The 127,233-nt window shown below is 39.9% G+C and overlaps 2 protein-coding genes across 2 annotated transcripts; both read right to left on the bottom strand.

Annotated features, from left to right (window-relative positions):
• Positions 1 to 14,157: 14,157 nt before the first annotated feature.
• Oct-TyrR (Octopamine-Tyramine receptor) lies at positions 14,158 to 96,704 on the bottom strand. Its single transcript, XM_072306104.1, is given in 4 exon segments — positions 14,158 to 14,987; positions 16,564 to 16,924; positions 23,843 to 26,035; positions 96,656 to 96,704. Coding segments are annotated over 3 exon segments (1,368 nt in total). The 5' UTR covers positions 24,238 to 26,035; positions 96,656 to 96,704; the 3' UTR covers positions 14,158 to 14,375.
• Positions 96,705 to 108,670: 11,966 nt separating this feature from the next.
• Positions 108,671 to 111,611, bottom strand: LOC140226075 (putative tyramine receptor 2). Its single transcript, XM_072306535.1, has 2 exons — positions 111,213 to 111,611; positions 108,671 to 109,453 (listed from the first exon to the last, which is right to left on the bottom strand). The coding sequence occupies exons 1-2, from the start codon at positions 111,504 to 111,506 to the stop codon at positions 108,842 to 108,844; spliced, it is 906 nt and encodes a 301-aa protein (XP_072162636.1). The 5' UTR covers positions 111,507 to 111,611; the 3' UTR covers positions 108,671 to 108,841.
• Positions 111,612 to 127,233: the final 15,622 nt, after the last annotated feature.

Below are 127,233 nucleotides of genomic sequence, written 5' to 3'. Positions count from 1 at the left end.
GAGCAAGCGTCGGCCATGATGAATATCGCCGACGATGGAGCGACTCCTCTAACAAAATGTTCACCTGTGCCGTAGTATCGTTTTTGAAGCGGGAAGCTTAAAAAAACGCAAATTTCTTACGCAGATTGTGAAGTTATGAGTGCATTTCAGACTTTGCCGATGCGCTCATCGTGATTTTTGAGGCATTATCTACAAGAAACAACTCTTATTTTTGCTCTAGCAAAAGTTTGCAACAGGCCCATTGAATTGTTGAATCAGCAATTTTTTTCCCCGGTAAGAAAGTGTTCGACATGTTTCAATGTAGATCTTACTATAAAAAAATGCCAATTTAAACACTCCCGTGGATAACTTAGCTTTCCACTATTGTAAAATGTACATTTGAAACATGTCGGACATATTTTTTAACAATTTGTTTACTGAATGAGCAATCTACTTTTATCCGTGCAAATTTCATCGCGGAACTTGGCGGCCTTGCACGATGACCATTTATGTGCCTAATCAATGCCTAATCCTTCAGGGCTTGCGGTTTTGAAACGCGCGTTTCCATTGCGTTCAAATGGTGTCGGTAACACTCGGCTCTGCCCGAATAATCGATATGTATCGATTTCCTTTTTCTCTATTCGATTCACCTTCGAAAAGAGATACGCATGCTACAACCAATCAAACAATACTGCACAAATCTAATTGAAATTAAACGAGTTTAACTGATCGCGCTAAACAAGGCGCAGTCGACGTGAACTCATATTAGTGCCTGCAAGACTGGATGAATACTTCACGCATTGCGCGTTCACCACGGTGCGCATTCTCGTACGGAACGACTCCGCTGATGAAATGTTAGCCTGTGCCGTAGCATCGTTTATAAAGCGAGAAAAGCTAAAAAAAAACGCATAATTCTTCTAGATTGTGAAGTTAGGAGTGCCGTTCAGATTTTGCCGATGCGCTCATCGTCATTTTTGAGACATTTTCTGTAAGAAACTCCACTTATTTTTGCTCTACCAAAAGTTTGCACCAGGCTCATGAGTTAGTCACGTTTTGTTTCGCTCGGATTAGCTGCATCTATGGATTTGATACTGCAGTTAGTTCACATTGCGCAAGTCAAAATTTGATTTTTTTTAAACACCAACTTTTTATACTTAGGCCTTGTCCACACGAGCGCAGTTTGGACAAATTACTTCCACGAACTTCGGGTCCCAGGAACAAATTATAGCTTAATTATAACAAGTTCCTATCGAACGAGTTTGCACTGGGTTTCTCGAACCGCGTTAGTATGGACAGTGCCTAAAATTTAGAAGGGGATGAATTTCAGAGTCTCTTGGCATGCCTATGGTGATTTTTTAACCATTTTCCGCAAGACGCAGTTTTCCTCACACAACTGCGCCAAACACTTTCTTCGCGCCAAAATCACCCTAAAACAGACCCACTCATCATGAAAACTCTTAACCGTGGCAACAACGCGCATTTGATATTTTCACGCGGTGTGTCTGTGTAACTCACCTTGATGCCAGGCGCTTGATACCACACCCCTACTCACGGGTGCCATGCCCCTGATTTAAGGGCCCCAGGGGCCAGGCTACAACATTCATCGTTTCGACTTGCTCCCGATCCATTTCCGTTTGGGAGTTTTCGGCAACACCAGAATCGGCACCTGCACACAACTTATTAGATGACTCTAAAAGGAACCTCTTCACTTCGTTTAATTGAGCTCCCACCGCGAAATAGACTGCAGAACCGCTTTGAGAGCACAGTGTTTGTTTCCGGCGAGACTTGATATTGGCATGCAGTTTGTAGCTTTATCCTCGGCGTTAGTTCCGAGAATAATCTGCCACGTCAAATGCTACTACATATCGCACTGAAAAAAAAATCTCGGTGTATTTACGAAGAAAAGAGTAAAATTACCTAGAATTCAGGGTTCTATTTGATCCCAGTTTTTTCTTGGTAAAATTACCATTTATTGCATTGGTAATTTTACCGAGAAATCTCGGTTAAATTATTGAACTTTCTCGGTAATTTTACTGGACCTTGGTAAAAACGCCAATATTTTTTATCGACTGTGGTAGAATTACCGAGATAAAATGGCAAAGTTACCGGAAATTGATTACCAATAAAAGTTGTATTCTTACCTGAAAAAAACAGTAAACATACCGATTTTAGGTAAGCTTACCAGTCTCTCTTAGTAAAATTACCAATAATTGGTAAAAAAAAGTGAGATAGTAAAGGTACCAACGGACCTTGGTAAAAACGCCAAGAATTTTTTTTCAGTGCGACGGTGAATCCCTTAAACCACGTATCTCGTTTGCAGTGTTTGAAATTTCCGCTCGTGTTTCATTCCTTAGAAGGATATAAAATCAACATCGAGCGTTGTAGTTTTTTCAGGATTTCCCTCACACTGGCACAGGAAAAATTACGACAGTTTTTGACAATTTTGGCTGTAGAGTAGTTTTCTATTGAAAAAATAAAAAATGACAGGAAGTCTGCAACGTCGCAAACCGAGATACGAGGTTTGGAAGTTCCATCGTCCTGAATTTAAAATTAGATATTGATATGAGTATATACGTAATTGATGCTTACTCTCATATGTTGTGTAAAACAATACAACAAAAAACGAGTTTTGAAAGTTCAACAGCTAAGGCTAGAAATTGACAAAAGATTTCGGAGACGGGAGTCAAAATGTGATTCCTTTTGATAATTGTATTCCTGATCATTATAATCTAAAACAAAATCCTAAAGGTTACTTGTGCGTGTCGCACTGATTGTGAGTGTGTTACGCTAATTATGCCACAAACACTCAAAAGCGCTGTCTCCACTCGTCAAAATGGCGTTAAAATGGAAGCTCAAAGTGAATCGATTTCAACGATAAGCGGCTCAAAGTCGGGACTTGATGCGATTGATGAGTGTTGCGACTCAAAATAGAGGGCCGCGACTCTTTATTGATCAACAATCACGAACAGATCATATATTTATCGATTTACTTTGAGCTTTCATTATGACGCCATTTTGACGAGTGGGAACAGGGCTAAACCGGTTTACCCTGCTCCTTGCTCCCTTTCGAGCCCTTTTCCCCCCACATTAACCTGATTAGATCTGACTCTGGGTCAATAGGTCCCGGGTTCGGATCCCGGTGGGGGTGTCTAATTTTCACGGAATTGACGAGTAGATCTGCTGAAACAGATTCTCCTCAGCGCTAATCCCTAAAAATTCGGCCTCCTGTGGTGTAGTGATTGTAGCGCTAGCTCTATGATCGGGAGGTCCCGGGTTCGATTCCCGGCTAGGCGACCCGAGTTTGATGGTCTCAAATAATGGGACTGGTTGTTAGGGACAGAGGGGGGACGGGACTAAAGCGCGGGATTAGCCCTTGTGGGCTATTTGAAGTAGTAAAAAAAAAAAAAAAAAAAAAAAAAAAAAAAAAAAAAATGGAAAAGCCTGGAGCATGGAGATCCCACGATGTCTACGGACACTAAACATTGTCTAAGAATTGGCTGAAGGTGTTGGACACGAAGCCATTAAACCAGCAGAAAAAAAAGAGAAAAAAAAAACCTGATTAGATAATGGTGAAAGTACTAGTTTACTTTTTGTGTTCCATGGAGCCCAGCCTCGCTTTTCTCTTGCATTTGCATCGACGTATTAATCAATTATAGGCCCCTCAAAGTTTTGATCAGTTCAATGTTTGTAACAATTTTAGATCCTCTCAGCACCATGCACTGATTTTCAATAAATAATAATACAAATTGAAATTGGTCCTGTGAAGATTTGTTGAGCACTTCAAATATACCTGCAACAATTAGTTAGCCTGATGGAAATAGGTGACTCAATTTAAACCAAATATTTTTTTTATTTGACGTCGATATATTTTCTCTAACAATAAAATCAAGAATAAAAATGATTGAAACGCACACTTTGAATTCAGTTCCCGTGACCAATGGACAATAAAAACGTTAATAGCTTAGAAGTTAATTTCAGTAGTTTTCGTTGCGCGAGTCGTATTTTGCATGAAATTCTGTCGAGGAATCATGTATCAGAGTGCTTAAATTCTTAATTTGTTTAATGGTCCACTCTATCTAAAAAAGCGAACATAGAAAACTTTTCTAATTTTTCTCAGAAAAAAATGCTTTACCGGGAGAAACGAGGCGACGTTGGACTGCTCATATGGCGTCAAAACACAACATTGACCTTTTAAGCCCCATTTTTTGATGCCGCGATTATCCTAACGCGAGTTCGAATAATCGCGCCGAACACGGTGCGGTCGGTGTCAAACTTATATCAGCGCCTACAAGACTGCATGAATACTTCTCACATTGCACCAAACGTGTTATTTGCGTTGAAGAGGTTCCTTTCAGAGTCGTGGAGTCGTCTAATAAGTTGCAAACGTCTCTTACTGCTACTGGGCCTGCTTGGTTCCTTTATGCTTGACGCGGTCCAAATAATGAAGTCTGCTCCGTTGAATAAATCAATTTTTACACAAAATATCCCCGAGAATATGTGGTAATAATGGAATATGTAACAATTCTTGTCGTCATGCCATTCTTATATTGATATGTTATTCTTTTCGTATTTAACCTAAATTCAAAACCCAATATTCGTTCTACTTTAAAATAGATCGTGGAACTAGATGTTAAGACTAGCGACTACGTCGACAAAGTATTTAAAAACAATTATATTGCAAGTAAATCACTTCCATTGAATAGATCGAATCGAAATGCATATGTGTTTCGTGTTGTGCGTGTTCAAAGCAGAAGCGGATCCAACAATTTGGCAACACCAGGTTTCCTCCATTTAAACCTATATGTTAAACAATCGATTCTTGTCGGAGCACCTGCGGCCTCTCCAGGAGTCGATACATTTCCAAAGGTTCAAATGGTGAAAAAGAAATTTGTTAATGTGCTGGATCCACCGATGGTTTTAGTTGGATGAGAAATAAAATACAGAGAGAAAAGAATAATTAATTTACTGGTAAATTTAAAACTTAATAAGTAACATGTAAATAACAATTAATGTACACAAATTTTCAAGAGCGGGACTACAAGTAGCGATATTTGCAGCGTTTTCTACACTAAAACCATAAATACCTTACCTTAAGCTCCACAGTTGTTTCAGTGCAAAGGAGGGGCCTGGTTAGACCGCAAGCCGCAATGCGGTGCAGTTCACAGTTAGGAAAACGCAAATATTTCATGTTCCTGTTTAATAATTTGACCGAGTGCGGCGGCAATGCCATTGTTACGCTAAACTTATTCCTTTTGATGTTTGATCCATTACTATACAGAACAACTAATTAATCTCCGAATAGTTGTTTCTCGGTGATGCCATATTGGGATACCGATAATATAGGAATATTCTTTTACACATTTTGATAAGAATTTTCAGTCAAAAGAGAATATTCTATTGTTAAAATATATATCTCACGGGTTATTCCTCGGAGGAAAAATTTTGCGACCTCGGGAAGGGTTGCAATTTTTCATGAAAATGAAATCTTGGAATTTCATGTGAAATATTTCATGAAATTCCAGAAAAATATTAAAAATATTGTAAAATAATTTTCGAAATTAAACTAAAGGCGACTGATTTTTGCTTTTTGGTGTTTTTTAGTGCGTGTTGCTTACCCAGTTCCTGAAGATATGTTTCATATTTTTCACAACTTTGTGAAATTTCATGAGATATGTCACGGAAATGTTCAATATTTCATATTTTTCATTTCACCCTTGCAACCTGACCTTGAATCGTCCTCCGCTGAGGACGAAATCGTCGCCCAAGGACGAAAGTCGTTCAACTAAGATCATTCATTTTACTAGGATTATGGATATAGGCAATTTTTCAATATTCTGGAAATACGCGTTTTTGCCTCTTAACTTCATTTCAAACTTATAGCATGAAGAATAGCACAGTGTTGGGAAACAATCAATCATAACACTACCAGTTTGCAATTATTGTACTGCAATGTTTAAATTCTTCAACCATTCGCCTCTCATTATTATTTCTGCCAAAATGTTTTTTTCTAAAAGTTTTTGGTAACATCTACACACACCTCAAGGAAGAAAAAACATATTTAAATGATAGACAACGATTTTCATTCAAGAAAATAGTATTTCGATGGCCAAAGTGGAAAATTACGTATCACATCGCTGTTCTTCAAATTTTCCAACCTTCTTTTGTTTTGCGAAAAAGAAACAAGCATAGCTTATAGCTTGAAATTAATGACGAATATTCTGCTAACAGAGAGGAGAAATCAAGGATGTTCTCAATAAATTACGATATGTCGACTAGTTTTCTAGGAAAAAAAATAAACAGACAGGAAGTTTGCAACGTCGCAAACGGATGCACGTGGTTCCGCATTTTAGCCATCGATGTTTGAGTCTCTTATTACGACAGCTTGGCAACCTGGCACGTATCCACATTTGCACCCTAATGAAAATATTGATATTATCATTGCATGCACGGTTGTCAAAATGGAGTTGATTTCTAAACATTTTAAATGCCCTACAGATTGCGTCCTCTGAAATATGACAATGTTCATCTCCGGCGCCGCCTTCTGATGCGCCGCCGACGTTTTGATGAGATTATCTCAAAATAGGACGTATCTCAGCCATACGGAACTGTGTGCATTATGACGTGAGCCCTGTTATGCATATATTCATATGGGTGTCAGGGCTCATGTCTCAATGCACATAGTTCGGTTTAGCAGAAATTCGTGCAATGGGTATACGCAGTCTGCTGCTACTCGCCTGCTCTGAAGACAAGCCCTTTCACGATTCAACCTATTCGGCATTGGCGTGCTTTGCGATACATCGATGGATTGCCCATTAAAACCTGTGGAAAAGGATAGATAGACAGAGTATTCGCAACGAACACCTTAATGATCGATTCTTTACCATGACCTCAATTGAGGAAATATCGATAATCGATCGTTTACACCTCGCCACCGGTTGGTAATCGGAATTTAGTCACTTCTTTCCGGACATACACCCTCGACTACGCTTTTATTTTGTGCTACTGGTCTATTTAATTATTCGCACTGTATCCTTTGGAGTGAATTTTTTGTATGTTTTTTGACAACATAATGCAGTTATTTCAATTATGAGCATAAAAATATTTTTATTTCATAGTGAATTGGTGAACGAGAAACTAAATTTTTTCGATTGAATTTGGAATAAAGAGACGCATGAATAATAGTTGGCATTTAGTCAGTTAATCAGTAATCAGATATTTTTCGACTATTCGTTTTTATTTCTTAGGTAAAAATGGCAGTACAGCAAACTAAGGCAAGTTACGTAACTTTCATTCCATCCTCTTGCCATTTCAATGGTCACTTTAAAAAACTCCCACATGATCTTATAATAAATTAAGTTTTCGAAATAATGTTAGTCTTCCTCGATTGAAAGATATGTTGACACAAAACTCAAGCAGAGAGCTGGCACCTCACAGCAGTTATTCTTGATTTGGACTACATTACCCTGGTAAAAATTGGCGATAGGAGCTGCGTTTCAAAATACTATAGGAGTTCTAATAGCCGACTGAAGAGGGCGATAGAAAATCATATAGCTGGCTAGAGAAAGTGGAAAAAATCATACGGCCGGGCTACACGAAGCGATAAAAAATTACACAGCCGGGCTATAGTTCCTATCGCCGGGCTTTACACTTTATCACCTGGCTGTTGCTTTTTCGCCATCGGCTATAAAAGGCTATGAGAAATTGTGTAGAAATTCTTGTGCTTTGTAAATCCTTAAGTTTGTACGGAATTACTTTGATATTTACAAAACGCACATTATATTTTCCCCTACCACATTTTTTTTTTCATCGATTAAAATGAGAATAATCCATGCAGAGTGAGCAAACATTTCAAAGTCTTGAGTTGAAAAACGCTGACTCCGCGAGATTAAATATTAGAGCCTAACACAAAGCGGAGCGGCGGCGCACTGGCGCCTACAAACCTAACAGGGATACTTCACGCATTGCGCAATGCGTGAAGTATCCCTGCTAGGTTTGTAGGCGCCAATGCGCGTTCAGCGCTGGCTGCCCGCCCGCCGTGCCGCGCCGCAGCGTACCGCGGCGCTTGAAGCAACTATTCCACACCAGAGGTATTGCACAGTATCATACGAAATTGAAGGCACTCCAACCTCTTAGGAATGTCAGGCATCATTCAAAAGTACGGAGCTTTCCTCGCAAATTAAATCATGATACTGCGGCCCAAAAAGAGAGCGGTAGTCCAAAAACTCACTAAGTCCTAGCATCCGTAATTAGTAACGTTTAGCATACACTTTATCGCTAGGCTGTTGTTTAATCGCCATCGGCTATAAAAGGCTATAAGAAATTGTGTTGCCTGCTATAGAAGCTATTGGAAATCTTACAGCCGGCTGTAGGTCTATGGTATTTTGGAACACAGATTCTACTGCCAATTTTTACCAGGGTAGTTTTGCAAACAGGAGCCACTACTTCTGTCTCTATACAATAACTATATTTAAGTGCCCGTTAGTATTTCAATATGCAGATTGACACTTTTATGGAGTAACCTGACGTGCAGTCTACTTGCTCTGCGTAAATTTTTCTGCGCCTGAGAGAGAGAGAGGCTTATATTTATGCATCTCATCAATCTTACCGCATCAATACACAATTAACCCTGTCAGAGGCTGACACCAATTTTTTTTTTTTTTAAAAAAAAACATGTTCTTAACTACATTAACGCAACAAAGAAATATTTAAAGAAGCAACGCTGCGGATCCCTATAACCTAAATGATCTCGTCCGACTACTCGCAGTTTCAGCAAAACAAACACATCTTATACAGTCGAACCTCGATAACTCGAAGCTGAAGGGAAGCGATGAAAAATTCGAGTTATTGAGGTTTCGAGATTATCGAGGTTTCGAGTTAACGAGGTTTGGAGATGAAAAATTCGAGTTATCGAGGTTGGAGGTTCGAGGTTGGTGCTAGGTCAATTTAGAAAAAAAAACCGTTATTTGTTTTACGTTATCATAATAAGGGAATATTGGGGAATGAAAGTAGGAACTAATATTTAACCCCACGTCCGATCGGGGTAGGACAATGGTAGTAAGTATGCTCTTTGCCTGCTTATTTGGCACCACCGGCATCCTTCGAGTTATAGAGGTTTTTCTCCAATTCCTTCGAGTTACTGAGGTACATATTTGACATATGGTAGTTGCCTTCGAGTTATAGAGGTAAACCGCCGATTCCTTCGAGTTACTGAGGTACAAATGAGCCTCAAATGTCTTCGAGTTAACGGAACAAATTTTTCGAGTTATCGAGGATTTTGGCCTTCTGCGGAAGGGAACGGACATTTTCTTCGAGTTATTGAGGTTTTCGAGTTATCGAGGTTCGAGTTATCGAGGTTCGACTGTAGTTTATTTACAAAGGTATGTACTTATGGTAGAAAACTATAAAAAGGGAATCCAATAATTCGAATTGATCACAGGTATTCAAAACGCAATCACGTAACGGTCTCTTCAGACCAATATATAAATGGTTGGGCATTACCCAGGGCAACGAACTTTAACCATTATATCGAAGGTATAAAATACTACTTATAAGTAGTATTTGGGAATGTAGCGGGAGAGAAAGTTTAAGTAGGGTTTGAAATAGTTATCATTATTTAAAAACATAATCAACGTCATAATAAAACAACACTACAGACTAGCCCAAAATTATCAACAAAAAACGCAAAGAAGAATACACTAAAAATGGGTTTAACAAGACTAAAAATGAAAGAAGACCAGAGCGCCTAAGAACCAGTTACTGCTCATTTTCGGGTTGAAAAAAAGACGAAAATAAAAAACTAAAACAGGACATCAAGCTGCAAATGACGCGGTAGGAATCTGTGCTAGCTACTAAACAGAGCACAGATGGACAGCGGGGTACTAACGGCACAAAAATATAGGCATATCCCTGTACTGCCGTGCTAAGGAAAAACGCCGTATGAGCTTTCAGGCGTCGCCAAATTTCCTCTTTCAAATCACTAATTTTCAGGAAAATTTTTGAATATATCTCTGCCAATTTCTCAGATAATTTTGTTTGTAAATTAATCTTAAGTGTCTGAAAATTTGAAGGAAAAATAATCACAATTTCCTTAAAAAATAAACATTTTTTCGAAGGAAATTTGGCAACTCTAGATACACGGTGTTCTTCCTTAACACGGCAGTGTCATTCTCAAAAAATCAGTGAGAGCGGCTGTTTTTCAGAGGAATAACCTTGTCAATTCCATTTTTAGTGTATTTTTATTCGATAAACAAAAGTTGTAAGTATCAGCTCTAGCTTCATTTGCCACAGCAATAGGTCACAGCAAAACACCATCGGTGATAATGATCTCTCGTTTGCGGTGCAAAAGTAGTCTCTCTGTGAACTGAGCACGTCCTTTAAGTTTCGACCCTTAAGTTTAATCAGCAAAATAGTTAACGGGATTGTGTACAGTCGCGTGGAGTACTATTCGATAGATCGATTGATCCGTCATGTAAACCTATGGAAAAAGGTCGATAAACAGGGTACCTACACTCTAATAATCGATTCTTTACCATAGTTTCAAATGGGAAAATATCGATTATGGATCATTCGCGCCTCGTCACTGTGTGGAACTTAGACTGAAATAAGTCGTAAAACAGAGCCCTCGAGAGTTAGTAGGTGATGCTATCTTTATTGAAAAAGTATAGTTAGGTTGCTTAAAAAGAGGAAAAGTCAGTCTGCAAAAGTAAAAAGAAATAGCAGAGAGGAACAACAACTTAGAGTTTGAATAAGCGTAGATGATAAAGGTTTCGATGACTAATAGCGTGATACAACTTTGAAAGGAAATAAGAAGCCAATCGAAGATAGTTGTATCCCACCTGACAACACTGTATTCCACAGCCGGGAGTGCGTCATCAACACCGAGGTGAGGGCGAACGCCTGACGCAATGAGCTCAACAAACTTCCCGGAATCCCACGTCTGCTCACAACCCATCTTGCGAAAAACCCAGAGATTGAGCCAAAATTGAGGGGCTCGGAGGACAATGCGCATAAGTGCAGTTTTTGCCATTTTGAGAAATACACGTTTGAAGTTTTAAAATTACATGGATCCTCATGGCAATAAGGAAGTTCAAACTGACTTTTTGATGCTTACAAATTAGAATTTTGGAGCCAACTTTTCACAGAATAAACACCAAGACTAGGTTTTCCTTGAAATGATTAATATCTCGATTTTTTCAAAAACTGCAATTATGCGCCTTGTCCTCCGAGCCCTTCAATTCGTTGTGAAATTTTGTTTGTTGCTTGCGCGTAGAGCTTGAATTATACACAAATTTGTCGGTAGACGGCCAGTGGCGTGGAGTGCTTCGCGATTTATCGATTGATCCATACCATTTAACCCAATGGATGAGGATCGATGAATTATGTGTTCGCACCTTAATAATCGATTCTTCACCACAGCTTCAAATTGAGATTATCGATAATCGACCATTTACGCCACGCCACTGAAGACGGCAACACCTATCCAGGGAAAAAAAGGCCGAGAGTTGAAAGCTAATTTGACTAATTTTTCGCAATCAGGTACTACAATTATTTCGTCTCAGTTTAAAAGGAACTGAAATTATTTCGTTTCAGTTTAGAAACAACGTACGTAATATTAGTTTCTCCTCACACTCAAGTGTTTCTACAGATGAGCCAGATATTGCAATGTCCAATTGCATGATGTGGTCCAGTTAAAGGGTTTAGATAGAGAAATAAAGTGTAAAATCTTGTCTCCGGTACCTCTAAAACAAACTGGAGGTTCATTTATTAATCTTTATTGTGAGTTTCACAATGATAGCACGGCCATCGGGACTTGGAAAAACTTCGTCATCCATATCGTAGCGGCTCATGTAAGTATTGGTATAGGACACCTCGGTGGATCGCTATGAGTCTCAAAATTTATTGCACCGGGATGGAAGTTATTTACGCGTTTTATCTAACAAACTGGCAACATCTGAAGAGTCTCAGGTGTTGAGAATACTCGAGGCAAATTCTTTCCGAAAAGATGGGTAAACTTCCGAGTTAGTTTTCTTCGCCCGTTTCATTTTTATATGTTCAACTCTCGGCTGCTTTTGTTTTTTAAATGAACGAAGATGATATCGTCGAATGCTTCCAGTGCGTTTTAAATTAGTTTTCGAGTGCAGTATCGCGAATATTTATGGGCATTATATCCGTAGTTGACTTCACCTGTGGTGATTGTGCAAAACGGGTGGGAAACGTAGGAGCCTTACAGAGTCATATTCTCAACTATATTCCTAAGTCAATATAATCAGTGGCGTGGCGTGAATATCTTGCCATTTGAAGCTATGGTAAAGAATCGGTTACTAAGGTGTTCGCCGCGAACACCCTGATAATCGATCTTTTTTCATGGGTTTGAGTGGCGTATCAATCGATATATCGCAAAGCACGCCACGCCACTGAATATAATCCAACTCGAGGAATTCGCCATTTTTACATCGCGCCCCCCCCCTCCCCCCCCCCAAAAAAAATCAGTAGATAATCTAACAAAAAATGTAAATGTGTATGCCACGTGACAAGGAATAAATTACGCGGAAGTAGGAATCAAAAAGGTTTTCTTCAAGACACAGCCATGAGCAGTCATTAACAAGTCATGTACATTTTTGACCGATGGCAGTTTTTGTATTTGTTCATAAAAATGTGAGTGAAGAAAAGCGTGTCTAGGCGATTGAGATGGTGTTTTTTTCAGATTTTTTGTCAATATTTCATGATAAATAATTCCTTTAAGCATATACTCGAGATACATTTGCTTCTCACGTTGTGGTATTTAGTTAGCCAGTTGAAATTTGAGGACTGGAACAATTGAAGAAGACATAATGTGATGAGGTCCGGCGAAGGTCCTTTAAAGGAAGAAATAAATGAAACCATGGATATTCATGTAAATAAGATAATTATCCCAGAACTTTTAGTTCTGCACTTTCTGATGCAAGGAACACAAAAAAATCCCCATTATTAACCTTTTGGTGGTCATTCAAACTTTGATGACGAAAAACGGGAGTTAGGAAACGACACAGTCACTTTATACCGGCTCAAATGCCAGCATTTAAAAAGATCGAGTTTGAACAGTAACTATATAGTCGGTAGCAGTAACTTGCAGAGCAATTTTGCTTGACTTAATCACAATCGACTCTTTGGATGTTCTGTTTGAAACACGTAATGAATTTGCCCTAAGTTGATTCCTCTCTGCTAAAAGTCGACTTACCGCGAGTGGATTTGGCTAAACTTTTAGCCTACTGCCAATCCTCGCTACAACAAAACGAAATTCCTTCCAGGCGACGGTGTGTCTACGACATTTGGACGCATTTAAATCAAAAAGACATACATCCTTTCGACATGAGCCCTGAGATCAATCAGAATGCATTATGCATCTTATGACGCATACGTGACAGGGATTATTTCACAATGAATGTAGTTCCCTTTGATATAAATACATCCATTTGGTTTGAATACTGGCTGTGGTTACCACCACATTCAAAATTCTCAACCCACCTCGAGAGGTGAGTCAAAAATAGGATCAGAGACGGATCCAGCAATTTGGCAACATCGGATTTCCTCCATTTAAACCTATGTTAATTAATCGATTCTTGTCAGGGCATCTGGCCTCCACAAGAATCGATACATTTCCATAAGTTCAAATGGGGTAAAAGCAATGTTGCCAATTTGCTGGACCCGCTAATCAATACGATGAATTCAAACATTAGGCAAAATTAATGCAGCAACTGAGTCTAGTTCTTGACCTGAGCAGAGCTCTCTTTTGGGTTGCAACTCTACCGATCTTGTCTAAAAATGTGACCAAATCCACCCGCAGAAATTCGCCCGAAGTCGTCGGCTCCCGGACAAAGGGACAAAACTTCATTCTAAGGCTACCAAATTGACTCAAACAATTAATTTACTTTATAAAATGTGCCTGTGCAAGTTCTATCCAAGATGTCTCTGATTTTTGCATGAAACCTGAGGAGAAATCGAACACTGAAAAGAAAACTCCGGCCGTGGGAGCCGCAATTACGGGCTATATATGGACATACCGTCCGTTCCGGGCTCCGAGGCCGAAAATTCCGGCTGCTGGAGCCGTAGCTTCGATTGCTCCGGGTTAAGAGGCCGAAACTACGGCTCCAGCAGCCGGAATTTTCGGCCTTGGAGCCCGGAACGGACGGTATGTCTACATATATAGCCCGTAATTGCGGCTCCCACGCCCACGGCCGGAGTTTTTTTTCAGTGAATGCATTTTCAGTTAGAAATGTCTAAGATTCCCCTGGTTTACATGCAATTTGCGAGGAGAAGTTTGGCAACATTGAAATGGAGTTACGTTCTTTCGTGACGGAAACGACGAAGTCTGTTTACCGCTCCTGGTAGACGGAAGCCCCTCACACGCCTCCCTCGGATCATCGGTTCGTAACCGGGATATGAAGGAGCTTCTTGAAGGCCTTTCGGAAGTCCAAATTGAATATGGTGTATATGATAGGGTTAAGGGCGGAGTTGATGTAGCCGAGCCAGGTGATGACGTCGACGAAGGCGTCCGACGGGCAGCACGAGGCGCAGAACGGCAAAACGACGTACATGAGGAAGAACGGGAGCCAGCATATGACGAAAACGCCCATGATGATGCCCAGCGTGCGCGCCGCCTTGCGCTCCTTCGACAAGGAGATACGCTGTTTCTCCTCGATGAATTGCGAGACCTGGACCGGTCGACAGTTGTTGTTGGTGGACACGACGGCGATCTTGGTCGGCACTTCTTCGGGTCGCATGGCCACCGTCTTCACCTCCTTGTCCGAGTCCTTCTTCGCCGACTCCGAGGAGTGGTCCTGGATGTCCGAGAGCGAGTTCTCCGTGTCTAAGCTTGATAATAGTCTATTCATCTCTTTCTGTGATTTGGCCAGCTCTTTCTCCTTCTCCTTCTTCTTCTTCTTCCCTTTCGAGCCCTTCTTCGGCCGCTTCCCTGTCGGCGAGGGACTGCGGTTGTTGTCGCTGCTCACCGACTCTTGCTCGATCGTCACCTGTAATCAGAGAGTATTCAAATCAATAAATCATCACGTAGATGATAATATAAAATGAGGGAGCTAATAACCGCACAGGTTTTCACGTAAAAAAAAGTGTTTTAAGAAAAACAATTTGTTTCACTCACTTGCGACGACTTTTTCCATTGTCAGACGCGTTTAGAGCAAAGTGCGTCTCATCTTCGGTGCGACGCGACGCCACAATATGTCGCACCGTTCGGTCGCACGGAAGATGAACCGCACTTTGCTCGAAACGCGTTTGCCAATGGAAAAAGTTGTCGCAAGTGAGTGAAAAAAATTGTTCTTTAAAAACCTTTTATTTATCACGTAGATGAGTTTGCGATTAGTGCATGGGCAAAAATAGGAGGGCTGGAAGGCCTTGAACCTTCCCTTCGATTTTAACGAAGAGCGCCGTATGAACATTCGAGAGTTGCTTAAGACCCGCGGATAAAACACGTATTTTTGGGGAAAGTTATGCATATATGTTTTTTATGAGGAATGTTATGGGAAAGTCACGTGTAAGTTTTATTCCGTAAATTATGTTATAGTTAGGTTCATTGAAATTTTCAGATATTTTAGATAAAATTACCAAAAAAGTTGTTTGAAAAATTGGAAAAAAATTAATCACAATTCTCTCAATAAATGCAAAGCAAATTTGGGAACGCCTAAAGGTTCATACGGCGTTCTTCCCTAGCATGGCAGTTCTTGCATCTATACTCGGCCCCTTCCAAGAACTCTGTTAAGTAAGTGCATGACACATTTTCATCTTTGAAATTGTTATCGGATAAAATTTTTGATGGAAATGGCGCATAATTGCTCCTGAGTAGACTAATTTTTTCATATTTTTGCGATGGACCCTCCTCTGAAGCTAAAAAAATAGCTCAATATTTCAATTTCAATTATAAAGAAAGGATACTATTAATGTTCATATTGGGCTAGTGTTAGAACCTATCACTGTTAGACAAGGTGGCCGTAATTTTTATCTTCTGCATGCTTTTGCGGTTGCGTTTTGGACACACAACAAACACATTTTCAGGTTCGGCTATGCTAGAGCTATACTTGAAACTACGTCATTTCCTGCGCACCCACGGCTTTCTCATGTGCCTAGTTTTCATACAAAATAAGACGAATGTAGCTTAATGGGCTATTTCAGTGGTTTCATCTGATAGAGATCAGCCGAATTTTGAAGGAAGCTCGATTTCGAAAATTTGTGACTTACGGCTCTCTTGGCTATCATGGCAGATTTGCGTATATCGTCGAAGGCAAACGGATAACAATCGGTGTGTTGACGTTCATATTTTCCACGCCCGAATTGATTGACCTTGAACTCTCCTCGAATCACGCACGGAACTGCTAGTCTAGAGCCATAGCTAAACAGACAACAGTACTAGAGACATGTAGAAAGGAATGGAAGAGGGAGAGTTCGCCGATTTGAGGAGTTAGTCTTCCCAAAATATTGAAAACCCGTGAACTCCTCGTCATAAATTTACAGAATTCCGTAAACTGTCAAAATTGACTACCGACCTAGGAATTTGATAAAATGCCTGATTTGACTGATTGCCTTCGACATTTATACTCACTTGGCGTCATTAGTGCCAGGCTTATACTTTGAAGAGAGCTGACTGGCCCCCAGTCGGGAAGCCATCGCTCGCTGGTGCAGCCTCCGGCGAGTGGCGATGAAAATCTGGGCGTAGACAATCGTCATGATGAGCAACGGAATATAAAAGGATCCTAGCGATGAATAGATGACGTAGCCCCGTTGACTAGTGAGCCGACAGGGCGTATCCCTGTGAAACTCGTCCGGCCAGTCGTTCCAACCGACCAGCGGGGGCGAGCTGATGACTGCCGATAGAACCCAGACAGCTGCGATCATTCCGTTGACCCGTTTCACAGTCCGCTTCTGCGCGTAGTTGATCGGGTCAGTGATGGCCCAGTACCTGCGACAAAGGACACTCTTCGTAAATAATATGAATCATTGGATGCCACTAACCCAGTGCTATCATTTCCTGGAATTAATTCCAAATTTTGAAACTTTTCTCGGAACTTCACTAAGAAGCTTCGAAATTCCCGGAATATTCCGGAATTCCCAGTTATTAACTGAATTTTCTCGGAATTTAGGGGTTTTTTGTCAGTTTGACCGATTATCAGATTAAATTTGATGTTTTTTCCCATCAAATTTGAAAATTTTTGGAACTTAATCCGGTTGTCTTTCGAAATTTTTTCCCGGAACTTTGAAAAAAATCGGAACTTTTATCGAAAATTTAGGAAATCGGATTTACACTGAAAAAAAGCTGCTTGGATGTAGAACCCAGACTCTTATAAACATTATAAAGAAAAAATACTCTTGATTTTTTGTTTTGTTTTGATCTGACTTTTTGTTTGAATGAAAAGGATATCCACCTGAATCAAGACGCCTGGCACTTCGATTCAAGGTAAAATCGGATTGAATCAAGAGTATTTTTTCTTGTCGAAGTTATTAAGATTCTGGACTCTAGATCCAAGCGACTTTTTTTCCAGTGTAAATACGGGAACCTCGGAATATTTGGTAAAATAAAATGATAGCGTTGCATTAACCCATTTTTTGTTGTATTTTTATCGTTTTCCCCCTTTTTTGTTTTATGCATTAACCCATAGAGTACATGGAGTCGTAATTCAATGAAGTGAGCTGGGGTCATGTTCTGATCGATAAGTTCAGAGCCGGGCGTGAGCCGGGATTCGATCACCTTTTCGATACATTTTCGAGCCAAAATGGCGATGTATAATACGTAATAATTCACTGCATCTTTGTTTACATCGGATGGCTGGGCACCCGTGTATCGAAAACAATCGATAATGTATCGAATTCATGACCCGGAATGGCACAGGAGTCGTGGAATTCGGTGACTAGAAAATGGTTAGACACTTCTAGGAATGGAGGAGCGGACGCTGTGGCGCCCATTCTTCCATTCCTATTACGACTCTATGTATTCTATGCATTAACCGGACCTCCAGCCTGCTGTCCTTTTAAAAAATGGTTTCCAACCAAATTAAAGAAATTCAAATAATTTTACGGCTGAAATAAGTGAACTTTGTTTATTTTAGCACTAAACTTTGAAAGCGTCTCACATACTTGTAACTACATAGGGTGTCCCGAAAGTACCGGGACTGGTTCTGTAACTTCGAAACTAAGATATGTACATACATGATCTTGGTCTCATTTTAAAGATCAACTCAATACCTATCGATTAAGACCAATGTTAGCTCAATCGAATAAAAATTGACTGAGTTATGGCAATTTGAAATCTGTGAGGAAAGTTACGCCTACGGTTTTTAAGGAAGATTCTTCATCGCCGTAAATCGAAAAATCGGCCTGTAATGTGATGCTTATTGTGTTTTTTTATTTTCGAGGTGTCATTTATCACCATATTGTACCACCAAACACAACAGTTGACAGTGCGTATTATTACAAAGTGCTAAAGGAGTTGAGAATGCACATCTTCCGGAAACGGCCGGACTTGAAAGCTTCGTGGATACTCCATAAAGACAAAGCGCGGCCTCACACATCGAACTCAACACGTGAATTTATGAGTAAAAATGGAGTTGAAACAATCTCTCATCCCCCTTATAGCCCTGACTTGGCTCCATGTGATTTTTGGATGTTTCCCACGCTTAAAAAGGAGCTTCGCGGACGAAGATTCGAATCGAAGACCGAAATCCAGAATGCAGTTCAGAACTTTTTCAACGCCATCCCAGAGGAAGAATTCAGGAAAACAATGTTGGATAAGTGGCAAGAGCGCATGAAAAAGTGCATTCGGTTTCATGGACGGTACTTTGAAAAGCAAAAGGAAGTTATGGAAGATTCGGAGGAAAGCGGATACGAATATTAACTTTTTGAATCCTGGTAAGCGAAAAATCTTCCTAAAAAACCATAGGGGTAAACTCTCCTCACTGATTTCAAATCGCCATAACTCGGTCAATTTTTATTCGATTGAGCTGATCTTGGTTTTAATCGATAGGTATTGAGTTGATCTTTAAAATGAAACCAAGATCATGCCTGTATCTATCTTAGTTTCAAAGTTACGGAACCAGTCCCGGTACTTTTGGGACAACCTATGTAAATGAAAATTCGAAATTTCTTGATTTCATTCAATAAAAAGTAAACATTCCTCATTGGACAAATGTGGTATATAAAATAGTGCTGGGTCCAAACTATTTTTCGAGGAATGAAGGCCAAAAATTTCAAAAATTTCTAGTAGAGTCAAAAATTTTGAGCTCTAATTGAATCGGGACGTGCGGAAATCGCGAGTGTCCATTTTTCCAGTCTTCAGTTTTTTAAGTTGATAATACTTTTTGGAGTTGGATGCAACCACGAAAGTGGCGTCAATACTCGTCTCCGGGCCGCCTTAAACCCAAAACGAGTCTTCTCATCACTTTTATGGTTGTATCAACTCTTTAAAAATATTATCAATTAAAAAAAAAAAAAAAAAAAACGGAAGACTCGAAAAATGGACATTAGTAGTACTGTGTTGTAGCATACTGCACGATTTTTCTAACACTTTATCGGCACTATGAACACTTTTTCGATACAAATTAGAGAGCTATGTGACGACATTGACAACACCGCCAGTCTTGCTCAAATCATACGAGAATGCAGTGATAAAATCTGTAGTGAGATTAGCTGATCGAGAGAGCGAGAGTCATGATAATAACCGCGCCAACTTTAACTTTTCCGTACCCGTTTCAGTCACCTGAAGATGGGTGGCCCGCCCGAAACGGCCATCGTGCGTTAAGAATAAAAAAAAGTCATCTAACAATAAGTATAATCGGTTTTTGAAAAAAATTCATTTGTATCGAAAAAAGGGAAATTATTAGTTTCCGCACGTCCCGATCCAATTAGATTCCTCAATAGTTCGAGATCGGTTAAAATAAGTAAGTATTAGAGGTCCATTCAGACTATTCTTACTCTAAAAAATAAAATTATTAGAGGAACGCATAACGCAAGCCCGAAGCGCCTCGAAGGACTGAACCGCGAAGCGGTCAGAGGGCGTAGCCTCCTGGCGAACAGTAAACAGCGCCGATAAGATATCAAGCTTCACAACGCCGCTAGGACAAAGTAAGCATTGGCGCCTTCAGATCTTGGAGTATGCAACGCGGACATCCATCGAGCCCGAATAGTTGCGTCCAGGCGCTGACCTAAGTTTCACAGTATTCGTTCCTTTTTTCAAGATACGAATTGAAGGCGCGTTTGTCAGTGGACGGGCTGGTACTGGGTGGGCTGTCTATCCTCCCCTGCTTTAAGATTAACGTCGAGTCCAGGCTTTTATTTAGTACGTTGAAAAACGGAACGAATGCTGTGCAACTTAGGTCAGCGCCTGGACGCAACTATTTGGGCTCGATGGACGTCCGCGTTGCATACTCTGAGCTCTGAAGGCGCCCACGCTGAAGGCCCTCTTCGTTGAGCATGAAGGTATTATTGACTCTAATGTATAAAATGACAATGATCGTTCTTTTCTGTGCGTGACGGGAAAAGGAACCTGAATTCCAATTTCCGGGAAATTGAATCCCATAGGACTGTTGATCACGTGACTCACAAGAAACGAGACATGTTGGGCGCTTCGCAGCCCTCGATAAGATACACATTGGTGTAATCAATTTTTTTACTTTCTTGCTTTCCTCGCGGGTGAGGAAGTATTGTCATCGTCCAAGAAAAGAAAGAAAGAAAAAAGTTGAAATTTCATTGTCTCTAGGCGTTTTAAGGTGCCTGCAGTCAAAATGACCATAATTGGACGTATTTCTACCAAACAGACCTATGTGGAGGTGAGAAATATGGGTGTGCTCGTCGAAGCTGCATAAGAAGCAATGTAAAAGTGTGCGTGATTCCTTTTGAAGAATTTGAAAAGCGGGATTTTACATTCTATCAAACAGACCTATGTGCCAACTGAATGCGGAACTCATGAGCCGCGGACATGGCAAGAGAGCGTTGTGGACAGGGCTCATGAGTTAAAGACGAAGCGGAGGCGGGACCGCGGCGAACGGCGGCATTTCCATCTCCGTTGACGTCACTGGCGCTTTAATTATTCTCACTCACTCTTACGGCCAGAGAACTGACGAGCACACCCTATATTTCTCACTTGCACATAGGTCTGTTTGATAGAAATACGTCCAATTGATAGAATGTGTGTCCGTCCGTCAGGCGTACCCTCTTTCTGTGTACAGCCGTATCTCAGAATCTATCCGTTCAATTTCATTCAAAAACATGGAGAACCATGTCTAATGGTCTCCTTATTTTTTCATAAGACCATTCTTTTCGTTTTGAAAGGTACAGCCGAGTACTAAGATTTTAGATTTTTAAATGTTTTATAGTTTTTTATCCAACAGAGGAAGGCTTCGTATTCAGCCGAAACGTTTTGGTGGCATTCGTGTAAAAAATCCTAGCTACCCGCAGTTTGAATTAATTGTTGTTGTTGTGTATCGCATAGGAAACATTTTGGACTAAAAACTTCTATAAATGGCAAATCAATCTAGCTCATCTAGACCTCGGGAAGAAACAGAGCTTGCATGATGGGAGCATTGTAGAATGAAACCGTGGGGTGCATGAATGAGGGAGAGGGAAGAAAATGGGTGCAAACCTACGTGACACGAACAACGATACACAAACTGTAGATTGGTAGTGGCCTACAAAAAATCATGGAGCGGTGGTTCGATAGGCAGGCGGAGAGTGGGGCTGTCCAATTACTATTCTCCTCATAACCTCAATTACATGGGATCTTACGAAAGCTCCCACAATAAATGATTTAGCGTTGAAATTTGTATCGGAAACTCACTTGAAGCATGGCCAGCTTTGAGGGGCTTGGAAGTCAAGACGCATAAGTGCAGTTTTTGAAAAAATTGAGACATCAGTGATTTCGAGTAATTCTAGTCTTACTACATATTCTGTGAGAAATTCTCTCCCGAATGTCAATTTTTAAGCATTGAAAAAATAGTTTGAACTTCATTTTTCCGCCACAAGGATCCATGGAATTTCTAGACCTTAAACACGTATTCCTCGAAATAGTAAAAACTGCATATATGCACCTTGTCCTGCAAGCCTCTCATTTTATATCTGGACACAGATATTCAAACAGTTCTTTTTGAATTTGATACAAGTCATAATTCATTAACAGTCCCATAAAAAACCATGAAAACTGACTATCCTTGTCCTAGCCTATTTGGTTGCCCCTGGGCCGTGGTGTGATCCGAAATTCACCGTTGACGTAGCATATGATCACAGTATCTGTAGTCTCTAGATCGTTGGGCATGAAGCAAAGGGATCTAAAATTCCGAGTTTCAGCGTAGTGTCATTTTTGGACGACCTTGACAATGAACCACTAGACAAGGTACAAAGTTAAGCATTCTGATACATGTTCCTTAACCAAAATTTAACGGAAAACACGATCCAAGGATCGAAAATCACTGAATTTGACTCATAACCAAGGTATTTAATGTTTCTTGACGTGTGAATTTAAACCTACCGCTCATAAAAACACAAAGACCTACGTACGTTAGATCGCAAACTAAACGTTACCGTGGCAGTCTCTGCGATACGAAAATATGGCAATCTCAATTTTGACGCTTTGGCTCAGCTATAGCAAATTGTTTACACTTTGAACAATGAAGGGTGGGAAATGAACAATGTTTGATTGAGAAGCCTGCCAAAACCGTGGTATTGCTCGATTTGACTCACGTAGACTATTGAGTTTCTTGTGAGCGGGCAATTCAAATTTCTCGTTACCAATGTAAAATAAATACGTTAATATCTTAACTAGGAATTGATTTCAGTAATTTTCAATGCAAGAATCGTGTATTACGTTAAAATCTGATTACGAAACATGCAGCGAAAAAAATAAGTGAATAAGTTTATTTAACATAATGTATATAACAGAAAGTGTGCTAGAACTCATAAAATGCTGAATTACCAAACCCAACGGTAAGTTTTACATCTTGGCATTGCTCAAATAACTGCTGTAGCGGGGAATTCAGCATTTTATGAGTTCTAGCACACTTTCTGTTATATACATTATGTTAAATAAACTTATTCACTTATTTTTTTCGCTGCATGTTTCGTAATCAGATTTTAACGTTATACACGATTCTTGCATTGAAAATTACTGAAATCAATTCCTAATTAAGATATTAACGTATTTATTTTACATTGGTAACGAGAAATTAAAATAAAAAAGAAAGAATAGAAAAGAAATACAAGTTCTCACGCACTTTTTTTACATCTAGAATGCTGAATCAACTTGACTTTTTTTTTCGGCGATGCTTAAATTCGTACCTTGGCTAGTGGTCCATTTAGGCGTATTCTGTTAAACGGAACTAAGCGCCAAATTGAGTTCCTTTCGAGGATTTTAGAATCCTGATTAGCGCGTTCTGTCGAACGGAACTAAGCGCCATGAAAAATCATTGCGAGTATAGGACGGAACGAGCATCGCGTTCCACAACACCCGCCAATCCAAGCCCCCCTCTCCCTTCCTCCCTCGACGGCGCTTAGTTCTGTTTGATAGGAATACGTCCATTTTTTCTAGAGAGTGTTGAGAGATCGTCACCTTCCAGGCAAAGTATCACAAGCGCCATGCGACGTTTAAAAATTTCCGCCGCCATTTTATTTTTTTTACAGAGAAATTGTTCAACGAAGCTGTCCGAAAATTTCACTGAATTTTCTTTGTACTGCCGATAAAATTTAGTGAAATTTCCAAACAGATTCAACCAACAATTTCTCAGTAAAGAAATAAAATGGCGGTGGAAATTTTTAAACGTCGCATGGCGCTTGTGATACTTTGCCTGGAAGGTGACGAGATGTTGAGAATGTCTCTGAGGATGTTGGCTTTTCTTACCTGTCGAGCGCGATGGCCGAAAGGTTGAGGATGGACGCGGTGCAGCAGAGGACATCGCAGGTGAGCCAGATCTTGCAGAGGTAGATGCCGAAGACCCAGCGGCCGAGGAGGTTGTAGGCGACGTTGAGCGGCATGACGAGGAGGGCCACCGTGAGGTCGGCCACGGCCAGCGAGACGATGAAGAAGTTCTGGACGATGCGCAGCGGGCGGTACGTGAAGACGCTGAGGATGACCAGGATGTTCCCGACGACCGTGAGCAGGATGATGAGGCCCAGGACGATGGTCGTCGCCACCGCCTCCAGCAGCGGCACCGCCAAAGGGATCGGCAGCGTGTCGTTGTAGAACACCACCACCTCCTCCGGGCAACCCTCGCTCTCGCTCTCGTTCCAGCCCATCGTCTTCAATGCTCTCTCAGCTCCGCGACATTATGCAACCCTCGTTTCACCAATTTACGCACGATTCGCTCCGTATCTTTGAGCGATTATATTTTTGAAACAGTTAAAGAGTCGACTGTTTCTTCAACTGCGGATTCGTAGCTCAGTATAAGTCACCCGATAAACCTCAATGAAAACTACCTTTCGAATGAGTGTATAATTGGACAGGTCTAGCGTAGGCTACGTAGCAGGACGACGAGTAAACTTCCGAGTTGACTGCTCTTTCAGCTCCTTGACATTATGCAACCCTCGTTTCACCAATTTACGCACGATTCGCTCGATATCTTTGAGCGATTATATTTTTGAAACAGTTGAGGGAGCGACTGTTTCTTCAACTGCGGATCCGTTTGCTTACTGTAAGTCACACAATGAACCTCAATCAAAACTATCTTTCGAATGAGTGTATTGCTGGCTAAGTCTAGCGTGGGCTATGTAGCAGAACGACAAGTAAACTGGCGGGTCAACTGCCGTTTCAGCTCCTTGACATTATGCAACCCTCGTTTCACTAATTTACGCACGATTCGTTCGGTATCTTTGAGTGATTATATTTTTTTGACGGTTAGGTTTTTGGGTCGACTATTTCTTCAACTGAGTGCTTCACTGCGGATCCGTTAGCTCAAAATGAGTCACCCGATAAACCTCAATGAAAGCTATCTTTCGAATGAGTGTATGATTGGCCAGGTCTAGCGTAGGCTACGTAGCAGGACGACAATTAAACTGCCGGGTCGACTGCCCTTTCAGCTCCTTGACATTATGCAGCCCTCGTTTCACCACTTTACACACGATTCATTCCGTATCCTCAAAGGATTATAGTTTTGTGCAGGGAACGTGGCAGTTGAATGGTCGACTATTTCTTCAACTGTGGATCCGTTAGCTCACTGTCACACAATGAACCTCAATCAAAACTACCTTTCGAATGAGTGCATTATTAGCCAGGTCTACCGTAGGCTATGTAGCAGGACGACGAGCAAACTATTTCTATAGTTGAGTGTTTTTTCACGGATCTATTAACTCAGTATTAGCTATGCGGCAAGTCTCGATGTAACATATATTCCTCAACGGAGTAAATATCGCATGAGAATTTTTCAGGCTACCTCAAAAATTAATGATCATAATGATTTGCATTTCAATTGGTGGATTTTCGCAATTTCATTGACAGTGAAACCCTCCAAAACCAAGATTTTAATTAAGTCCGAATGAAAATCGCAATTTTTTTGCGTTTAAGTGGCAGTAAAATTGGAGCTTTGTTTGAATAAATTGTAACTTATCGTCACAAAAATTGTATTCAAATACGTGTATCTATAAGAGTAAACTATTTTCTTGACTGAGTCCGTTACTCTGGATCCGATTACTTTCGACTTCCCGAATGGAGACTCAAGATGGAGAGAAAATTAGCTCTTGATGAAGAAGTAGTATATTTTTGTTGCGAAAAGGGGCACGAAATAAAACGATCGTTGTATGCTATGGTTCCATTTTCGTTAGCCCATCGTTTGCAGCTTTTGCAAATTGGGCGCCTTCCAAGTACTCAATTTATTTGGTTTTCCCCTCAGAGTCACAGCCTCTGCTTCTTTGGCGTTTCTAAGTAAGATTTGAACCGATCTAAGTCTGCTGAGGATGCTTGATTCTTGGAGTCAAAGGTTTTCATTGCAGGATCAGAAGGGATGCGATGAGTTTCGTGGTTGTTTTCGTCTCCGTCTTCCAGAGTTCCTGCCTCCATCGTCTCCACTGCGGCAGTAGACCGAGTGCAATCTCTGGAAATCTGCAACAGTCGAACATGTTGCTTAGACACGTCTATACTATGTACATTAATAAACATATTAAAGTTGAAAAAGATGAATGTATATATAAACTCAAGAAACTCAAATGGCCAATAGGCAGTAAATTGCCACTAAGTATAAAAATAAGTTACTTTTGTACAAACAAATCATACGTCCCACATGTGCACACGGAGCTTAGATCTGGGGAGGGGGGTCTGATACAGAAATGATACAAAGAGTTCAAAACCGCACCCTTCGACTAATAGTCGGAGCACGGTGGCATTAAAGAAATTCAGATATCCATAGAGACCTTGGCATGGACACGGTCTCATAATATATTACCAAAATCGCAACAAATTACGAGCGTAACTGGTTTTTCAGTGCGCGCAAACTCCTTTTCAACTGTTTATCGTTAGTTGTGTCTCAAAAAGATAAAGTAATGATAGGAATCAAATCGGTGCAACCATCGGTGGAACTTTGGAATTTTCTCAATGGAGAGGGGGGGAGGGCACAGAAGACGTATTGAGAGCAATTTTAAGCGATTCTCAAAGACAAGCACATTGAAATACATATTACACATGACATAATTTTCGCTGACTTGTTTTTCGAAAACACCATACCTTACTGTGGGTTTTAATTAAATCGATTTTAATTTATCGCTCATAAAAATAAGAGACGTAGCAATATTATTTCAGGCTTTCACTTAAATGAGAGTTCACAACCAGATACAGTCGAACTGCTTTCTACGTTCCTTAATCGTTTGCTGAAGAGAAACGGAAGCTGCTCTCCTCGCGAGAAATTTTCATTTCCTGACATTTTTTATCGTTTATATTAGGATCGAGCGCACATTCATTACATTTCTTATGTCTTTCCTATGCTTAAGGGGGCTGCCTTCTCCCTAGTTTCGCCCATATCTGCAACGCTGCTAAGCTAAATCCGCGGTTTTCGACTTTCATGGTCGATACGAACACCCTTAGCACAAATAATCAGGCATGTAACTCCTGGATACAACTATTCGTGCTCAAGGGCTGTCCGTGTTGCATGTGCAAAAAATTGAAGGCGTCCCTTTGACCGTAGTCGTCGATAGCGTCTCCCTCAAATACAAGTAATTTTCGTTCCAGATTACAGACACCAAAGGGAACTCATCGAGTTAGAGGTCAGAATCAAGGATCGTTGCGCAATTAAACACATTTTAGGAGGAGATCGGAATTATTAAGGGTGAAGTGGGGGGAGGGGGGCGGAGGGCGAACGGAAGGGGATGATTTCAACGGGGAGCGGGGCGAGGGGGAACTGCGGGCGAAATACCCGGCTGCAGTCGACAGATTGCGTGCATGGCTCGAGGCTCGAATGGTAATATTGGCAGGTATCCCGAGATGGTCTTTTAATTCGCGGCGGGTGGGTCTACTCACGGAAAGTAAACGAGCCCTTGGCGGGAGCTCCGCTGTGTTTGAACATAATCGCAGCGGCCGAGCGCCACTCTCCATCGTTTCAACGGGCAACTCCGCGCGGCGTTGCCACCTCTAGAGTCCCTTTATACTGAGAGTCAAGACAATGCGAATCCATTTCTGATTGGTTAACCGGATTTTAGGCCTTCACAGTGTCACAAACGGGAATAAAGATTACATTTTCACCAATTGCAAAGATTATAATCTGGAATGGACCGAGGAATTTCGGGGACAAGGAACAAACGGAATGAGAGAAGGAACGGAGAAAGGAATTTAAGAATGAGCCAATCAAAGAATGATCAAAGATTACGAAAAACGTTCAATTTGTGTAATCTTTATTCCCGTTTGTGACTCCATGAGGGGTGTTGTCTTGACTCTCAGTATAAAGGGACTCTAGCCACCTCTAGATTACCTGCTTACACAAACTAATAGACAAAGCTATGAACAGAGGAGACAAAGGGAAACACTGAACAGAAGTGTGGTAACATTTACTATTAGTGAAAAAGTAAAACACTAAGAAGTGGCCCGAAACTGTATGTAACAAGGTGGAGAAATGGTGCTGGGTCCACACCATTTCGTGGGGAAAACAAAGCTGAGAAGTTCCAAAAATTATAATTAGAGTCAAAATTAAATTTTTTTTAACTCTAATGCGTACCAGTACGAAACTGAGGGGGGGGGGAGTGTTCAGCTTAGGCAGTTTGCATTGGAATATTAAGTTGGAGTCCCTCTCCCCCCTCAGTTTCGTACTGGTACGCATTAGAGTTCAAAAAATTTAATTTTGACTTTAATTATACTTTTTGGAACTTCTTGGCTTTGTTTTCCCCGCGAAATGGTGTGGACCCAGCACCATTTCTCTACCTTGTTACATTCACTAATTATTAGTCTACTTGGTTTTTTACACAATGATGCTATTCGGTGAAAATAATCAGAAATATAGTAGTAATCACCAGAAATCTGGTGATTCTTACCATATATGATATGATAAATGCTACTATAGAGTCTGGTGTTTATTACCATACTTGTATCGCTGTGTCAGAGTATGGTAAAATCTACCATATTTTTTTTTCAGTGAAATGGTTTGATTCAGTTGGTTGGAGGAAAATGATGGACTAACTATACGGCTCCCTATGGGCAGCGGCGCGGCGTGCTTTGCGACATATCGATTGATCTACCATTTAACCCTATGTAATAATCGATTCTTTACCACAGCTTCAAAAGAGGGAAATATCGACAATCGATCAATAACTCCACTCCACAGCTATAGGGCCTCTCGTGAGTTGCCGACCGTAAGTCTACAATCCATTGCATACCATAAACAAGTTCGCTTTTAAAAATATTTTATTTTGATATTTGAACAGAAAAGTTTTAACGAAGAATTTAAACGTGATTTAAAGCAATTTTAAATAACAACATGGGCAATCCTAGTCCTGAAAACCCGCTGTTTTTGAAATGTTAAAAATGTTTTTCATTTTTGGTTTGAAATCTAAATAATCGCATAGTTTTTTTTTTAAGCCCAAATTCTTTGAAACAAAAATTAAAATGTAAGAAAATATATTTCATGATTATTTTTACATACAGTCAAAAAATGTTCAAAGAATACCTTTGGGATATATTATTCTTGGCTATTTTTGAGCCACTTGAACCGACCACGTTACGCGTACATTGTGTTCACTACGTGAGATTTCGTGACTGTGTTCCAGTATACGGTATTGTAAGCAGAACCTTCAATCTTGGAGGGACGCAAATCTTTATTTTTTTGTGTTTTCCATATTTTATTACAATCATATTTTTACAAAAAAAAAGTTTTCGGAATTCTTGCGATTATCAACAATTTGTTTTATAGTCACATTGCTGCAACACTACTGTGTTGCGCAACTGATGATTTGTTTACTCTTCTGTTTAAATTCGTCCGCCAAAGTTATAAGCGTAAATATATCAAAGTTTAAGTATTCTATAAATGATCATTAATCGGATCGCATTTAGCAAAAAGGAACCAGCGAAATTGCAGTGTTTTCAAAATCGTGCAACTTCTCCATTTCTTTTCAAAAAGACTTAGTATATGTACTGTATAAAAATTTACACAGGTATTTCCCTTTAAAATTAACAATTTTTTGGTGGAAAGCCAAAACTATTCGCTATTCTAGGATGCTTTTCAGATAATAGTGAAGGAACAACATTTTTACAACGCTGTACTTGCGCCGGTTCCTTTCGCTAAATGCGCTCCATTTGACCGCCACGTAAGCTATGAAGGGGTGTATCAGACAATTTCACGGTACAGTGAAATATTGCATATGCCTGACTTGGCAACTATCGATTTGCCATCGGATCGTTGAATTGGGCTAGTTGATGTAAATACTATCCCTCAGCCACGTTCTGAAGTGCCAAGCAAGCGTCCGTACTTTAGCTCAACAAGTTCAGGAACAACTTACCATGTGTTGTTGTCAGATTTAGCCGCTATATTTGATAATGTTACTCTATTTCCACACAGGCAATTCTGTAAAGCCAGCAACACTGTTTTTTCTCCATGCGAATGCATATTTAAAACAATCAATTCTTTAACTTACCTAGAATTGATATTTGTAAAAGATATATATGGAAGAGAACATTGTTAACACCCTGCAAAATCGCCATTGAATTTGCATAATTATGCTGAGAGGCGAGAGCCAGGTACTGGGCTCAGATAAAAACAGCAAATAGGAGAATACCATGAATCAAATGGGTTTATTCACTTTGGATAAAAAAAATCAGCAAATATGAAAGGGACGTGTCCTTATGATGTTACATACCTTCAAACTCACCATTTATTCATTTCAATATTTATTTTCGCATTAACCTTTCGTTCCTTTATTTCTTATTTTCTCTCTTTGATCATTGGGAGGATTATAATCAAAGCTCATAATCTTTTCATGACATAAAAGCGAGCTTATATTCATTTCGTATTGGTGCTTTTTCAATACTTCGGCATTATCCATTTCAAATGATATAAATTGCGCATGATTATGCGTTTGTTCCTCATATCGTTTCTCCTTTAGTATTTTCTTATTTTTTGAGAAATCGTACAAATTGGCGTGAATGAAATATTGGAAATTTATTTTTCATCTTATCTTGAAAAAATCTGCGGATTTTAAAGCGTACGTTTAAGTTTACACACTTAAATTGAGAAGTACAAAACCCTTCAACGTCGCAAATTGAGGTATGCATGTTTATACCTCACTGCTGGTGATGAGAAAATGTGTTACTGCACACAAAGCACACTTTCAGCGGTAAGCGTGATCTTCCGCCATCAAGTCGAAGCGATATTCTTAAAGGCGCTCTGAGCAACTATTCCGCCACAGAAGTATTGCACAGTATCAGACTAAAATGAAGGCGCCCTAACGTACGTAAATTGACCTACATTGTTTACCTCTAAGCACAGTTCTACTGATCCCACGATTTGCGGCTACTGTTAAATCGATTTTTGGGGAACTCAGCACCTGAGGCCATTTTTTGACAGGGAACTTTCGACTCATATTTTTGAATTCGAAAAGCAAATACGGTGAATTTGACGTAAAATGCTGTCTGGCTTCTGTTTCATCGATTAATGTCAAAATTTGAAGTCAGAGGGTACATTTTTCTGTAAAAGTCGAATTTCTAGTAAACTTTTCAAAATTAAAAAATCCGAGATGGCAGAATAGGCCTGCACTGAAAAAAAAATCTCGGTGTATTTACTAAGAAAAGGGTAAAATTACCAAGAATTCAGGGTTCTATTTGATCCCAGTTTTTTCTTGGTAAAATTACCATTTATGGAATTGGTAATTTTACCGAGAAATCACGGTAAAATTATCGACTTTCTCGGTAATTTTACTGGACCCCGGTAAAAAAGCCAATATTTTTTATCGACTGTGGTAGAATTACCGAGATAAAATGGCAAAGTTACCGGGAATTGATTACCAATAAAAGAGGTATTCTTACCTGGAAAAAACAGCAAAAATACCGGTTTTTAGGTAAACTTACCAGTCTATTTTGGTAAAATGACCAATAATTGGTAAAAAGAGTGAGATGGTAAAGGTACCAACGGACCTTGGTAAAAACGCCGAGAATTTTTTTTCAGTGTGAAATATTGAGTTGGCGCCTTCGAAATTATCCAACTTTGCAATCAAGATATTTATCCTCTCTCTTTTCAGTTTCAACATCGACGTACTCTCAGCTGCTTTAGACGTCTACATCAGTGCGATTTTCAACTTTGCGTTTGAACGGCTTGTTTATTGATTCTTGTATTAACTTCAATATAATTACCGAATTAGGAAACACAAACTAAAATTTTTCAAAATCTTAAAGGATAACGATCTAAATTCACCGTTCAAATTTTTACAGCGTATTTTTCACCGGACAAATTGAAACCTCTGAAAGTTTCAAATATAAAATAACAACTTAATTTGTAAAAAAGTTTAAATATAAAGTTGCATGAGTTTCACGAGGAGAAGTACATTGTAACGACCGTAGGTAGGAACGTATCAAACTGACTCACATATTTTCTTGGTTTCGGTTGAAATGTCAACTAGAAAACCTTTTACTGAAGAGGCCTGAATGATATTTAGGTTATGGTTCCTGATTCTGTATCGTAGGTATTAGGATAGTAATTTTTGTTTTTATGGTGAAAATTAGAAGGGAGTCATAAATAATGAAGCATCGTCTAGGTGTCGCAGCGATTTAAGTGTTCGTCTCGCCCGCGAGGGTCGGCAGGGCGGTCAAGACATCTTCGCAGTTTGAGGCGCCTTCAATCCGGCGGAGCTGCAACATGCTTACTCCCGTGGTCAAATAGTTGTATGTCACGCCTGCCATAAACGAACTCAAATATCGATGGTTCCACGAGGAAAAGAGCTTATTTACCTCGATTGCAACGTTGCAAACCACAGTTATTGCTTCAATTTCAATCAATATTTTTTAAAGTCGGCGCACAGATTCTCTGAAAAATTTACAATAATTTTACGAACGATTTTAATTGAAATCACGGAAAATTTCGTCGCGACATTATATTTAGTCCTATTTTTCTTTTTTCTTTTTACCGAAAAAAACCATGGTCCCTGATTCTAAATCTTAGGTATTAGGATAGTTATTTTTGTTTTTTATGGTGAAAATTAGAAGGGAGTCATAAATAATGAAGCATTGTCTGAGTGTCGCAGCGATTTTAGTGTTCGTCTTGCCCGCGAGGGTTGGCGGGGCGGTCAAGACATCTTCGCAGTTTACGGCGGAGCTGCAACATGCTTACTCCCGTGGTCAAATAGTTGTATGTCACGCCTGCCGTAAACGAACTTTAGATATAATACAATTTTAGTGAAAGGGTGAAAAAAGTGGGAGGCCTTTGAACTCCCATCATGATTTAGTTCGTATTTAGAAATCTTATGATTGTAATACCCAATCACAAGTTATATTTACTTTACAAACTTATCCGAACATAGTACAAAGCTGACAGATACCTAATTGTATAGGTAGTTGTAGCTATTTAAAGAAATATTTATATTAAGGAAAAAAAAAGTAGAAATCTGTAATGTATGAATGAGAGAGTTAATGAAGTGCGGCGTTAAGTAACTGAACTGGTGGCATGTCTGTTTTAATTTCTCTAAAAAAAGACAGAGAATTTTACAATTGCAGTTTTTTAGATGATTGTATTTTTATCTAACTACTTTGCCCACAGAATGACTTCAATTTAGTTTATTTAAATCATGTAGATAGAAACAAAACATATTTTTGTAGTAGTTAAATTATATTTATTTAAGTATTTTTTTTTATTTTTTTTAAAGAAAACGTGTCTTCTGGTCTCACTATCAATTAGTCAAAAGTAGCAGTCAAGTCTCAGAGAATCTTTTCTAAATTATTCTTACTTTGGGTGTCGAGGGGAACATCTCCCGGCGACCCCATTACCCTCTGATGTTTTGATTAACTTCTTCTCAAAGAACTTTTCCTGGAGACGGATGCTTTCCTACAAAAGAGGTCCACTTTCGAGAGAACTGTAGCGGAGCCCCTAGGCTCATCAATACTAATGAATTCGTCCAAAACTTTCTCAGAAGCCATTCGGCAGGCCAGGTAGTTCCGTGAACGGGAATCAGAAGCTCCAGATTTTGTTCCCTCGTTTTTGGGATAAGTTTGTTATTCTTTGAAAATAACACAGTGGCAACTTCTCACCTATTCTAACATACACAGGTAAAACGCGATCAAGCATGTATGAGCCCACAGAAATAATATAAAAATACTGAAAGTCCCGAATTGTATCCATATCTTGAAGCTGTAGAGCCTAATTTCATCAAAGAATTTCAGTGTTCAACTTAACAATTCATGATTTTATTCGACAATTGTGACTTGTTTGACATTGGAAATTTGAATTTAATTTAAAATAAATTTTTTGATCAAATTCTATGGCTGTCTTTCAATTACTGGGTTTCTTGAAGTTTACATAAAAGACGCGTGAAGGAACTTGAGCTCTACTGCCGTGTAACGGAAGGATGCCATAAATTTCACCAGGCCAAATTGCCAAATTTCCTTCAAAAAATCACGAATTTTTTGAAAATTTGTGAATATTTCTATTCCAAGTTTTCAGAGTTTCGAACGTTGCCCAATTTCCCCTCTTAAAATAATCATTATTTAGAGAAATTATACAATTTTCGCATACTTTAGATAACATTGCAAAAAATTCTCTGAAATTTTTGATGGCGAACATTTTCCAAAGTTTTCCAAAAAATAAGTGTTTTTTCGAGGGATATTTAGAAACGAAAGAAAGTACATCCGACGTTCTTTCTATGCACGGCAGTATTATCGATGCTGACTATTGTGCGGAAAATCGATTAGTCAATACAAAACCGACTTTTAAGTATTGTTATGCAGAGAAAATCCTGTTTTATTAATCATGCCAATAGTATAAACTTCAAGGTTTACGTCGCGCAGTGACAGTGACTAGGGTGACGTAAGCTGTGCCTCCTCCACGCTTCCACAAACTTTAGCTCCTCATGAATAAGGAAAACATAGCCTCATGAGCGTCAGCCAGGTGGATTACAGAGCATCAATCATTCAGAATAATTGTCCCCACTCGATCGTTTAGTATTTGCCGCGGCGGAAACTCAGGGTATTCTGAATGCGCGCGTTAATTGGCCTTAAGATTCAGATCCTTAGGAGCTACCTGTTGAGTTTGCAATTAAACCACGCACCTGTACCTGTTTGTTCAAGAAACTTTGACAACCTATTTCTGCCTCCATCATTACTGTTTCAAGCAATGCAAGAGGTCCTATCCAGGCTTATGGTATGAAAACATGACAACATGAATGGTATGAAACATGGCTTATGGTATGAAACATGGTATGAAAACATGTCTAATAAGTTGCACAGGTATACTCTGCCGTGCTAAGCAAGAGAGCCGTAATTTCATCGAGATTTTCCCTCGTTTTTTGGAAGTTAACACTTTATAGAATAAAAACTGTTTTACCGATGCACCTCAAATTTTCAAGTTAAGTTCTTGATAGTATTTGCAAAACAATTCTGTAAACATATTGTCTCAAGATACAAAAGTTTTTCTGCTATGATACGTTGTTTCCAAAAATTGTAAAATGGCGTTTACGGCGTATTTCCGTTGCACGGCAGTACTGTCGTGCTATGGGAGAATGCTGGATGAGCCTTCAGACGTTGCCGAATTTCCTTTGACAAAACGCAATTTTTTTGTAGAAATTCAAGAATATTTTCCTTCCAAGTTTTTAAGGGATTTTTTGTGTGTAATTTGACCTGAGTTGCCTGTAAATTTCAATGACAAATCTTCATAACTACTCTCGAAAGTAGGTATTTCCCGGCTAAACCTAAAAACACCTAAAAGCACAAAATTTTTAGTTTTAACCTATTTGTACATCGATATTTTAGAGTCAAATACGTCCAGTTTTGAGCGTTCGGCTGCGTTTACACCACGCTGTAGCACAGTATTATGTGAAAGAAAACGGAACCACGTTAAATTTACAAAACACCTATTATATATTTTCTATCAATGATTTTTTTTCTCTCTCATAAATTTTATTGAGACTACAAAACGCACATTATATTTTCCTTTACTACATATTTTTTTTCATCAATTAAAATGAGAATAATCCATACATTAACATTACAGTAACATACAGTAAACATTTCAAAATCATGAGTTGAAAAACGCTGACACCTCGAGTTTAAATATTAGAGCCCAACACAGAGCGGAGCAGCGTGTTAGCAGCATGAGACGCGCACAGGCGCCTACAAACCTAACGGGATACTTCACGCATTGCGCAATGCGTGAGGTATCCGTGTTAGGTTTGTAGGCGCCTATGCGCGTGTCACGTGTGACGCTGTTTTGCCCGCCGCGCCGCGGAGTGCTACGGCAGCGGCATGGCGCTTCAAGCAACTATTTCGCAACAGAGGTGTAGCACAGTATCATACGAAATTAAACAATCCAACGTATTTCACGTGTATCCCAAATTTAGGAGGTCTCGGAGCTTAAAGTATAGATGTAAAAATAAGGTATGAGATGTCTGTTACCAATATAACTTGGGGTGAGCCATCCAGTCAATTGCACTTCAAAATTGTAGAACATTTAAGTTTATTACATAGTTTTTCGAAGGTTGAAATAACATATACAATGTGTCCATAGGTGAACAAGTTCAAAGATGGTGGCTGTCGGCTACCGAAATGTTTGCACTTGTTATTTCACCCTTCAAAAAACTATGTGATAAACGTAACTGTTCTACAGTTCTGAGTGTAATTGCGATTGAATGGCTCATCCGGAGTTATAAGGACAAGTATTTATTTACTTTTCAAAAGTTTTGCGGGTACAACAACAATCACCAAGTAACTAAGTAACTAACTAACTAACTAGGTAAGTAAGTGACTAAATAACTAACGCTCAAGGAACATTGACGTATAGATCAATGACGTATAGAGACTTCAAATCTTTAATGATTTGGCAACTGAAGGAAAGGCTCAAGGGAGTCTCGGCTTAGAACCGCGACCTTCAGGAAAACTTTGAGCGCCAGACATTAATTTCGTAATTCTTACAATTTCAGGGCGGATCATCCCCGCAAAATGTACTCGTGCAGAATAAATTATAGGAGTGGCAAGACAGTGCAAAGCACCGGGAAAGTGGGGAGTTCGGAACTTTGTTACCTTCTACGTCAGGAACTTTTGATGGGCAACGGACCTGACCATTACAGTGCACGTATTCGAGGGCAGAATGATGTGTGCCACGAAATTCGGTCGAGCGCTCGACCGTCGCTCTTAAATTAACGAACAATTAAAGACCGATCCACGTATGTATGTACTTCACAACAAAACGCCCCAGCACGTTTGAGTTGCAAAGTTGTAAGGTAAAGGTAGATTTTAGGGGCGTGGCCATCAATCGGGAACTTTTTTCAATCCGCGCAGCGAAGGTTCGTTCCAGAAAGCTAAGATTTTTCTAAAAGTTTACCGTTAGCTCGCTGAACTTCATCGAACCTAGGATCTGGAATCTACATAGGGTGTTCAAAAAGTTTTGCACATTTCCGGGTTTTGAGCGAACGAGAGCAGCTTTCGATTTGCAATTTATTTGTGCTTAAAGGAGACGTAATTACCAATAAAACAAGACTAAGATTAACACTTAACACTAGCACTTAGATTAACACTAGCTTAAAAAATGACAGAGATACAATAGGTTTTGAAAATGACATGTAGCATGACCGCCTCTAGGATTTTCAGCTACAAATATGTTTGTCAAGAGAAAAAAGTTACATGAGAATTGAGTGTTTTTATTGAAAAAACTTACAAAATCTTACGAAAATTGACGAACTTCAAGCTTCTTCATCGGATGACACGGCTGACTCAACATTCGGCTGTTTTTCGAAGTATTTTCCACCACTTTGAACACAAAGCTTCAGCCGTTCTGCCCACTTCACAAGGATCGTCTTTTCGAAGTCTTCTTGACGGAGGATTTGAAGAATTTTTGAATAGCTATTTTGATCTCGGCTACGGAATGGCTCTTTCCTGAGTTGAAAAACTCCATGAGAGGCACACGGTTTGATTCCATAGCCGAGATCAAAACAGCTATTCAAAAATTCTTCAAAATCCTCCGTCAAGAAGACTTCGAAAAGACGATCCTTGTGAAGTGGGCAGAACGGCTGAAGCTTTGTGTTCAAAGTGGTGGAAAATACTTCGAAAACAGCCGAATGTTGAGTCAGCCGTGTCATCCGATGAAGAAGCTTGAAGTTCGTCAATTTTCGTAAGATTTTGTAAGTTTTTTCAATAAAAACACTCAATTCTCATGTAACTTTTTTCTCTTGACAAACATATTTGTAGCTAAAAATCCTAGAGGCGGTCATGCAACATGTCATTTTCAAAACCTATTGTATCTCTGTCATTTTTTAAGCTAGAGAGTTAATCTTGGTCTTATTTTATTGGTAATTACTTCTCCTTTACGCACAAATAAATTGCAAATCGAAAGCTGCTCTCGTTCGCTCAAAACCCGGAAATGTGCAAAACTTTTTGAACACCCTATGTATGTTCGATAATGCTGATGCCCCTCGTCATCATTTAGACGTATTTATGCTAACAGGAACTATGTGACATGCAAACCCTATGCTTATGGTTCCTTTTAGCATAAATGCGTCCTTATATATCACCGTGTTTTAGTATCAGACCCATCTCTCAGAGTACAACTAGAACCTTAACAATGTTATTTATTATATCCTACAGTATTTAACACTTGTGTGAGAGGGAAACTAAAATGGGTACAGTCTAACGATCACGAGAAGAACAGATGCTTGAGGGCTGATTACCAAAATTGATAGACAAAGCGACAGAGAAAGAAAAAATGGGGAGTATGGAGCATAATCCTTTTGGTTGAAATGGGTGCTTCCCTTAGACTGAGGGAGAAAGTGATGGACTAACCATAAACGGTTTCTCGTGGGTTGCCGTTAGTTAGTCTATTACCGACCTCCTTTTCCATAAAAGTTGAAGTCCATTCCAAGTAGTTTTTTTACCTTGAAGCACTTTCAAAGTCTTAAGTCCACATCTCAATTTTTTCAAAAGTCACTGGGAAGATGCTTCGCGCTGATAGTGCGAGACTTTTGGACCAACCTGTATGCACTCATGCAGGATACCGGTGAGTCGCTCAGTCATCCATCGCGGTCGAAACCGTGCACTCAAAAAAAAGGAAATGTCGAAGTAGCATTAACCGCCATGTTGAAATGACATCACAGAAATTATGTTGATATAGGCTGCACTCCCCGTAACCCAACATGGTTTGACTTAATTCTACATTTGCCGTCATGTTGAATCAACATGACCGAGAATGCTTCTACCTGTCATGTTGAATCAACATGACGGTAATATTCGAGTAACATTACGCATGTTAATTCAACCAAATTCATGTAAATTTAGCATTATGTCAGACTGAAACTGCATTACACATGTTGTTTTACCATTCCTTTGGTTGAAAGAACATTAACATTTTGTTGAATTAGCATATGCAGTGTTATGTTACCATTTGCTTTCATATTGTTTCAGGAGTACCGTGGTGCTCTTGAAACATCATCTACGTACTGAAAAGGGGGATGGCGTGTTCTCCTCCTCTCCCTCCTCCTCATCTCCCTCCTCCTCCTCATCCCCCTCCTCCTCCTCATCTCCCTCCCCCTCCCTCCCCCTCCCTCCATTCATGATTTCGTTTCATAAGCTAGACATCTAAGCCACCTGACTCGATAGTCTTGACACTTAGACAAGATTGTCTACTCACTGCGAGTAACGTTCAAATTAAAAAATAGCGTACCTACTTTTTATTCAGAGAACTGGTACTATTACTCTTTTCAAACCATTCGTTGGTACATTCTGAAAAAGTCTCTTAAGAAATACGTCCCAAAGTATTTACTTAAAAAAATTTCTGGATACCCAATTGATAAGGTAAAAACACAATTGAGACACTTTCGGAAACAAAATAAATCGACTCGAATAACGCTATTAACGCTCACCATGACAAATAAATGGTAATACGGTAATAATACTTACACATGAAACAAAAAGAATTAATTTTAAGTTGATGATAGTTTATTATTCTTCGTTCAAAAACATTTTCGCTCGTGTGGTTAAAGCTCTTAGAATCATACGTTTCTAATTATTTGATTATATTTTTTATTTTCAATGTTTGATTTATTTATATTATTAATTATTAATTATTATCATGATATAAAATAAGAATAAAAATGACGATCGTAAACACTGAAGAAAGTAAACATCGTTGTTGGAGGAGAAAAAAATAGTTCGTGATAAATTGTTAATTTTTATATGGTGCATAATGTAAATTCCTTTTCGTAAATAGTGAATGGAAAAAAAGAAAAACCTAACAATCTGATGCGGTATGCATTTCACACAACTTAGACGGCAAAAAAATGAAAAAGTAATTCAGTGGGATATGGAAACACTTAAAATTCGTCTTTTAGAACCGTAAGCCCGGATGGCTCGGTTGGTAGAACACTCCGCTTGTAATAGGTAGGTCCCGCGTTCAAATCCCGAAAAAGTCGGAAAAATTTGATAGGTCGGATGGGATGATTCTGGGTTGAGAGTAGTATTGGAAGTATAACTACATTAAAATACGATTCAATTTTCATAAAAATAACGTAATTTATTTTAATTTGTAGCATTTGACGTACTCGTATATCAACATGATTGTCATGTTAAATCAACATGATTGTCATGTTAAATCAACACAACAGCATATTAAGTCAACGTGACGACAGTCATGTTGATTTAACATGACGGCTATCATGTTTCTTCAACATTTTTGATTATGTTCCCGTAACATGCTGTAAGCTTGTACCCGTTTTTAAGACGCCCGTCATGCTGAATCAAGCTTGCTCAAGCTTAAAGTAACATTTTTTTTTTTTTGAGTGTGCATTCTAGGCCCAGGGCTCCGTGCGAGTAGTCAACCATGCTAGGGTAGAAGACCGTATGAGCCTTTAAACGTTGCCAAGTTTCCTCCGAAAAAAACCGAATTTACTGGGAAAATGGCGATGTTGCACGTGTGAGGAATTCGCGATACGACTATTGACTCTTATGTAAAATTTCGCGAGAAACACGATGGTGCCGCTGGTTTTCTCTATAATTAACTACCAAGCTCAAAAAAGCTCTCAAGTTGAGGCCAAAATGGAGGGAATATCCCACGCTATCCTGAGCGAACAGATTCTCTGAAAAATTTACAATAATTTTGCGAACGATTTTAATTGAAATCACGGGAAATTTCATCGCGATATTGTAATTGATCCTAGGTATTTTTCTTTTTTCTTTTTACCGAAAAAAATCATGGTCCCTGATTCGAAATCGTAGCTATCAGGATAGTTATTTTTGTTTCTTATGGTGAAAATTAGAAGGGAGTCATAAATAATGACGCGCCGTCCCAGTATTGCAGCGATTTTAGCCTTCGTCCCGCCTGCAACAGTTAGCAGGGCGGTCAAGACATCTTCGCAGTTTGACGCGCCTTCAATCCGGCGAAGCTGCAACATGCTTACATCCGTGGTCAAATAGTTGTATGTCACGCCTGCCGTAAACGAACTCAAATATCGATGGTTCCACGCGAAAAGGAGCTTCTTTACCTCGATTGCAACGTTGGAAACCACAGTTATTGCTTCAATTTCAATCAACATCTTTTAAAAGATACAAACAGATTCTCTGAAAAATGTACAATAATTTTACGAACGATTTTAATTGAAATCACGGGAAATTACTTTGCGATATTATATTTAGTCCTATTTTCCTTTTTTTCTTTTTCTAAAAAAATTCATGGTCCCTGATTCTAAATCGTAGCGCCTAGGATAGTTATTTTTATTTTATTTTTTTATGGTTAAAATTGGAAGAGAGTCATAAATAATGACATCAAGTCCACATCGAGACAAGCTCTACATGCAAAGATAGGGAGCAAATACATTAGAAGTGATTTCAGTTTTAGAGTCTCCAAATAAAGTGGCAGCCCTCAGCCCTGTCAATGTATTTGCTCCCTATCTTTGAATGGAGAGTTTGTCTTGATGCAGAGGTGGATTCTCAGGATAGCGTGGGATATCCCCTCCATTCTGGCCTCAACTTGAGAGCTTTTTTTGAGCTTGGGAGTTGATTTCGGAGAAAACCAGTAGCACCATCTTGTCTCTCGTGAACTTTTGCATACGAATCTATGGTCAAATCGCAAATTCCTCACACATACGACATCTCGATTGCGAATATTATCTTCCAAAATTTCCAGATAATTTTGAACGCAATATAATCTAAAATACCTGAAAATTTCAATGAAAAATATGCATGAATGTTGTCAAAAATACATGTTTAATCAAGGGAAATTTGGCAACTTTCAAATGCTCATACGGAGAAGCAGGAAGGCGGGCTAATGAAGTGTATCAATCTGCCGAGCGCCAGATCCGATTTAAACGGGCCCGCACCTTCGCCGAACGAACGAACCAACGAACGAACGGAACGCTAATGTCGAAGGCAAAGAAACGCACCGAGCAGCTAAGCACTCCTGATTAATGATTTCGCCGCCGCGCCGCCGTGCCCGCGGCCCAGGGACAACTGCGCCCCACATCCTCGCCCTCTCACAACCTCGGTGCCCTCTCAATTGGATGTATTTCCATCAAACGGAACTATGTGCATTAAGGCATGAGCCCGGAGACCCATAAGAATATGTGCATTACAGGGCTCACGGCATAATGCACATAGTTCCGTATGGAAGAGATTCGTCCAATTCAATGATGGTGCCGATTCAGACGCTGCCACACTAAGTAAGAACGACGTGACAACCTCAACTGCCGATTTAACAATGCAAAACTTACATCTTAGTACACGTGCGCTCATATTGAATATAGTGTAATATTAAGTTATAATATTAATATGATATATTTAATAAGTTGTCCTATTGATCGAAGTTGTAGAATCAGTGTGTGCAAATTCTCGATTGGATCGCCTTCAATTTGGATGATACTTCCAGCTTTGCCGGGGAGTTTGTTTAGTTGCGTGGTTGCGTGGTTGCGTGTAGTTTGTTTAGTTTGCGTGGTTACTTAACCCTACTTGACGTTGTGTCGCGGTCGGTTCCCGATCATAAATAATGTAAAATTTGCAATTTTGAGCTTTTGCTAAAACGTTTACCGGAAACTTGCATCCTCAAAAGATTTCATATCACCACATGTCGATAAAATTCAATGATGGTGCCGATTCAAAAGCTGCCACACTAAGTAAGAACGACGTGACAATCTCAACTGCCGATTTAACAATGCAAAACTTACATTTTAGCACACATCCAATCATATTGAATAGAGTGTAATATTAAGTTATAATACTTGTTAAGCATAATAATTGTATCAGTTGATACAATGCTGATGATAGTGATTCCTTGTAATTCAGAGCATAACCTGACTATCGTGCGAGACAGTTACTTTTACTTCTAGCGAATCCTTTCTATTTTGTATTCAATTCCCACAATAAAACAATCACAATTTCCGTTGGTAATAATAAATGCTTTTTATGCTTTTAATGCTAATTATGCATTGCTAGCCCTCAACTAATGTCCGAACTAATATTAATATGATATATTTAAGTTGTAATATTGATCGAAGTTGTAGAAATATTGTGTACAAATTCTCGATCGGATCGCCTTCAATTTGAATGATACTTCCAGCTTTGCCGGAGAGTTTGTTTAGTTGCGTGACCTAACTTAACCCAACTTGACGCTGTGGCGGTCGGGGTCGGTTCTCGATCATAAATAATGTAAAATTTGCAATTTTGAACTTTTGCTAAAACTTTTACCAGAAACTTGCGTCCTCAAAAGATTTCATAACACCACATGTCGATAAAATCGCAGGGTTCCCTGAAAAAGGCAACTTTGGAATGGTATTGTCCCATCGGGTTTGAGCCTATCACCAAGGGCGTGAAATTCACAGAACATATAAATCCTGAAATTTATAAAAAATCAGATTCAGCTCAAAATTTTGAAGAGTGCGCCCAAATCGAGGCCCATATTAGGAGAGACTAATTGGACTTCGAAAATGAACAAAGTATACATGCATCTCGATTGCAGGGTTAAAATATTTTTTTTTTTTAAGCTGCCAAGATATCATTTTAGCCTACACTTCCGCTATATTGAATAGTTTTATTTTGTAAATATGACTTAAAATTGGAGTTTCTTGTCCAAAAATACCCTCCTGATACTAAATCACACAAAAATCGATTCACCCGTTGATATACCGAAAGGTGCAGCCGGGCAGTCTTCTACATCAAATTAAGGTCCTTACTTAGCTCTCTCAGACTTTACTTTCTGGCTCTAAATGTCTCTCTACGCTTTGTTTAATGCCTTAACCTACACTTCCTCCAGTCTTCCTACATGCTCTCTAATCATTGGCTGTCTTCATTTAAAGTCTTCTATTTTATCACACTCTTTTGGGCCTGATCTGCTGTCTTAATGTCCTCATGTTTTTCTGCTGTAGAATCTTAAATTTGTCTTAATATCCCTGCCAATTTATTGTCATTTTCGCATGTAATTTTCATTTTGTATACTCTTTGTAAACTCTTTTGTAGAATAAAAAAAAAAAAAAACAAACAAAAATCGATTGAACGGGAGCCGAGATAGCATTTTAAGCCACATTGGTCATCTTGATTTTCGAGTTATGGATTTGACTAAAAATTCGAGTTTCAAAAATAGAGAAGACAAAGAGGTTTGATTTCAAGAGAAAAATGTTTCACGGCATGGCTGTCCATAGTGTGCTTAATGAGATAAAGAGCCTAAAATGTCCTATCGATCGAAATTGAAGAAATGGTGTGTAGAAATTCAAGATTGGATCGCCTTCAATTCGACTGATACTTCCAGCTTTGCCGGAGAGTTAGTTTAGTTGCATGACCTAACTTAAACGACCCATGATTCTGTGGCGGTCGGTTCCCGAGCCTTGTGACCGATCAAAATAATGGAATTTGCGCGCATCCAATCACAGCAAAGACAAAATTTGTTCCAAAGTTTCTTTTCCTAAGTCCTTTTTGTGTATTACTTTTTACAAGGAAACTAATCAAAATATTTTTCTCACAGTTTTCAATGAACTGTTGTCTCTTTGTATGTTTGGTGATAAAATATGCTATCTCGGTTCCTGTCCGATCGAGTTTTTTTTAAAATCGGTGTCAGACTGTCAGAGGGTATTTTTAGATGGGAAAGTCGAATTGTCCCGCTTATTTTTCTGTTAGAATTTCGAGGTAAATCAAATTGCATGGGGCATAATATTCTCCGAACAGTCAAAGAACAGTATTCACAAGTTTTTCAGAAAAGTTATTTTTTATTGGAGGAGTGTTGGCAACGGTCGAATGTTCATATCGTGTTTTTCATCAGCGCGGCAGAGAAGATCCTGTTCTCCTTTTCCTCTGATTTTCACTCGTGTATTCGTGATCAACACTCTACTCATTAACCTTTTAGCAGTAATGTAATATATTGTTTCAAATTGGCGTTGCTTTAAACATCTACTTACTGATGAAATGGGGGCCGATTTATCAAAGTGTACCCAACCAATAACGTAGCTTCTTTCAATTTCTCCGACGATTTTTTATGGAGACCTAATGAACAAGCACTATCTGGCTGTGATTTAAGTCTTGCGCTCAGAATATGCTTATTCAGTGTTGTCACGGCAACTAAAAGTGCCTTCAATTGTGCTTAATACTGTGCAACTCACGCGAGTTAAAATAGTGATAAAGTGTAGACTTAAACTTAGCATGAAGTGTATTCTCTACCGTTTTTTCGGTCGATGACGTGATAGAAACCAATCGCTGAAGTAAAAAAGTAATTATTCTGTATTACTACCTCAGCTTTTTTGGCATCCCCTCCATTTAAAATACATTCAATGCCGTTGCTTTGAGGCTTTGCTGTGCAAGTGTTTTAGAACCCGTTTAAGATGATTTAATTTCTTCATAGCGCGGAATACAAAGTCTGTGTTCTGTGATCACAGCAAAAAATGCAAAGTTATCTGAAACGAGCTCAAATGGAGATTTCCTAGGACAAAAGTACCAGTATTTGCAAATGAGCCGTTTAGCCAATTGTAACTTTTCTATTTTTAAGGTAAAATGGTCCTGTTTTCACAACTGGTCATCATAGAGAGGTGAGACTGTCCGAAGAACGGGTGGAACTGGCGTGTCAAAACCTATCAATCCATCCAGGAGAACCCAGAAAGGAAGACGCAATCATAAAAGATAGATACATTCAAATAAAGAACATCCCACTTATGACACATCGTTTTGAGGAACACAAAAAAGTACTTTTTTGAGGGAAAATTGGAAGTCATTATCTTTCTTTTTCAGGAGGGTGGAAAATGTACATAGAATGGAGGAACTTTTATGTGCAGTCAAAATGCTGGCACAGCGTAATAATTCATTTTTTTAAAATATTATTTTATTGTGAGCTTCTTACGTGAGAATTTTATACATTGTTATTAAGTATTAAATGGGTCGTATTTAGCAAACAGGAACCGGCGTGATTACAGTGTTTTCAAAACCGTGCGAATTCTTTTTTCATTTAAAAATAATAAATATGTGTACAGTATTAAAATTTACACAATTATTTCCCTTTGGGGGGGCTTTTGCTAGAATTAAGTGCCAAGGAAGGCTTTCAGACGGTTTTTTTGTCACCAAGGGGCTTAAGCAGGGATGTTGTCTGTCACCGACGCTGTTTAAGATATATCTAGAGCACGTTCTGAAGGAATGGAAAAGAAAGTGTGCCGGCATGGGCGTCCCTCTAAATGACCAAGAAACACTGTTCACGCTATGCTTTGCTGACGACCAGGTAGTCATAAGTCAAGATCACGATGACGCGGAGTATATGACCCGGAAGTTGGTGGAGGAGTACCGCAAATGGGGCCTCGAGGTTAGTGTCCGTAAGACAAAAAAGATGTCAGTCGGAGGTGCTCAGCAAAGCATAGTCCTGGAGGATGGTCAACATATAGAAAGTTGCGAACAATACAAGTACCTGGGGGTGAACCTGACTTCGGATGGGAAGCTGGATCAGGCCATTCGGGACCGTAATCTTCTAGGAAGGAAAGCCATCGCCATGCTTAATGGGATCCTTTGGGACCAATTGCATAAACCATTTTTGATGGGATGTAACCACTATTTGCTATTTTGGGAGAGTCTTTAGATAATTATGAAGAAGCAACATTTTAACAGCACTGTATTTGCGCTGGTTCCTTTTTGCTGAATGCGATCCAAATTATAATGATGATTCAGGCAACCGATTCCATTATTTTAATGAAGAAAAACAACTGTCAAATTTAGCAAAAGTTATGCCTGTTTTGTTCGTGCAAGGAGCTGTGGACTTTGAATTCATTCAGGAGCACGGACCACGGGTACTTGAAACTGCACACTCTTGTTGTCAGAACGTTCCAAGATTAATGGGGCACCTCCCTCTCAGTCTCCTAAAAAAGTTTAAATCAGAAAGCTTTTCCCAGATTACCTGGAGAATGATAAAAGGGTGAAATTCAAAGTAATGCCACCCTAATTTCGCAAAATTCCAGCGCAGCGGAGCTCAAGAGATTTGAATTTTTACAGTCTCGGACGAGCTTGAAGATATTATCTTTAAAATTTACTGCGTCATGCAGAGACCGCACATTCGCGAGCGTCTGTCAGCGCGGGGTCGCTAAGTGGGGTCTCCCCTGGCCCTGCTCCAATAAACCCGTCCGCCGTCCGGGCATCCCCCAGCACTTAACAGGGTGCAAGAAGTGGCCCGAAAAAAACTCTCCCCTCTGTCCTCCATCAATTTTGATTACGCGGTGTCAATACTGCCGGCTCGGCCAACGCTCCAATGAAAATCCCGCCTCCGAGTATTTTTCAAATCTCCTCCTCGCACCCTCTTCAAGTAGAACAAAGCAAAGACAACAGATTTTCAAGCCCCCTTTCTTAAAATGAAAAATCCGGGAGCCTCAGCCCCTCTCAACGAAGCGATCTCCATGGTTGCCATGTATTATTGTCATATGAACCGGGAATTAACTCATGAACGAAAGAGTTTGCTCAAATTAATGGTAAAATCAACGGATCGAGTATATTTATACAACTTATTACTGGTTAATTTTGGTTTTGGTTTCGCTGCTATTTATACCAACAAATACTGAACCAAAGTTTGCAATTGACTAGCTGTGTAAATATTTATACATAAATTTATCTGTCAAATATGATCACTGATGCAGAGAGAACCGCGCGCAGGCAGTGCGAAACAGCCTATTCGGACTACATTTTGCAATTCGGAACTATAATTCCTGGCTCATCTTTAAAAACACTTATGTGCATAGGGAAACTAATGGTGCATACGTTGTTTCTAAACTAGGCCAGATTTTGTAGCTCCGAATCGCAAAATGCAGTCCATTTAATGTTCCAACTTTGCACTTAGTCTCATCTCCTGCAAAGAATATGAAGATGATTTGAAGACCACAAAATTTCAGTTTCGGTCTCTTAATTTTTTTTTTTTTTTTTGAAAACAAGTGTTGATAATTATCTGAAAGAGGGTATCAAAGGAAGCTGAAAAAGTAACTTAAAATGTTATTATAAATGGAAAAAATGGGAAAAGTTGACGTTATGAAGTTTCTTTAAATTGTCAGTTAGAAATCCAGATGTTGCCAAATTTTCCTTTGTAAAACATTCATTTTTAGGAAATCTGTGAAAATTTTCAATTGAAATCAGACATTGTGGATTAAATTGCAAATATAATTCTTTGAAGAATTGTACACGGAGAAAAAAACCTCGGGCGTAGGACCCGAAGTTTAGGTCATATGGATCTCTGAAGTTTTCAGGATTGAGCATCTGAACACTTTAACTCTAGCTGTCGAGGTTCGGATCACACATCTGAAACTTCAGCTCTTACATCTGAAGTACTTCAGATGTGAGAACCGAAGTTTTTCGGATGTGAAAACCGAAGTACTTCAGATGTAAGAACTGAAGTTTCAGATGTGTGATCTAAACCTCCGCAGCTGGACCTGAAGTGTTCAGATGCTCAATCCGAAAACTTCATAGAGCCATATGACCTAAACTTCGGGTCCCACGCACGAAGTTTGTTTCTCCGTGTAAGAAAAATATCCACAAGTTTCCTTGAAAATTTGAAATTGATCAGTAGAAATGTGGCAACTTCTGACGGTGTTTATACTTATAGCACAGCAGAATAGCCAAGTGGATTGAACCGAAGAGTCCGTGACAATTTCCGAGAGACTTGCTCCAAACGTGTACGTAAAAAAAAAAAAAAAAAAAAAAAAAACAATTTTGGGAAGATCGGCAACACCTAATGCAAATCTGCACTTCGCATCACACGCCGAGACTCGAAAACAACAAAACGTGAAGGCCACGTCTTCTCTGGATGTTGCGCTTCTTTTGTCTCCAACTTTTCAGCAAAGACGGCGTCAATTATCGCCCCTTTGTCATTGCTTCGAGCCAGGCGCCTCTTTTTGTTTTCTTTCCCCTCACTGCTTGATACGTTCACCCTCAGCCAGCGGCTTCACAATGCACACATTTCCCGTCAAATTTTGACCCGGATGGAACCCTCACCGCACCGGAACTACCTCAAAAGCTCTTTTTCCCAGTGTCCTCATCCAGAGGATCTCCACTAACGGCTTGAAAATAAACTTTTCGGCTCTCCTTTTCTCGCTTCAGTGGCTCTCAAATGCTGTCTGCAATCTAGAATCGGCAGAAATACAAAGAATTGAGATGGTGAGAATACATAGAGTGTCTGAATGAGGGATACGGAGGACAAATCTTTATTTCCACCCAAAAAAGAGAAAGAGGAAAATTTACGACGAGTAATCCAAACTTGGCGTCCAGTTTTCCGAACTCCGAAATCCAAGACGGCGCATTTTGCTCGGCCTACTTCACGGGGTTCGATCAAGCTTTTTCTAGGTTCAGAATTCTGAACACCGTGCAGAAAATATGTTTCTACTGCACTACTGAACTACTGAACGTCATTTTTTCGAAAATTTCAGTGATTTCTCTTCCCTTTATAAAGAGCATTCTGTGAAAACTTCAAGCCGCTATGTTGGTTCGATCTCCTTTTAAATTATAAAATAGTAGCGCGGATTTCGAAATATCGCAACCAAGATTCACATTTTTGTAGTTTCACCGTCGAATTTGTTAAAAATCTTCTGCACGAGGCCTCCTGGAGTCCTCCGCCCCCCTTACATTTTTTTTTTATTTTTTTAAAACACCATATAGAGGCTGCTTGGATGGTGTGCTCAGACATTTTTCATAAAGATTGAGTCCACAGCACAAACCTTCTGATCCGGGGGGGGGGGGGGGGGAGAGGAGACGGGTGTCAAAATGTAAAATATTCCTGAAAATCACAAAATTTGAGATTTTGGGATATAGGAAGAACTTCCGGTCATGGGTGGAGGATGTTCACCTTCTGTTACGTCACAGCACTTGGTTTCCACTCTGAGTTTGATGTACGCCAAGACCAGCACTGCGTCCTTGAATATGCTTTGCGCCTACACCGCCTCTGCAAGAGCGTAAAGGGCTCTTGTTAGCGGAGAGCTCTCAAACAGTACCCCTCAATCGGTGGTTTTTTTCTTCTTCTTTTTTTTCTACCAATCACAACACAACTCGCTAAGACGCACATGAAATGCTTATGCCGACATCATCTTTTGAGCGGGAGTTTTTCCCTTTTTTCGACACGATCTCAAGAGCCTCAACCGCTTAAAATACAGTCTACAGGAAAGCTGCACAATCTGCAATATTTTGCTTTGTGGAGTGTCTTCGAGGCAATTGTTTTTTGAACTATTTGCTTTGGAAAAATAACATAAATGCAAAAGGCATATTTTTTTACGATCGTTCATTTAATTTTAATGACACTGTCAGCCAGGTGAGGCCTCCTGAAGAAATAAGGAGCTGTTTAACCCTCGAAGATGGCATACATTAATTTTTCAATCTAGGGGACGCAAATTGTGGGGCCTGGAAGATAAGGAACATAAGTGCAGTTTTTGCTATTCACAAGTTTGAAGTTTCGAAATTACATGGATTCTTACGGCGGGAAGAAAGTTCAAAGTGACTTTTTGATGTTTAAAAATTGGAATTTGGAAGCGAATTTATCACAAAATATGCATTAAGACTAGTTTTACTTGGAATCATTAATATCTTATTTTTTTTTTAAAAACTGCACTTATGCGCCTTGTGGTAATAAGACATTTCGTCAACGACTTTTCGTCCACACACTTGTTCTTTCCAATAGTTTACACCCACGAGTTATTTTGGCAGGGGAGTTTTGGTCCACATACCAATTGAAACCCAAAGTTAAATAATCCCTTCGAAATACAAACGAAAATTTATCACAACGTTTGAAATAATGAGGGTTTGCTTGTTTGTTTTCTTTATTTTTTATTTTTTTTTATTTTTTTTTTTGTTTGTTTGGTCCAACAGAGAGAAATATATAATTGAGATTTTTGGTAATAATGGAGGAGCGTTAAATCCATTAGGGAAATTTTTTTAAAACTCTCTACACATCTGTGGTGCAATGGGACTTAATTATTTTTCAAGAAAATTCTCTCTCGTTATACCTGAACCGGATGAATCTTTTGATTTACCTCACCGAAAGGCTCTTAAATTGTTCTTGTGTACGATAACTCTGTGACGGCATGCCGCGGCGCTTCGAGCTACTATTTTCCCATGGAGATGTTGCACAGTATCATACCAGATTGAAGGCACCTCAACGTATCATGATTGATGGCATCAAAAGCACGAAGTTTCCTTGCAAATTAATTCGAGAGACTACGATAAATAGAGAGTGGTAGTCGAAAAACCTACCAAGTCCTGGTATCTGTATTCAAAAATTTACCGCAGAAAAGATTTCTCTTTCAATCAATATAGAAAATAATGCTTGTTTAAAGAAGATAGGATGTTTATAAAAAAAAGTAATTTACATCAAGCAGGAACCCGCTTTCATTCAGCGATTTCATTCTTGATTCAAAATAAAATATTTTTTACGGCATACTCAATATGTTAGTATTAATATCAGGTTGAAGTGCTATAAAGTCCATTTATTTATGTGCAACACCTCTTAAGTGAAATAGTAGCTTGAGGCGTCTTGGCACGGCGCGGTATGCTGCCAGCTGCAGCGCAGGACGCGCACTGGCGCCTACAAACCTAAGGGGATACTTCGCGCATTGCGCCATGCGTGAAGTATCTCCTTAGGTTTGTAGGCGCGAATGTGGACTTTGCGCTGGCAGCACGCGCGCCGCTCCGCTCTAGGCTCTAATATTTAAACTCGCGCAGTCAGCGTTTTTCAACTCATGATTTTGAAATGTTTGCACACTCTGCATGGATTGTTCTCATTTATATTGATGAAAAAAAAGTATGTACTGAAGGAAAATGTAATGTGTGTTTTGTGAATATGAAGGTGATTCCGTATCAAATTGAATGATTTCCAAAGCACTTTGATTTTTTGTTTTTCATACTTTGTGCTTTTACTGTGCTGCAGCGTGGTGTACGCGCAACCAAACGCTCAAAATCGGCCGTATTTAATTCTAAAATATCAATGTAGGAAAGGGTTGAAACCGTAGATTGCGTGCTTCTTGGTTTTTTCCTCTTTTATTCATTTTTGTATACTTTTTTTTCAATATAACTACGGCTCATTGACATTTATGTCGATGCCATCGCTTGGAAAATATTTTGCAAATATTTATCACGCTTTAAAAATGTAAATATTTTTAAAACGAAGTAATGTTTTCATTTAAAAAAAAAAACCGTGTATATATAAGGTATATTTCATATCGAAAATTTTATGGATAGAAATAAAACCAAGTATTCAGCAATGACAATTTGAAAAGGCGAATCAAAAAGAGAAAGTAACTTTTCATTTAAAAAATGAGGTACCATAACAACACCTCCTTCTCTCTCAATTTTCTCCGCTTGATATTGTAAATATAATTTTACATACAGGCTAAAATATGACGCTTGGACCAAGTCACTGTTGCTTCTTTTACATGTGGACATTAAGTACTGGACAAAATAGGTGTGCGGACGAAAAATTGTTGACGGAATGTCCTGAAACCCGCCTTGTTCTCCAAGCCCCTCAGTTTAAAATGCAGCAAAACCAACGAGTACTGAGTTTTTTTCTCAAAACTACAAAATTTGGTTATCATTTCTTCAATGCGTCGTCTCCCGCACGAAGGAACGTAACTCCAATCCAAGGTTGCCAAATTTACTCCAACAATTAATTTATTTTACAAAAATGTAACTGTGCAATTTATATCCAAATTGGTCTGATTTTTGCATGAAATCGGAAGAAAAATCAGTGAAATTTTCAGTTAGAAATGCCCAGTACTTTTCTGGTTAAAATGCAATTTACGAAAGGAAATTTGGCAACATTGAAATGTAGTTACGTTCTTTCGTGCGGAAAACGACGAATGATGACAACACGGATAATTTGAAATTTCATTCCACCTGAATAATTCAATTTTTAAAAAAACCAAAAAATTTGTCGTCGCGAATGAGTCACCCAACACCATACTATACAGAGGCGTGGCGTAAATGATCGATTATCGATATCTCCCTACATGTAGCTATAATAAAACATCGATTATTAAGGTGTTCGCTGCGAACACCCTGTTCTTCGATCCTATTCCATAGGTTTAAATGGCAGAACAAGCGATATATCGCAAAGCAAGCCACGCCACTGATACTATAGAGGGTATTACAGGATGACTATGGATATGACCCTTATAGGACGCTCAGTTAATTTTATGAGCCGACTTCGTAACCCGTATAGGCTCCCAAGACGGTTGATTAAGTTGTGAACTGCCTCAACCGGCATTACAAGAGCTTCAGTTCTATTTAAGCTACTAGTCCTTGTTTTCTGGTTTTCATCAAAAATTTGGAAATTCGTTGTTCCTTACACAAAAACGTAACTCAATTTCAATGTTACCAAATTTCCCCTCGTAAATAGCATATTAACTAGAAGAATCTCGAGCGTTCGTAGCTGCAATTCTACCAACGTTTCCTCAGATTTTATGAAAAAATCAGAAAAATATTGGATAAAAATTGCATATTGATGGCTAACAAACAATACCACCAAACCGACAATTTTGGTAAAAAGCAGTTAGCAACTTTGCTCTTTTCCACAGTATAAAATACGCAAGCTGATGATTTTATATTTTTCCAATTCTATAAGGGGGCGTTTTGATGACGCTGTAGTGTATGAAATAAATATGCAAATCTAACCTTGAAATTGCAAAAATGACAAAGATTTCTCCACTTTCTGCAATATCTTCAATTTGCAGATAGACGGCACTGTTCGTTAGCCATCGATATGTCGAAAGCAAACAGTCAAAACAGGCATTTTGTCAAATGTCTAGGCAAATAGTCAAATATTCTTACGTCAATTGAAATTTTGATTTTTTCGAAAATTTTAGACAAAATAATTCGTTGTTCCCGCAAGAAAGACTTCTCTGTAAAAACATGCAGCATACGATAGGATTTTAAACGATTTTAAGATCCTGAGTGCACATATATCGTGAGATTTTCATCACGCCATAGAACAAAGAATTTTTAAATTTAAACATTGTACAAATGTACAAGAGGCATGTAAAAAGGAAGGAACAAAGAGAGTTCGCAGATTTGAAGAGTTATTCTTCCCAAAATATTGAAACCCGTCAACTCCTCGCCACAAATTTACAGAATTCCATAAACTGTCAAAATTTGACTACCGGCCTAGGCGTTTGATAAAATGCCTGATTTGACTGAATGCCTTCGACATATACATTTTGTAAAATAAATTAATTGTTGGAGTCAGTTTGGCGAACTCGGACTGGAGTTCAGTGGCGTGGCGTGAAATGCGATACATCGATTGTTGTGCCATTTAAACCCATGGTAAAGAATCGATTATTAAGGTGTTCGCTGCAAACACCCTGTTTATCGATCCTTTTCCATTGTTTGAACGGCATAAAAATCAATATCTCGCAAAGCACGCCACGCCACTGCTGGAGTTACGTTCCTTCGTCCGGGAGACGCCGAATTCGGAAAAACTGCCAATTCAGTCGGCAGGTCCATCCGCACAACTCCGACGAGGCGACGCTGTAGATTTGTATGCCAGGCTCTATAGCTACGTGCTCCTATTATTTATTTATTTTTTCGACAGTGCGCCCTGACAAATTAATCCGGGCGGAAATGGCGCGACGTTCGTCTCTTTTTTCCCCCGACGCTTTTCTCGCCTTCTCTCGCTCCCTTTGTTCTACTTCTCGCCTGGTCCTTTTCTCTCACGTCCCGTTCCCGCCTTTTCCGCCGGTAATGACGACGAGCATCAGTGGCGAGTCGTGAATGATCGATTCTCGATGTGTCCCCATTTGAGGCTGCGGCAAAGAATCGATTTTTGCGAACGCCTAGTTTATCGATCCTTTTCCATAGCTTCAGATGACGGATCAATCGATATATCGCAAAGCACTCCACGCAACTGACGAGGATCGCTCCTGAAATGAACTCATCCGTCTCTCAAAAGCCAAGGCCATTGTCTCGTTCCCGCGCGAATCCCACTCTATCAAACTTAATTTTTCATACTTTCTTCATACTTAATTTTTTGCGAAATAATTATGGCCACGCTGGCGATGCGGCGGGAGTCACGGAAAATGGTGCTCTAATACCATCACTCACTCTGCTGCGGTAAGGAAGAACGTCGCATGAGCCTTCAGACGGAGCCAAATCTTCTTTGACAGACCACGGATTTTCATGAAAATGAGTGGATATTTTTCTCCCGATTCCTCATAGAGCTTTATTCGTAATCAGATCTAAAATATCTAAAAATTTCAATGAAAAATAAACGTAACTTTCTTCAAAAATGAATATTTTCTGAGAGGAATTTTTGCAACATTCGAGGGCGCGTACGGCGTTTTTCTTTGGTACGGAAGCACTCCCCTCACAATTTCACTCCATGTTTCTCATCCACTCGTCTACCCACGTCATCTCTTCTCCTCTTTATCACATCATTTATATTCAATTATTGCTTCCGCGCGGCTAAGTGCTAAATTTTGTACTCCTCATCATCTTCTCCGAACGAATCCGTACTATAATATCTCATATTTCAAATATTTAATTCCTCCTCGAGCATTTTGTACCTTTTTTCAGTCGTGGCTCTTGTTTTTTTTTGTTTTTTTTTTTAGAATTCGCTCGAATTTCAGGCTTTTTTTTGCGATTCGTCAGTCTGAGATATTTTATTTTGTGAGTATGCGAAAGAGACACTCCAAATATTGTTTCACTAGTTTTACCTGCTACTAAACCTAAAATACGCATTCAACCCTGTCACTTGCTGATATCTATTTCGAGGGGTAGATGTCATCATTTTGAAATACATTCCTTGGAGTGCTGAATCCGAGCAAATACGGTAACAATTGTGCGAAAATTTGCGAAACTATCATCAGAGTAACGCTCAGCACATATGACATTTGATTCTCAATTTAGAACAAGTGATAAGTCATATCTGGGTACCAGAGACACAAAGGGAAATCTTATTCTCTATAATTTTTCATAAAATTGAGTAAATTTCATGATAATGAATCCCAATTTAATTTCGGAGATAACAAAGTACACTAAAATAGCCCAAAATTTCATCATAAAAAAGCAAGAAAACGGGTAACCAGGGATTAGAACAACAAAACATTAAGACTGGGACGTTCCGGGGTGGTTTCAACTCCTTCTGCGTCCAGGGAACAAAAATATATACATAATTATAAAAATCAAAGTACTTAGACCCCCATTTCTTGACAATAAAAAATGAGGTTATATGTAAGGTCTTTAGGTCGTGTTGTTTTTTAGCCTTGGATACCGTTTTCTTCTGTTTTTTAGTGACATTAGGACAACCTCTCACTTTTTACCTCAGTTTTGTTACCACGAAAGGAAGGTCTAGGTATTTTGAATTTTCTAATTTTTTAAATATTTTTGTTTTCTGGTCGAGGAGGCAGTTGGACTCACCCCGAAACGTCGCAGGCTTTATGTTTAGTTGTTTTTTGGCATTGATTATCCGTTTTCTTATACAGTTAAAGTCATTCCGAATCGTAGCTCACCGTACGTTCAGCGGCGATTAGGCTAATAGGCAAACTGTTTGAAGTAGGAAACAAAACCTTTGAGCTCCTAGCATAACCAAGTTTATGTGCTATCTAAACCCTATTTTAGATTCATCACAAACCTAAAAGTTTATGTTGTATCTAAACCACTTCTAGGTAGTAGCTGAACTAGTTCAGCTATAATCCAAACTGGCCATATACCGTCACAAACTGTTTAGGCAGGTGCAGTGACGAATCACGTGCGTTTAAAAAAGTCCGTTACTTTTTCAGTCTCAGTTGAAATGCTAATGGCGTCGCGAGTCGGTCGTATCGAGTCGGTTAACGAATTAAAAGTAATAAAAATTGATTATCTCAAGTGCTGTGCTATTTCAAATTCACCGCTCATTCTCGGAATCAGTGGCGCTCTCTGAATGCAGTAGAACTTAACTCTCAGTCAGTCAGTGCTGAAATTTCATGAAATTTCACAAGAAATTTCATGAAATTTCTTTTTTCCCAATGAAATTTCTTTCGACCGACAAAATGTCAAAAATGCTTATTTTTTCTAACAGAATTTGTTTTTATTTTCAAAGAGAATAATATTCGTCAATTAGACCAATTGGAGCGCGGTCTTCTCTCAGCTCTTCTCTTCTGGTCTTCTCTTACTACTCTTTCTCTTCTGGCAGTTCTGGCTCATCATGGGGAGGGGGACCGGGGACCCTAACCTCAAATTTCAAACTGTTAATTTCTGAAAAAATCAGAGACAAATGAAAAAATCATTTAAATTGTTTCAAAGATAGTTCAAGATCCCTCCCTTTTGTACCAAAAAAGAACGATATACTATTAGGGGGTACTAGGATTCTTTATAGTCAAGAAATTTGTTTTGCTCCAAATATAAAAGCTAACGTCTTACTTTATCCGTAAAATTTATGTTGGTGTTCAACCGGTACGGCTGTGTGTTCAACCAAAATTTAAGATAAAAAATTCAAAATTATGTTTCTGCTGTTTTACTCAACTTTCTGGGCATTTCTAAAGTTCCCTTTCACAGTTTACCACGTTCCTATAAATGAACTTAAGGTTTATCTACAGCTGCGTGAAGTAAGAAATTTCTCCGCGCAGGGGGCACCACCGCTGTGTTTTAGAGTCCGTACAGCTCCACGTGAGTCCTTGAGCTTTTATAAAAGATGAAGGAATTTCTGTTTAAATCGAAGAGTTATAAGTTCTAGTCATAACATTCTTCTTCCTATTGACCCTAAAAACAACGTGAAAAGTCATTTCTGAAGCTCTGCAATTTGATCCCAGAAAAAAGTAGGGTTAAGCATGATGACCTTGATGCAACCAATCGCGCTTGATCGCTCTCAGCAGTTGGCAGATATCTCTCTCCCACCGTGAGCTGTCTCTCTCGCACTTACAGATATCCCGTAAGAGAAACTGGGATCAATTTACAGCTTTTATTATTAGACTTTCAAAGCTCGCGTTTGTTTCTAAGGATTCCAGACGTATGCTGCTAGAACTTATGAGTCTTAGAATTTAAGATACCTATTGTGATATTTAAATAATCACTGATTTCGGAGTCGGATTTTAGCAGCGCGACGTGGTGGATTTTTTCGGAACTACAGCTGAAGATTAACCTTAAGGAGATTCATAAGTTTCAAAGGTTTAATCCTGAATTCTGCGTGTTAAATGAAATTTCACGAAATTTCATGAAATTTCATTAGAGTCCCTTTATACTGAGAGTCAAGACAAGTCGGCTCATGGATGTCACAAACGGGAATAAAGATTACAGAAATTGAACGTTTTTCGTAATCTTTGATCGGCCCATTCTCAAATGCCTTTCTCCGTTCCTCCTCTCATTCCGTTTGTTCCTTGCCGAACCCGTAATTCCCTGGTCCATTCCAGATTATAATCTTTGCAATTGGTGAAAATGTAATCTTTATTCCCGTTTGTGACACTGTGGAGGCCTAAAATACGGGAACCAATCAGAAATGGATTCAAATTGTCTTGACTCTCAATTATGTTACTAATTCTTTAATCATTAAACTAAACACATCTGAAAGCATTATTGCTGATCTTTAATCTTTCAAGTAAGGCAGTATTCCTTCGTTCAAGAGTGTAGATGTTTAACTAATCTGTTCGTTCGAGCGGCGTGCTGCGTGACAAGAATTCGCGATGAAACCGGAGGACTTTAGTCTGACAGTGATTCTTATCATCAGTTTGTTAAATCAAGAAACATCAGCATTATCCAAATCATCATTTGATCGCTCGATATCGGTGTTATTGTTTTAATACATGGGATAGTAACAGTGTGTACCTATCTATGAGTCGCTCGTAATTAGAATCAGGACCTCATGTATGTATCAAAGCTCAATATTTTGGTTTCTTTCAGCGGCACATAGATTTTAAGGTGACAATTTTTTCTCAGGTAACTCATCTGAAATATTTTTAACTTCGTATAACAACTTAGAAATCAATTTACATCTCCGCTCAGCGCCAGAACACAATTGTTTATTTTTCATTAAAGCTAACCTCAAAATATATTTTCATTCTTTATCCGCCTTGGTTTTTCATAACAGTCACTGCGTATCCAATATATCCATGAAATGGACTGTATTTTGTAGGAAGGTACCAAGTCGCATCAAAATCAAATTCAGGCAAAGAGGTTCAAAGTTTTACCACTTCATATGACTCAACCAGAGATTAGTTCTGGAGGAATTCTTTCAAAGGCTGCCCTGAAATCATTTTATTTCAACTCATTTCTCCATCTTCTCTAGAATATCGATCCATCAAACCTGCTTAGTTCAACATTATAGTTTCTAGCTCTTTACTGCAATTAAATTGCGGAACTATAATTTGACAGTTAGCAGAATATCCTTCAATGTACCCACACTTCCAACCTGCAGAACTTACTTTGCAGATAACTGAACAACAATGATTAGCACGGAGGAGAAGTTCGTAAGTACTTAAGTACATATACACCTACTAGCAACTTTACATATCTAGCCCCATTTTCAGTTACAATATTAATAGTATGTTTCATTTTCATGGAACCGGTTATGACTCCAGGTTTGTCTTCCTATAAGCTGTGTTTTTCTGTGCCCATTATTCAGGAGTCAAGAGTAGAGGATTGGAAGTCTGGAGAAGAACCGATCCATTTAATGCTACATCATTAGCATGTCCAAAATTTTAATTTCCAGAGAATTATGTGGTGATGAAAAGCCAGAGCCCTGTTATCCTCTGATTTCTTGTATTTTAATGATTTGAGTTTAGGTATCAGATTTGTAATGGGTGGGTAGTGTACCTTTTTGATCGATTGATGATAAAAAAATTGATGGATGCTTGTCCTACATTCAATTTAAATTTACAAGTACCTGTTAAATGAATTCATAACGAAAATCAATAATTTCAGTGATATTATTTTTATGCTGTCTACATACACTGGGTTCTTATTCCGTGCCAGGATTGTTATCATTTACCAAAAAATACCTTGAAACTGAGCAAAAGATTTTTTCTGGTATGACCTTTTGGAACTGCATAATAAGGGAATAATGCGTGTTTAGAATTTGACTAGGCATTCTATCCACTTTCCCCCTTGTAAGCTAATCTTTTTTATTTAAGACCTTCACATCATTTTTTCCTATTTTAGAGAGAGTAAGGAAATGCTGATTATAACAAAATTTGAGGAACAATTACTTTCATCCCTGTTGAATGAAAAAAAATAAAACGAAGCACCTACCTAAAAAAAAAAATAAATAAAGTAAAAAAATACCATGAAGTAAAAAATAAAATAAAGTAAATTCATAAAATAAAGTAAATTAATAATATTAAGTAAATAAATAAAATAAAGTAAATTAATAAAATAAAGTCAATAAATAAATAAAGTAAATACATAAAATACCTGAAGTCTAAAGAAAATCAACCAAAAACACAAAATGAAGTAAAACAAATGACGTAAAATAATATAATGAAGTGAAAAAATAAAATGAAGTAAAATAATGCATTAAAATAAAAATCGAACAAAAGCTTTGTAAATTGGTCAAGATATCCTGGTTGTCCTAGCAATTGGAAGCTAAATGCGGGTTTTTCGTCCCCGATCATTAAGTTCTCGGCATGGCTCAGTAGGTAGGATCCTCGTCTTCGGTTAGGTAGGTCCCAGGTTCTAATCCCGACATAGGCCAAAAAAATTCTGCACGTAAATATCGAGAAATATGCCTCTAAAAGTCTCGTGGACCATATTTTTCGCGGTTTTAGACATTATTTCCGTAAATAATCCATTTTGGGGGGCTCTTTTCAACTGTCCCCTGGCTACAAACCCCAAAATTTGCTGCCGATGCTTCAATTTAGCGATCCAAACCAGGTTTAGATTTATGCCCAACTAGTTTAGATATTAGCTAAACTTCCGAGTCAGCGTAGATACCAAAATCGGGTTTGCCTACTATCCAAAATAACTAGCTGGGGCCATATCAGCTATCCGGAGTTGGTGTTGTACTATACAAATACAATCGCCACACTTTCGCTCCGGCAAAAGTTCACAACATGTAACATACCCATCGTGATAAAAATATAGCCTACAGCTTTGACAACGTAGGAACTGAGGACTGCCGATGCATTACAAAAACATGGTTCTGGTAAATACCTCACGGCGCTCGCCACGACTTTAATTCTTCGCGCCTTCATCGGCGTCCGATACGGCATGCCGCGCCGCGCCTCGACGCGCCGCCTTTAGTTAATTAAAACCTGAAGATCTATAGGCCTGTGAACCCTTCCCGGAATTCCGGCGCAGAGTCCCGACTTGCAGCCAGTGGCGTGGCGTGTTTTGCGATATATTGATTGATCTGCCATTTAAACCTATGGAAAAGGATCGATATACAGGGTGATTGCAATAAACGCCTTAATAATCGATTCTTGACCACAGCTTCAAATGGGGAAATATCGCTAATCGATCATTCGTACCTCGCTACTCCTTGCAGCCTCCCGTCGTCAGACAAAAAGTCAAAGATAATCTCGCGTAGCACAAATTTTGTATTGCTCGAAGACAGCCGCAGGAAAATTGACTTTCATTTATCTCAAGAAACCAATTTACAGCTTCTTCTTCTTTTTTCTTTTTTTCCATCATCATTCTTTCATTCTAACATTTGTTTGATCAAAAAGTGCGGTCATATAAGCTAAACACTATGGTGCGCCTTATGAAGGGTTGTTTACATCCAAAGGGATGTTTTGAAGAGTCTGGACTCCTGAGTGTTTTTTTTTCCAGTGTTTTATTAGAGTAAAGAGGATTTCATTTTTCAGCCAAAGGAAACTTGGTGAATTTTATTTTGCATCTTTAGTATTACATCAGTATAGGCATGGGGTGACAACACTGACAACGTTGTTGTCCTTTTCGTGGCGCTTCTTTTTTTGGGCGATATACGTGACGTTTCTCTTTCTCAAGCTCGGGTAAGAGCCGGAGCGATGCCATTATCATATCCGTATCGCGCGCGTTTGTCCCTTAATGGTGTAGGTATTGAGTCTCGATAGACCCCTGACGTCCCCTGACAAACATTGACCCCCTCCCTGGCCCCCCTCCTAGGCGGCAGAATGCCACTTGGAATCGTCAATGGGGGTGTAAAACGAATATATGTTCTCCGTCGGATTTCCGAGCCGTGCTTTGCGATAAATCGATCGATCCCGTTTAAACACGTGGAAAAGTATCGCTGAAACGAACACCGCAATAATCGATTCTTTATCACGCTTCGAATGGGGGAAAATCGATACTCGATCTTTCACGCCTCGCGGCTGCTTTTCCCGCGGCATGGAGTGCCGTGTGGGAACTCTGAGTGGAATGATTCACGTCCCATCCCTCACGCAAATGTCTTTTGTTTGGATGTGATGCTTCTGGCGATTTTTGATGCTTTTTATGCGATGTTTCAGCGTGGAGCATAAAGGGGGCCATCAAAGTTGAATGCTGGCTCGCGATCGGAGAATTACGTTTTCAAACGGATGCGCTCTTAAAGATTCAGATCTATGAGAGTGTTCTCTTACGTTGTTGCCGTCCGACGAAAAACCGTAAATCCATCTCAAGAAGAGCCCTATTGTCCGACTAACTAAATGTTTTCCGGGGCTCAAGTCAGAATGGAGTTACGTCTCAAAGTTGAAGAAACGACGGCATTGCTCGAGCATGCCTCTGCTCATGTCAAGGTTTATGTGTTGTGAGCAAAAAAGCTCGCTTAGTTCTCGAAAAAAAAAAAAAAATAGAATTCGTGTCCTCCGCATGAGAAGGGAGAATTAAATCATGCAGCAAAAGCACCGTTCTTCATATTTTTATCAAAACGCAGCATCTACGATTTAAAACTTCGTCCGTCGGGACTCAGAAAAACTCAGAAATGCTCAACGGTAAAATTACAAAAACAGGAAATCAGTTGAGATTTAAATTGAAAAAAATATCTGTGTGGATCATAAATCTCAAATAGCTAGAGATCATAAAAATTAAAAAATGTCAAGTTAATTAGTCTAATTTTATTATTCAACTTTGTTTAACTAATTAACTTTGTTAACTATTAGTTTACCAATTAACTTGACATTTTTTGATATTTATGATCTCCAGGCTGTTTGAGATTTATGATCCACACAGATTTTTTTTCAATTTAAATCTCAACTGATTTCCTGTTTTTTGTAATTTTACTGTTGAGCATTTCTGACGTTGGGACGTGCTTATAGAGTCATATAATTTATCGAAATAAAGCATGCTTTACTCATGTTTTACATAATTTTCAATCGACTCAGAGTCTTATCCTTGCCATAAACAATAGATACAGCAGTTCATTTTCGGATGACACTTCGTGACAGTTCCGACCCGAGCGAAGAGGAAATGGATTCAGAAAAACCCAATTTTTAGAGATTTGTGGAACCAACTTTCAAATTTTTTGGCGCATTAAGATGCTGAGAGTAGTGATTTTTTAACGCTTTTCACAGAGTGTTTCTTTGCATCTTAAATTAGGGTATATTATTCATTAGGAAACGCTTAGGTACTTTCTGCTCGACCGTCCGATCTTGCTTTGCGCGTTATTCAATACGTTTTTATTACAAGAATCTTTCTGTACCCACGTAAATTTTTAAAAAATACCATACAAAAACTACTAACATTCGGGCGCTGCACCAAATAGTCCGTCGAATCGGCCAAATATCTGACCCAGACTGCGGAGTTCATTTCACTCTGACAAGCGTTAATTCGACCTTAAGTTTCATAGTTGTGTTTGGATTTCACGCGTCTAATGAGATTGATGAGATATGCCCCAATAAGCCCCTGTCCGGAACACAACCCACGAATGTGACCGACGTTATCACTTCGCGCAGGAATTCCCATGAAATCGTCGTTAGACTCTCGTACAGATTAATGCGAAATAAACGAATAAGGATTTGAAAACATTTCAACAAAATCCCTGGATCGCGTAGGATCACACGGTACCCAAGGTTCAAATAGACATGGACATGTGTCCCTGATAGATAGTTCCATCGATTTGGCAACCCTGCGCAACCGTGCGCCGGCCGGGGCTTACAGAACGACCTACGTTTGAATTAGACCCTACCAGCAACGCACACGTCAGTGAGGATGAAAGTGCTGTGCTGCCATTGGACGTATTTCTGCCGAACGGAACTATGTGCAGTCAGACATGAGCCCTGAGACCCGTGAGAATACATGCAAAACGGGGCTCACGTCATTTTGCACATAGTTCCGTTTGACATAAATACGTCCCATTCATCCTAAGCTTCCCTCGAAGCGTCATGCCTTGCGAGGAACGAAATAAAACTTCCGTTTTACGTATTTGCGCACTGCCTCTAATTCAATGTCACCTTAAGTGTCAACACATTGATGGCTCGAGGGGAAATTATTCATAATCATCTTCGAATTTCAGTCGCAGGGACGAAGGGGATAAGCTTTTGTACCATCATCCAAATGCAAAAAAAATCCATATTGGTGAATGCAGTCTAGAATTCCCACGCCCTAAGTAAAAATGATTGCGACGAGCTGCGATTTGACCTAGTCTATAGCTTCATCTGAGAGTGTTTAATGAGCTGAATTCACAGTATTTTTCATAATTTTTTTTTTCTGAAATGGGAAATTATAGACAAATATATTTAAAAGTGAGAAAATGTGCCACCTTATGACGTCATCTGGCCAGAGATGGATCTAGCAATTTGGCAAAACCGGATTTCCTTCATTTAAACCTATGTTAATTAATCGATTCTTATTGTCCCTCCAATAATCGATATATTTCCATTGGTTTAGATGGAGAAAAACAATTTTGCCAATTTGCTGGATCCGCCAATGCATTGAGCGGAGCGGCATTTCCCATTTAAACACATGTACCTATTTCAGCAGATCGGGTTATTTTTTCATATTTCTTCCAATAATCGTTCGATTTAGACACCAAGGATATTCTCGTGCTCAGTTCTTTTAGTAGTTTCATTTTAACCATGATATTCTCAAAAATTCAGACTTCTTCAAATTTTCCATTCTGCGGAGAAATACTTGTTCGTGCTCGCTGAAAATTTGAGCTATAAAACAGGTAGACTCCAATACTGACACTCCCATTAAATATACCTTCAACAAAATCATTTGTCCACTTAAAAAAAAGAAGGCAAGGAAAATGAGGCCAGAGTATCGGCGCACAGTGGATCGGGTCAATGGGAGAGGTCGGACAACATTTGGTGACTTTTAAAGCTTATAACTCCGTTTATACGAAACTTTGAGATTTTAAAAGTGGGACCATTGGTTTCCTCCCGACTTTTTCTTCTCGAAGCTACCCTTAACATATAAAATGAGACGAATTAAACATACAAATTTTCAGTTTTAGTCAAAAATGTTATGGCCGATCTCTCTGATTGACTGGGTCCTCTGTGCGGCGGGAAGAAAGTCTGATTATAAGTCACCCATAAAACGTTGAGTCTCACACTGCATGAAAGTTGGGCGTGGTGGAGACGATCATTTTTCATCGCTGTGTGGATTGGGTCAATTAAACTTTTTGTTATTCTATTGAAAGCAGCCGAGTCGACAAACTTTTCATCTCACCAGCGGAAAAAATTGTACCACCCGGATGCATTAGCCGTATAAAACTTTGCAAACTTGTTCGTGAACATACACGCTTTTTAAGCTTTTAAGCTCGCTGTTCTTTTCTGCTGGCGAGGTGGTGCGGCGCGGCGGCTGGAGCGCTTAAAAAAAAGCAAACGGGGCCGACTGCACAATGGAACTGTTGCCATAGTTTATTTAACTGAATTACAGTCATTTTGAGAACAAGAATTGTTACAAGGCTCAACTTAACGGATGAATGGGGCCTAGGCAAACAAGCAGGCTGACCCTCGCCCTCGCCTCGATGTGCCCTCAGGCCGGTTGTGGAACTCAATTTATTCACGGTTGAAGATAATACGCTCACACAAGTAGAGCACAGAACTTCAAACAGAGTTACCAACTGGGATTTGCGTCGAATACGTCACTTGACACGAAATATAGCGAGGAAATGTCGTCACGTGGTTAAAGGACACAGTAGTTAGGTTATGCTTTGAAGCATCCAATTACAAACATATACTCAATTATATGTATTTGTAACGATTCTCCTTGTTGTGTATCATCTGCCTAATACATATATATGATAGGTGCAAACTCTAATAGGTTTCATTGTCAGTAAGACAATTACAAACTTAAAACCATTCATTTGCATGGATCGTAAAATATATATAATTTGTTGAAGTAATGTTGAAGATGAAGAGGGACATATTAAAACACTTTGAGGAAAATATTGAGTGAATTTATAAAGTGATAATCACTTTTTAGTCTCAATAGCAATTTAGGAGTTTTTAAATCTTCTCCAGAAATAAGCCGCTAGCATAATGCGATTTCTGCTTGACTATAGGTTGGCGATAAAGTCACGACTGCAATAATTCCGAAATAAAAAAAAAATGGTCCATAGCTGCTCCAGGCCTCTCGATTCTGTTTTAATTTAAATATACAATTTCGCAGGGTCTTTTGTGTAGAATCACTCTAAATTCGTTCCAATTCAAATCCATTTATACCTCTAAAAACCCAATTTACCGCTGAATGAAAGGCTCCTTTCAAAAGGCACACTAGACAAAAAGTCTGTTTTGCTTAAAGTCATTGAGTAGTTTTTAAATTAGACCGAGTTCATCAGAAAGGAATCAACCCATATTAAGTTGAAACTGAGGGAAACAGGTTTGAAGTTTTATTCCTCTATAAGGCTCAATGTAGAAAATAAACTTTAACCCCTCTTCCTCCAAACTACCTAATTTCGACTTTCAGTTATTGGCAGGAGAAAATATACGACTAGTGGGACACAAAAACATTCGTAACTCAATTTCAAGAATTTGTTCAACTTTTTCAACAACAAGAACATTTTCAAACTCAAGAAGACATTACTTTGATTATGAGAGGAATAAATCACTCCAAAACTGCAAAACTCAATAAGCGCTGGCCTGCTCAGTTGCATTGGGTACAATCACTCCTTCCTTTCGCCGGGAGTAGGGGGAGAAAATGTGGGGGTGGCCCCAGGTTGAATTACCACGGGCAATTTAGCTCGTTTAGCCTTCGAGTTTCCGCCTTGTGAAGGACGTCCTCTAATTACTAATTAGCGCATTAAATATGAAGGCGGTTATGACAGGACTCCTGACGGAGCCTCGAATCACGGGGGCAATTATTGAAGCGGCCATAATTCATCGAAACTTCTTCTCGAGTCCGTCTCTGATCGGGATTTTATTCGGTCGCTCATAATTTATGCCGCATTCACGCCGGGCACAGCGCGTTAATCCCTCGTAAATCGGCGTTATTTTTCAGGGACTCGGCCCGCCACCGCCCTGAAAAATGCGCTCGGGGTTTTCCGCGCTTTAGCCCGGAGGGGACGGGGAGAAAAAGTTTCTTAATTCTTCAAAATGTCTCTTCATTTCCGGTCGCATTATCTCACCCATCTTGGTCCTAGCCGCAGCTCCCCTGACCCGCATCCTCGCCACCAGTGGCGTGGCGTGCTTTGCGATATATCGATTGAGCTGCCATTTGAACTTGTGGAGAAGGATCGATTATCAGGGTGTTCGCGACGAACACCTGAATAATCGATTCTTTGGGAGCTTCAAATGGGGAAATATCGATATATATCGAAGCAGGCCAAGCCACTGCTCGCCGCATTCTATGCCTCTGTCGGATTAGGAGCGGGGGCGGTTAATTTTGAAAAATGGCCCCGGCTCTTCCTTGCCCGCACCGCTCTGGCACTGAGAATCTCTCTATGCGACACACTGTAGTCGAAAGGAGCTTCCTTTGCGCCCAAAAGTCAGTCACCGTGTTTAACGGTTGCACGGCTGAATCCCCCACAGGGATTCAGAAAAATCACAACTATTTTATTTCATTACTCCATGATACAGGCGCTCTCTGCCGGCAATCTATGTTTGAACTGCGTTTAGCAGAAAGGAGCCAGGCCGCGTGAGCTATCGTCAAATTTAACTGGGCAATTTAATTGTTTACAAGAGAGTGTGCGGATTATTATGGAGATTTGGAGACATTTGTTTTGCACTACGCAGAAAATTCACTGAAATCTGCGGAAAAAATCGCCCGAGCAAATTTGGGAAAAGCTGACGTAGCTTGGTTCCTTTCTGCTTCATGTGGAGGAAGTGGACTGTTTATGAGAGGACTTAAGCCAAATTAAAATCAGTCTGACGTTGTCTAAGTATCTCAAAGTTTTTTTTTCTCTTTCCACAAATTATTAAGCAACATTCTTTCCTGAATTATTCCAAGTTTACTCATCATTGGCAATGGGGAATTGATATACATTTTTAACGTGTTATATTATTAATTTTCTTATAACAAAAAAAAAAAAAAAAAAAAATTGTATGATACTGTGCTACACCTCTGTTGCAAAATAGTTGTTTGAAGCGCCGCGCCGAAGGACTCCGCGCCGCGGCGGGCAAAACAGAGTGGCACGCGCATGGGCGCCTACAAACCTAACATGGATACTTCACGCATTGCGCAATGCGTGAAGTATTCCGTTAGGTTTGTAGGCGCCAGTGCGCGTCTCGTGCTGCTAACACGCCGCGCGCCGCTCCGCTCTGTGTTGGGCTCTAATATTTAAACTTGAGGAGTCAGCGTTTTTCAACTCATGATTTTGAAATGTTCACACGCTCGGCATGGATTATTCTCACTAAAATTTATGGGGGAAAAAAAAAAAAAAAAAAAAAAAAAAAAATGAAAGGCAGTTTTACTGACTCCCTTAAAATTCGTCTAGAGAGTGTCTTCTCGTTTTTTTTTTATATTTACGGCTTACTCTATGAAAGGAGTCTTAAAAACTTCACCCTGATTTGTTCATACCTATTAAAATTTTTATTTCCCTTCCAGATGTTATCATAATGTCGCAGCTTAACTTTTAATAACCTTTTAAATCCTTTAAAATGGGGCAGATGAGGTTCTGACACGTTGCTTGTGATATTTAGGTGATGGAGCTTTTATTATGTAGTAAAAAACCTCATAGTGAAGTCTGTAAGGAACAATTGATACAAAAAATTGCTGATTTTAAGTTGCGCCACTTAGAAAAATGAACAGCTCCTAGTTAAAGATGGAGAATTCACATAAAGTAAACCCAGAACATTTTCCATGGAAAAGAAAAGAAAAATTAGTTTTTGTTCGTAAAACTGGTGAATTGCGATTTTTCTGAGTGGGGGGGGGGGGGGGGTGCTCTCTATAAGTGGGAATAATTTTAGTCTTCCTCCTCCTCCGGGTAGAGGAAATAATTTAAAATAGAACTCTCCATCTACTTTTAGGAGACTCTTAAAAAAAAAAAAATAATCTGAACAGGACATCCCTTCAGATCATCGCTCCTCTAACGTAAGGACGTATCTCTATTTCCAAATGGACCGCGAAAAGTATATAGTTACACGGAGAGCGGGGCTCAAGTGGAATAGAAATAGAGATACGCCTTTACGTTAGAGGAGCGGCGAAAGAGAACACGCATCTTGCCCTTGCTAGAATCTTCTATCTTCTTTAAGAGAGGCGACATGATTTTTTTTTCGCGGAAATCCTGTGCTTCAATTCCAAGCAAAAGTTTTTAATATCATCGAACTTCTCCAAGAAATGCAAGATGACAATTTTGAATCCTTAATTTGCTTTGTTTGACCCGGTGCCCAAGAAGCAGTAATCGCGATAAGTTGCAATTTGATCGGAGAATGTATCGCGATTTTATCTACGTCGATTGATTGCAATATTGTTGGATACAATTTTGCGATAAGCTGCAATTTAATCGCAAAAATTTGCGCTAAAATCGCGATTTTATCGATAGTGATTTATCGCAACTTTAACGAACAAAAAATCGCGATAAATTGACATTTTCAACCCTGTCGCACGCGATTTTATAGAGAGAAAATTGTAACAAGAGGATGATCTCTCGGATATTGATTATCCTAGCGATTTAATCGCAAAAAAAATACCAACCTAATATAAAAATATCGCGATTTTTCCGTTGTAAAATGCTACCCGTCCTTTGGTCAGCGCCCGGCTTCCAGGACTTTATGTCCACCTACCTTTCGTCCATTAAATAAATGTTTACCGCTATTTATGTCTACTAAACGTTAAGTCCAGTCTTTATAAAGTCCACATGATTTAATGTCAAGCATGAATATGTCCAAAATTGTCCCAATTGTGGACATGTTATATGTCCACATTTTTTTCTTCTCATTTAAATGACAGGATTAGGAATTCGGATACTGTGCAACGCCTCTGACGCGAAATAGTTGCTTAAAGCGTTGCGGCGCGGCAGACAACTAGCGTGACACGCGCATAGGCGCCTACAAACCTAACGGGATACTTTACGCGTTGCGCAATGCGTGAAGTATCCCGTTAGGTTTGTAGGCGCCAGAACGCGTCTCACGCTGCTAACACGCGGCTCCGCTCTGTGTTGGGCTCTAATATTTAAAATCGATGTGTCAGCGTTTTTCAACTCATGATTTTGAAATGTTTACACTCTCTGCACTGATAATTCCCTTTTAAACTGATGAAAAAGAAATATGTACTACTGGAAAATATAATGTGTTTTTTGTAAATATAATAGTGGTTCCGTATCAAATTTAATGATTTCCAAAGCATTCAAATTTATTCTTTTATGTTTTGGGCTTTTACTGTGCTGCGGCGTGGTGTAAGCGCAACCAGACGCTCAAAATTGGACGTATTTGACTCAAGGAGGTCGATGTACAAATAAGTTGTACACGATAACACAAAAAAATGCGTGCTTCTAAGTTTTTTCCTCTTTTATTAATTTTTGTATAGTTTCTTTCATCACAACTACGGCTCATTGAGATTCATATCGATGCCATTGCTTGGAAAAGGTTTTACAAATATTTACCACGTTTTAAATATGTAAATGTTTTTAAAATGAAGTAATCAATTTCATTAAAAAAAAGAATGTACATTAAAGGCATATTTTATATCGGAAATTTCAAGGATAGAGATGAAACCAAGTATTTACCAAAGACAATTTGAAAAGATGAATCAAAAGAAGAAATTAACATTTCCTTTAAAATATGAGTTACGATAACAACACCTCATTCTCTCTTAATTTTCTCATTTCGATATTGTCAATATAATTTTACATGCGGACTAAAATATGACGCTTGGATTTGATTTTAGTGGACTTTACATTTGTGGACTTAACTTAGTGGACGTTTAAGTAATGGACTTAACAATAGTGTGGGCTTTAGAACTAAGGACGTAAAGATTGTGGACGTAAAAAAAGTGGACATAAAGTCCGTGTACCGCGCCCCGTGTGCTTTCCTTTCCTGGGTCCAGCTACAAAGAACAAAGGATTCTGGGTATGTATGGCTCCCGAAAATATTGAATTTGTTCCCGGCCTAATAAGCAAAGCCTCTCTCAACATAGCGCGACGCGCAAAGCCTTTTCAAGCGAGGAATTCCTAGTTTTTGTGCGTTTTATCGTGAGTCTAATTAACAAACTGAGTTTGGAACGGGGTATGCTTTCCTCCGAACAGATTCAGCAAAAACATAATGCCGCTTTCACAGTCGTCCTGGCTGTCCCGTTATGTGACTTGCATGACGGTCCTTGCTTTGTTCACGCACGGGTTGAACGGGGACTGTCTGTCGTGAGATTTCAAAACGATGAATGATCCTCACCACCAGTGGGTTACTTCTCTCTCGTGTGATTTCGAAGAGACAGCTTATCGAAATGGTTTCAAACTAGTTGTTTAAGTTACAAGTCGGTGATTCCTTGATTGATATTTAGCAAGACCTAGGGGTTCGACCAACTGAGTTGACGAAAAATTGACTGAGTTGATAAAAAGCAATGAGTATTTTTCTTGACTCTGCGTCTATTATGCATCGTTTTCCGCACGAAGGAACGACGTAACTAGATTCCTATGTTACAAAATCGACTCAAGCAATTCAATTTTTATGACATTGTACCTTTGAAATTTTTGGCCAAATTTTGTCTGACTTTTGCATTAGATCATGAGTAAATCGGTGAAATTTCCAGTAAAGAATATCCAAGTTTCTTGCGGTAATAATGCAATTTGTGAAGAAAAATCGGCAATGTTGAAATGTAGTTACTTTCCTTCACCCGAAAGAGAACATATTGTGTCAAGCGTAGCCGACAGTAATTATTTTAAGTTTGCAATAGTATTTTTACTCTATTTAAAATATAGGCTCTATAGTTAAGACAATTTGCTATTCCTGGAATCTATTGTTTAACCCTCAGGTGCCGAGGTCGGTTCAAATTGGCCCGAGTTTTGCTAAAAACACGTGCCCCCGGGTTATGCGGGTTTTATAAGGCCGGTGCATACGAGTTTTAAATGTAGGTCTATACAAATACATCCTAAATAAGAATCAGACATCAAATTGAAAAACAAGCGGGAAAGTTCTTATACTGTCGTATTAGAAAAGCGCTCAGGTGTTAGTAAATGTATTTAGTGAAGAAAGGAAGTATAAACTCCGTCGACTTGACTGAGAAATGGAAATAAAACATCAGCTGATAGCAAACAAAGGTTACCAAGGAAACCGTATTTTTGTTTCCCGAAAATGAGCTCACCGTTGAGCTCATCAGGCGCGTTTTTTTTAGGCTTTATTCGAGTTCAACGATCAATTTCGATAAGAATTACTCTACCGCTAAGAAATTTTCTTATAGACAAACGATCGAAACTTCCTGCGCATTACGTTAAAAGCATAAAATACAGTTTTCACAGCTTTACTTATTTTAAAAATGGACCCCCCCAAAAAGCCTACACATCGATGAGCTGGTGCGCCATTTAAACGCATTAGCACTAGTAAACTAGTACTCAGACGCAAGTCGAAATCAAAAAGCGCTGCCTGTCGGCTGAGCGCTTAAAAGAGTTAATCGAGGGTCAACAAAGGCCAAGTTAGGAGAAACATAATCGGGCCTCGTTTTTTTTTCAACTTTTTCCCCGAATTAGAGCGACATCTCATTGGCAGCATAGAGCGGAGCAATGCGAGTTCACGCTTCGCGCCATCGCGCCTTCAATTTTGCAGATGCAACACGGACATCTATCAAGCACAAATAGTTGTATCTCTGCGCCGTCATCAACTTGTGTCCTCTCCTTTCCTTTATTTCCATATTGGGTTTGTTTTCGTCAGTCTTCAAACAACTCTTTTCAAAATAAAATAAAACGAGAGGATAAAATACGCAGGGTTTCTACGCAAAGATGAAGAGAACACACTGATCCAAAAGCGTCAGAGATCCATACGACCTGAACTTCAGGTCATAAAAACTGAGATCTTTCTCTCAGTAATCTGAAATTTTGCCATACCGATGAAAAGAGATGGATCTATTTATCCAACCTCTCCGTTTCTTTTCTTTACATCCTCGATTTTAAAATGGAGGTAGAAAATCCATTTCTGAAACTGCAAGCGTTAAGAAAAGATCAAAAGCCTCAGCAATGAACCGACCTAAAAAGAAGGAGAGGAAGAGGAAAAATAAAACTTTGATCAAGAGAGTCAGTTTGATTAGGGTCAAAACTCACACGGCCGATGTGCGACGACGCACACGGACACACCGACAACCCATTACAGGCGCGCGACGAGGGAGTTGAGAGCTAAGAGGTTGATCGCCAAACCATGACCAACCCAATCGAGACAGATGATAGGATTAGGCCTGTCTCCGCACTCTCGCCAAGAACGAAGGCAAGGGGAGAAGACGAGGCAGGTGGTGAGAAAATTGCCTCAGTGAACGTGAAAAAGGGGGAAGTTGCTGCTGAACTGGAAGCCCTGTAAGAGGAAGATTTTCATCGTCAACCTTGTCCAGATGATGGGAATCTCATGTCCACGGGCTAGGACAGTCGCGACGGCACACAATGGATTGAATCAACGGGGGAGGTCGGACAAGATGTGGAAACTTCAAAAGCATATAACTTCGTTCATACAAAACTTTTAGGTCTTCAAAGTTGTTTTATTGGTTTCCTCGTAAACTTTTCTCTCATAAACACCACTTAAAATTTGAAAATTAAACATAGAAATTTGCAGTTTTAGTTGATATTTCATGTCCGCAAGCTCTCCTATTGACTCGATCCACTGTGCGGCACGTGGACAAGCGGAAAAAAGCGAAGGGACCTCATAAATAAGTTTCCGCCCCGAGAGCGCACAAAGTTGTAATCAAAGTTGAGGGGTGCGTGACATGAAAGATCGGAGTGAGCAATTTCATTCAAGCTTTCACTCACGTCAATTGAATCCATCGCCAAAAAAAGAAGAAGAAAAAAGAAATTCGTAATAATACGGCTGCGCGATAAAGCAAAACCTAGATTTCGAAGATTTTTTTCTAAATTTAGGCATTTTTCGGTGAAAGGGCGTATGAGACTTTCAATGCTGATCAGACTGTGCATTGTAGTTCGCCAGTTGTACATCCGACAGTTCTGCTATGGATTTTTCCCCGAATCTGCGCCAAGTTTTCCTCAGAATTGTAGAAAGTAAGTCGACTGTGAATGAGTTTTATCTGCCACAAACGCTATTGAAAATTGCACAATCTAAGAAGCATTGGAAGCCTCAAACGCCGCTTTTTACCGAAAAAGTCCTCACTGGTTTCACTTTTATAGAGTCATACACACTGATTTCTCATGAATCTACTTCTCTTACAAGTAAGAATAATTTTGATATTTTAACTGAATCATTCAGTTCATATTAATAAGAATCGTCGGATTTTGAAGAAAACTTGATTTAAAAAAGGGCGTTACTGCATTCTTCAGTAAGACGGTGCCCTAGTAGCAGAAAAAAATATTGTTTTTCTAAAAAAGTATGAAAAAAACATATCTGTTATCTAAATGGTAGTTTTATATAAAAAACGTGTAACATTTTTGTAAAAAAAAATCAAAGTTCAGATCTGACCACAATGTATGAAAAATGATAAAAGCTAGGTAAGGTAATTTTTTTTTATAGACATTTTTTTTATTTTTTTATATAACGCATGCATACGAAAGTGTTAAAAGTGAACTTTTTAATGTAACTATTATATAAAAAGAAGGTCATCATTTTCGTGAGATTTTCGCGAATTAGAGGATTTTTTAGTATCTTTGCGAAAAGCGTACGAAAATTATGACTTTTTTATATAATTTTTACATAAAAATGTTCACCTTTAACACTTTCGTATGCATGCATTATAAATAAAAAAAAAAAACTTTCGTACGTAGTATTTATCTTTTCATTCCATGGTTCTGCTACTAGGGTGGTATTCTGTCATTGTCGGAGCTCTCTGTTGGATAGGATACTTGCTATTTAATTGAGAAGTGGTGTAGCGGTAAGTGGGAGGTGAAGCTGGCTCTAATTCCGCCATGATCCATGCAAACGAGTGTGCTGAGCCAATGAGTATCTTAGCGCTGCGACGGATAATCCACCGGTCTTTAAGCTCATCCTCTTGGCTTCTATAACCACGACAAAGAGCTGCAAATTCTTGCAAATGTTGCCAGATTGTGCTGAAAAATCAGCAGTTATCCCCTTTAAACCAATGTAAAATATCCGCTTAATGTATAACCTGGCAACCTTGATTCTTCTGCAAACAATTTCTCACGGCGCTGCACGCCGTGGTGTCACATTCTGCCACACCTAGGAAGAGAGTCGTAAGAGCATTTGTGCTTTGCAAAAATTTTCCTGATAATTCTGATTTTTTTATGAATTTTCTGGCGAAATGCATTTTTTTTCTTTGAATATTCGACTGAATTTTTGTCACGATTAATCCAGAGCATCTGAAAATTTTGAAGAGAATATAAATGGTGCCATCCTACGGAAGAACCCCGTATGAGCCTTTAGACGTGGTCGCATTTCCTTCAATAAAAAGCGAATTTACTAAAAAAAAAAAATAGCGAAAAATCATCTGCAAATTTTTCAGACGGCTCTGTCCGCAATTTAATCTCGAATATCTGAAAAATTTCAAGGAAACATATGCATGGCTCTCCTTAGCAACATGTGTTCTCTGCGGGTAAATTTGGCAACTCATGAATGTTCATACTGCATCCTCTTTCTTAGCACGACAGAATAACTCCGTAACGATAAATATGCATCGATGATTTTTCTTATAGAAAATGAATTTTCAGGCGATGAATTTTCTTCTTTTAATTTTTGTCACAATTAATACGGAGTATGCCATGTTTTAAGAAAAAATAAATACTGCCGTGCTATCGAACAATTTCGTGCGAGCTTACAGACGTTGTTACATTTCCTTCAAGAAAAACGAATTTACTAAAGACATTTCGAAAGTTTTCCTTCAAATTTCTCAGACAGCTCTGTTCGCTGTTTCATGAAACATGTCTCAAGATGTATTTTCCTCGGCAGTAAACTTTTTCTCCGGAGAAATTTGACAACTCTGGAAAGTCTATACGGCGTTCTTCCTCAGCACGACAGGAAAACTCCTGAAAGATTTTTCATCGATGTTACTTTTGCAACGTGCGGTTTTCCTCCTTACACGGCAGCACCTTTTTTCAAGTCAATATCTGGAACTTTGTGAGTGAGTAAATAATAGAGACCAATATAAAATGTAGAGGCCCTTAAAACTTTACTACCCGAATGACGTTTGACGATGTGCTTCATTTTGCAATTTTTCTCCTGACATATCGTCGGTCCTCTGGCGTAAGGACATACCTCATTTCTACATGAGCCTCGGAAACCTTATAGTTACACGGAGAACAGGGCCCACACGAAAATTGAGATACGCCCTTACGTCAGAAGAGGGACGATATCGTCTACTTTCTCGGGATCTGTGGGCTTAGCGGGTGTGCGCATCCGACCCCTATGCTGACATGCTAAGGAAGAACGTCGTATGAGTCTTCAGATGCTGCCATAATTCCTTAAAGAAAAGTCAAATCTACCGGGACAATTGTGAATATTTGTAAACAAATTTTGCAGAGTTTTTTTTTTTCGCGATTTGATCAAAAATATTTGCAAATTTCAAGGAAATCAATGCGAAAATTTCCTCATAAATACATGTTTTATTAAAGGAAATTTGTTAACTCTCGAATGCTCATACGGCGTTTTTCCTTAGCGCGGCAGCATTGGCAAAAAGGAAAGACCTGTTCCTCGACTCTTCCATTTATTATGAGCCTTGGTGCTTTGAGCGCCCTGAACGGCAAAAAAGTCTGCTACCGCGACTAGACCCGCGGAAAGACAATGAAAACTCGCGGAGTCAAAAAGATGAAGACAAAGAGCTCAGCTCGATGGGTGCGGGACGGAACTAAAAAATAAGGAAACTTGCAGACAAAACTTCCGAAGAGAGAGGGAGGAAGGAGTGGAGGGGGAGGGGAACGAGGAAAGTTTCTCATTGTACCGGCACTTGCATTGTTTGTCTGTGACTTCATGTGTATGCAGAACGTGGTGCGTTCACAGTCGTAATCGAAGGTCCGTCGAACAAGACTAATAAAACCCTCATGTACCTCAAAGACAACAGGCTTTTGTTTAATTTCATCCCTTCGGATGCTGCGCAATAACTATACAGCCCAACGAGATTGTCATCTCGGCATTTCATAAGGCGTTTTGTCAAATGCCTAGGCAAATAGTCAAATATTCTCACTTAGATTAAAATTTTAATTTCTTACCCTAATTTTAAACAAAATAAGTTGTTGCTCCTATAAGAAGGAATTCTCCGTAAAAATATGCAGCATACAATAGTATTTTAAACGAATTTAAGATCCTGAATGCACATACATCATGCAATTCTCAGCACGTCAAAAAACATACAATTTTTAAAACTTTAGCATTTAAACGTGCTAAAGGCATGTAAAAAGGAAGGAACATGGAGAGTTCGCGGATTTAAAGAGTTGTTCTTCCAAAAATATTGAAAACCTGTGAATCCCTCACGATAAATTTACAGAATTCCGTAAACTTTCAAAATTCGACTACTGGCCTAGGCATTTGATAAGATGCCTGATTTGACTAATTGCCTTCAACATATTCACTCAGTGGAGGAGTGAAGATCGTGTTGCTGTATTTGTGCATTGAGGAATTTTCATGATTAAGAAACCATTAACACATGAATGAATAAATACAAATAGTGATCACATGATTAAAATCATAATGCTAAAAGTATTTTTTTGTGTTAACAGGACCGGGATCCTAATTTGCCCTAGGTTGATCCTAGGTTCGCCGTGCGAATTATTAATTTTATTAATTTAAGGTTGAATACTTTATTTCGACCCAAAGTGTCATTTTAGGTTCTTTAAAATCACCCATCAGTTTGCATTCAACGTATGCAGCTCACACAGTAATCAAAGTCAACGCATCAAGACTCTTCTCTCCGTATTTCCGTAGGTCGCGCTCGGACAAATACAAAACTCCTTCAATTGCGTGTGATACTGTGCAACACACCAAAGTTTAAATAGTTGTATTCTTTGGTTGGAACCTAACTCAAGTATACTGCTCTACCAAAATAAAGCCTAGCAGTCTGGTACCGCTGTACTTCAAGTTACTTCGCATAATTAATGTCCATTATAGCCCGTGACAAGAATGTAATCCACAGTTAATTTAAAAAGAAAGAATTATCATTATGAACGTGGCCAAAGAAAGAGGCACACCTGAGGATGAACCTGTTATTGAAACTTCTACAGTTTTTGAGCCAATTATATTCTGGGGGGTATTTTTCGTGTTGCTGTATTTGTGCATTGAGGAATTTTTATGATTAAGAAACCATTAACACATGAATGAATAGATACAATTAGTGATCACATGATTAAAATCATAATGCTAAAAGTAGTTTTTTGTGTAAACAGGACCGGGCTCCTAATTTTCCCTAGGTTGATTCCCAGGTAATTATTAATTTTTTTCATTTTTTAAAAAAAATGTTCTCTTTTTTTCTCTCAAATTTCTACACGTATAACCATCAAGCTCCGAGGCCCAAGTGGCAAACGTCACTCCACAAGTCCAGCCCTGCATTGCTTTAGTAGCATAATTGCAGAAAATGGTAGAGTTTTGTGAGCCTGTCTATCCTACCATTCTAATAAAAAAAAATTGGGAAAAATCCTTTTTTGCGACTTTCTCGCGTTGGGTTAAAAATAGTATTCAAATATTCGCATACGACAAATTGCATGCATTTACAAATATCCATCTTCATAATTCCATGCAGCCATCAAAAGACCAAGCTAAAAGACGACGACCCAACTGTTTTGACACGGCTATTCCGGTCATTCAGATGGAGTCTCCATTCTATTTTCCTCCCTCATACTTCATTTTTAATTTCCACCTCCTACCGGTACAGACTTGTGAAATAGGACGGAAAACTCTGCACAAGACACGGAAAACCTCGAAAATCATGCCCGATGTGGCTCACAGGCCACCGAGGAGTCACTGAGGACATATCAGCTGCGTCTGAGAGGCGGGAATTCTAAGAAGCCCACTAGAGGGGCTCGCAATTCGCCTCCATCGATAGATCGACCAACGGCGAGGCGTCAATCATCGCCTATCGATAATTTCCCATTTGGCGATATGGTGAAGAATCGATTGTTAAGGTATGCCTGGATAATCGATCCTTTTCCATTGATTTAAACGGAGGAATTTCTACCCGTCGCGTTGGCGTTGAGAAAACGTCGAGGGTAGGTTCATCGTTTTCCGACGCACAGTGGATCGAGTCAGTCAGAGAGGTCGCACATGAGATTTTTGACTAAAAGTGCGAATTTCGATGGTTATTTCGTCACATTTTAAATTGTAAGGGGTGCTTTCAGAAGAGGATTTTACGAGGGAACCAATGAAGCCACTTTTGGAACCTGAAAATTTTGTAAAAACGAAGTTGAAAACTTTGAAAGTTTCCAAATTTCGTGCGAGCTTTCTCGTTGACTGGATCTAGTGTGCGACGCGAGGACCCGGTACCGGCACTCAACGGCCGAATCAATTTCGCTCCTCTCGTCTTGGTTGCGTCCTCCTCGGAACAAGTCTGCCGCGCGGAGGCCTGTCAAATTTACAGTAAAATCAGCTTCCGATTCTACAAATCCGAAGCTTTTCTCCTACTGCGCGGCAACAATGTCGGAGGCCGAGGGGGAGGGGAAGAGATTCAATGCTGGACCCAGTTAATACGCGCACGGTGGATTTTTCTCAACCCCCTACCCCCCTTCCCCCACTCCGATTTCCCTCACCGCACCCATTCCGTCTTATTCTTCTTTTTAATTTCATTTCGCGCCGTCGAGTGTCCTCCGAGCGCGCGGATGTCGAATTCCGCGTTTCGTCCGGACCCTCCGGCGACCAACACAGCCGTGCTAAGGAAGAACGCCGTATGAACCCTCAGGCGTTGCCAAATCTCCCCTGGTGAATCACTCATTTTCAGGAAAATTTTTGAATATTCGTCGACCGATTTCTCAAGTAATTTTGTTCGTAATTTGATCTAAAACTTCTGACAATTTCAAGGAAAAATATTCATAATTTTCCTCAAAAATGAACATTTTATCGAAGGAAATTTGGGAACTCTCGAATGTTCATACGGCGTTCTTCCTTAGCACGGCAGAACAGTGGGGGAGTCTCGGGTGGTGGCATGTGGCAGCAATGCTCCTTTGAACGAGACAGCGCACGATATTTTCAAGAATTGAGGGTGGTCGAGGATATCTTGGGGCGGAAATGGCAGGGGGCAGAGAACTGACGCGTATCCTGAGTGAGAGATTCTTCCGAGAGCCGAAGGACCAGTGGCGTGGTGTGCATTGCGATGTATTGTTCAATCTGCCATTTGAACCTATGGAAAAGGATCGATAGACGGGGCGTTCGCAACGAGCACCTTAATAATCGATTCTTCACTGTAGCTTTCAAATATGGAAATATCGATAATAATCGATCGATCACGCATCGTCACTAAAGAGACACCTGCTTATGAGGTGCTCTCCGGGAAGAACGGGGACGATTTCCTGCGGGAAAACGTGCTCATACGTGGTTCGATATCAGTATAAACAAATCGAGTAGAACTTAGTTAAAACGCTGCGCTAATTGAGGACTTTGAACCGTGTGTCGTGCCATGATCGTGGATTGAAAAGTATTTTATTCAATACAGAATTTGTCGTGTCCTGCACAGTAAAAGAACGGAACTCTTTTCCAAATTTACAAAATTGACTCAAATTATTCAAATTATTCACGAATGTACTTGTGCAATTTTTTTTCAAAATTCATCTGATTTTTGCATAAGGTCAGAAGAAACATGAGGGACCTTTTCAGTTAGAAAAGCCGAAAATTCTCCCGATAAGATGCAAATTGCGAGAGGAAATTAGGCAACATTGAAATGCAGCTAAGATCTTTCGTGACAGAAACCAAGAAATTAGTAAGTTGCGATGGAAAAATGAAAGTTTTGTCCATTCTTCTCATCTCTGAGAAAATGGTCCCAAACGGATAATTGGACGATTGTATGCTAAATAGAATCATGTGCATAGGGTTTGTCTGCAAGGAAGCTGTCCTTGGCATGAAAAATAAACTTCTCGGCATGAAAAAATAAGACTTTCAACATTTGTTCAAGGTTAAATACTTTATTTTAACCCAAAGTGTCATTTTAGGTCCTTTACAAAAATCACCCATCATTTTACATTCAACGTATGCAGCGCACACAGTAATCAAAGTCAACACATCAAGACTCTACTCTCCGTATTTCCGTAGGTCGCGCTCGGACTATTACAAAACTCCTTCAATTGCGTGTGATACTGTGCAACACACCAAAGTTTAAATAGTTGTATTCTTTGGTTGGAACCTAACTCAAGTATACTGCTCTACCAAAATAAAGCCTAGCAGTCTGGTACCACTGTACTTCAAGTTACTTCGCATAGTTAATGTCCATTACAGCCCGTGACAAGAATGTAAGCTTCAGTTAATTTAAAAAGAAAGAATTATCATTATGAACGTGGCCAAAGAAAGAGGCACACCTGATGAGGGTGAACCTGTTATTGAAGCTTTTACAGTTTTTGAGCCAATTATATTCTGGGGGTATTTTTTGATAAGGAACTCAAATTTTCAGTCAAATTTTCAAAGTTTGACAATCCAAAAACGGCGAATGTGACCTGCAATGCTATCTCGGCTGCTGTTTGATCGATTTTTGTAAAACTCAAATGGCATTCTTGTTAGACTTCTTCGCACACTGATTCAAGGATGGAAACGATACAAAAAAAAAATGAAAAAAATAAAACGTTTTCTCTGACGCATTTTACATTAAGCTGCAGGAAAGACTTGAGGTCAGAGAGCAACTTTTGCCACTTAAAATTTTAGTCATATGGCATAGAAAGTTTCTCTGTCACAACAAACTTTTCCTTGTCGTGTCGGAAAATCGTATTCTAGTTGAACGGTCTCAAAAATGTATGTTCAGTGGTATTGCCGTTAAACATTTACATTCTTACTGGTCCTGCCAAGAAAAATGTCCTTTTCAATTTATTTATTTATTCATTCTTTTTAAGGCATATTCCTCAATGTTCAAAATTGTAATCCATCAAGATAGCTGACAGGCCCAAAAGCTTTGATTGTGAATGCTAACAGTTAACGAACACAACGCCAATCGCCAGAATCCTGTATCTACTAACTATTATTGAATATAATTTAGGGTTTATGGGATTTTTTTATGTTTTATAGCTTTATTCTTCAATTGCATGGGCAATCGATGCGAACTGACACCGCCCGCAGGCAGTACGGAAAGTCCTATGTCACGATGAATTTTTGTCAGACACGGCAAAGACATTTTGACAGGGCGACTATGGCGGCGACACGGGAGCTTTCATTGTCATACCTAAAACTTCGCTCGGAGCAATATACCGATCCCTTGACGCAATGAGTGTTATCCACGGCACCGCAAACAACTCTCAAAGAAATAACTTCCTTTGTGGCTATGAATTTTTTGCAGCGCAAGTAGGGACGAGGCTAAATGTAATGGACCACTAGACAAGGTACGAATTTAAACAATCTGATACATGTTTCTTAAGAAGAATTTCACGTAGAACACGATTCACACAACGGAAATTACTGAAACCAACTCCTAACGAAGATATTAACGTTTTTATTTCACATTGGTTACGAGGAATTTGAACTGCCCGCTCACAAGAAACTCAAAGCTCTACGTGAGTCAAATCGCGCGCTACAACGGTTTCAGCAAGCTTCTCAACCGAGCAATGTTCATTTCCCGCCATGTGTTTTTCAAACGATAAGCAATTTGTCATAGCTGAGCCAAAGCGTCAAGATTGAGGTTGCCAGATTTTTATATCGCAAAGACTGTCATGATAACGTTTAGCGCGCGATGTGAATCACATGGAGCATTGAGTTTTCATGAGCGGATGGTTTGAATTCACGCATCAGGAATCATTAAATATCTTCGTAAGGAGTTGATTTCGGTAATTTTCGTTGTGCGCATCGTATTTTACGTGAAATTTTGGTTAAGAAACATGCATCAGAATGCTGAAATTCGTACCTTGTCTAGTGGTCCATTGAACATGAGGCCATTTGGACTACATTTTGCAATTCGGAACTACAATTTCTGGCTTATCCGTAAAAACTCGTATATGCATAGGTACAATAATGATACATACGTTGTTTTTAAACCGAGCCAGAAATTGTCGTTTCTAATCACGAAATTAAGTCATTTCTTGATCCTCCCACTCGTAGATTGTCTGAAGTAACTCATTCGGCTAGCAGTAGCAAAGCGTTAATGATCGATTATCGATATATTACCATTTGAAACAATGGTAAAGAATCGTTTATTAAGGTATTAGTTTGTGAACACCTTGTTTATCGATCCTTTTCCATGGTTTTAAATGGCATATCAATCGATTTATCGAAAAACACGCCACGCCACTGTCGGCTGGCACCTATATTTGAGTGAACGACGATTGGATGTCACGACAGTCCAACACCTTCAGGAAAACGGGTGCAAATTTAAGATATGTGAGTCCCGACCCATCCAATATTGCATGGCCACTATCCACCACGCCGCGCCGCAACGAGAGAGGGGTCTGGCTGTTGAGCGATACCGCGAAAAAATGAGCAAAATGTTCAGGTCTCAGTCTCGGATTAAATCCAGGGCCCTCGCCGTTTAGATATGCACCACGCATATCTTTGCACATATCCATGCAACCACTTTTCTTGTTGAAGCGGTCGCGTCTGAGAACATTCTTTCCAAATGGCTCGCAAAAACTAACAATTCCAACCCCTGAAACAATGCAAAGTAGGCCATTTGCATCGTGCCACTCGGCTGCGAGGTTTTTGGGTGACGATGCTTGTTGCCAAATAGTATTACAAACCACCCGATTTTAGCGCTAAATCCGGTTTCCGTCGTTACATGTGGCAAACTTGTCGGGAAGCATCATCCTGGGGCCCTTCGTGCAAGGCTGTCGTTTCTAATAACATGTCTGAGAATATCCGCTTCTCTTTTCTTTATCCCTCAAAAGAGCGCGGAGCTTATAAAAATAATAATATCCTTCCTTTTAATAATTCAATTTTATACATTTGGAGGAACCGTTTCAGCCGGGAATTTGCAGCTGACTGCAACAGATGGTCACCGGTGCGGCATGGATATGCACCGCGAGATTGCCGATTTCTTCACGACTAGTTTCATTATACTGCCGTGCTAAGGAAGAACGCCGTATGATCAGTCGAGAGTTGCCAAATTTCAATCGATAAAATGTTCATTTTACAGGAAAGTCATTAATATTTTCGCTTGAAAATGTTAGAACTTTTCGGTTAAATTGCGAGCAAAAATATCTGAAAAATTGGGAAAAAAAATATTCACAAATTTACCAGGAAATTCGTGTTTTATCAAAGGAAATTTGGCAACACCTGAAGGTTCATACGGCGTTCTTCCTTAGCACGGCAGTATATTCTTAGGGGTTGGAGGCTCGCAATTTGTGCGAAAAGTTTCCTTCACATCCCCAGCTGGTATATCAATAGCCAAAATGCCAAACGACGTATCTCCGTTTGCCAAGTAGCAGACTTTTTATCTCACTGGATTATCTCTTAGGAAAAAGGAGTCAACGTAATTGCAAGAGATCTCCTTCATTTTTCTCTCCTGTCATCAGGATATTCTGTATAAATTTCAAGCTGAGAAGTTGATTTGTTTCACTTCAAAAAACTCAAATAGGAGCGGCAATTTAAAACACCGCAATAGAGATACAGTTGTTAAAAAATCCATCCATTTCATCTTTTTCCAGCTATTCTCTTATTGCACGTGTAATATATTTGGGTTGTAATTTTGCTAAGGAAAGATAACAGAACTCAAAAAGTGAGGATGGAGGGGGAATGAAGCCCCACTCTGCCTTCCTCTTGTTCAGTTAGCCGCCGATATTCATTTGCTTTTCTTATATATCGACAATGTAAGTCGGCAATCACATAACTCGATTTGCGACGTCGCAGACTTCCTATCAGACTTTATTTTTTAAATGGAAAACTACTCAACGGCAGTGATTTTTCTTCTCTATGTGAAGAAAATTCTGCAAAAACTTCAAGGAATGATGTCAATTTGTTCTCCTTTAAAAAAATAACATGGAGGCGGAGATTATCAGACATCGCAGACGAGTTGTGTGATTCTTATACCGTCGATATGCATATTTTAAATCAGCGGGGCACGGATTTATAAGTATTCAAAAAATAAATAACTGAGCCCGTTCATCTCTAGGATTTACAATAAGCAAATACAGAGAATGACGAAAATCAATCCACCTAAAAGATTGAAGCATTAGTAACTTTTTTACAAGATCTCAAAAATTCAGCGCGAGCCCGCCAGTCACTTACCAGTGAGCAACTCAGGCACTCGATACATTGTATCAAGTAGGGGGCCGAAACGATCGCAAAGGCGGTATACTACGTACATGCGCCAAAACTGGAATATGTAGACATCCGCCACTCTCTGCAATGTGTTATTCATATTCACTGGAAAAAAAAACACATTGGATCTAGAGTCCAGACTTAAAAACATCGACAAGAAAAAATACTCTTGATTCAATGAGATTTAAGTTTAAATCAAGAACCAAGCCTCTTAATTTGAGCGGATTTCCTTTTGATTTAAGCTTAAATCTGATTGAATCGAGAGTCCTTTTTCTTGTCAATGTGTTCAAGAGTTTGGACTCTAGATCCAATGTGTTTTTTTTTCCAGTGTTCAATGAATCAGTTGCGCTAGTCATAGAACCGTGTTTAAATGCTTGACTCTTGTAAATCAGCTAGAAATGATCAGATCTGTCCAGACAGCAACTTTCTACGTTCTATATCAACAGAGGTATCGCGCTTTGAAAAATTCGGTTTATGACGTCATGCGGGTCATGCGGGTTATGCGGTGGTGACACCCTTGTTTTCTTCCATCTTGATTTCATCCGTGTCTCAGGTCGAACAACCAGGGCATACGTGTTTATTACTGATTGATGAATCCGAGGTCGAAGAAACCAAGGGTGTCACAACCGCGGTGAATGAAGTCAAAAACCGAGTTCTTCAAAGCGAGATATCTCGGTTAATATTGAACGTAGGAAGTTGCTGTTTGGCCTGATCTTGTTATTTTTAGCTATTCTACACGAGTAAAGCATCAAAACTTGATTCTGTGACCAGCGCAACTGATCCAGTATCCCAAACTGATCGAGTATTTGCACAAAACCAATGGTGCGGCGCGAATGATATATCGACGGTGAAACTACCGAACCGCGTATCTCGGTTTGCGACGTCGCAGACTTCCTGTCATACTTTATTTTTTAAATGAAAAACTACTTAACGTCCAGTCTTGAAAATTTCTGTGATTTTTCCTCTTTGTGCGGAGAAAATTCCGTGAAAATTTCAAGGAATAATATTGATTTGGTCTACTTCAAAAAAATAAAATGTGAGCGTAGATTTTTAAACACCGCAAACGAGATACGTGGTTTGGTAGTTTCACCGCCGATATCATCGATACTTCCCCATTTGAAGTTATGGTAAAGAATCGATTATTAAGGTGTTCATCACAAACACCCAGTTTATCGATCCTTTTTCATAGGTTTAAATGGCAGATTAATCGATCTATCGCAAAGCATGCCACGCTACTGCACAAAACAGACCGCGAACCCGCAGAGCAGGACTAGGCGCTCCGTCGATTCGCAACAGGCGATAAAAAATGATGGTATCTTAAGAGTCAATAAAGATCAATTGTCTCGACTCCGCACTTTAACTTCTTTGGCAACTTTAGAGTGGTTTTGCGAAGTTTTATGAACGCTTGCCGTTTATCTTGATCAATTCAACTCGACTCACCTCCCGACGAAAAGTTCGCACCGAGTGAGAGATCTGCGGTACACCAGCGGCAACTGAGTGGCATGCAATGGCGAGGCGTGAATGATCGATTATCGATATCTGCCCATTTGAAGCTATGGTAAAGAATCGATCATTAAGGTGTTCGTAGCAAACACCCTGTTTATCGATCCTTTCCCATAGGTTCAAATGGCAGATCAATCGATAGGTCACATATCACGCCACGCCATTGGTGGCATGACGTAGAAATATATATCTATTCCTCCGAATCGGTGGGTTTCTTTTTGCATGAATTACGGAGAGCGGTTGGAAATGGGCGTTGTTACCCAAAGGTGAAGCTCCATCCCTTTTTGTCGCAGTGAAAATTGAAATTTAAGCTGAATCCAATTTTGAGATGTATTATTTATGAGAAACATGCAATGGGCCATTTGTCAACATCTGACCTAGGGAAAAGCGTCACGTGCTTCCTCCTGAAATATTATGTGGAAAACTAGTCAGGCAATTAACGGAAGTTGAAAAATCAACTCCTAAACGAGATATTATTAGATATTTGTAACTCAAGTCAAAAGGAAGTTAGGTTACATGTACAAATTGTTTCATTTGTATTTTTACAGTTTAACACACTTTACTTGTAAACACTCATATCTTGTAAAGGAACTGACTTTCACACTACCTGTTGTGTGATTTATTTTTCTCGTGGAATTTTAAGGAGGTAACATTTTGCGTGATCTTTCAACTCAGGCATTGCCTAGAGGCCTTTGCATGTCCACAAGTTTTACTGTAACGTTGATTCAGTTTTGTAAAATTGTTAAAATGGACCACTAGACAAGGACGGAATTAAGTATTCTGATACATGTTTCCTGACCAAAATTTGACGTAGAGCACGATTAAACAACGAAAATTACTGAAATTAACTCCTAACTGAGATATTCAACGTTTCTTGACGCGTGAATTCAGACCTCTTGCTCATGAAAACACGATGGTCTTCGTGAGTCAAATCGCAAACTAGGTAAACTTTACCATGACAGTTTCTGTAGTATGAAAATCTTGCAACCTCAATCTTGAAACTTTGGCTCAGCTATAGTAAGTTGTTTATTGTTTGAACAATATAGGGTGGGAAATGAGCAAGGCTCGATTGAGAAGCTTGTCGAATCCGTTGTAGTGCGCGGTTGGACTAGCTTATAGTATTGAGTTTTTTGTGAGCGGGCAATTCAAATTTCCCGTAACCAGCGTGGAATAATAACGTTAAAAACTTAGTTAGGAGTTAAAATCAGTAATTTTCGATGCAAGAATCGTGTTTTACGTGAAATTCTAACCAAAAAACATGTATCAGAATCCTTAAAGTTGTACCTTGTCTCTTGGTCCATTCAATTAGTGAAGAGCCTTCAAAGAAAAAAAAATCGTCCGAAATCAATCAGAGAGACAAAATGTCATTGAGCTAATTCAATGAATGTACCCCCCTCCCCTGTCTTCCCTTAATCGTCAATCAGACTTCTAACGCTCTTTGACCAATCCAAGATGCTACTAATGAGGAGGCGACTTCAGTAAGTGCTTTGCTTCAGTTCCAAAAACACATGTTTTCAAAAAAAGGTTTTTTTAAATTTCATCTGACGCTTTAAGGGCTAAAATCATTCATATAAAGGTAAAGTTCCACAACTACTGTTGACACCAGAAGGAACTGAACCCCTTGTGACTCATATTCCGTCACTCCTCTGGCGTAAGGGCGTAAGGGTGTATGCCAATTCCTACGTGAGCCCTGTTTCACGCGCAAATCAATACATTCTGGGGCTCATGCGGAAATCGTTATACGCCCTTACGTCAGAGAAGCGACGACTTTGAGATATTGGAGAGTGAATTCCTTGGAAATTCATATATCTCGACACAACTTGAGAAAATTTGATCTCTTGAAAAATGTTCCTCAGTGCATGACTATTTCCTCTCTCGTGGACCGTCACATATGTATGAGTGTTAAACTCGTTGAGATTACATGGAACAGGATTGCCTGAGGCGTTCTAAACCGAGAACCCTCGAAAATCCCTGCTTGAGTTGGTAGCATTGAAAAGCTGGGCCGGGAAACCAGGCTGAACTTTCCCCCAAGTCAAAACTAATCAGTCCCTCCCCTACTCGAGTTGAAGCGCTGAACGAGATGTTAAGTGAAATTGGCTGTATTCGTTTATACCTTATTTACGCTCAAGGAGCCCTTCGTGGAACATCGGAATGTCTGAACCCACGATAATAAATTCATGCTTAAATTCACGGATAAACTGTGCCCTTGAGATTTCACCACACATCGCTTACTGCCCGGAGAAAATAAATCGAATCAGCTGCCGAAACCTCGTGAATTCGAGTACCGGGACATTCGATTTTAGCTGCCGAGCTTTGTTCTCCTTTCAATTTACTCGGGGTATTCAGCTACCGGTAAAAATGTCCGTTCAGTTGAGCCCATTGTAAAATTGGAAGCAATCGTTGGTCAGTCACTTCGTCGTCTCCCGGAAAATAGAACGTAACTTTATTTCGAGGTTGCAAAATTGACACAAACAATACAATATTTTAAAAAAAATATATTTGTGATTTTTGTCCAAAATGTTTCTCCTGTTTACACCACATAGAGGAAAAATCAGTGAAATATTAATTAAGCAATCCCTAGAAATCTCCTGACAAAACTGGAATTTTCTAGAGAAAATTTGGCAACACTTAGATGAAGTTAAGTACTTTCGCGAGGAAAACGCCGACTTATGTACATTCCCCGAAGTACATTCCAAATCATTCACGGGCACCGAAAATTTCACTTGGTTATTCCGTTCTAAAATATAAGCTCAGCATTTTCATTAATGTTTAACCCTAGTCTGCCAAACAAGTTTTTCCACTAGTTTGCCAATACCGGGTCAGTTTAGACCCGTATTTAAACTATAAGGGATCTTCTTTTTATGCTTTTATGCTTAACGTTATTAAATACGGATGCTAGGACTTCGTGACTTTTTGCACTACTGCTCTGCCGTAAGATTCGTGTTCTTAAAGGATGCTTGTCATTCTCAATATGTTGGAGCGCCTTCAATTTCGTATGATACTGAGCAACACCTCTGTTGCAAAATAGTTGCTTGAAGCGCTGTGGCATGCCGCGGCGCGCGGCGCATTGGCGCCTTCAAACCCAACGGGGATACTTCACGCATTGCGCAATGCGTGAAGTATCCCTGTTAGGTTTGTAGGCGCCGGTGCGCATGTCGCGCAGGCATAGCAGTACGCCGGCCACCTTACCTAACTCGAGGTCAGAACTGGCCTGGTATCGTCGTTCTCGTGGCAGTCGTGAAAAAAAAAAAGCTCTGGCTAGTCAAAAAATTTTTGTAAATGGTTTTTCTTTTAAATTCATGTAATTCAATGTCTTTGTAGAGCTATTAGTGAAGGTAAAGTTTCCAGGGGCAGCGGGTGAAAAATGGGCATTCTTTTACGAAGCGCCGGGTCAAAAATGACCCATGTTTGGCGCATTAGGGTTAAACCATGAGGATACTAATAATCTGATACAAGTTACGCCTCTTTTTAAGCAACAAACAAAATTGCACAAAGCAGTTTATGAATTTAGGATCTTGGAGGACAAGGCACATAGGACAGGCGCAGTTTTTTAAAAAAATTGAGATATTAATAATTTCAAGTAAAACTAGTCTCAATGCATATTTTATGAAAAATTTGCTCCCAAATTCCAATTTTTAAGCATCAAAAGTCCGTTTGAAATTTCTTTCCGCCGTAAGGATCCATGTAATTTCGAAAATTCTAAGACGTATTTCTTAAAATAGCAAAAACTGCACTTATGCGCCTTCTCCTCCAAGCTCCTTAAATGGCGTTATTGGCAAGGGCAAGGGAGCAGTTGGTTCCCACCGACTTACAATCAGAATATACCTGGATTCCAAAAAATTTATGTTGATTTTGGTCAAACTCAGGGAAATTTTCGCGAAATCTTTGTTGAAAGGGCTGGTCCCGCAAAAAATTGAGTTTAAAATACATGGGCTTGGATGTACCATGCAGTACATTTTTGCCGATATACTTTCAGCTGCTGAGCCAAAGAAGACTTCATATTATCCCTCCTAGGTACCAATTTCCCAGAAAATTGATCCCTTCTCGGAATATCCCGTTTTTTCGAGAAAATTTGGAATTTTCGAAAACCCGTTCGGTTGATCCGATGTTCCGTAAGTCTGCACTTAAGAAACTTAGTGGACCGTGCTGCCTCAAGCACGCTGCGCTATGTTTCATAAGTGCGAGGATACGGAATATAGGGTCAGCCGAATACGGAAATCGCAGAATCGCACTTTTGTGGTTTGGCATTACGGAACGTGGTAACGCTGAGGTGCTGTCCTGCGTTATCTCTTCGGATCCTCATGTGAAACCCCATATAGAGCTACCTGGTATCCCAAAAACCTTTGCCTTTAAGAATACTGCATGCATCCAACCATAAATGTCTTAAGTGCAAATGTTCGGAACATGGGGTCAACCGAAAACGGAGAGGCAAAACCTCGTATCGGCGGTTTCACATCAAAGAACGCAGGATTGCATCATGGTCCAGTTACACGATCAAACTGAGCCATAAAATTGAAGCTCTGATTGGTGGAAAAAGACCTGAGGTGACGATGCGACCAGTGAGAGGCCCAATTTGATGGCTCAATTTGATCGTGTAACTGGACCTTTATAGCGGTTTTGTGTTTCTCTTGATAGGCGTTCACACGGAACACCGAGAGAGTGACGTATACGACGGCACTCTAGCGGTTTCGCGTTAGCGTTACCACGTTTCATGACACAAAGTCACTGGAGTGTTTTCAAGAGCATAGTTTCAGGGCAGTTTAATGATATAAATCCTGAAAACAATCAATGAAAACAATGGAATAGCTGCAGTAAATGAGCTATGCTGAGGTTTTATTTTAAGTCTTCAAACTTGAAAAATTTTGCGGATTTTTGGCTTGAAAATTAATTTTATTTTTACTTATAATAATAAAATAGTTAATTTTTTTATCTGTATTTTCATTTAAATTCAAAATCAATTGATTATCCTTTCTTAGCACAGTCATATAATTGCAGCAATTTAATTTTCATCACACAATCAGATTAATCAAGGAGTTTTCTCGAATTATGTTCTTGATACATTCTACACAATTTTCACACACCTATCGTTTCCTAAATGTGTTTAATCCTGCACATCGTCACCTTCCAGGCAAAGTATCACAAGCGCCATGCGACGTTTAAAAATTTCCGCCGCCATTTTATTTTTTTACAGAGAAATTGTTGAACGAAGCTGTCCGAAAATTTCACTGAATTTTCTTTGTGCTGCCGATAAAATTTAGTGGAATTTCCAAACAGATTCAACCAACAATTTCTCAGTAAAGATGGCGGCGGAAATTTTTAAACGTCGCATGGCGCTTGTGATACTTTTGCCTGGAAGGTGACGACATAATGTCTCGTAAAAATTTCCAATAATCACGTCCATTTATTGTTTTTTTTTTTTTTTTTTTTTTTTTTTTTTTTTTTTTATAAAAAAAAGAGAATGGTGATCGATTCAAAAAGCCACAGTCAAGATGCATGTTTTCCGACTTTCACCCTAAAAATATACTCTCGCCGAGTTGGAGGGCAACGTGGCAACAACCTCGAGGTTATGAATAAGAAGGACGGCGCCGGGGGTAGACCCTCCTTATTTGCATTTCGCTCATATACGAAACTTTCGGGGAGTTGAAAATTTAATGCACCGAATAATGCAGTCGAAAGGAGACGTCAAGACCTCCAGCCGGGCCAAAAACGCCAACTGCTCCGGGTGAATATTTAGCGAGCGGAAAGCGAAAAAATGTATGCGGTGGCCCAAGCTTCAAGTTTATTCGAGAGCTGCTCGCCGGTAATTAAGCACTCAGAGTCATTAAACCGCTCCTCAAGCGTCCAAAACAGACGACGACGCATTAAAAGAAAAATAAATAAATAAATAAACCACTTTGAAACAAAAGGCAAATTCCAAAATGAAGATGGACCGAGAGAAAAAAACTCTACAGATGAAGAAAATTCAGACTCAATCTACACGCAAATGCGGATGCATATCCGAAGATAAAAGGACCACATTTTGTAATAAGGAACCACTCTTTCTGGCTTATATCAGGAACAACATATGAGGACTTATCTGTAACAATAGCGGATGTGAAAAATTACCTTTTCGAAACACATTCAAAAAACTGTTTTGGCATCGAGAAAATTTTGAGAAAATACTTGAGATGTGATCTTCGAGAGCCAAACATATTAAATTTTTGTGTGAACAAAACAGTTTTTTAAGCGTGTTTCTAAAAAGTAATTTTTCACATCTACCATTGTTACATATAAGGCCTCATATATGCCATCTGTTTCCTCATGTAGGGAGGTGCTTTCATGGAAGAGCCAGATATAGTTCCTTATGTAAAAGGTAATCCAATTATGCATTCCTACCTCCGGCATTTGGACGGATTGGCAAAATCCGCGGGGATTTAAGCAGTGCCGGGTGTGAATGATCGATTATCGATGTATCCCCATTTGAAACTGTGGTAAAGAATCGATTATTAAGGTGTTCGTTGCGAACATCCTGTCTACCGATCCTTTTTCATAGGTTTTAATGGTAGATCAATCGATGAATCGCAAACCACGCCACGCCATTGGACGTAAATCCTCCCTGTAATTTTAATCATTTAACTTGTCAAAAGTTTACAAAATTCAGGTCTTGGGTTACCTACTGAGAATCATAACTTTTTTACATCCGAAACTTCATGTCAAAGAGCAAATTTATGCGAGGCGCCCTCAGCTCCGGTTACTTGCAATTAGTCTTATTCATGCAGAGTTATGAAGGAATTTAATTTTAAATAGTCGAGTAAGACCAATGTAATTTAACAAATTAAGGTGGTCGTATCCAGGTACCCAACGTTGCCACATTATCAGTGTTTAAAAAGGCAAAGCTTCATAATGTCAGGGCATTTTGAGATTTCTTGCGTTTACAAACGTCTCTACGTTTTATGAGTGCACACGTATCTTATTAGTGAACCATAATATTTATTGAAATTTGGCACGAGGAAAATAATCTTGAATTGGCTAAATTAGCGAAAGCTTCGGGCTGATTTAGAGAGGCTGTCACATTTCTTTTTAAATCTATACTGAAACTAAAAATTGCACCTCTGGCATCGCTGTAGAAAGTTTCTCAGATATCTTAATTGGACTGGACTCGAAAGAGTAGGGATGGGGGCCTTAAAAATGGAGCATAATTACTTCAAGTCGCATTTTGTCTGCCACATTTTGGCCTTGACGTTTCAAATAAATTAATTTCATTCATTGAAATCTAGCATTCATATTATAGCCTCATTATACCTACTATCTACCCTCTATAAAAACCTTCCGTGTTCTTATCGCCTTTTCCTCTCCTTCTTTAATGTCGATGACTCACTTTAAGGATGGATAATCTTATCTTAGTTTGCTTCTTTAAAATCAGGATCTGCGGCCTGACCCCCCGAGGGCGCCTCGGGCAGAATTTAAAATTCCCGCCATTTTTCATGGGCGGAAATTTCACATTTTGCTTGAAAAAGCAAAATTTGAAAGGTGCCAATTGCCTGGTGGTCTCTGGGAGGATAGGGGGCAATGACGATTGGGCGTCGCAGAGCGCGAGGCTGCGCTATAAAAGTGGCTGAATGTATGTATGTATTAAACACAATAGTGTCTGCTCTAAATGAAATCATATTAGCATCTTGTGATAACGTCATCGAGACACCGATCTTTGGAACTTTGCTGAAAATATTCACTTCTATACAGGCAATGATATCGCGAACACGATTGGGATACACGACTTCACATAACAATTGGAGTGGACGTATTTCTGTCAAACGAAACTATGTGCATTATGACCTGTGCTCTATTATGCATATATTCTATGGGTCTCAGGGCTCATGTCTTAATGCACAAAGTTATGTTTAGTAGAAATACGTCCAATAATTGCGACCGGAAAGTAATAATAAACGAACACGAGTGAAAAAATATACGGCGGTCAGTTTTTCATGTGACGCCACAAAATCTACCGGTACGATTTTTCCCGTTTGACTCTCAGCTGGATTTTAGGTGGCGTTGACAGTCGTCTTCTCAGCTAAAATTGAATGAAATTAGAAACAGTAAAATGTTTCAATCTTCAATTTTTATTTGACGTTTTGTGCACTGTATACGCAAAGGATAGGATAAAATAAAGGGACCGTTCATCTTCAACTCAAAATATTTGGCCTCGGTGTTGTTGGAAAGGATTTCCCTAGCCTGGTGTAGGATGAAGAGGGAAGCCTCCCAAATCGGATAAAATCCGATTACTGTCGTCTGCCTCTTTACCCTTTCAGACCCTCGCGAAACGCTGGAACGCAGCTTTCAATCGCAAACGGTAAAACTGCAAAAACGCGATCTCGTTGGCGATGTTTTAAAATTTCTCCTCTCTTTTATAAGTAAGAAAAGAAAACAAACTAACAATAATTGCTCTAAAATTTCACAGCATATTACTATTCTCGACACGGAGAAGAAAAATCAGGGAGGTTTTCAAAAGCGGAAGTTGACAATTCCTCAATAATCAAGCTAAACATCGGGGGAAAATGAAAACAAGAAGAAAATTCCGAAATGAATATGTTGGAAAAGCTTGACCGATAACTGAAATTTTAGACACACACACACACATACACTATTTTCATGTCATTGCTATTTGCATGGTGCTTTTTGCTAAATTTGGGAGGAGATATTGATTTATGAACGTTGCATGTAAATTAATTATAAAGATTTGCGTCCCATTATCTTGATTTTAAGCTGATATGCGGCATTTGCGCACGACCGCGATTCGCGGCGAACTGCCGTGCGTCAGCTTAAGATCAAGATAATTGAACAGAATTTTAGTGCGTTTTCATCATAATTTCGCACTGAGACTAAAAATTCACGCTAAAAGATGAATTTTTCAACGGCAAAGAAATTTCGGTATGGGTAGTAAAGGTCATTGAGGAGGAATAAAGGGTGTCTAATGTTTCTACCCCCACAATGGACGGATTAAATTGCCGGCCTCTCGTCGGTGAAAAAAAGAGGTGCTGGGTAGAAAAAAGGTCGGGTCATCGCGTAATAAAAGCTGCCAATTTACGGATTTTACTGCCGAATACAAAATCCCAGGTTTCGTGAAGTGGACTTTAGTAGACCCGACAGCAGCGCAGGACGCTCATTGGCTAAAAAGTTTTGGCGGGAAAGAAGCTTCTAAAGTTGAGTCGTTCCAGCGTAGAAAAGCTTATTTGAGGTTTCTGTCAAGTGAAATAATACGGTTTTGACGAGAAAATGTTCTCAAGGGTTTCCAATTAGCAGTTCATTCGGTTTTTTTGGTAGAAGACCACCAGGGCTTGACAGTATAACGGTTCAAAGACAAAAAAACGGGTCCGAGGAAAAAAATCTTTGAAGCGCCCGTTGAATAGCATGGGTTGATCGGTATGCTGTAGTTTGGTACATCCGAGTGATTTCAAAATGCGAGCCCTACTGGCACGCTTAAAAATTGTCCTACCTTGTGAAAATTCGATCAGTGTTGGTCGAATGACTGCAATGCTCTCCCTGTAACAGAAAAAAATGTTGGGATATCTATTAGACTTTATCACATCCGCACTTACAAAAGACAAAAATAGTCGTTATCCATCAATTTTGCAACTGACACGAAACAACTCTCGCCAATATATCAAATTTTAGACGTGCGTCTTTTATGACGCTTGAGATACCTCTAATTTTTTTCTTTTTTTTTTCCTGAAGCAATTCGATTTGGTCACGTCATCTGGCATATTTTGAGCAAACTTGATCTCAGCCTTTCTTAAATTTTGAAGATAAGAGACAACTTAAAGCGCGTTGATGAACGCACAGAAATTCAACTATTCGTGTTTGATAGGTGCCTATGTTGCATACGGGAAATGAATGGCGCAATGACGTCAGGCTTGAACTTGCAATGCTCCGTTCTTCGCTGCTGGCGAAAGGTCTCTCAGATTCGTGGAGAAAGTATTAAAAACGAGGCCCGGTTACGTATTCCCTGTCTCGGTTGTGATGTTTACGTAGCCCTTGAAGGTTCACTACAAATAAGACAAACTGAACCAACACAACATGGACACAGAGCAAAGGAAAGGATGCGCGTTGATGAGGGCGCAGAGATACAACTATTCGTGCTTGATGGATGTCAATATTGCATCTGCCTAATTGAAGGCGCTATGACTTGAGGCGCGAAAACTCAAATTTATGCACATAGTCTGACGTGTTTTATAGACTATGTAACGCTTTGCAGCTATCTCTTCAAATTTGTCAATCCTGCCCCTCCGAATTCCGTTTCATCAACTTTCTCAATTCTGACCTCTTTTAGACTCAAACTAAACCAACACAACATGGAAATACAGCAAAGGAGAGGATGTGCGTCGACGGAGCAGAGATACAACTATTCGTACTCTATAGATGTCCGTGTTGCATTCGCAAAATTGAAGGCGCGATGACGCGAGGCGTGAAAACTCCAAGGCATATAAATAGTAAGGTATGACTTGAGGCGTGAAAACTCTTTCTGTACATAGTTTGACGTGATTTATAGGCTATGTAACGCTTTGCCACTATCACTTTAAATTTGTCAATCCTGCCTCTCCGAATTCTCCGACCTCTTTTAGACGGTCACCCGTGAAATTAATTTCAACGGCGCCGGAGGACCATGTTTGCGGCCGTGGCCAAGTTCTAGAGCCGACCTCTTCACGAATTGAAGTCTCCGACCCCCCCCCCCCCCTTCCACCACACACACCGAATGTCTACAAATCGAGTCCTTTGACGTAACATATTACTTTTGACCACAACTAGGTCTTCGATTGGAAATCCTGCCAACTTGGAGATTACGAGTCGCAGAAAACGCTGAGAGGCAATTCCGGAGAGGTTTATCCTTGCAGCTGCTATTTTAGATAAGAAATAATAGCCTTCGAGACTTAATGTGTAAGAAGTATTCATTTGACGGAATCTTAGGTTATTGTTCTGTTTTTAGTCGTTTTTTTCCTCTTTTTTTTTCGTGTTTGAATATAATGCCACATATGTGTGCGAGAGAGGGAGTGTGTTTTTGTGAAGTTTTGTTTCCAAAAAGCTTAATGTTCTTACAAATCACACTGAAAAAAAAAGTTACGGGTTTTGTAGAAATACTGTCCGTCCTTAGTTCAGGAGTCGAAAGTTCCGGATACTGGAACCATAGTTTCGACCACTGCGGGTGGCCGGGTGCCACGCGGCGCAGCGGGCGAGGAAGACCAGCGCGACACGCACAATGGCGCCTACAAACCTAACATGGATACTTCACACATTGCGCAATGCGTGAAGTATCTCTGTTGGGTTTGTAGGCGCCAGTACGCAATGCGTGAAGTATCCCTGTTGGGTTTGTAGGCGCTAGTGCGCAATGCGTGAAGTATCCCTGCTGGGTTTGTAGGCGCCAGTGTCTATCGAGTCTATGTCGTACAGTCTATCGAGCACGTAAGTACCTACGGCTTCCACGCCCAGAGGTTTTTTTCAGTGCATAAGGTCGATGGTAAAACTTCCGAATCATGTATCTTGGTTTTCGATGTTGCAGACTTCCTGTATAATACTTTGTCTTTAAAATGAAGCTACTCAACATTAATACTGTAAAGCTTCCTTGATTTTTCTCCTCTATGCGAGAAAAATTCTATGGAAACTTCATGGGATTATATTGATTTGTTTCCGCTCATAAAAGTAAAATAGGTGAAATGAATAAATAGGAAATTATAAAACACTGTAAACGAGATACTTTGTTTGAAAGTTTCGCCGTTGATATGTCGCAAGCAAATAGTAAAAGCAGGCATTCGGTCAAATGTCCAGGCAAATTGTCAAATATTCTCACTGAGATTGAAATTCTGACTCTTTTCCTAATTTTAGACAAAATAATCATTTTCCGTCCTGTAAGAAAATATTCTTTGTGAAAATAAGCATCTTACAGTGATATTTTAAATGATTTGTAGCTTCTGAACCAACATTTATTGCGAAATTTCCAGCACGTCATAAAATACAGATTTTTTAAAATTTTAACATTAAAATATATGAAAGGCATTTGATGAGGAAAAACAAGAAGATTCGTAGGTTTGATGGTTTGATAGGTTTGATATTTCTCAAAATATTGAAAATTCGTGAGCTTTTGGACATTAATTTTGAGCTCTTGGACATGAATTTACAAAATTTTGTCACGTGTCAAAATCTGACTATATGCCTCGGCATTTGATAAAATGCCTGATTTGACTAATTACCTGCGACAACAAGTAGCATATCGACGGTGAAACTACCAAACCACGTATCTCGTTTGCGGTGTTTAAAAATCTACGCTCGCATTTTATTTTTTTGAAGTAGACCAAATCAATATCATTCCTTGAAATTTTCACAGAATTTTCTCCGCACGAAGAGGGAAAATCACAGAAATTTTCAAGACTGGACGTTAAGTAGTTTTCCATTTAAAAAATGAAGTATGACAGGAAGTCTGCGACGTCGCAAACCGAGTTATGTGATTGCCGACTTTCACCGTCGATATTCGATATGGAACCGATACATGCTTTTCTTTCGGGCCCTAAAAAGCGTTTCCCTTCCAAAATTGTATTTTCGAAAAATATAGACTTGATTTCATGACGCTTCCATATCCACGTAACGCAGCGTAACGCTAGCTTAAACCCTCTTTCCGTAGTCACGTTACACAATACTCGGACTTTCCTTGAGCTTTTAAGAAGGAATAAACGTTCCCGGTTCCGCAACGTTCAATCGCCTGTAACAAACTTAGTTTGAGACGGGATTGGGAGGAAGGGAGTGATGGGTAGCGGGCAAAGAGGGTTGAAGAGAGAGGGCACAAGAAGCCGTAGCTGGCTCTCAGAAGCGTTGGTACCCGGTCCACGCTCCATTACTTTCCTCGTAATCTTATCAAAACGGAGTAAAACACGCAGAAGGAAAACTTAATTATTCTTCATTACAACTGAGACATTTGCATGAATGGTCCGAGAGAGAGGGGCGGGGGTCTTAATTCTGGGTCCCCGTTCGTTTTGGAGCGAGTCCAGCGGAGAACATAAAACCGATTACGCGAATACACACACGGACACGGACAAACCAGGAACACACACTCCGGCAGTTGCCCAAGATAGCTTTAATTCCTTATTTGTCCGCCCGGCGCTGCAGTCGAGGGGTTTTCAATTATGATCGGAAAGAGGTGGGACACGAATTATCCCTCGTGTTTGGATCCGAGTTACGAGTATCGATGGCCTTGGCGGGGGAGAGGGGTGCGGGAAATCACTTAAACCAATGAGAGCTGTTGCCACTATTTTCTTGAAATGACATCCTTCAAAACCTGACTCGCAGAACATGGATCGAAAGTGAGCCAAGTACGTGCGCACCAAAAAGGAAACATGTCTTTCCATCATTTTATTTCCCTTAGTCCTAGTTTGAATCATTACAATTTTAGCACAGAAAAACCGAACACTCTTTGATTTAAAAAGTGCATTCATTTTGAGAGTGGCTCTCATCGTGATACATCGTATTTAATAGACATATTTTAATAAAAATTCAACGAATTAAAGTAAAGTTGGACGTATTTATGCTAAAAGGAACTATGAGCATAGGGTTTGCGTGGAACATGATTCCATCTAGCATAAATATGTCCAATTAACCTGAACGAGGAGTTTGAGGAACAGTGACAAATGAGAGAAAAGGGTAGTCAAAAATTTATACTCAGAGGAATGTAAAATTGGGATGAAATAAATCTCATACTCATGAGATATGAAAATTGTTTCATCGTACGACTTCACATTTTTTTAGACTTTGTTGGTGTCTCTTGCTGCATTCTTGGTTTTATTGATTTTGTATCCAATGCCAAATTGCAAAATTCAGTTTAAGCAAAAACATACCACACGAAGAGAAAACATATCATGAGAGTTCTGACAGATGTTGAGTAACCTAAGCTTTTGGTTTACTCAAATGCCTCCCGATTTTTTTTTTCTTTGCTTCGATTCAATTTTGACTCAACTTTTGAACTTACTCGATTAAAAAATGTGATTAGCAACTTTACCCTTTATCTTTAAGATACACATATAAAGGTTCATCTATTGATAGATTAATTTTTTCCCGACACATTGTGGGGGCATCTTCAATTTTAGGTGCGGTAAATTTCATTGCCCCTATTTATAGATCGCATTCGATAAAGGTTCGATGTACCGTTTGGTTCGACTCAATAGAGCATAACCTCAAGTAGAAACTTTTGAATTTAAGTTGCAAAAAGTGAAAATGAGAAAATTCCTAACAATTTCACTTTTCATCGCCATTTGTACCCTAAGAACTAAAAATCTATCACAAAAAACCCGTTCCCTTAGATTACTCAATTGACTTTTGAGGCTATTTTTACATGTTGAACCAATCGATATCGATACAATCGCACCTGTTTGATGTATCAAATACGACCCATTTAGCCTTTTTAATTTTCATCGGTGCTCCTATTTCCCGGAGCTAGTACCGAATTTTGAAATTTTTGAGATTTTCCTGAATTTTTCCCGGAACTTTTGAAATTCCTGAAATGTTCCGGATCTTTGGCATTTTCCGGAACGTTCTCGGAACTTTTGAAAATATCCTAAAAGAATCCCGGAACTTTTGATAGTTATGGAGTGGGAGAAATCGGAACAAACAAGCTTCGAATCCTGGAACTTTTGGAATTCCCGAGATGTTCCGGATCTTTGGCATTTTCCAGTACTTTCTCGGAACTTTGGAAAATATCCTGAAAGAATCCCGGAACTTTTGACAGTTATCAAGTGGGCGAAATCCGAACAAAAAAGTTTCGAATCCCAGAAACTGATATGAAATGGACGCACTGAATTTCATTAAGAGCGAACGGCAACCGAGGGAAGTGCACGCGGAGGAACGGTAGGACTCAGAGGCCAAGAAACGCCATGAATCACCTAATTTCCTCTAGATTCATGGATTGGCCGGCCCACACTGGCTCGAGAGCGTGGTCAGACTGAAATTTATGCTCGCTCGGTCGAGACTTCGGTGAAAATTTAATCACCGCCCCGAAGCTCGCACAAACGGCCATTGGCCATGGGAACTCGCCCGTGTACCGGTACCCGGGAATCATTTCGCACGCTTCCACGTTTTGCCCGAAAGATTTGCGAGCTCAGCGTTGGTACTCACGTAGAAGAACACTCCGCCGAAGCGCTCCAGAGGCTCCCAAACGAATTGAAGACCAAATCTACTTGCAGTAGATGATGACACTCTCCCCCCCCCCCCGGAAAAACCCAGTATGAGCCATCAGGCGTTGCCAAATTTCCTTCTACAATTCAAGAATTTTCAGGAAAATTTGTGAATATTTTCGTTCCGATTTTTCGGAGGATTTAGTTCGAACTTTGATCCACGAAGTCTGAAAATTTCAAGGAAAAATATTGATAATTTTTTCAAATATAATTATTTTAACATAGGAAATTTGGCAACATTCGAATGCTCTTACGGCGTTTTTGCTCGGCACAGCAGATGAGGGAGCAACAGTCATCACTCTTTTTTCGGCTGTTGGCCTACCTACATGGTGAATGATGAGCTTCGGGTGAGTCATGAGCCAAAAAAGTTTCCCAAATGTCGACTTGTTTGCGAAACGAAACTGCCAACACGTTGTTAAACATCAACCATGTAGGTAAATCAACAGTTTAATGTTGAAGTCTCGGATGTAAAAGCTTCCACCATGGCCAAGATACTAGCAGAGGGTCTTTTGTCTCTGACTTTAGCTGAGATACGAGTGGAGGGACTCTTGACTCTGGGAAGGAGTCACGCATTTTGCGAGGAAGATAGGAGACTAGCACCAACGCGACAGTGGAAAACGAGCCTCGCCTAGCGGGAAAGGGCATAAAATCAAGGATTCAGGAGTTGCAGGAAATTAAAACAATTACGAGTTAAAATGCTCAGGGTAAGTACATAAAGTTGTCTAAGACTCGGCGCGCGGTCATGCACGGCGAAATCTGATTATTCGTCCTCCTCCAAATCGTAATTACGTGTTTTGCTCGGACGAGAGCGAGAAAAAAGCTTTGCTCCGTTTCCTCCACTTTTTTCACTCAAAAATCTCATTGACTATTCTAGACGCGACACGGTTCAGCTCGGCTGCCCGGTGCGCGGGCGTTGGGCGCCTACGCAACCCCCCCCCCCTTCTCGCCACCACCACCTGCCCTACAGCCTACGGGCCGATTACGCAGCTTGAATCCCAGATTCCCGCTAAAATTAATAATTGATATTTTTCTTCATCTCTGTCACTTTTTCCGGGGTTTAACCAATCGATGAGCGCCGGGCTCTAATCGGATCATTACGTCACGAGCTCGCCTTGGCTTATCAGTGTTGATCAGCGAGTCCGTGCTGCCGCATTTAGCGGGAGCGCATTAATGCGCAACTGTCGGGGGTGCCACAGAGGGCCAGGAATCGAATTTAGCTGGACAAAAGTCCATTTTGGCTTATCCAGAAAATTCGAAAATAGACACCACTGAGCGATGAGGTATATCATGGAGTATCTGTACATCACTGGGTTTGGGGGTCTTATCACTAATAAGACTGCGATGCCAAGATTTTCCCGAGCGCGCGTGGTGTGTTTATTTATCCTATATGCTGGCTTGGTTCAACGCTCATCCAAAAGGTTATGTTCCACAAACCTTCGAGTGTTTCCCAACATAACGAGTGTTTTACCAAGTTAGATTAACATGTTTTCATTTTACTTTAAGGTATTTTTATCAATTTTGTGCATTGTATAGTCTGGTACACAAAATTAAAAACTGGGCACGAAAATGTCCTAATTTTTAGGTTTAAAGTGGTCTGCAATTTTCTGTAAAGATCTGTAAGGTTACGGACCGCTACCATGTGGTTCAGTACATCCTAAACATCTAAATTTTCATTGGTTCATTTGCTTTTTCTTGCTTTACCGTGAGTTATGAATTTTTTTGTGACGCAAGATCGAGGATTTTATGCTAATTTCTTATATTAGATCACTCACGTGCCAGGCATTGGCGATTCTTGCATGTTGGCATCAATGCTCTTTCTCATTGTAAATACACTAACGAAAATCGATTCTAGGTTAGGATTTTCGATATATATCGATTCTATCGTAGATGTGTTCATATGGATGAAAGACAGTGTTGCCAAATTGCAAGCATGTCGTATAATGGCGCTATCCTACGCTAATCTACTTATATTGTTATTATAGATGTCCATACAATTGCTGCCCGACTTCTGGGGTTAAATTATGACTGATTCTGAATAAAATTTTCTAATTCAAGGTTTTATTCCGGCTTTGCCTCTCTATCTTCTAATTTCTGGCAAAAGAAGTGCATTCTTTAAAACAATATTTTCATTGGTTCCGCCAAAAAATACGCGACAAGCAGACGACTCCTGAATTTTCTGGACATGTCTGGAGAGTTTAAATGGTCAATTTTGTGTAAGAACACACTCCGAAATTTTAGAATTTCTTTGGTCTACTCGCAATTTTTCGCAATTTTCTGAGCAATGAGTATTTTCGTTGGGCGAGATGAGATTCAATACTATAATTACGCTGAAAAATACGCGACATGCAGACGACTCCTGAATTTTCTGGACATGTCGGAAGGGTTCAAATTGTCAATTTTAAGTAAAAGCACACTCAGAAATTTGAGAATTTCTTTGGTTCACTTGCAGTTTTCGGCAGTTTTCTAGGCTATGAATATTTTCGTTGGGCGAGATGAGATGCAATGCTAATTCTGCTGAAAAATACGCGACATATATTCCCATATATTACCCAAAGATAAATCATCACTTTTCAAATTTTTTAAATTTTAAACTGAAAAATGTTGAACAAAGAAAGCAAAACTGTAATTTACTCACTAAAATAACCCTCAGAAACCAATTTCTTCACACAAAACAATCTCAGGTACCTCTGAAGATTTGAGTGAAAAATTGCTATTAATTACCCGTTGATAAAGCAATTTTTTTAAATAATTCTCATCAAAAACTTCAAAATTTCTTTAAAGAAACCCAAAATATGGATTCAGCGATCTAAATTACCCCTAAAAACATACATTCTCTCATATTAGTAAGTTCAGGCGCCTCTGAGGACTTTTGACCGGCTAAACTTGGCTGCTGGCCCTCCGTGGGGTGTGTGCGTAACTTTTTTGCGACGCTTCAGCGCCTGCAACTTTCAGTGACGCAATGAGCTCAACAAACTTCCCGGAATCCCACGTCTGCTCACAATCCATCTTGCGAAAAACCCAGGGATTGAGCCAAAATTGAGGGGCTCGGAGAACAAGGCGCATAAGTGCAGTTTTTGCCATTTTGAGAAATACACGTTTGAAGTTTTGAAATTACATGGATCCTCATGGCAATAAGGAAGTTCAAACTGACTTTTTGATGCTTACAAATTAGAATTTTGGAGCCAACTTTTCACAGAATATACACCAAGACTAGGTTTTCCTTGAAATGATTATTATCTCGATTTTTTCAAAAACTGCAATTATGCGCCTTGTCCTCCAAGCCCTTCAATTCGTTGTGAAATTTTGCTTGTTGCTTGCGCGTAGAGCTTGAATTTCACAAATTTGTCGGTAGACGGCCAGTGGCGCGGAGTGCTTCGCGATTTATCGATTGATCCATACCATTTAACCCAACGGATGAGAATCGATGAACAATGTGTTCGCACCTTAATAATCGATTCTTCACCACAGCTTCAAATTGAGATTATCAATAATCGACCATTTACGCCAAGCCACTGTAGACGGCAACACCTATCCACGAGAAAAAAAGGCCGAGAGTTGAAAGCTAATTTGACTAATTTTTTGCAATCAGGAACTACAATTATTTCGTCTCAGTTTAAAAGGAACTGAAATTATTTCGTTTTAGTTTAGAAACAACGTATGTAATATTGGTTTCCCCTCACACTCAAGTGTTTTTACAGATGAGCCAGATATTGCAATTTCCAATTGCATGATGTGGTCCAGTTAAAGGGTTTAGGTAGAGAAATAAAGTGTAAAATCTTGTCTCCGGTACCTCTAAAACAAACTGGAGGATCATTCATTAATCTTCTGACCGAAAGACGGCCTGAGTTTCACAATGATAGCACGGCCATCGGGACTTGGAAAAACTTCGTCATCCATATCGTAGCGGCTCATGTAAGTATTGGTATAGGACACCTCGGTGGATCGCTATGAGTCTCAAAATTTATTGCACCGGGATGGAAGTTATTTACGCGTTTTATCTAACAAACCGGCAACGTCTGAGTCTCAGGTGTTGAGAATACTCGAGGCAAATTCTTTCCGAAAAGATGGGTAAACTTCCGAGTTAGTTTTCTTCGCCCGTTTCATTTTTATATGTTCAACTCTCGGCTGCTTTTGTTTTTAAATGAACGAAGATGATATCGCCGAATGCTTCCAATGCGTTTTAAATTAGTTTTCGAGTGCAGTATCGCGAATATTTATGGGAATTATATCCGTAGTTGACTTCACCTGTGGTGATTGTGCAAAATGGGTGGGAAACGTAGGAGCCTTACAGAGTCATATTCTCAACTATATTCCTAAGTCAATATAATCAGTGGCGTGGCGTGAATGATCGATTATCGATATCTTGCTATTTGAAGCTATGGTAAAGAAGAATCGGTTACTAAGGTGTTCGCCGCGAACACCCTGATAATCAATCTTTTTTCATGGGTTTGAGTGGCGTATCAATCGATATATTGCAAAGTACGCCACGCCACTGAATATAATCCAACTCGAGGAATTCGCCATTTTTACATCGCGCCCCCCTCCCCCCCCAAAAAAAAATAAAAATCAGTAGATAATCTAACAAAAAATGTAAATGTGTATGCCACGTGACAAGGAATAAATTACGCGGAAGTAGGAATCAAAAAGGTTTTCTTCATGACACACCCATGAGCAGTCATTAACAAGTCATGTACATTTTTGACCGATGGCAGTTTTTGTATTTGTTCATTAAAATGTGAGTGAAGAAAAGCGTGTCTGGGCGATTGAGATGGTGTTTTTTTCAGATTTTTTGTCAATATTTCATGATAAATAATTCCTTTAGGCATATAATCGAGATACATTTGCTTCTCACGTTGTGGTCTTTAGTTAGCCAGTTGAAATTTGAGGAGTGGAACAATTGAAGAAGACATAATGTGATGAGGTCAGGCGAAGGTCCTTTAAAGGAAGAAATAAATGAAACCATGGATACACATGTAAATAAGATAATTATCCCAGAACTTTTAGTTCTGCATTTTCTGATGCAAGGAACACAAAAAAATCCCCATCATTAACCTTTTTATGGTCATTCAAACTTTGATGACGAAAAACGGGAGTTAGGAAACGACACAGTCACTTTATACCGGCTCAAATGCCAGCCTTTAAAAAAGATCAAGTTTGAACAGTAACTATATAGTCGGTAGCAGTAACTTGCAGAGCAATTTTGCTTGACTCAGTCACAATCGACTCTTTGAATGTTCTGTTTGAAACACGTAATGAATTTGCCCTAAGTTGATTCCTCTCTGCTAAAAGTCGACTTACCGCGAGTGGATTTGGCTAAACTTTTGGCCTACTGCCAATCCTCGTTACAACAAAACGAAATTCCTTCCAGGCGACGGTGTGTCTACGACATTTGGACGCATTTAAATCAAAAGGACATACATCCTTTCGACATGAGCCCTGAGATCAATCAGAATGCATTATGCATCTTATGACGCATACGTGACAGGGATTATTTCACAATGAATGTAGTTCCCTTTGATATAAATACATCCATTTGGTTTGAATACTGGCTGTGGTTACCACCACATTCAAAATTCTCAACCCAACTCGAGACGTGGGTCAAAAATAGGATCAGAGACGGATCCAGCAATTTGGCAACATCGGATTTCCTCCATTTAAACCTATGTTAATTAATCGATTCTTGTCAGGGCATCTGGCCTCCACGAGAATCGATACATTTCCATAAGTTCAAATGGGTAAAAGCAATGTTGCCAATTTGCTGGATCCGCTAATGAATACGATGAATTCAAACATTAGGCAAAATTAATGCAGCAACTGAGTCTAGTTCTTGACCTGAGCAGAGCTCTCTTTTGGGTTGCAACTCTACCGATCTTGTCTAAAAATGTGACCAAATCCACCCGCAGAAATTCGCCCGAAGTCGTCGGCTCCCGGACAAAGGGACAAAACTTCATTCTAAGGCTACCAAATTGACTCAAACAATTAATTTACTTTATAAAAATGTGCCTGTGCAAGTTCTATCCAAGATTTCTCTGATTTTTGCATGAAACCTGAGGAGAAATCGAACACTGAAAAAAAAAACTCCGGCCGTGGGAGCCTCAATTACGGGCTATATATAGACATACCGTCCGTTCGGGCTCCGAGGCCGAAAATTCCGGCTGCTGGAGCCGTAGCTTCGATTGCTCCGGGTTAAGAGGCCGAAACTACGGCTCCAGTAGCCGGAATTTTCGGCCTTGGAGCCCGGAACGGACGGTATGTCTACATATATAGCCCGTAATTGCGGCTCCCACGGCCGGAGTTTTTTTTTCAGTGAATGCATTTTCAGTTAGAAATGTCCAAGATTCCCCTGGTTTACATGCAATTTGCGAGGAGAAGTTTGGCAACATTGAAATGGAGTTACGTTCTTTCGTGACGGAAACGACGAAGTCTGTTTACCGCTCCTGGTAGACGGAAGCCCCTCACACGCCTCCCTCGGATCATCGGTTCGTAACCGGGATATGAAGGAGCTTCTTGAAGGCCTTTCGGAAGTCCAAATTGAATATGGTGTATATGATAGGATTAAGGGCGGAGTTGATGTACCCGAGCCAGGTGATCACGTCGACGAAGGCGTCCGACGGACAGCACGAGGCGCAGAACGGCAAAACGACGTACATGAGGAAGAACGGGAGCCAGCATATGACGAAAACGCCCATGATGATGCCCAGCGTGCGCGCCGCCTTGCGCTCCTTCGACAAGGAGATACGCTGTTTCTCCTCGATGAATTGCGAGACCTGGACCGGTCGACAGTTGTTGTTGGTGGACACGACGGCGATCTTGGTCGGCACTTCTTCGGGTCGCATGGCCACCGTCTTCACCTCCTTGTCCGAGTCCTTCTTCGCCGACTCCGAGGAGTGGTCCTGGATGTCCGAGAGCGAGTTCTCCGTGTCTAAGCTTGATAATAGTCTATTCATCTCCTTCTGCGATTTGGCCAGCTCTTTCTCCTTCTCCTTCTTCTTCTTCTTCCCTTTCGAGCCCTTCTTCGGCCGCTTCCCTGTCGGCGAGGGACTGCGGTTGTTGTCGCTGCTCACCGACTCTTGCTCGATCGTCACCTGTAATCAGAGAGTATTCAAATCGATAAATCATCACGTAGGTGATAATATAAAATGAGGGAGCTAATAACCGCACAAGTTTTCACGTAAAAAAAGTGTTTTAAGAAAAACAATTTTGTTTCACTCACTTGCGACGACTTTTTCCATTGGCAGACGCGTGTAGAGCAAAGTGCGTCTCATCTTCGGTGCGACGCGACGCCACAATATGTCGCACCGTTCGGTCGCACGGAAGATGAGCCGCACTTTGCTCGAAACGCGTTTGCCAATGGAAAAAGTTGTCGCAAGTGAGTGAAAAAAATTGTTCTTTTAAAACCTTTTATTTATCACGTAGATGAATTTGTGATTAGTGCATGGGCAAAAATAGAAGGGCTGGAAGGCCTTGAACCTTCCCTTCGATCTTAACGAAGAGCGCCGTATGAACATTCGAGAGTTGCTTAAGACCCGCGGATAAAACACGTATTTTTGGGAAAAGTTATGCATATATGTTTTTTATGACGAATGTTATGGGAAAGTCACGTGTAAGTTATATTCTGTAAATTATGTTATAGTTATGTTCATTGAAATTTTCAGATATTTTAGATAAAATTACCAAAAAAGTTGTTTGAAAAATTGGAAAAAAATTAATCACAACTCTCTCAATAAATGCGTATTTAATCAAAGCAAATTTGGGAACGCCTAAAGGTTCATACGGCGTTCTTCCCTAGCATGGCAGTTCTGGCATCTATACTCGGCCCCTTCCAATAACTCTGTTAAGTAAGTGCATGACACATTTTCATCTTTGAAATTGTTATTGGATAAAATTTTTGATGGAAATGGCGCATAATTGCTCCTGAGATGACTAATTTTTTCATATTTTTGCGATGGACCCTCCTCTGAGGCTAAAAAAATCGCTCAATATTTCAATTTCAATTATAAAGAAAGGATACTATTAATGTTCATATTGGGCTAGTGTTAGAACTTATCACTGTTAGACAAGGTAGCCGTAATTTTTATCTTCTGCATGCTTTTGCGGTTGCGTTTTGGACACACAACAAACACATTTTCAGGTTCAGCTATGCTAGAGCTATACTTGAAACTACGTCATTTCCTGCGCACCCACGGCTTTCTCATGTGCCTAGTTTTCATACAAAATTAGACGAATGTAGGTTAATGGGCTATTTCAGTGGTTTCATCTGATAGAGATCAGCCGAATTTTGAAGGAAGCTCGATTTCGAAAATTTGTGACTTACGGCTCTCTTGGATATCATGGCAGATTTGCGTATATCGACGGTGAAACTACCAAACCACGTATCTTGTTTGCGGTGTTTAAAAATCTACGCTCGCATTTCATTTTTTTGAAGCAGACCAAATCAATATCATTCCTTGAAATTTTCACAGAATTTTCTCCGCACGAAGAGGAAAAATCACAGAAATTTTCAAGACTGGACGTTAAGTAGCTTTTCATTTAAAAAATAAAGTATGACGGGAAGTCTGCGACGTCGCAAACCGAGATACGTGGTTTGGTAGTTTCACCGTCGATATGTCGAGGGCAAATAGTCTAGAGCTATAGCTAAATAGAGAATAGTACTAGAGACATGTAGGAAGGAAGGAAGAGGGAGAGTTCGCCGATTTGAGGAGTTAGTCTTCCCAAAATATTGAAAACCCGTGAACTCCTCGTCATAAATTCACAGAATTCCGTAAACTGTCAAAATTTGACTACCGACCTAGGCATTTGATAAAATGCCTGATTTGACTGATTGCCTTCGACATATATACTCACTTGGGCGTCATTAGTGCCAGGCTTATACTTTGAAGAGAGCTGACTGGCCCCCAGTCGGGAAGCCATCGCTCGCTGGTGAAGCCTCCGGCGAGTGGCGATGAAAATCTGGGCGTAGACAATCGTCATGATGAGCAACGGAATATAAAAGGATCCTAGCGATGAATAGATGACGTAGCCCCGTTGACTAGTGAGCCGACAGGGCGTATCCCTGTGAAACTCGTCCGGCCAGTCGTTCCAACCGACCAGCGGGGGCGAGCTGATGACTGCCGATAGAACCCAGACAGCTGCGATCATCCCGTTGACCCGTTTCACAGTCCGCTTCTGCGCGTAGTTGATCGGGTCAGTGATGGCCCAGTACCTGCAACAAAGGACACTCTTCGTAAATAATATGAATCATTGAATGCTACTAACCCAGTGCTATCATTTCCTGGAATTAATTCCAAATTTTGTTACTTTTCTCGGAACTTCACTAAGAAGCTTCGAAATTCCCGGAATATTCCGGAATTCCCAGTTATTAACTGAATTTTCTCGGAATTTAGGGGTTTTTTGTCAGTTTGACCGATTATCAGTTTCCAGATTATCGATCCCATCAAATTTGAAAATTTTTGGAACTTAATCCGGTTATCTTCCGAAATTTTTTCCCGGAACTTTTATCGAAAATTTAGGAAATCGGATTTACACTGAAAAAAAAAGCTGCTTGGATGTAAAACCCAGACTCTTATAAACATTATAAAGAAAAAATACTCTTGATTTTTTATTTTGTTTTAATCTGACTTTTTGTTTGAATGAAAAGGATATTCACCTAAATCAAGACTCCCCTAGTAGCAGAGTTATATAAGAAATTTGTTTTTAAAAGAATAAACCTTAAATAACCACAAGCTAAAGAAAATTCATTGTTTATGTAATGGATACAAAGTTTTTTAGTTAAAAGTTTACATTTCTAATACGCTTTTTATGTAACCCTTAGTATAAAAGTTATATAACCAAATTCAAACAGTGTATAAAATGAATTTTTCATTATCCTTCCTGGCTGGTAGCGCACTCTAGTTATGAAGTGTGCAAGTTTTCATATGCGTTACTACCAGGTGGTGGAGCATCATAGAGTTGTGACTTACCTTAAATCCGCGCCGTCCTAGTCGGGATTAGAACCCACGCCTCGGGATGGTGTTGCAATCCGTAGTCCAGTACTTCACCACCAGACCAGCCAGGCTTGATATAGGTGGGCCCCTAAATTCAATCTCTTAACTATCGCAGGCCTCTGAGGCCGTAATATGTTTGTTTATTGACGACTTCTTATGATATTTTACAGACTTTATTATTTATTTATTTATTGTTTTTTATTTCATGATGTAATTTTTTCATTTTCATTTTTTTTTAACTCTCTCTCATTTTTTTTTAGCTCTCTCTCTTTTTTTTAACTATCATGTTTTTTAACTATAATTTTTTTTAACTCTCTCTATTTTTTTAACTCTCATTTTTTTTAACTCTCTCTCTCTCTCTCTCCCCCTCTCTCTCTCCCCCCCCTCTCTCTTTTCTAAACGATATTAATGTTTTTTTATAATTGCGTCTTTTTCCAGTTTTAATTATTTGGGCCTTTTTCTAGTTTGAATTTATGTCGATGTATTTATGTTATTTATTTATTATTATTATCATTTCCTTTTTTTATTTTAAATTTTTATAATATTAATTTAAAAATTTTTTAAAAAAAATTAAAATTTTTAAAATAATATTTAATAATATTTTTAAAATATTTACAAAAATAATAATTATGATATACCTTAAAAATATTATAAAATATTGTTTTAAAAATTTTAATTTTTTATATTTTTAATATATTTTTAACAGGGCTCCTCGGATTGTGTGCCGAATTATCCCCTTTTAACTCGTCTCGGAGCCACTAATATTTCTAGTAATACCTATCCCACGCAGTCTGAGAGTCGAGGGTGTTCATTGAAATGGGATCATCATCATCATTCATGAAAATGAGATAGGTTTACGTTAAGGTCATTCAGGTCATTTATATAACAGTTACTAGCCGTTCTGGGCGCGCTTCGCGCGCCCGTCACGCCTAGCCGGGGGCTACGCCCCCTGGACCCCCGTCACTCGCTACGCGAGTGACATTCGGCTCGCTTCGCGAGCCGATTTTGTAGTAGTTGCAAATTTTTTATCACTATATTTTGAAGATTTCATAGAAAACATTATGAAATTCTCACTCCACAATTAACTTGTAGAATAATAATGGCAGGGCAAGAAATAGACTATATCTTAAAATGGACGGTTCCCACTTAGTAAAAACCGCCAACACCACGAGAAGGTGAAATTTTAGTTGCGTCCCCTAAAAGGAAACACGGAGAAAAAAAATTTTGTGCATGGAACCCGAAGCTGAGATCATATGGATCTCTGAAGTTTTCGGATCACGCATCCGAAAAGTTAAGGTCCATCTGCCGAAGTTCGGGTCGGACAATTGAAGTAGTTCGGTATATACCGAAGGTTTCAGGTCACACATCTAAAGTACTCGGTGCATACCGAAGTGTCTCCGATTTCTGACCCGAATTTCGGCAGCTGGACCTCAAGTTTTAAGAGATTCATATGATCTCAACGTCGGGTCCCATGCACGAAGTTTTTTTTCTCCGTGTGAGTATTAATATAAATTTCAACACAGTCAAACACAGTAGAAAAGAGAAAAAATACCGTCGAATAAATAAAGAAAACTATTATCGAAGAAAATTCTAATTATTTGGAAAGTAATTCGCTGGCGTAATCAATGCGTAGCTGCGTAGGAGCATGAGCGAGATTTATCATCAACTGACCGCTGGCCGGTGCCGCATGCCGGTAGGTATCTGGGCGGGCGAGTGACAATACGTAAAAGCGGTGGCATGGTTCGATTGACAGAAGAGTGGGGAACGGTCAGACGTAGGGGAAAGGTTCAGGCTGAACCGTTCAGCACAGCGCAGCGTCAGTCACCGGGTGGGAAGAGAGTCGGGGAGGGGACACTTCCCCTCGAGTGAAATAGAAAAAGGCAGAATCCTTCGAAGTTTATATTAATGATGATATTAAGCAAATTAAGCAAAAGGATAATGTGCGTATAAAGAAAATTTATAAAAACCCTCCTCAATTATATAAATTTTATATAAACGTTATCTTCTGAAAATATGAATAATTATTTTCATGGGCATTTTATATAAAACTTATATACACGATATATAAACTTTAGTTAAAATGGTGCTTATATAACCGTTATTAATTCCTTTTACGTTTGTTAGGAAAGGGAAAGTGAATCTTGCTACTAGGGTCCTGGCTTTTCGATTCAAGGTAAAATCGATTTGAATCAAGAGTATTTTTTCTTGTCAAAGTTATTAAGATTCTGGACTCTAGATCCAAGCGACTTTTTTTCCAGTGTAAATATGGGAACCTCGGAATATTTGGTAAAATAAAATGATAGCATTGCATTAACCCATTTTTTGTTGTATTTTTATCGTTTTACCCCTTTTTTGTTTCGTGCATTAACCCATAGAGTACATGGAGTCGTAATTCAATGAAGTGAGCTGGGGTCATGTTCTGATCGATAAGTTCAGAGCCGGGCGTGAGCCGGGATTCGATCACCTTTTCGATATATTTTCGAGCCAAAATAGCGATGTATAATACGTAATAATTCACTGCATCTTTGTTTACATCGGATGGCTGGGCACCCGTGTATCGAAAACAATCGATAATGTATCGAATTCATGACCCGAATGGCACAGGAGTTGTGGAATTCGGTGACTAGAAAATGGTTAGACACTTCTAGAAATGGAGGAGCGGACGCTGTGGCGCCCATCCCTCCATTCCTATTACGACTCTATGTATTCTATGCATTAACGGACCTCCAGCCTGCTGCCCTTATAAAAAATGGTTTCCAACCAAATTAAAGAAATTCAAATAATTTTACGGCTGAAATAAGTGAACTTTGTTTATTTTAGCACTAAACTTTGAAAGCGTCTCACATACTTGTAACTACATAGGGTGTCCCGAAAGTACCGGGACTGGTTCTGTAACTTCGAAACTAAGATATATACATACATGATCTTGGTCTCATTTTTAAAGATCAACTCAATACCTATCGATTAAGACCAATATTAGCTCAATCGAATAAAAATTGACTGAGTTATGGCAATTTGAAATCTGTGAGGAAAACCCCTACGGTTTTTAAGGAAGATTCTTCATCGCCGTAAATCGAAAAATCGGCCTGTAATGTGATGCTTATTGTGTTTTTTATTTTCGAGGTGTCATTTATCACCATATTGTACCACCAAACACAACAGTTGACAGTACGTATTATTACAAAGTGCTAAAGGAGTTGAGAATGCACATCTTTCGGAAACGGCCGGGATTTGAAAGCTTCGTGGATACTCCATAAAGACAAATAAGCGCGGCCTCACACATCGAACTCAACACGTAAATTTATGAGTAAAAATGGAGTTGAAAACAATCTCTCATCCCCCTTATAGCCCTGACTTGGCTCCGTGTGATTTTTGGATGTTTCCCACGCTTAAAAAGGAGCTTCGCGGACGAAGATTCGAATCGAAGACCGAAATCCAGAATGCAGTTCAGAACTTTTTCAACGCCATCCCAGAGGAAGAATTCAGGAAAACAATGTTGGATAAGTGGCAAGAGCGCATGAAAAAGTGCATTCGGTTTCATGGACGGTACTTTGAAAAGCAAAGGAAGTTATGGAAGATTCGGAGGAAAGCGGATACGAATATTAACTTTTTGAATCCTGGTAAGCGAAAAATCTTCCTAAAAAAACCATAGGGGTAAACTCTCCTCACTGATTTCAAATCGCCATAACTCGGTCAATTTTTATTCGATTGAGCTGATCTTGGTTTTAATCGATAGGTATTGAGTTGATCTTTAAAATGAAACCAAGATCATGCCTGTATCTATCTTAGTTTCAAAGTTACGGAACCAGTCCCGGTACTTTTGGGACAACCTATGTAAATGAAAATTCGAAATTTCTTGATTTCATTCAATAAAAAGTAAACATTCCTCATTGGACAAATGTGGTATATAAAATAGTGCTGGGTCCAAACTATTTTTCGAGGAATGAAGGCCAAAAATTTCAAAAATTTCTAGTAGAGTCAAAAATTTTGAGCTCTAATTGAATCGGGACGTGCGGAAATCGCGAGTGTCCATTTTTCCAGTCTTCAGTTTTTTTAAGTTGATAATACTTTTTGGAGTTGGATGCAACCACGAAAGTGGCGTCAATACTCGTCTTCGGGCCGCCTTAAACCCAAAACCAGTCTTCTCATCACTTTTATGGTTGTATCAACTCTTTAAAAATATTATCAATTAAAAAAAAAAAAAAAAAAAAACGGAAGACTCGAAAAATGGACATTAGTAGTACTGTGTTGTAGCATACTGCACGATTTTTCTAACACTTTATCGGCACTATGAACACTTTTTCGATACAAATTAGAGAGCTATGTGACGACATTGACAACACCGCCAGTCTTGCTCAAATCATACGAGAATGCAGTGATAAAATCTGTAGTGAGATTAGCTGATCGAGAGAGCGAGAGTCATGATAATAACCGCGCCAACTTTAACTTTTCCGTACCCGTTTCAGTCACCTGAAAATGGGTGGCCCGCCCGAAACGGCCATCGTGCGTTAAGAATAAAAAAAAGTCATCTAACAATAAGTATAATCGGTTTTTGAAAAAAATTCATTTGTATCGAAAAAAGGGAAATTATTAGTTTCCGCACGTCCCGATCCAATTAGATTCCTCAATAGTTCGAGATCGGTTAAAATAAGTAAGTATTAGAGGTCCATTCAGACTATTCTTACTCTAAAAAATAAAATTATTAGAGGAACGCATAACGCAAGCCCGAAGCGCCTCGAAGGACTGAACCGCGAAGCGGTCAGAGGGCGTAGCCTCCTGGCGAACAGTAAACAGCGCCGATAAGATATCAAGCTTCACAACGCCGCTAGGACAAAGTAAGCATTGGCGCCTTCAGATCTTGGAGTATGCAACGCGGACATCCATCGAGCCCGAATAGTTGCGTCCAGGCGCTGACCTAAGTTTCACAGTATTTGTTCCTTTTTTCAAGATACGAATTGAAGGCGCGTTTGTCAGTGGACGGGCTGGTACTGGGTGGGCTGTCTATCCTCCCCTGCTTTAAGATTAACGTCGAGTCCAGGCTTTTATTTAGTACGTTGAAAAACGGAACGAATGCTGTGCAACTTAGGTCAGCGCCTGGACGCAGGGGCAAATTATGGACTAGCCAAAGGATCTCTCGTGAGCCGTTAGATAGTCTTGCCTCCGTCCATTGCAGCCACCCGTTTCAACCAATAGAACTGCTCCATTTTCCATTCGTGTTCTTTGTTTTCTTTCTATATAAATTTCAATAATCAGCCCGCAGATGTTGCTAGATTGCCTCTCATACTTTTTTTCCACAAATTACTACCCAACATTCCGACTTGAAATTTAGTGAATCATATTCTTCATATTTAATCTAAAGGCAATTGATAGGGAGAATTCAAGGGGGGTCGATAGATTTCCAGGCGATATTTTATTAAATTTTTGTAGAGAGAATACACTAAGCAGGGAAAGATATTTTACAACGTGTAGACAATAGTGCAGACTAGCTGATTTTGATTAAACGGGACTGTAATAGTTACTTAGTTAAGAATTACAATACCAACCAATTACATTCATTAACCAGGGGTAGGAGTATTAGATAAAATTTAATTGCCCCGAGGCAAATATCAACTATTATGCAGCTCGAAGATGAAAATCAATGTATGAATTTCACTAAAGAAGAAGACTGCAAAGTTGAGATTTCCATTGAGATCATGAGATTTGACCTCGTCGAGAACTCACTCATGTCACTCATGGTTCGTTTAGAAAGGAGGGGATAATTTTCTTGAAATGCGTTAGGTATGGAGTGTATATTAGTGGAAATGCGAGCTGCCATTCCGCTCTTGTTTTATTGCAAGATTCGATGTAAGCACACTACTTTTCATCATTGCATGAAAATACTTATAAAGCAATAGTTGTAGGTGAAATCTCATTCGACATTCTTATACAGTTACATTTATTGACGGATTACATTGTATACTGTCCGATAGACCATAAAAGAATCACCGTCAATTATTACAACCGTCGCTGGAATAAAAGTAATTATTAAGGTAATTAAAAATCTTCACTCATTCGGGCGCTTGGTGTAATACACTGTTTTCAGTCCTTTACAGTGTTGCAGCAATAATGCAACTCTTAAATAATGAGATAGCTACGCTGAGGCTAATCTTTGTTTAGAAATCTTCAATTGTTATTTAATTTTTATTCATAAATTTTGATAGGGCACCCAGAATAAAGCTGTGCCGATCACCACAAAACTGAGTCGCACGAACCCTTAATCTTCTACCGCTCATTTATTACACCAAAAAAGGAGAAAATATGGTTTGCGGGACAAGTATAAGAGTACGGAAATAATCAATATATCCTATTATAGCAAATACTGGAACTCTAGTGTTTAATGAGGACTAAAATATTTAATCTCTTGCTGCACTGAATACCTATCAAAATTCACATTCCACACTCTCATTGGTCCTTACGGGAGTGAATCCTCCTTCGGGACGCGTGATAGTCAACTATTGTGGTAGTAACGCTAAGTTAGCAATAAGAAGAACGTTCGTCGAGATACTCACGCTGATATCGCCACCTTTCGGCCAATATCACAAGCGCCATGCAACGTTTAAAAATTTCCGCTGTCATTTTATTTTTTTACAGAGAAATCATTCAACGAAGCTGTCTGAATATTCCACTGAATTTTTTTTTTTGTGCTGTCGATGAAATTGAATGACATTTTCAAACAGATTCAACCAACAATTTCTCTGTAAAAAAATAAAATGGCAGTGGAAATTTCGAAAGGTTGCATGGCGCTTGTGATACTTTTGCCGGAAGGTGACGATTTCTTCTCCTTCAGCCCTATTATTTAAATTATGTCAGCACCAAAAGACAAGACATAGCAATATAACATAGTAGACATAGTAACCATGCAATATATCGCATTCCGATGTCTCATCGGGCCGATGCTCAAAGCTTTAAATAATCGGCCCGCTGGCTCCATTACTTTTAATAGACAAGGTGCGAACTCAAGTATTTTGATGCATTTTCCCTGAATAAAGTGTTACGTGAAACACGATTTACGCAACGAAAAATACTACTCTAACGATCAAAACTTAATTGTATCATACAAGGGGGGGGGGGGGTTCTCCAGCCCTCTCAATTTGACATTCCCACACGGAAATTGGTAGCTCTCACCGTTAGATAAATTGTTGTCTGTAACAACTGGTAATAATCCTATAAATCGTAAACAGCGCGCTCAAAACGCCTTCAAATTCTGATGCAGCAACTACTCATGCAAGGGATACGTCGTCGGTAAGTACGATGCAGTCACTGATATACGCACGCAAGGTGATGTATTATTTCAGTCCAACCGGTCCTATATTCTTCGCAAACAATATTTAACACTAGAAAGTCACTTGATTTTGATTTTTTGACCATATGCAGCAGAAAAACTAGTCAGAGAAACAGGCGCACAGTGGATTTAGTCAATAGGAGAGGTCGGACACATTTTGGAAACTTTCAAAGCGCCGTTTATAAAGGACTTCGAGGTTCTAAACGTGGTTCCATTGGTTTTCTCGTGAAATTTTCCACTAGAATCACCCCTTATAATTTAAAATATGACGAAATATACATCGAAATTTGCAGTTTTATTCAAAAATTTCATATCCGACATCTTCTTTTAACCCGATCCACTGTGAGGCGGTTGAACACGATGACTTCCTCAAGTTTCAAATAGGTGCTGCTTTGGTGGCAATTAAAATGACTGCTGATACGTTGATTGTCAACTCGCTGACCAAAGACATTGGCGAAGACACTAGAGAAAATACGATTTTACCTAAATTATAAGAGCTTATAGTTTTCTTAGGTAGACAGTAAACCCTTTCATTTGTGGAAAAAAACACACGAAAAGACCTCAGAAAATCAGGCAATGGATTATCCTGAGAAAGTTTTTAGGTTTTTTTTCGTTAATCAGTATCTGAAAGTCGGTGAGAACGAAAACACACCAACTCGGAAATTTTTAAACGCTTAATTCTCTGTCATTAAACATGGTGTATCGATTTCAACTTGGTGCTTTACAAAGTCTCCAAGTACTTGTCCTTTGGCACCAAAAAGGTTTTTCTTCGACTAACTTCTTCGCCCGCTGCGCAGTTTTAGGTGTTTCCTGAACAATTTTTTTTCCCCGAGTTGGTGTTTTCGAACTCACTGATTCATTTGAGGGAGGGGCTAGGAGGGCAAGGTGCATAAGTGCAGTTTTTGACTAAGTTGAGATATTAATGATTTCGAGTGAAAATGTTTTTAATGCACATTTTGTAAAAAAAATTTGCTCGTGTGGTTTTTAATGTCTCTCGCTTCAAAAACGATACTACAGCACAGATGAATATTTTGTAAGATCACTGGAAAAAAAAAAACACATTGGATCAAGAGTCCAGACTCTTGAACATCGACAAGAAAAAGTACTCTTAATTCAATCAGAATCTAGCTTAAATCAAGAACTAAGCCTCTTAATTTAAGCGGATTTCGTTTTGATTCAAGAAAAAATTCGATTGAATCAAGAGTATTTTTTCTTGTCAATGTTTTCAAGAGTCTGGAGTCTAGATCCAATGTGTATTTCTTTTTCCAGTAAGGAGCCGTGATCAATCACGATATTGACGTGAATCAATCGACACCGATTCCGTCACCAAAATTCGATCGAATCACGGGTTTGTCCATCGATTCACGGGTTTGTCGATCGATTCACGGGTTTGTCGATAGATTCACGGCTTTTGCCGATCGATTCAAAGGTTTTTCGATCGATTTACGGCTTTGTCAAGGCTTCAAAATGTCCACCACGGGCCGATTGTCGAATCTTTATCGAATTATTCTAATCGATAGTTCCCTATGTAAGCAATGGTATATATCGAAGGCTATTCGAGTTTCGATAGCGATTGTCCGGTTCCTAGCTCGGTGGGGATACTGACCAATTGTCAACACTGTTTCTTAAATCTACTGTGAATAATCTTTGGGAATCGCTTGTTTTTCATGCTCTCCAACTGCATGCATTTGAACGAAAAAGGTCCATCTGGAACAGGAGTTTCGGAAGAGGCCGCAAAAATCATGAAAATCGGCCCGGTAGAGCGCTGGAACTAAGCGTTACTAGTTGTGCAATGAGCCTCCGAAAATAAGGTTAACTTTCGCCTCTTTTTCGGTATTCGATTCGACCATCAAACGTTTAAGTGGAAGCTAATAATAACAGAAAACTCAGGAAAAAATTCAAGATGACTGTTAGAACCGTTTTCGAGTTGCGGGGAGGCAAACGAGTCAAACTCCGGCCTTATTTTTCGCTATTTTCTTGTAGAATTGATGTGTCTACGGGGTTGTTATCGTTGCTCCTTAGGGTTCAGGGGGCTCGCCCCCGTCTTCGGCTCCGTAGGGTTCAGGGGGCTCGCCTCCGTCATCGGATCCGTAGAGTTCAGGGGGCTCGCCCCCGTCTTCGGCTCCGTAGGGTTCAGGGGGCTCGCCCCCGTCTTCGGCTCCGTAGGGTTCAGGGGGCTCGCCCCCGGCTTTGGCTCCTTAGGGTTCAGGGGGCTCGCCCCCGACTTCGGCTCCGTAGGGTTCAGGGGGCTCGCCCCCGTCTTCGGTTCCGTAGGGTTCAGGGGGCTCGCCCCCGGCTTAGGAAATGTAGGGTTCAGGGGGCTCGCCCCCGTCATCGGCTCCGTAGGGTTCAGGGGGCTCGCCCCCGTCTTCGGCTCCGTAGGGTTCAGGGGGCTCGCCTCCGTCATCGGATCCGTAGAGTTCAGGGGGCTCGCCCCCGTCTTCGGCTCCGTAGGGTTCAGGGGGCTCGCCCCCGACTTCGGCTCCGTAGGGTTCAGGGGGCTCGCCCCCGTCATCGGCTCCGTAGGGTTCAGGGGGCTCGCCCCCGTCTTCGGTTCCGTAGGGTTCAGGGGGCTCGCCCCCGTCTTCGGCTCCGTACGGTTCAGGGGGCTCGCCCCCGGCTTTGGCTCCTTAGGGTTCAGGGGGCTCGCCCCCGACTTCGGCTCCGTAGGGTTCAGGGGGCTCGCCCCCGTCATCGGCTCCGTAGGGTTCAGGGGGCTCGCCCCCGTCATCGGCTCCGTAGGGTTCAGGGGGCTCGCCCCCGACTTCGGCTCCGTAGGGTTCAGGGGGCTCGCCCCCGTCATCGGCCCCTTAGGGTTCAGGGGGCTCGCCCCCGTCTTCGGTTCCGTAGGGTTCAGGGGGCTCGCCCCCGGCTTAGGAAATGTAGGATTCAGGGTGCTCGCCCCCGTCTTCGGCTCCGTAGGGTTCAGGGGGCTCGCCCCCGGCTTAGGCTCCGTAGGGTTCAGGGGGCTCGCCCCCGTCTTCGGCTCCGTAGGGTTCAGGGGGCTCGCCCCCGGCTTTGGCTCCTTAGGGTTCAGGGGGCTCGCCCCCGACTTCGGCTCCGTAGGGTTCAGGGGGCTCGCCCCCGTCATCGGCTCCGTAGGGTTCAGGGGGCTAGCCCCCGACTTCGGCTCCGTAGGGTTCAGGGGGCTCGCCCCCGTCATCGGCTCCGTAGGGTTCAGGGGGCTCGCCCCCGTCTCACAGTGGGGAAAAACGCCAATCTAGCCGCTCAAAAGTCCCTGTGTCAACGCTCTTGATTTTTATTCGTGTTTCTTGGGTTAAAAATGTAGCCAAAGGATAGGGGGACCCAAATTGAGGCAAGAAAATATTTTGTCAACCCCCCTTGGGCTATATTTTCGCCGCACAATGGCCCAATCCAAAGAGCTTGGTGGACCATTTTTTTACACCTACTTTTGGTTCACTTTACGTGAATTTTCTTAATTATCTGATTTTCTGCGTTGCGTTACACTTCTTTCAAAACAATCTAATCAATTATAACATCACTTAATGGCATTGTACACTGAAAAATTGAATGTTACGTACAGTGAAAATGTGAAATTAAAAATTAGTAGATCTATTCAGTTTACAAGACAATAACATTTATTTTCATCGATACAGGCGTTTTTTTAATACTAAGATACTTTTTGAATTGTGAAAAGACAATGAAATCAAACACTGAAACAGCATGAGAAAAGAAGAGGAAAAAAGAAATAAAGAAGAATCGAAAAATTAATGGAGAAAAAAGAAAGAAAAGATAGAAATTATAGCATTATAACTAAATAATTTTATAAACAACAAATAACAATAAACAACAAATAAGAATAATTTAAGAATAACTTAAACAATAATTATAACAATGAAAAGGAATAAAAGAAAAAAATATAAATGCAACAAAGCTGCGACTAAATCACAAAAGCTGCGACTTTTACCTACTTTTTTTTGCATACCATTGTCTGAATCTATAAAATGTGATAATTACCCGCAAGAATATTCACCTCCTCTCGTAGCCAGTGAAATTTTTCTTTCAATGTAATTTTTTGTGACTCTTATTTTGATTGCTAAATGTGTTCATGATGTTAATTATTCATCAAATTTATATGAGATTTAGTTGTTGTACATTTTAATATACATGAATTTTGAATTTGAATATATTTCTTGAATTTCGGACGAAAACTGACTCTTGCTCTTCTTGATTATTCATGGGTACTTCAAAAAAAGAAGAAGAAGAAAAAATAATACATTACAACCTCTTTAATTTAAAAAAACAACGGACCAGTGTCCGACACGTTCAATGCCTTTTCTCCCTGTCCAATAGTATTATTAGGACGCTTTTTACTTTATTTTCATCCTGCCATTTCTTAAACCTCAAAATTATGGAAGTAGATTCCGAAAACAGATCGTGTTAATTGCATGCAGGTATACTTCGTTCAGTTATTCAACGTGGCAACCCCCCCCCCTCCTCCCTTCTCAAATAACCATCCAAAAATGAAGAATAGTAAAATCGTTGGTCGTTTTGGATGATTAATCATTAAATTAGTCACATTTATTATAGCTCAAGCTCCAAGCCAAATTGTCAAATAATTATTCCGGTATTTGAGCGTGAATTTGCTATTTTTCGCAAATTTACCATGTTTTAGTTAACGATGGAGTAAAACTGACTTCAGATTCGTGATCAGCGACCCAAAAAACATATAAAAACATGTATTGCATGCCAACAAAGGTGATACTCTAATTAATGCCGCCTAGATCTGGCTCTGGAACCAATGTGCAACGCGCCTAGTGCATCAAAAACGCCTCGACGCCGGGCCATTAATCTTCGTTTATCTCTCTGAACCGCAAAAAACCGCAAGATATCTCTACAGATTATGAAACTACATGAAATTCTGCGTCACCTAGTACAAGTCTGATATTGCAATTCGCCGATATTTGATACATTCCAATCCTCTGAAGTTCAAAAACACAGATTTTTCAGAGCAGGTGTTAAAGAAATAGAAACTATAAGAAAAAATGATGAGGAAATGAAATAAATGATTTGATTTACTTCTCAGGGGCTCTACTATGCTGGAAAACCATCAATTGCATAACCTGTTGCGTGAACACCATCAGTACGGAACGCATTTGGTGCGTCTTCCATCTGGGCTTCCAGTCTTACCTGTTTACGCTCACGGTTCATCATCAATTTTTTGATAACAAACAAGATTCTGGTGAATTTAATCACTGATTTGGTGTCAGTGGATATCTGAGAATGAAATGCAGCCTCTGGTAGCTTTCTACCAAACACTTGAAATTACGACTTTTGAGCGGCTAGATTGGTCGTTTTCCCCACTGTGCGTCTTCGGTTCCGTAGGGTTCAGGGGGCTCGCCCCCGGCTTAGGAAATGTAGGGTTCAGGGGGCTCGCCCCCGACTTTGGCTCCGTAGGGTTCAGGGGGCTCGCCCCCGTCATCGGCTCCGTAGGGTTCAGGGGGCTCGCCCCCGTCTTCGGCTCCGTAGGGTTCAGGGGGCTCGCCTCCGTCATCGGATCCGTAGAGTTCAGGGGGCTCGCCCCCGTCTTCGGCTCTGTAGGGTTCAGGGGGCTCGCCCCCGTCTTCGGCTCCGTAGGGTTCAGGGGGCTCGCCCCCGGCTTTGGCTCCTTAGGGTTCAGGGGGCTCGCCCCCGACTTCGGCTCCGTAGGGTTCAGGGGGCTCGCCCCCGTCATCGGCTCCGTAGGGTTCAGGGGGCTCGCCCCCGTCTTCGGTTCCGTAGGGTTCAGGGGGCTCGCCCCCGGCTTAGGAAATGTAGGATTCAGGGGGCTCGCCCCCGTCTTCGGCTCCGTAGGGTTCAGGGGGCTCGCCCCCGGCTTAGGCTCCGTAGGGTTCAGGGGGCTCGCCCCCGTCATCGGCTCCGTAGGGTTCAGGGGGCTCGCCCCCGTCTTCGGCTCCGTAGGGTTCAGGGGGCTCGCCCCCGTCTTCGGCTCCGTAGGGTTCAGGGGGCTCGCCCCCGGCTTTGGCTCCTTAGGGTTCAGGGGGCTCGCCCCCGACTTCGGCTCCGTAGGGTTCAGGGGGCTCGCCCCCGGCTTTGGCTCCTTAGGGTTCAGGGGGCTCGCCCCCGGCTTTGGCTCCTTAGGTTGCTTGTGGGAGGCACCGGAGTGTTGGGCTTTTGGATGTCTCTGCTGTGTTTCATACCCCGTATCCTGAAGGCAATGATTTGCCTTCAATTGGCTGGGTATGCAAAATGACTGCCATAAAGCACGAATAGTGGTATCAGAATTTTGCATTAAGTTTATGGATAGTTTTGAAGGCGCTGTTCTATATTCATTGTGAATGGTCTTGTACAACGATGTTGACCAAAAACTTCATAATTTTGGGTTTTAAATTGAGCCTCATATTTGAAAATTGCCGAGGAATAATAATTTGAAAAAATAATAAGATTGTTTTTGTCCCTCCGTCTCATTTCAAAGAAGAGAGCGCTTGAAGGCGGCTGGATCAGATTGTGTATTTTAAGTCCCTTGGTTCGGTCATCGTTTTCTGAAGCGAAACTGAAAGAGTCGCCGTTTACAAGATCGCAACTTACTCAAAAGCGGTTTTGAATTTAAAAAGTTTCGCACGGATAAAATGATCTTTCGTTGATTAGCTGTGAATAATCGAATTTGAAGAAAAGGTACTTTATCCACTGGTCCATTAGGCAAGTATAAAGCATGGATGGATGGAGCATCGATGACCAACTAAATCTTATCTGATAAGGAATTTTAAGTGTGAAATCCTTTTTTCGGTCTTTAAATGATCCAAACCCACCAACAAGTTGAAAACGCCAATTGCTAAAATGCGTTTTTCCTGATAAAGTGTCAATTCTTATTTCCAAAAACGCAAATCTCGGCATTTCAGCCGTATCTTCTAACTGTTCGAGAAAGTATTAAAACCGCTGATGGAGTTTTAAGAAACATCTTATTCTTGCTATCCTCAAGAATTATTACTCTTCTACCGAAGGGTAACCTCTAAAGAGGAATTCAGACAGTTTTTTTTGCTCTCCTGGAAAATCTCGTTTTCCGAGAATTGCTTTTCTGCCTTTTCACCATCGATAACCAAGGTAGATTAACACAGGTATGGACAAGTTGAAAATCCGGCCTGTGATTGGCTTTAGTGTCCCCTTAACGACCGCCATTTTTATGCTTTCATTATTGCGATTGGTTGGTGATTTATTGGTTATGTTTCTCCAATTTGGTAATAATTCGATACTTAAGCCAACTTAAGCCGGGAGCGAGCCCCCTGAACCCTAAGGAGCCGAAGCCGGGGGCGAGCCCCCTGAACCCTAAGGAGCAAAAGCCGGGGGCGAGACCCGGGGTGCGTGGTTTCTGTTCTTCAATAAAGGAGCTATGTCTTTAAGGATTCATTGAAATTCACTGCAATTTCAAGAAAGTGTGAAGCTTCGCACCATTCGAAACGTGTTACTTTTCTTTTTAAAGAGCCCGAGATTTTTCCAGATAAATTTCCTTCAAATTTTAAAGATGCAATAGCAGTTACACATGACTAGAAATTTCATTTATTAAATGATTTGAAAAGTGATCACTATCCGCAGAGAGCGTTTA

Source organism: Bemisia tabaci, chromosome 1, assembly GCF_918797505.1.
Source record: "Bemisia tabaci chromosome 1, PGI_BMITA_v3".
NCBI lineage: Eukaryota > Metazoa > Arthropoda > Insecta > Hemiptera > Aleyrodidae > Bemisia > Bemisia tabaci.
This window is presented reverse-complemented; position numbering and strand designations above follow the sequence as displayed.

Excerpts from the sequence above, each read along its gene's own strand:
- LOC140226075 (XM_072306535.1), bottom strand. The coding sequence starts at position 111,506 with ATGATCGCAGCTGTCTGGGTTCTATCGGCAGTCATCAGCTCGCCCCCG. Across the intron at positions 109,454-111,212 it reads CTGGCACTAATGACGCCCAA|GTGACGATCGAGCAAGAGTC; the intron begins GTGAGTATATAT and ends CTCTGATTACAG.